Source organism: Ranitomeya variabilis, chromosome 5 (assembly GCF_051348905.1).
Source record: "Ranitomeya variabilis isolate aRanVar5 chromosome 5, aRanVar5.hap1, whole genome shotgun sequence".
NCBI classification, from domain to species: Eukaryota; Metazoa; Chordata; class Amphibia; order Anura; family Dendrobatidae; genus Ranitomeya; species Ranitomeya variabilis.
Genome location: NC_135236.1, coordinates 682,426,705 through 682,570,883, shown reverse-complemented (window position 1 = coordinate 682,570,883; position 144,179 = coordinate 682,426,705). Strand labels below are relative to the sequence as shown.

At 50.4% G+C, this 144,179-nt stretch overlaps 1 protein-coding gene across 3 annotated transcripts; it reads left to right on the top strand.

Moving 5' to 3' along the window:
* The first annotated feature begins 44,222 nt into the window (after positions 1-44,222).
* On the top strand, positions 44,223-132,501 carry TBXAS1 (thromboxane A synthase 1). Of its 3 annotated transcripts, XM_077267153.1 has the most exons (16): positions 44,236-44,349; positions 79,598-79,945; positions 114,195-114,307; positions 119,588-119,681; positions 119,760-119,812; positions 119,958-120,054; positions 120,209-120,325; positions 121,928-122,016; positions 122,121-122,272; positions 123,535-123,665; positions 123,744-124,043; positions 124,135-124,223; positions 129,132-129,269; positions 129,340-129,502; positions 129,692-130,298; positions 131,890-132,501. In XM_077267153.1, exons 3-15 carry the CDS (start codon positions 114,225-114,227, stop codon positions 129,764-129,766), a joined length of 1,581 nt encoding a protein of 526 aa, XP_077123268.1. In that variant the 5' UTR covers positions 44,236-44,349; positions 79,598-79,945; positions 114,195-114,224; the 3' UTR covers positions 129,767-130,298; positions 131,890-132,501. The 3 variants fall into 3 exon arrangements, with proteins under 3 accessions (XP_077123269.1, XP_077123268.1, XP_077123270.1); XM_077267154.1 differs by lacking the exon at positions 79,598-79,945 and having other exon boundaries at positions 44,223-44,349; XM_077267155.1 differs by lacking the exons at positions 44,236-44,349; positions 129,340-129,502; positions 129,692-130,298; positions 131,890-132,501 and having other exon boundaries at positions 129,132-129,273.
* Positions 132,502-144,179: the final 11,678 nt, after the last annotated feature.

The window sequence follows — 144,179 nt, the reverse complement described above, 5'->3', positions numbered from 1 at the left end:
GTCCTTGGTGACTGCGCCCTCTGGTGGTGACACGTGGGATAATGATGGATTTTCTCTAGTTCTGGCTGCACAGCGCCTCTGTCCTTGGTGACTGCGCCCTCTGGTGGTGACACGCGGGATAATGATGGATTTTCTGCAGTTCTGGCTGCACAGCGCCTCTGTCCTTGGTGACTGCGCCCTCTGGTGGTGACACGCGGGATAATGATGGATTTTCTGCAGTTCTGGCTGCACAGCGCCTCTGTCCTCGGTGACTGCGCCCTCTGGTGGTGACACGCGGGATAATGATGGATTTTCTGCAGTTCTGGCTGCACAGCGCCTCTGTCCTTGGTGTCTGCGCCCTCTGGTGGTGACACGCGGGATAATGATGGATTTTCTGCAGTTCTGGCTGCACAGCGCCTCTGTCCTTGGTGTCTGCGCCCTCTGGTGGTGACACGTGGGATAATGATGGATTTTCTGCAGTTCTGGCTGCACAGCGCCTCTGTCCTTGGTGTCTGCGCCCTCTGGTGGTGACACGCGGGATAATGATGGATTTTCTGCAGTTCTGGCTGCACAGCGCCTCTGTCCTCGGTGTCTGCGCCCTCTGGTGGTGACACGCGGGATAATGATGGATTTTCTGCAGTTCTGGCTGCACAGCGCCTCTGTCCTTGGTGTCTGCGCCCTCTGGTGGTGACACGGGGGATAATGATGGATTTTCTGCAGTTCTGGCTGCACAGCGCCTCTGTCCTTGGTGACTGCGCCCTCTGGTGGTGACACGCGGGATAATGATGGATTTTCTGCAGTTCTGGCTGCACAGCGCCTCTGTCCTTGGTGTCTGCGCCCTCTGGTGGTGACACGTGGGATAATGATGGATTTTCTGCAGTTCTGGCTGCACAGCGCCTCTGTCCTTGGTGTCTGCGCCCTCTGGTGGTGACACGCGGGATAATGATGGATTTTCTGCAATACTGGCTGCACAGCGCCTCTGTCCTCGGTGACTGCGCCCTCTGGTGGTGACACGCGGGATAATGATGGATTTTCTGCAGTTCTGGCTGCACAGCGCCTCTGTCCTTGGTGACTGCGCCCTCTGGTGGTGACACGCGGGATAGTGATGGATTTTCTGCAGTTCTGGCTGCACAGCGCCTCTGTCCTTGGTGACTGCGCCCTCTGGTGGTGACACACGGGATAATGATGGATTTTCTGCAGTTCTGGCTGCACAGCGCCTCTGTCCTTGGTGACTGCGCCCTCTGATGGTGACACGCGGGATAATGATGGATTTTCTGCAGTTCTGGCTGCACAGCGCCTCTGTCCTTGGTGACTGCGCCCTCTGGTGGTGACACGGGATAATGATGGATTTTCTGCAGTTCTGGCTGCACAGCGCCTCTGTCCTTGGTGACTGCGCCCTCTGGTGGTGACACGCGGGATAATGATGGATTTTCTGCAGTTCTGGCTGCACAGCGCCTCTCTGTCCTTGGTGACTGCGCCCTCTGGTGGTGACACGCGGGATAATGATGGATTTTCTGCAGTTCTGGCTGCACAGCGCCTCTGTCCTTGGTGACTGCGCCCTCTGGTGGTGACACGCGGGATAATGATGGATTTTCTCCAGTTCTGGCTGCACAGCGCCTCTGTCCTTGGTGACTGCGCCCTCTGGTGGTGACACGCGGGATAATGATGGATTTTCTGCAGTTCTGGCTGGACAGCGCCTCTGTCCTTGGTGACTGCGCCCTCTGGTGGTGACACGCGGGATAATGATGGATTTTCTGCAGTTCTGGCTGCACAGCGCCTCTGTCCTTGGTGACTGCGCCCTCTGGTGGTGACACGCGGGATAATGATGGATTTTCTCCAGTTCTGGCTGCACAGCGCCTCTGTCCTTGGTGACTGCGCCCTCTGGTGGTGACACGCGGGATAATGATGGATTTTCTGCAGTTCTGGCTGCACAGCGCCTCTGTCCTTGGTGACTGCGCCCTCTGGTGGTGACACGCGGGATAATGATGGATTTTCTGCAGTTCTGGCTGCACAGCGCCTCTGTCCTTGGTGTCTGCGCCCTCTGGTGGTGACACGCGGGATAATGATGGATTTTCTGCAGTTCTGGCTGCACAGCGCCTCTGTCCTTGGTGACTGCGCCCTCTGGTGGTGACACGCGGGATAATGATGGATTTTCTGCAGTTCTGGCTGCACAGCGCCTCTGTCCTTGGTGACTGCGCCCTCTGGTGGTGACACGCAGGATAATGATGGATTTTCTGCAGTTCTGGCTGCACAGCGCCTCTGTCCTTGGTGACTGTGCCCTCTGGTGGTGACACGTGGGATAATGATGGATTTTCTGCAGTTCTGGCTGCACAGCGCCTCTGTCCTTGGTGACTGCGCCCTCTGGTGGTGACACGCAGGATAATGATGGATTTTCTCCAGTTCTGGCTGCACAGCGCCTCTGTCCTTGGTGACTGCGCCCTCTGGTGGTGACGCGCGGGATAATGATGGATTTTCTGCAGTTCTGGCTGCACAGCGCCTCTGTCCTTGGTGACTGCGCCCTCTGGTGGTGACGCGCGGGATAATGATGGATTTTCTGCAGTTCTGGCTGCACAGCGCCTCTGTCCTTGGTGACTGCGCCCTCTGGTGGTGACACGCGGGATAATGATGGATTTTCTGCAGTTCTGGCTGCACAGCGCCTCTGTCCTTGGTGACTGCGCCCTCTGGTGGTGACACGCGGGATAATGATGGATTTTCTGCAGTTCTGGCTGCACAGCACCTCTGTCCTTGGTGACTGCGCCCTCTGGTGGTGACACGCGGGATAGTGATGGATTTTCTGCAGTTCTGGCTGCACAGCGCCTCTGTCCTCGGTGACTGCACCCTCTGGTGGTGACACGCGGGATAATGATGGATTTTCTGCAGTTCTGGCTGCACAGCGCCTCTGTCCTTGGTGTCTGCGCCCTCTGGTGGTGACACGCGGGATAATGATGGATTTTCTGCAGTTCTGGCTGCACAGCGCCTCTGTCCTTGGTGACTGCGCCCTCTGGTGGTGACGCGCGGGATAATGATGGATTTTCTGCAGTTCTGGCTGCACAGCGCCTCTGTCCTTGGTGACTGCGCCCTCTGGTGGTGACACGCGGGATAATGATGGATTTTCTGCAGTTCTGGCTGCACAGCGCCTCTGTCCTTGGTGACTGCGCCCTCTGGTGGTGACACGCGGGATAATGATGGATTTTCTGCAGTTCTGGCTGGACAGCACCTCTGTCCTTGGTGACTGCGCCCTCTGGTGGTGACACGCGGGATAATGATGGATTTTCTGCAGTTCTGGCTGCACAGCGCCTCTGTCCTTGGTGTCTGCGCCCTCTGGTGGTGACACGCGGGATAATGATGGATTTTCTGCAGTTCTGGCTGCACAGCGCCTCTGTCCTTGGTGACTGCGCCCTCTGGTGGTGACACGTGGGATAATGATGGATTTTCTGCAGTTCTGGCTGCACAGCGCCTCTGTCCTTGGTGACTGCGCCCTCTGGTGGTGACACGCGGGATAATGATGGATTTTCTGCAGTTCTGGCTGCACAGCGCCTCTGTCCTTGGTGACTGCGCCCTCTGGTGGTGACACGCAGGATAATGATGGATTTTCTGCAGTTCTGGCTGCACAGCGCCTCTGTCCTTGGTGACTGTGCCCTCTGGTGGTGACACGTGGGATAATGATGGATTTTCTGCAGTTCTGGCTGCACAGCGCCTCTGTCCTTGGTGACTGTGCCCTCTGGTGGTGACACGTGGGATAATGATGGATTTTCTGCAGTTCTGGCTGCACAGCGCCTCTGTCCTTGGTGACTGCGCCCTCTGGTGGTGACACGCGGGATAATGATGGATTTTCTGCAGTTCTGGCTGCACAGCGCCTCTGTCCTTGGTGACTGCGCCCTCTGGTGGTGACACGCGGGATAATGATGGATTTTCTGCGGTTCTGGCTGCACAGCGCCTCTGTCCTTGGTGACTGCGCCCTCTGGTGGTGACACGCGGGATAACGATGGATTTTCTCCAGTTCTGGCTGCACAGCGCCTCTGTCCTTGGTGACTGCGCCCTCTGGTGGTGACACGCGGGATAATGATGGATTTTCTGCAGTTCTGGCTGCACAGCGCCTCTGTCCTTGGTGTCTGCGCCCTCTGGTGGTGACACGCGGGATAATGATGGATTTTCTGCAGTTCTGGCTGCACAGCGCCTCTGTCCTTGGTGACTGCGCCCTCTGGTGGTGACACGCGGGATAATGATGGATTTTCTCCAGTTCTGGCTGCACAGCGCCTCTGTCCTTGGTGTCTGTGCCCTCTGGTGGTGACACGCGGGATAATGATGGATTTTCTGCAGTTCTGGCTGCACAGCGCCTCTGTCCTTGGTGACTGCGCCCTCTGGTGGTGACACGCGGGATAATGATGGATTTTCTGCAGTTCTGGCTGCACAGCGCCTCTGTCCTTGGTGTCTGCGCCCTCTGGTGGTGACACGCGGGATAATGATGGATTTTCTGCAGTTCTGGCTGCACAGCGCCTCTGTCCTTGGTGACTGCGCCCTCTGGTGGTGACGCGCGGGATAATGATGGATTTTCTGCAGTTCTGGCTGCACAGCGCCTCTGTCCTTGGTGACTGCGCCCTCTGGTGGTGACACGCGGGATAATGATGGATTTTCTGCAGTTCTGGCTGCACAGCGCCTCTGTCCTTGGTGACTGCGCCCTCTGGTGGTGACACGCGGGATAATGATGGATTTTCTGCAGTTCTGGCTGCACAGCACCTCTGTCCTTGGTGACTGCGCCCTCTGGTGGTGACACGCGGGATAATGATGGATTTTCTGCAGTTCTGGCTGCACAGCGCCTCTGTCCTTGGTGACTGCGCCCTCTGGTGGTGACACGCGGGATAATGATGGATTTTCTCCAGTTCTGGCTGCACAGCGCCTCTGTCCTCGGTGACTGCGCCCTCTGGTGGTGACACGTGGGATAATGATGGATTTTCTGCAATTCTGGCTGCACAGCGCCTCTGTCCTTGGTGACTGCGCCCTCTGGTGGTGACACGCGGGATAATGATGGATTTTCTGCAGTTCTGGCTGCACAGCGCCTCTGTCCTTGGTGACTGCGCCCTCTGGTGGTGACACGTGGGATAATGATGGATTTTCTGCAATTCTGGCTGCACAGCGCCTCTGTCCTTGGTGACTGCGCCCTCTGGTGGTGACACGCGGGATAATGATGGATTTTCTGCAGTTCTGGCTGCACAGCGCCTCTGTCCTTGGTGTCTGCGCCCTCTGGTGGTGACACGCGGGATAATGATGGATTTTCTGCAGTTCTGGCTGCACAGCGCCTCTGTCCTTGGTGACTGCGCCCTCTGGTGGTGACACGCGGTATAATGATGGATTTTCTGCAGTTCTGGCTGCACAGCGCCTCTGTCCTTGGTGACTGCGCCCTCTGGTGGTGACACGCGGGATAAAGATGGATTTTCTGCAGTTCTGGCTGCACAGCGCCTCTGTCCTTGGTGACTGCGCCCTCTGGTGGTGACACGCGGGATAATGATGGATTTTCTGCAGTTCTGGCTGCACAGCGCCTCTGTCCTTGGTGTCTGCGCCCTCTGGTGGTGACACGCGGGATAATGATGGATTTTCTCCAGTTCTGGCTGCACAGCGCCTCTGTCCTTGGTGTCTGCGCCCTCTGGTGGTGACACGCGGGATAATGATGGATTTTCTCCAGTTCTGGCTGCACAGCGCCTCTGTCCTTGGTGTCTGCGCCCTCTGGTGGTGACACGCGGGATAATGTTGGATTTTCTGCAGTTCTGGCTGCACAGCGCCTCTGTCCTTGGTGACTGCGCCCTCTGGTGGTGACACGCGGGATAATGATGGATTTTCTGCAGTTCTGGCTGCACAGCGCCTCTGTCCTTGGTGTCTGCGCCCTCTGGTGGTGACACGCGGTATAATGATGGATTTTCTGCAGTTCTGGCTGCACAGCGCCTCTGTCCTTGGTGACTGCGCCCTCTGGTGGTGACACGCGGGATAATGATGGATTTTCTGCAGTTCTGCCTGCACAGCGCCTCTGTCCTTGGTGACTGCGCCCTCTGGTGGTGACACGCGGGATAATGATGGATTTTCTGCAGTTCTGGCTGCACAGCGCCTCTGTCCTTGGTGTCTGCGCCCTCTGGTGGTGACACGTGGGATAATGATGGATTTTCTGCAGTTCTGGCTGCACAGCGCCTCTGTCCTTGGTGACTGCGCCCTCTGGTGGTGACACGCGGGATATTGATGGATTTTCTACAGTTCTGGCTGCACAGCGCCTCTGTCCTTGGTGACTGCGCCCTCTGGTGGTGACACGCAGGATAATGATGGATTTTCTGCAGTTCTGGCTGCACAGCGCCTCTCTCCTTGGTGACTGCGCCCTCTGGTGGTGACACGCGGTATAATGATGGATTTTCTGCAGTTCTGGCTGCACAGCGCCTCTGTCCTTGGTGTCTGCGCCCTCTGGTGGTGACACGCAGGATAATGATGGATTTTCTGCAGTTCTGGCTGCACAGCGCCTCTGTCCTTGGTGACTGCGCCCTCTGGTGGTGACACACGGGATAATGATGGATTTTCTGCGGTTCTGGCTGCACAGCGCCTCTGTCCTTGGTGACTGCGCCCTCTGGTGGTGACACGCGGGATAATGATGGATTTTCTGCAGTTCTGGCTGCACAGCGCCTCTGTCCTTGGTGACTGCGCCCTCTGGTGGTGACACGCAGGATAATGATGGATTTTCTGCAGTTCTGGCTGCACAGCGCCTCTGTCCTCGGTGAATGCGCCCTCTGGTGGTGACACGTGGGATAATGATGGATTTTCTGCAGTTCTGGCTGCACAGCGCCTCTGTCCTCGGTGACTGCGCCCTCTGGTGGTGACACGTGGGATAATGATGGATTTTCTGCAGTTCTGGCTGCACAGCGCCTCTGTCCTTGGTGACTGCGCCCTCTGGTGGTGACACGCGGGATAATGATGGATTTTCTGCAGTTCTGGCTGCACAGCGCCTCTGTCCTTGGTAACTGCGCCCTCTGGTGGTGACACGCGGGATAATGATGGATTTTCTGCAGTTCTGGCTGCACAGCGCCTCTGTCCTTGGTGACTGCGCCCTCTGGTGGTGACACGCGGGATAATGATGGATTTTCTGCAGTTCTGGCTGCACAGCGCCTCTGTCCTTGGTGACTGCGCCCTCTGGTGGTGACACGCGGTATAATGATGGATTTTCTCCAGTTCTGGCTGCACAGCGCCTCTGTCCTTGGTGACTGCGCCCTCTGGTGGTGACACGCGGGATAATGATGGATTTTCTGCAGTTCTGGCTGCACAGCGCCTCTGTCCTTGGTGACTGCGCCCTCTGGTGGTGACACGCGGGATAACGATGGATTTTCTCCAGTTCTGGCTGCACAGCGCCTCTGTCCTTGGTTACTGCGCCCTCTGGTGGTGACGCGCGGGATAATGATGGATTTTCTCCAGTTCTGGCTGCACAGCGCCTCTGTCCTTGGTGACTGCGCCCTCTGGTGGTGACACGTGGGATAATGATGGATTTTCTGCAGTTCTGGCTGCACAGCGCCTCTGTCCTTGGTGACTGCGCCCTCTGGTGGTGACACGCGGGATAATGATGGATTTTCTGCAGTTCTGGCTGCACAGCGCCTCTGTCCTCGGTGACTGCGCCCTCTGGTGGTGACACGCGGGATAATGATGGATTTTCTCCAGTTCTGGCTGCACAGCGCCTCTGTCCTCGGTGACTGCGCCCTCTGGTGGTGACACGCGGGATAATGATGGATTTTCTGCAGTTCTGGCTGCACAGCGCCTCTGTCCTCGGTGACTGCGCCCTCTGGTGGTGACACGCGGGATAATGATGGATTTTCTGCAGTTCTGGCTGCACAGCGCCTCTGTCCATAGTGACTGCGCCCTCTGGTGGTGACACGCGGGATAATGATGGATTTTCTGCAGTTCTGGCTGCACAGCACCTCTGTCCTTGGTGACTGCGCCCTCTGGTGGTGACACGCGGGATAATGATGGATTTTCTGCAGTTCTGGCTGCACAGCGCCTCTGTCCTTGGTGACTGCGCCCTCTGGTGGTGACACGCGGGATAATGATGGATTTTCTGCAGTTCTGGCTGCACAGCGCCTCTGTCCTTGGTGACTGCGCCCTCTGGTGGTGACACGCGGGATAATGATGGATTTTCTGCAGTTCTGGCTGCACAGCGCCTCTGTCCTCGGTGACTGCGCCCTCTGGTGGTGACACGCAGGATAATGATGGATTTTCTCCAGTTCTGGCTGCACAGCGCCTCTGTCCTCGGTGACTGCGCCCTCTGGTGGTGACACGTGGGATAATGATGGATTTTCTGCAGTTCTGGCTGCACAGCGCCTCTGTCCTTGGTGACTGCGCCCTCTGGTGGTGACACGCGGGATAATGATGGATTTTCTGCAGTTCTGGCTGCACAGCGCCTCTGTCCTTGGTGACTGCGCCCTCTGGTGGTGACACGCGGGATAATGATGGATTTTCTGCAGTTCTGGCTGTACAGCGCCTCTGTCCTTGGTGACTGCGCCCTCTGGTGGTGACACGCGGGATAATGATGGATTTTCTGCAGTTCTGGCTGCACAGCGCCTCTGTCCTTGGTGACTGCGCCCTCTGGTGGTGACACGCGGGATAATGATGGATTTTCTGCAGTTCTGGCTGCACAGCGCCTCTGTCCTTGGTGACTGCGCCCTCTGGTGGTGACACGCGGGATAATGATGGATTTTCTGCAGTACTGGCTGCACAGCGCCTCTGTCCTTGGTGACTGCGCCCTCTGGTGGTGACACGTGGGATAATGATGGATTTTCTGCAGTTCTGGCTGCACAGCGCCTCTGTCCTTGGTGACTGCGCCCTCTGGTGGTGACACGCGGGATAATGATGGATTTTCTGCAGTTCTGGCTGCACAGCGCCTCTGTCCTCGGTGACTGCGCCCTCTGGTGGTGACACGTGGGATAATGATGGATTTTCTGCAGTTCTGGCTGCACAGCGCCTCTGTCCTTGGTGTCTGCGCCCTCTGGTGGTGACGCGCGGGATAATGATGGATTTTCTGCAGTTCTGGCTGCACAGCGCCTCTGTCCTTGGTGACTGCGCCCTCTGGTGGTGACACGCGGGATAATGATGGATTTTCTGCAGTTCTGGCTGCACAGCGCCTCTGTCCTTGGTGTCTGCGCCCTCTGGTGGTGACACGTGGGATAATGATGGATTTTCTGCAGTTCTGGCTGCACAGCGCCTCTGTCCTCGGTGACTGCGCCCTCTGGTGGTGACACGCGGGATAATGATGGATTTTCTGCAGTTCTGGCTGCACAGCGCCTCTGTCCTTGGTGACTGCGCCCTCTGGTGGTGACACGCGGGATAGTGATGGATTTTCTGCAGTTCTGGCTGTACAGCGCCTCTGTCCTTGGTGACTGCGCCCTCTGGTGGTGACACGTGGGATAATGATGGATTTTCTCCAGTTCTGGCTGCACAGCGCCTCTGTCCTCGGTGACTGCGCCCTCTGGTGGTGACACGCGGGATAATGATGGATTTTCTCCAGTTCTGGCTGCACAGCGCCTCTGTCCTTGGTGACTGCGCCCTCTGGTGGTGGCACGCGGGATAATGATGGATTTTCTGCAGTTCTGGCTGCACAGCGCCTCTGTCCTCGGTGTCTGCACCCTCTGGTGGTGACACGCGGGATAATGATGGATTTTCTCCAGTTCTGGCTGCACAGCGCCTCTGTCCTTGGTGACTGCGCCCTCTGGTGGTGACACGCGGGATAATGATGGATTTTCTGCAGTTCTGGCTGCACAGCGCCTCTGTCCTTGGTGTCTGCGCCCTCTGGTGGTGACACGCGGGATAATGATGGATTTTCTGCAGTTCTGGCTGCACAGCGCCTCTGTCCTTGGTGACTGCGCCCTCTGGTGGTGACACGCGGGATAATGATGGATTTTCTCCAGTTCTGGCTGCACAGCGCCTCTGTCCTCGGTGTCTGCGCCCTCTGGTGGTGACACGCGGGATAATGATGGATTTTCTCCAGTTCTGGCTGCACAGCGCCTCTGTCCTTGGTGACTGCGCCCTCTGGTGGTGACACGCGGGATAGTGATGGATTTTCTGCAGTTCTGGCTGCACAGCGCCTCTGTCCTTGGTGACTGCGCCCTCTGGTGGTGACACGCGGGATAATGATGGATTTTCTGCAGTTCTGTCTGCACAGCGCCTCTGTCCTTGGTGACTGCGCCCTCTGGTGGTGACACGTGGGATAATGATGGATTTTCTGCAGTTCTGGCTGCACAGCGCATCTGTCCTCGGTGTCTGCACCCTCTGGTGGTGACACGCGGGATAATGATGGATTTTCTGCAGTTCTGGCTGCACAGCGCCTCTGTCCTTGGTGACTGCGCCCTCTGGTGGTGACACGCGGGATAATGATGGATTTTCTGCAGTTCTGGCTGCACAGCGCCTCTGTCCTTGGTGACTGCGCCCTCTGGTGGTGACACGCGGGATAATGATGGATTTTCTGCAGTTCTGGCTGCACAGCGCCTCTGTCCTTGGTGACTGCGCACTCTGGTGGTGACACGCGGGATAATGATGGATTTTCTGCAGTTCTGGCTGCACAGCGCCTCTGTCCTTGGTGACTGCGCACTCTGGTGGTGACACGCGGGATAATGATGGATTTTCTGCAGTTCTGGCTGCACAGCGCCTCTGTCCTTGGTGTCTGCGCCCTCTGGTGGTGACACGCGGGATAATGATGGATTTTCTGCAGTTCTGGCTGCACAGCGCCTCTGTCCTCGGTGTCTGCACCCTCTGGTGGTGACACGCGGGATAATGATGGATTTTCTGCAGTTCTGGCTGCACAGCGCCTCTGTCCTTGGTGACTGCGCACTCTGGTGGTGACACGCGGGATAATGATGGATTTTCTGCAGTTCTGGCTGCACAGCGCCTCTGTCCTCGGTGACTGCGCCCTCTGGTGGTGACACGCGGGATAATGATGGATTTTCTGCAGTTCTGGCTGCACAGCGCCTCTGTCCTTGGTGACTGCGCACTCTGGTGGTGACACGCAGGATAATGATGGATTTTCTGCAGTTCTGGCTGCACAGCGCCTCTGTCCTTGGTGTCTGCGCCCTCTGGTGGTGACACGCGGGATAATGATGGATTTTCTGCAGTTCTGGCTGCACAGCGCCTCTGTCCTCGGTGACTGTGCCCTCTGGTGGTGACACGCGGGATAATGATGGATTTTCTGCAGTTCTGGCTGCACAGCGCCTCTGTCCTTGGTGACTGCGCCCTCTGGTGGTGACACGCAGGATAATGATGGATTTTCTGCAGTTCTGGCTGCACAGCGCCTCTGTCCTTGGTGTCTGCGCCCTCTGGTGGTGACACATGGGATAATGATGGATTTTCTGCAGTTCTGGCTGCACAGCGCCTCTGTCCTTGGTGACTGCGCCCTCTGGTGGTGACGTGTGGGATAATGATGGATATTCTGCAGTTCTGGCTGCACAGCGCCTCTGTCCTTGGTGTCTGCGCCCTCTGGTGGTGACACGTGGGATAGTGATGGATTTTCTGCAGTTCTGGCTGCACAGCGCCTCTGTCTTTGGTGACTGCGCCCTCTGGTGGTGACACGCGGGATAATGATGGATTTTCTGCAGTTCTGGCTGCACAGCGCCTCTGTCCTTGGTGACTGCGCCCTCTGGTGGTGACACGCGGGATAATGATGGATTTTCTGCAGTTCTGGCTGCACAGCGCCTCTGTCCTTGGTGACTGCGCCCTCTGGTGGTGACACGCGGGATAATGATGGATTTTCTGCAGTTCTGGCTGCACAGAGCCTCTGTCCTTGGTGTCTGCGCCCTCTGGTGGTGACACGTGGGATAATGATGGATTTTCTGCAGTTCTGGCTGCACAGCGCCTCTGTCCTCGGTGACTGCGCCCTCTGGTGGTGACACGCGGGATAATGATGGATTTTCTCCAGTTCTGGCTGCACAGCGCCTCTGTCCTTGGTGACTGCGCCCTCTGGTGGTGGCACGCGGGATAATGATGGATTTTCTGCAGTTCTGGCTGCACAGCGCCTCTGTCCTCGGTGTCTGCACCCTCTGGTGGTGACACGCGGGATAATGATGGATTTTCTCCAGTTCTGGCTGCACAGCGCCTCTGTCCTTGGTGACTGCGCCCTCTGGTGGTGACACGCGGGATAATGATGGATTTTCTGCAGTTCTGGCTGCACAGCGCCTCTGTCCTTGGTGTCTGCGCCCTCTGGTGGTGACACGCGGGATAATGATGGATTTTCTGCAGTTCTGGCTGCACAGCGCCTCTGTCCTTGGTGACTGCGCCCTCTGGTGGTGACACGCGGGATAATGATGGATTTTCTCCAGTTCTGGCTGCACAGCGCCTCTGTCCTCGGTGTCTGCGCCCTCTGGTGGTGACACGCGGGATAATGATGGATTTTCTCCAGTTCTGGCTGCACAGCGCCTCTGTCCTTGGTGACTGCGCCCTCTGGTGGTGACACGCGGGATAGTGATGGATTTTCTGCAGTTCTGGCTGCACAGCGCCTCTGTCCTTGGTGACTGCGCCCTCTGGTGGTGACACGCGGGATAATGATGGATTTTCTGCAGTTCTGTCTGCACAGCGCCTCTGTCCTTGGTGACTGCGCCCTCTGGTGGTGACACGTGGGATAATGATGGATTTTCTGCAGTTCTGGCTGCACAGCGCCTCTGTCCTCGGTGTCTGCACCCTCTGGTGGTGACACGCGGGATAATGATGGATTTTCTGCAGTTCTGGCTGCACAGCGCCTCTGTCCTTGGTGACTGCGCCCTCTGGTGGTGACACGCGGGATAATGATGGATTTTCTGCAGTTCTGGCTGCACAGCGCCTCTGTCCTTGGTGACTGCGCCCTCTGGTGGTGACACGTGAGATAATGATGGATTTTCTGCAGTTCTGGCTGCACAGCGCCTCTGTCCTCGGTGACTGCGCCCTCTGGTGGTGACACGCAGGATAATGATGGATTTTCTGCAGTTCTGGCTGCACAGCGCCTCTGTCCTTGGTGACTGCGCCCTCTGGTGGTGACACGCGGGATAATGATGGATTTTCTGCAGTTCTGGCTGCACAGCGCCTCTGTCCTTGGTGTCTGCGCCCTCTGGTGGTGACACGCGGGATAATGATGGATTTTCTGCAGTTCTGGCTGCACAGCGCCTCTGCCCTTGGTGACTGTGCCCTCTGGTGGTGACACGCGGGATAATGATGGATTTTCTGCAGTTCTGGCTGCACAGCGCCTCTGTCCTTGGTGACTGCGCCCTCTGGTGGTGACACGCGGGATAATGATGGATTTTCTGCAGTTCTGGCTGCACAGCGCCTCTGTCCTTGGTGACTGCGCCCTCTGGTGGTGACACGTGGGATAATGATGGATTTTCTGCAGTTCTGGCTGCACAGAGCCTCTGTCCTTGGTGACTGCGCCCTCTGGTGGTGACACGCGGGATAATGATGGATTTTCTGCAGTTCTGGCTGCACAGCGCCTCTGTCCTCGGTGACTGCGCCCTCTGGTGGTGACACGGGGGATAATGATGGATTTTCTGCAGTTCTGGCTGCACAGCGCCTCTGTCCTCGGTGTCTGCACCCTCTGGTGGTGACACGCGGGATAATGATGGATTTTCTGCAGTTCTGGCTGCACAGCGCCTCTGTCCTTGGTGACTGCGCACTCTGGTGGTGACACGCGGGATAATGATGGATTTTCTGCAGTTCTGGCTGCACAGCGCCTCTGTCCTTGGTGACTGCGCACTCTGGTGGTGACACGCGGGATAATGATGGATTTTCTGCAGTTCTGGCTGCACAGCGCCTCTGTCCTTGGTGTCTGCGCCCTCTGGTGGTGACACGCGGGATAATGATGGATTTTCTGCAGTTCTGGCTGCACAGCGCCTCTGTCCTCGGTGACTGCGCCCTCTGGTGGTGACACGCGGGATAATGATGGATTTTCTGCAGTTCTGGCTGCACAGCGCCTCTGTCCTTGGTGTCTGCGCCCTCTGGTGGTGACACGTGGGATAATGATGGATTTTCTGCAGTTCTGGCTGCACAGCGCCTCTGTCCTTGGTGACTGCGCCCTCTGGTGGTGACACGCGGGATAATGATGGATTTTCTGCAGTTCTGGCTGCACAGAGCCTCTGTCCTTGGTGTCTGCGCCCTCTGGTGGTGACACGTGGGATAATGATGGATTTTCTGCAGTTCTGGCTGCACAGCGCCTCTGTCCTCGGTGACTGCGCCCTCTGGTGGTGACACGCGGGATAATGATGGATTTTCTGCAGTTCTGGCTGCACAGCGCCTTTGTCCTTGGTGACTGCGCCCTCTGGTGGTGACACGCGGGATAATGATGGATTTTCTGCAGTTCTGGCTGCACAGCGCCTCTGTCCTTGGTGACTGCGCCCTCTGGTGGTGACACGTGGGATAATGATGGATTTTCTGCAGTTCTGGCTGCACAGCGCCTCTGTCCTTGGTGACTGCGCCCTCTGGTGGTGACACGCGGGATAATGATGGATTTTCTGCAGTTCTGGCTGCACAGCGCCTCTGTCCTTGGTGACTGCGCCCTCTGGTGGTGACACGTGGGATAATGATGGATTTTCTGCAGTTCTGGCTGCACAGCGCCTCTGTCCTTGGTGACTGCGCCCTCTGGTGGTGACACATGGGATAATGATGGATTTTCTGCAGTTCTGGCTGCACAGCGCCTCTGTCCTCGGTGACTGCGCCCTCTGGTGGTGACACATGGGATAATGATGGATTTTCTGCAGTTCTGGCTGCACAGCGCCTCTGTCCTTGGTGACTGCGCCCTCTGGTGGTGACACGCGGGATAATGATGGATTTTCTCCAGTTCTGGCTGCACAGCGCCTCTGTCCTTGGTGACTGCGCCCTCTGGTGGTGACACGTGGGATAATGATGGATTTTCTGCAGTTCTGGCTGCACAGCGCCTCTGTCCTTGGTGTCTGCGCCCTCTGGTGGTGACACGCGGGATAATGATGGATTTTCTCCAGTTCTGGCTGCACAGCGCCTCTGTCCTTGGTGACTGCGCCCTCTGGTGGTGACACGCGGGATAATGATGGATTTTCTGCAGTTCTGGCTGCACAGCGCCTCTGTCCTTGGTGACTGCGCCTTCTGGTGGTGACACGCGGGATAATGATGGATTTTCTGCAGTTCTGGCTGCACAGCGCCTCTGTCCTTGGTGACTGCGCCCTCTGGTGGTGACACGCGGGATAATGATGGATTTTCTGCAGTTCTGGCTGCACAGCGCCTCTGTCCTCGGTGACTGCGCCCTCTGGTGGTGACACGCGGGATAATGATGGATTTTCTGCAGTTCTGGCTGCACAGCGCCTCTGTCCTTGGTGACTGCGCCCTCTGGTGGTGACACGCGGGATAATGATGGATTTTCTCCAGTTCTGGCTGCACAGCGCCTCTGTCCTTGGTGACTGCGCCCTCTGGTGGTGACACGTGGGATAATGATGGATTTTCTGCAGTTATGGCTGCACAGCGCCTCTGTCCTTGGTGTCTGCGCCCTCTGGTGGTGACACGCGGGATAATGATGGATTTTCTCCAGTTCTGGCTGCACAGCGCCTCTGTCCTTGGTGACTGCGCCCTCTGGTGGTGACACGCGGGATAATGATGGATTTTCTGCAGTTCTGGCTGCACAGCGCCTCTGTCCTTGGTGACTGCGCCTTCTGGTGGTGACACGCGGGATAATGATGGATTTTCTGCAGTTCTGGCTGCACAGCGCCTCTGTCCTTGGTGACTGCGCCCTCTGGTGGTGACACGCGGGATAATGATGGATTTTCTGCAGTTCTGGCTGCACAGCGCCTCTGTCCTTGGTGACTGCGCCTTCTGGTGGTGACACGCGGGATAATGATGGATTTTCTGCAGTTCTGGCTGCACAGCGCCTCTGTCCTTGGTGACTGCGCCTTCTGGTGGTGACACGCGGGATAATGATGGATTTTCTCCAGTTCTGGCTGCACAGCGCCTCTGTCCTTGGTGACTGCGCCCTCTGGTGGTGACACGTGGGATAATGATGGATTTTCTGCAGTTCTGGCTGCACAGCGCCTCTGTCCTCGGTGACTGCGCCCTCTGGTGGTGACACGCGGGATAATGATGGATTTTCTGCAGTTCTGGCTGCACAGCGCCTCTGTCCTTGGTGACTGCGCCCTCTGGTGGTGACACGCGGGATAATGATGGATTTTCTGCCGTTCTGGCTGCACAGCGCCTCTGTCCTTGGTGTCTGCGCCCTCTGGTGGTGACACGCGGGATAATGATGGATTTTCTGCAGTTCTGGCTGCACAGCGCCTCTGTCCTTGGTGACTGCGCCCTCTGGTGGTGACACACGGGATAATGATGGATTTTCTGCAGTTCTGGCTCCACAGCGCCTCTGTCCTTGGTGACTGCGCCCTCTGGTGGTGACACGCGGGATAATGATGGATTTTCTGCAGTTCTGGCTGCACAGCGCCTCTGTCCTTGGTGACTGCGCCCTCTGGTGGTGACACGTGGGATAATGATGGATTTTCTGCAGTTCTGGCTGCACAGCGCCTCTGTCCTCGGTGTCTGCGCCCTCTGGTGGTGACACGCGGGATAATGATGGATTTTCTGCAGTTCTGGCTGCACAGCGCCTCTGTCCTCGGTGTCTGCGCCCTCTGGTGGTGACACGCGGGATAAAGATGGATTTTCTGCAGTTCTGGCTGCACAGCGCCTCTGTCCTTGGTGACTGCGCCCTCTGGTGGTGACACACGGGATAATGATGGATTTTCTGCAGTTCTGGCTGCACAGCGCCTCTGTCCTCGGTGACTGCGCCCTCTGGTGGTGACACGTGTGATAATGATGGATTTTCTCCAGTTCTGGCTGCACAGCGCCTCTGTCCTTGGTGACTGCGCCCTCTGGTGGTGACACGCGGGATAATGATGGATTTTCTGCAGTTCTGGCTGCACAGCGCCTCTGTCCTTGGTGACTGCGCCCTCTGGTGGTGACACGCGGGATAATGATGGATTTTCTGCAGTTCTGGCTGCACAGCGCCTCTGTCCTTGGTGACTGCGCCCTCTGGTGGTGACACGTGGGATAATGATGGATTTTCTGCAGTTCTGGCTGCACAGCGCCTCTGTCCTTGGTGACTGCGCCCTCTGGTGGTGACGCGCGGGATAATGATGGATTTTCTGCAGTTCTGGCTGCACAGCGCCTCTGTCCTTGGTGACTGCGCCCTCTGGTGGTGACACGCGGGATAATGATGGATTTTCTGCAGTTCTGGCTGCACAGCGCCTCTGTCCTTGGTGAATGCGCCCTCTGGTGGTGACACGCGGGATAATGATGGATTTTCTGCAGTTCTGGCTGCACAGCGCCTCTGTCCTTGGTGACTGCGCCCTCTGGTGGTGACACACGGGATAATGATGGATTTTCTGCAGTTCTGGCTGCACAGCGCCTCTGTCCTTGGTGTCTGCGCCCTCTGGTGGTGACACGCGGGATAATGATGGATTTTCTGCAGTTCTGGCTGCACAGCGCCTCTGTCCTTGGTGACTGCGCCCTCTGGTGGTGACACGCGGGATAATGATGGATATTCTGCAGTTCTGGCTGCACAGCGCCTCTGTCCTTGGTGACTGCGCCCTCTGGTGGTGACACGTGGGATAATGATGGATTTTCTGCAGTTCTGGCTGCACAGCGCCTCTGTCCTTGGTGACTGCGCCCTCTGGTGGTGACACGCGGGATAATGATGGATTTTCTCCAGTTCTGGCTGCACAGCGCCTCTGTCCTTGGTGACTGCGCCCTCTGGTGGTGACACGCGGGATAATGATGGATTTTCTGCAGTTCTGGCTGCACAGCGCCTCTGTCCTTGGTGACTGCGCCCTCTGGTGGTGACACGTGGGATAATGATGGATTTTCTGCAGTTCTGGCTGCACAGCGCCTCTGTCCTTGGTGACTGCGCCCTCTGGTGGTGACACGCGGGATAATGATGGATTTTCTGCAGTTCTGGCTGCACAGCGCCTCTGTCCTTGGTGACTGCGCCCTCTGGTGGTGACACGCGGGATAATGATGGATTTTCTCCAGTTCTGGCTGCACAGCGCCTCTGTCCTTGGTGTCTGCGCCCTCTGGTGGTGACACGTGGGATAATGATGGATTTTCTGCAGTTCTGGCTGCACAGCGTCTCTGTCCTTGGTGACTGCGCCCTCTGGTGGTGACACGCGGGATAATGATGGATTTTCTGCAGTTCTGGCTGCACAGCACCTCTGTCCTTGGTGACTGCGCCCTCTGGTGGTGACACGTGGGATAATGATGGATTTTCTCCAGTTCTGGCTGCACAGCGCCTCTGTCCTTGGTGACTGCGCCCTCTGGTGGTGACACGCGGGATAAAGATGGATTTTCTGCAGTTCTGGCTGCACAGCGCCTCTGTCCTTGGCGACTGCGCCCTCTGGTGGTGACACGCGGGATAATGATGGATTTTCTGCAGTTCTGGCTGCACAGCGCCTCTGTCCTCGGTGACTGCGCCCTCTGGTGGTGACACGCGGGATAATGATGGATTTTCTCTAGTTCTGGCTGCACAGCGCCTCTGTCCTTGGTGACTGCGCCCTCTGGTGGTGACACGCGGGATAATGATGGATTTTCTGCAGTTCTGGCTGCACAGCGCCTCTGTCCTTGGTGACTGCGCCCTCTGGTGGTGACACGCGGGATAATGATGGATTTTCTGCAGTTCTGGCTGCACAGCGCCTCTGTCCTTGGTGACTGCGCCCTCTGGTGGTGACACGCGGGATAATGATGGATTTTCTGCAATACTGGCTGCACAGCGCCTCTGTCCTTGGTGACTGCGCCCTCTGGTGGTGACGCGCGGGATAATGATGGATTTTCTGCAGTTCTGGCTGCACAGCGCCTCTGTCCTTGGTGACTGCGCCCTCTGGTGGTGACACGCGGGATAAAGATGGATTTTCTGCAGTTCTGGCTGCACAGCGCCTCTGTCCTTGGTGACTGCGCCCTCTGGTGGTGACACGCGGGATAATGATGGATTTTCTGCAGTTCTGGCTGCACAGCACCTCTGTCCTTGGTGACTGCGCCCTCTGGTGGTGACACGCGGGATAACGATGGATTTTCTGCAGTTCTGGCTGCACAGCGCCTCTGTCCTTGGTGACTGCGCCCTCTGGTGGTGACACGCGGGATAATGATGGATTTTCTGCAGTTCTGGCTGCACAGCGCCTCTGTCCTCGGTGACTGCGCCCTCTGGTGGTGACACGCGGGATAATGATGGATTTTCTGCAGTTCTGGCTGCACAGCGCCTCTGTCCTCGGTGACTGCGTCCTCTGGTGGTGACACATGGGATAATGATGGATTTTCTCCAGTTTTGGCTGCACAGCGCCTCTGTCCTTGGTGACTGCGCCCTCTGGTGGTGACACGGGATAATGATGGATTTTCTGCAGTTCTGGCTGCACAGCGCCTCTGTCCTTGGTGACTGCGCCCTCTGGTGGTGACACGCGGGATAATGATGGATTTTCTGCAGTTCTGGCTGCACAGCGCCTCTGTCCTCGGTGACTGCGCCCTCTGGTGGTGACACGTGGGATAATGATGGATTTTCTGCAGTTCTGGCTGCACAGCGCCTCTGTCCTTGGTGACTGCGCCCTCTGGTGGTGACACGCAGGATAATGATGGATTTTCTGCAGTTCTGGCTGCACAGCGCCTCTGTCCTTGGTGTCTGCGCCCTCTGGTGGTGACACGCGGGATAATGATGGATTTTCTGCAGTTCTGGTTGCACAGCGCCTCTGTCCTTGGTGACTGCGCCCTCTGGTGGTGACACGCGGGATAATGATGGATTTTCTCCAGTTCTGGCTGCACAGCGCCTCTGTCCTCGGTGACTTCGCCCTCTGGTGGTGACACGCGGGATAATGATGGATTTTCTGCAGTTCTGGCTGCACAGCGCCTCTGTCCTTGGTGACTGCGCCCTCTGGTGGTGACACGCAGGATAATGATGGATTTTCTGCAGTTCTGGCTGCACAGCGCCTCTGTCCTTGGTGTCTGCGCCCTCTGGTGGTGACACGCGGGATAATGATGGATTTTCTGCAGTTCTGGCTGCACAGCGCCTCTGTCCTCGGTGACTGCGCCCTCTGGTGGTGACACGCGGGATAATGATGGATTTTCTCCAGTTCTGGCTGCACAGTGCCTCTGTCCTTGGTGACTGCGCCCTCTGGTGGTGACACGGGGGATAATGATGGATTTTCTGCAGTTCTGGCTGCACAGCGCCTCTGTCCTCGGTGACTGCGCCCTCTGGTGGTGACACGCGGGATAATGATGGATTTTCTGCAGTTCTGGCTGCACAGCGCCTCTGTACTTGGTGTCTGCGCCCTCTGGTGGTGACACGCGGGATAATGATGGATTTTCTGCAGTTCTGGCTGCACAGCGCCTCTGTCCTTGGTGACTGCGCCCTCTGGTGGTGACACGCGGGATAATGATGGATTTTCTGCAGTTCTGGCTGCACAGCGCCTCTGTCCTTGGTGACTGCGCCCTCTGGTGGTGACACGTGGGATAATGATGGATTTTCTGCAGTTCTGGCTGCACAGCGCCTCTGTCCTTGGTGTCTGCGCCCTCTGGTGGTGACACGCGGGATAATGATGGATTTTCTGCAATACTGGCTGCACAGCGCCTCTGTCCTCGGTGACTGCGCCCTCTGGTGGTGACACGTGGGATAATGATGGATTTTCTGCAGTTCTGGCTGCACAGCGCCTCTGTCCTTTGTGACTGCGCCCTCTGGTGGTGACACGCGGGATAATGATGGATTTTCTGCAATACTGGCTGCACAGCGCCTCTGTCCTCGGTGACTGCGCCCTCTGGTGGTGACACGCGGGATAATGATGGATTTTCTGCAGTTCTGGCTGCACAGCGCCTCTGTCCTTGGTGACTGCGCCCTCTGGTGGTGACACGCGGGATAATGATGGATTTTCTGCAGTTCTGGCTGCACAGCGCCTCTGTCCTCGGTGACTGCGCCCTCTGGTGGTGACACGCGGGATAATGATGGATTTTCTGCAGTTCTGGCTGCACAGCGCCTCTGTCCTTGGTGACTGCGCCCTCTGGTGGTGACACGCGGGATAATGATGGATTTTCTGCAGTTCTGGCTGCACAGCGCCTCTGTCCTTGGTGACTGCGCCCTCTGGTGGTGACACGCAGGATAATGATGGATTTTCTCCAGTTCTGGCTGCACAGCGCCTCTGTCCTTGGTGACTGCGCCCTCTGGTGGTGACACGCGGGATAATGATGGATTTTCTGCAGTTCTGGGTGCACAGCGCCTCTGTCCTTGGTGACTGCGCCCTCTGGTGGTGACACGCGGGATAATGATGGATTTTCTCCAGTTCTGGCTGCACAGCGCCTCTGTCCTTGGTGACTGCGCCCTCTGGTGGTGACACGCGGGATAATGATGGATTTTCTGCAGTTCTGGCTGCACAGCGCCTCTGTCCTTGGTGACTGCGCCCTCTGGTGGTGATGTGCAGGATAATGATGGATTTTCTGCAGTTCTGGCTGCACAGCGCCTCTGCCCTTGGTGACTGCGCCCTCTGGTGGTGACACGCGGGATAATGATGGATTTTCTGCAGTTCTGGCTGCACAGCGCCTCTGTCCTTGGTGACTGCGCCCTCTGGTGGTGACACGCGGGATAATGATGGATTTTCTGCAGTTCTGGCTGCACAGCGCCTCTGTCCTTGGTGACTGCGCCCTCTGGTGGTGATGTGCAGGATAATGATGGATTTTCTGCAGTTCTGGCTGCACAGCGCCTCTGTCCTTGGTGACTGCGCCCTCTGGTGGTGACACGCGGGATAATGATGGATTTTCTGCAGTTCTGGCTGCACAGCGCCTCTGTCCTTGGTGACTGCGCCCTCTGGTGGTGACACGCGGGATAATGATGGATTTTCTCCAGTTCTGGCTGCACTTCGCCTCTGTCCTTGGTGACTGCGCCCTCTGGTGGTGACACGCGGTATATTGATGGATTTTCTGCAGTTCTGGCTGCACAGCGCCTCTGTACATGGTGACTGCGCCCTCTGGTGGTGACACGCGGGATAATGATGGATTTTCTGCAGTTCTGGCTGCACAGCGCCTCTGTCCTTGGTGACTCCGCCCTCTGGTAGTGACACGCGGGATAATGATGGATTTTCTGGAGTTCTGGCTGCACAGCGCCTCTGTCCTTGGTGACTGCGCCCTCTGGTGGTGACACGCGGGATAATGATGGATTTTCTGCAGTTCTGGCTGCACAGCGCCTCTGTCCTTGGTGACTGCGCCCTCTGGTGGTGACACGCGGGATAATGATGGATTTTCTCCAGTTCTGGCTGCACAGCGCCTCTGTCCTTGGTGTCTGCGCCCTCTGGTGGTGACACGCGGGATAATGATGGATTTTCTCCAGTTCTGGCTGCACAGCGCCTCTGTCCTTGGTGACTGCGCCCTCTGGTGGTGACACGCGGGATAATGATGGATTTTCTCCAGTTCTGGCTGCACAGCGCCTCTGTCCTTGGTGACTGCGCCCTCTGGTGGTGACACGCGGGATAATGATGGATTTTCTGCAGTTCTGGCTGCACAGCGCCTCTGTCCTTGGTGACTGCGCCCTCTGGTGGTGACACGCGGGATAATGATGGATTTTCTCCAGTTCTGGCGGCACAGCGCCTCTGTCCTTGGTGACTGCGCCCTCTGGTGGTGACACGCGGGATAATGATGGATTTTCTCCAGTTCTGGCTGCACAGCGCCTCTGTACTTGGTGTCTGCGCCCTCTGGTGGTGACACGCGGGATAATGATGGATTTTCTGCAGTTCTGGCTGCACAGCGCCTCTGTCCTTGGTGACTGCGCCCTCTGGTGGTGACACGCGGGATAATGATGGATTTTCTGCAGTTCTGGCTGCACAGCGCCTCTGTCCTTGGTGACTGCGCCCTCTGGTGGTGACACGCGGGATAATGATGGATTTTCTGCAGTTCTGGCTGCACAGCGCCTCTGTCCTCGGTGACTGCGCCCTCTGGTGGTGACACGCGGGATAATGATGGATTTTCTGCAGTTCTGGCTGCACAGCGCCTCTGTCCTTGGTGACTGCGCCCTCTGGTGGTGACACGCGGGATAATGATGGATTTTCTGCAGTTCTGGCTGCACAGCGCCTCTGTCCTTGGTGACTGCGCCCTCTGGTGGTGACACGCGGGATAATGATGGATTTTCTGCAGTTCTGGCTGCACAGCGCCTCTGTCCTTGGTGACTGCGCCCTCTGGAGGTGACACGTGGGATAATGATGGATTTTCTGCAGTTCTGGCTGCACAGCGCCTCTGTCCTTGGTGACTGCGCCCTCTGGTGGTGACACGCGGGATAATGATGGATTTTCTGCAGTTCTGGCTGCACAGCGCCTCTGTCCTCGGTGACTGCGCCCTCTGGTGGTGACACGCGGGATAATGATGGATTTTCTGCAGTTCTGGCTGCACAGCGCCTCTGTCCTTGGTGACTGCGCCCTCTGGAGGTGACACGTGGGATAATGATGGATTTTCTCCAGTTCTGGCTGCACAGCGCCTCTGTCCTCGGTGACTGCGCCCTCTGGTGGTGACACGCGGGATAATGATGGATTTTCTCCAGTTCTGGCTGCACAGCGCCTCTGTCCTTGGTGACTGCGCCCTCTGGTGGTGACACGCGGGATAATGATGGATTTTCTGCAGTTCTGGCTGCACAGCGCCTCTGTCCTTGGTGACTGCGCCCTCTGGTGGTGACATGCAGGATAATGATGGATTTTCTGCAGTTCTGGCTGCACAGCGCCTCTGTCCTTGGTGACTGCGCCCTCTGGAGGTGACACGCGGGATAATGATGGATTTCCTGCAGTTCTGGCTGCACAGCGCCTCTGTCCTTGGTGACTGCGCCCTCTGGTGGTGACATGCGGGATAATGATGGATTTTCTGCAGTTCTGGCTGCACAGCGCCTCTGTCCTTGGTGACTGCGCCCTCTGGAGGTGACACGCGGGATAATGATGGATTTTCTGCAGTTCTGGCTGCACAGCGCCTCTGTCCTTGGTGACTGCGCCCTCTGGTGGTGATGTGCAGGATAATGATGGATTTTCTCCAGTTCTGGCTGCACAGCGCCTCTGTCCTTGGTGACTGCGCCCTCTGGTGGTGACATGCTGGATAATGATGGATTTTCTGCAGTTCTGGCTGCACAGCGCCTCTGTCCTTGGTGACTGCGCCCTCTGGTGGTGACACGTGGGATAATGATGGATTTTCTGCAGTTCTGGCTGCACAGCGCCTCTGTCCTTGGTGACTGCGCCCTCTGGTGGTGACACGCGGGATAATGATGGATTTTCTGCAGTTCTGGCTGCACAGCGCCTCTGTCCTTGGTGACTGCGCCCTCTGGTGGTGACACGTGGGATAATGATGGATTTTCTCCAGTTCTGGCTGCACAGCGCCTCTGTCCTCGGTGACTGCGCCCTCTGGTGGTGACACGCGGGATAGTGATGGATTTTCTGCAGTTCTGGCTGCACAGCGCCTCTGTCCTTGGTGTCTGCGCCCTCTGGTGGTGACACGCGGGATAATGATGGATTTTCTGCAGTTCTGGCTGCACAGCGCCTCTGTCCTTGGTGACTGCGCCCTCTGGTGGTGACACGCGGGATAATGATGGATTTTCTCCAGTTCTGGCTGCACAGCGCCTCTGTCCTTGGTGACTGCGCCCTCTGGTGGTGACATGCGGGATAATGATGGATTTTCTGCAGTTCTGGCTGCACAGCGCCTCTGTCCTTGGTGACTGCGCCCTCTGGTGGTGACACGCGGGATAATGATGGATTTTCTGCAGTTTTGGCTGCACAGCGCCTCTGTCCTCGGTGACTGCGCCCTCTGGTGGTGACACGCGGGATAATGATGGATTTTCTGCAGTTCTGGCTGCACAGCGCCTCTGTCCTTGGTGTCTGCGCCCTCTGGTGGTGACACGTGGGATAATGATGGATTTTCTGCAGTTCTGGCTGCACAGCGCCTCTGTCCTTGGTGACTGCGCCCTCTGGTGGTGACACGTGGGATAATGATGGATTTTCTGCAGTTCTGGCTGCACAGCGCCTCTGTCCTTGGTGACTGCGCCCTCTGGTGGTGACACGTGGGATAATGATGGATTTTCTCTAGTTCTGGCTGCACAGCGCCTCTGTCCTCGGTGACTGCGCCCTCTGGTGGTGACACGCGGGATAATGATGGATTTTCTGCAGTTCTGGCTGCACAGCGCCTCTGTCCTTGGTGTCTGCGCCCTCTGGTGGTGATGTGCAGGATAATGATGGATTTTCTGCAGTTCTGGCTGCACAGCGCCTCTGTCCTTGGTGACTGCGCCCTCTGGTGGTGACACGTGGGATAATGATGGATTTTCTGCAGTTCTGGCTGCACAGCGCCTCTGTCCTTGGTGACTGCGCCCTCTGGTGGTGACACGCGGGATAATGATGGATTTTCTGCAGTTCTGGCTGCACAGCGCCTCTGTCCTTGGTGACTGCGCCCTCTGGTGGTGACACGTGGGATAATGATGGAGTTTCTGCAGTTCTGGCTGCACAGCGCCTCTGTCCTTGGTGACTGCGCCCTCTGGTGGTGATGTGCAGGATAATAATGGATTTTCTGCAGTTCTGGCTGCACAGCGCCTCTGTCCTTGGTGACTGCGCCCTCTGGTGGTGACACGCGGGATAATGATGGATTTTCTGCAGTTCTGGCTGCACAGCGCCTCTGTCCTTGGTGACTGCGCCCTCTGGTGGTGACACGTGTGATAATGATGGATTTTCTCCAGTTCTGGCTGCACAGCGCCTCTGTCCTTGGTGACTGCGCCCTCTGGTGGTGACACGCGGGATAATGATGGATTTTCTGCAGTTCTGGCTGCACAGCGCCTCTGTCCTTGGTGACTGCGCCCTCTGGTGGTGACACGCGGGATAATGATGGATTTTCTGCAGTTCTGGCTGCACAGCGCCTCTGTCCTTGGTGACTGCGCCCTCTGGTGGTGACACGTGGGATAATGATGGATTTTCTGCAGTTCTGGCTGCACAGCGCCTCTGTCCTTGGTGTCTGCGCCCTCTGGTGGTGACACGTGGGATAATGATGGATTTTCTGCAGTTCTGGCTGCACAGCGCCTCTGTCCTCGGTGTCTGCACCCTCTGGTGGTGACACGCGGGATAATGATGGATTTTCTGCAGTTCTGGCTGCACAGCGCCTCTGTCCTTGGTGACTGCGCCCTCTGGTGGTGACACGCGGGATAATGATGGATTTTCTCCAGTTCTGGCTGCACAGCGCCTCTGTCCTTGGTGACTGCGCCCTCTGGTGGTGACACGCGGGATAATGATGGATTTTCTGCAGTTCTGGCTGCACAGCGCCTCTGTCCTTGGTGTCTGCGCCCTCTGGTGGTGACACGCGGGATAATGATGGATTTTCTGCAGTTCTGTCTGCACAGCGCCTCTGTCCTTGGTGACTGCGCCCTCTGGTGGTGACACGCAGGATAATGATGGATTTTCTGCAGTTCTGGCTGCACAGCGCCTCTGTCCTTGGTGACTGCGCCCTCTGGTGGTGACACGCGGGATAATGATGGATTTTCTGCAGTTCTGGCTGCACAGCGCCTCTGTCCTCGGTGACTGCGCCCTCTGGTGGTGACGCGCGGGATAATGATGGATTTTCTGCAGTTCTGGCTGCACAGCGCCTCTGTCCTCGGTGACTGCGCCATCTGGTGGTGACACGCGGGATAATGATGGATTTTCTGCAGTTCTGGCTGCACAGCGCCTCTGTCCTTGGTGACTGCGCCCTCTGGTGGTGACACGCGGGATAATGATGGATTTTCTGCAGTTCTGGCTGCACAGCGCCTCTGTCCTTGGTGACTGCGCCCTCTGGTGGTGACACGTGGGATAATGATGGATTTTCTGCAGTTCTGGCTGCACAGCGCCTCTGTCCTTGGTGACTGCGCCCTCTGGTGGTGACACGTGGGATAATGATGGATTTTCTGCAGTTCTGGCTGTACAGCGCCTCTGTCCTTGGTGACTGCGCCCTCTGGTGGTGACACGCGGGATAATGATGGATTTTCTGCAGTTCTGGCTGCACAGAGCCTCTGTCCTTGGTGACTGCGCCCTCTGGTGGTGACACGTGGGATAATGATGGATTTTCTGCAGTTCTGGCTGCACAGCGCCTCTGTCCTTGGTGACTGCGCCCTCTGGTGGTGACACGCGGGATAATGATGGATTTTCTGCAGTTCTGGCTGCACAGCGCCTCTGTCCTCGGTGACTGTGCCCTCTGGTGGTGACACGGGGGATAATGATGGATTTTCTGCAGTTCTGGCTGCACAGCGCCTCTGTCCTCGGTGTCTGCGCCCTCTGGTGGTGACACGCGGGATAATGATGGATTTTCTGCAGTTCTGGCTGCACAGCGCCTCTGTCCTTGGTGACTGCGCCCTCTGGTGGTGATGTGCAGGATAATGATGGATTTTCTGCAGTTCTGGCTGCACTGCGCCTCTGTCCTTGGTGACTGCGCCCTCTGGTGGTGACACGTGGGATAATGATGGATTTTCTCCAGTTCTGGCTGCACAGCGCCTCTGTCCTTGGTGACTCCGCCCTCTGGTGGTGACACGCGGGATAATGATGGATTTTCTGCAGTTCTGGCTGCACAGCGCCTCTGCCCTTGGTGACTGCGCCCTCTGGTGGTGACACGCGGGATAATGATGGATTTTCTGCAGTTCTGGCTGCGCAGCGCCTCTGTCCTTGGTGACTGCGCCCTCTGGTGGTGACACGCGGGATAATGATGGATTTTCTGCAGTTCTGGCTGCACAGCGCCTCTGTCCTTGGTAACTGCGCCCTCTGGTGGTGACACGCGGGATAGTGATGGATTTTCTGCAGTTCTGGCTGCACAGCGCCTCTGTCCTCGGTGACTGCGCCCTCTGGTGGTGACACATGGGATAATGATGGATTTTCTGCAGTTCTGGCTGCACAGCACCTCTGTACTTGGTGACTGCGCCCTCTGGTGGTGACATGCGGGATAATGATGGATTTTCTCCAGTTCTGGCTGCACAGCGCCTCTGTCCTCGGTGACTGCGCCCTCTGGTGGTGACACGCGGGATAATGATGGATTTTCTGCAGTTCTGGCTGCACAGCGCCTCTGTCCTTGGTGACTGCGCCCTCTGGTGGTGACACGTGGGATAATGATGGATTTTCTGCAGTTCTGGCTGCACAGCGCCTCTGTCCTTGGTGACTGCGCCCTCTGGTGGTGACACGTGGGATAATGATGGATTTTCTGCAGTTCTGGCTGCACAGAGCCTCTGTCCTTGGTGACTGCGCCCTCTGGTGGTGACGCGCGGGATAATGATGGATTTTCTCCAGTTCTGGCTGCACAGCGCCTCTGTCCTCGGTGACTGCGCCCTCTGGTGGTGACACGCGGGATAATGATGGATTTTCTGCAGTTCTGGCTGCACAGCGCCTCTGTCCTTGGTGACTGCGCCCTCTGGTGGTGACACGCGGGATAATGATGGATTTTCTGCAGTTCTGGCTGCACAGCGCCTCTGTCCTTGGTGACTGCGCCCTCTGGTGGTGACACGCGGGATGATGATGGATTTTCTGCAGTTCTGGCTGCACAGCGCCTCTGTCCTCGGTGACTGCACCCTCTGGTGGTGACACGCGGGATAATGATGGATTTTCTGCAGTTCTGGCTGCACAGCGCCTCTGTCCTTGGTGACTGCGCCCTCTGGTGGTGACACGGGGGATAATGATGGATTTTCTGCAGTTCTGGCTGCACAGCGCCTCTGTCCTCGGTGACTGCACCCTCTGGTGGTGACACGCGGGATAATGATGGATTTTCTGCAGTTCTGGCTGCACAGCGCCTCTGTCCATGGTGTCTGCGCCCTCTGGTGGTGACACGTGGGATAATGATGGATTTTCTGCAGTTCTGGCTGCACAGCGCCTCTGTCCTTGGTGACTGCGCCCTCTGGTGGTGACACGCGGGATAATGATGGATTTTCTGCAGTTCTGGCTGCACAGCGCCTCTGTCCTCGGTGACTGCGCCCTCTGGTGGTGACACGCGGGATAATGATGGATTTTCTGCAGTTCTGGCTGCACAGCGCCTCTGTCCTTGGTGACTGCGCCCTCTGGTGGTGACACGCGGGATAATGATGGATTTTCTGCAGTTCTGGCTGCACAGCGCCTCTTTCCATGGTGTCTGCGCCCTCTGGTGGTGACACGTGGGATAATGATGGATTTTCTGCAGTTCTGGCTGCACAGCGCCTCTGTCCTTGGTGACTGCGCCCTCTGGTGGTGACACGGGGGATAATGATGGATTTTCTGCAGTTCTGGCTGCACAGCGCCTCTGTCCTTGGTGACTGCGCCCTCTGGTGGTGACACGCGGGATAATGATGGATTTTCTGCAGTTCTGGCTGCACAGCGCCTCTGTCCTCGGTGTCTGCGCCCTCTGGTGGTGACACGTGGGATAATGATGGATTTTCTGCAGTTCTGGCTGCACAGCGCCTCTGTCCATGGTGTCTGCGCCCTCTGGTGGTGACACGTGGGATAATGATGGATTTTCTGCAGTTCTGGCTGCACAGCGCCTCTGTCCTTGGTGACTGCGCCCTCTGGTGGTGACACGCGGGATAATGATGGATTTTCTGCAGTTCTGGCTGCACAGCGCCTCTGTCCTTGGTGTCTGCGCCCTCTGGTGGTGACACGCGGGATAATGATGGATTTTCTGCAGTTGTGGCTGCACAGCGCCTCTGTCCTTGGTGACTGCGCCCTCTGGTGGTGACACGCGGGATAATGATGGATTTTCTGCAGTTCTGGCTGCACAGCGCCTCTGTCCTCGGTGACTGCGCCCTCTGGTGGTGACACGCGGGATAATGATGGATTTTCTCCAGTTCTGGCTGCACAGCGCCTCTGTCTTCGGTGACTGCGCCCTCTGGTGGTGACACGCGGGATAATGATGGATTTTCTGCAGTTCTGGCTGCACAGCGCCTCTGTCCTTGGTGACTGCGCCCTCTGGTGGTGATGTGCAGGATAATGATGGATTTTCTGCAGTTCTGGCTGCACAGCGCCTCTGTCCTTGGTGACTGCGCCCTCTGGTGGTGACACGCGGGATAATGATGGATTTTCTGCAGTTCTGGCTGCACAGCGCCTCTGTCCTTGGTGACTGCGCCCTCTGGTGGTGATGTGCAGGATAATGATGGATTTTCTGCAGTTCTGGCTGCACAGCGCCTCTGTCCTTGGTGACTGCGCCCTCTGGTGGTGACACGCGGGATAATGATGGATTTTCTGCAGTTCTGGCTGCACAGCGCCTCTGTCCTTGGTGACTGCGCCCTCTGGTGGTGACACGCGGGATAATGATGGATTTTCTCCAGTTCTGGCTGCACAGCGCCTCTGTCCTTGGTGACTGCGCCCTCTGGTGGTGACACGCGGTATAATGATGGATTTTCTGCAGTTCTGGCTGCACAGCGCCTCTGTCCTCGGTGTCTGCGCCCTCTGGTGGTGACACGCGGGATAATGATGGATTTTCTGCAGTTCTGGCTGCACAGCGCCTCTGTCCTTGGTGACTGCGCCCTCTGGTGGTGACACGCGGGATAATGATGGATTTTCTGCAGTTCTGGCTGCACAGCGCCTCTGTCCTTGGTGACTGCGCCCTCTGGTGGTGACACGCGGGATAATGATGGATTTTCTGCAGTTCTGGCTGCACAGCGCCTCTGTCCTTGGTGACTGCGCCCTCTGGTGGTGACACGCGGGATAATGATGGATTTTCTGCAGTTCTGGCTGCACAGCGCCTCTGTCCTTGGTGACTGCGCCCTCTGGTGGTGACACGCGGGATAATGATGGATTTTCTGCAGTTCTGGCTGCACAGCGCCTCTGTCCTTGGTGACTGCGCCCTCTGGTGGTGACACGCGGGATAATGATGGATTTTCTCCAGTTCTGGCTGCACAGCGCCTCTGTCCTTGGTGACTGCGCCCTCTGGTGGTGACACGTGGGATAATGATGGATTTTCTGCAGTTCTGGCTGCACAGCGCCTCTGTCCTTGGTGACTGCGCCCTCTGGTGGTGACACGCGGGATAATGATGGATTTTCTGCAGTTCTGGCTGCACAGCGCCTCTGTCCTTGGTGTCTGCGCCCTCTGGTGGTGACACGCGGGATAATGATGGATTTTCTGCAGTTCTGGCTGCACAGCGCCTCTGTCCTTGGTGACTGCGCCCTCTGGTGGTGACACGCGGGATAATGATGGATTTTCTGCAGTTCTGGCTGCACAGCGCCTCTGTCCTTGGTGACTGCGCCCTCTGGTGGTGACACGCGGGATAATGATGGTTTTTCTGCAGTTCTGGCTGCACAGCGCCTCTGTCCTTGGTGTCTGCGCCCTCTGGTGGTGACACGCGGGATAATGATGGATTTTCTGCAGTTCTGGCTGCACAGCGCCTCTGTCCTTGGTGACTGCGCCCTCTGGTGGTGACACGCGGGATAATGATGGATTTTCTCCAGTTCTGGCTGCACAGCGCCTCTGTCCTTGGTGACTGCGCCCTCTGGTGGTGACACGCGGGATAATGATGGATTTTCTGCAGTTCTGGCTGCACAGCGCCTCTGTCCTCGGTGACTGTGCCCTCTGGTGGTGACACGGGGGATAATGATGGATTTTCTGCAGTTCTGGCTGCACAGCGCCTCTGTCCTTGGTGACTCCGCCCTCTGGTGGTGACACGCGGGATAATGATGGATTTTCTGCAGTTCTGGCTGCACAGCGCCTCTGCCCTTGGTGACTGCGCCCTCTGGTGGTGACACGCGGGATAATGATGGATTTTCTGCAGTTCTGGCTGCACAGCGCCTCTGCCCTTGGTGACTGCGCCCTCTGGTGGTGACACGCGGGATAATGATGGATTTTCTGCAGTTCTGGCTGCGCAGCGCCTCTGTCCTTGGTGACTGTGCCCTCTGGTGGTGACACGCGGGATAATGATGGATTTTCTGCAGTTCTGGCTGCACAGCGCCTCTGTCCTTGGTGACTGCGCCCTCTGGTGGTGACACGCGGGATAGTGATGGATTTTCTGCAGTTCTGGCTGCACAGCGCCTCTGTCCTCGGTGACTGCGCCCTCTGGTGGTGACACATGGGATAATGATGGATTTTCTGCAGTTCTGGCTGCACCGCGCCTCTGTACTTGGTGACTGCGCCCTCTGGTGGTGACATGCGGGATAATGATGGATTTTCTCCAGTTCTGGCTGCACAGCGCCTCTGTCCTTGGTGACTGCACCCTCTGGTGGTGACACGTGGGATAATGATGGATTTTCTGCAGTTCTGGCTGCACAGCGCCTCTGTCCTTGGTGACTGCGCCCTCTGGTGGTGACACGCGGGATAATGATGGATTTTCTCCAGTTCTGGCTGCACAGCGCCTCTGTCCTCGGTGACTGCGCCCTCTGGTGGTGACACGCGGGATAATGATGGATTTTCTGCAGTTCTGGCTGCACAGCGCCTCTGTCCTTGGTGACTGCGCCCTCTGGTGGTGACACGTGGGATAATGATGGATTTTCTGCAGTTCTGGCTGCACAGCGCCTCTGTCCTTGGTGACTGCGCCCTCTGGTGGTGACACACGGGATAATGATGGATTTTCTGCAGTTCTGGCTGCACAGCGCCTCTGTCCTTGGTGACTGCGCCCTCTGGTGGTGACACGCGGGATGATGATGGATTTTCTACAGTTCTGGCTGCACAGCGCCTCTGTCCTCGGTGACTGCGCCCTCTGGTGGTGACACGCGGGATAATGATGGATTTTCTGCAGTTCTGGCTGCACAGCGCCTCTGTCCTTGGTGACTGCGCCCTCTGGTGGTGACACGTGGGATAATGATGGATTTTCTGCAGTTCTGGCTGCACAGCACCTCTGTCCTTGGTGACTGCGCCCTCTGGTGGTGACACGCGGGATAATGATGGATTTTCTGCAGTTCTGGCTGCACAGCGCCTCTGTCCTTGGTGACTGCGCCCTCTGGTGGTGACACGCGGGATAATGATGGATTTTCTGCAGTTCTGGCTGCACAGCGCCTCTGTCCTCGGTGACTGCGCCCTCTGGTGGTGACACGCGGTATAATGATGGATTTTCTGCAGTTCTGGCTGCACAGCGCCTCTGTCCTTGGTAACTGCGCCCTCTGGTGGTGACACGCGGGATAATGATGGATTTTCTGCAGTTCTGGCTGCACAGCGCCTCTGTCCTCGGTGACTGCACCCTCTGGTGGTGACACGCGGGATAATGATGGATTTTCTGCAGTTCTGGCTGCACAGCGCCTCTGTCCATGGTGTCTGCGCCCTCTGGTGGTGACACGCGGGATAATGATGGATTTTCTGCAGTTCTGGCTGCACAGCGCCTCTGTCCTTGGTGACTGCGCCCTCTGGTGGTGACACGTGGGATAATGATGGATTTTCTGCAGTTCTGGCTGCACAGCGCCTCTGTCCTTGGTGACTGCGCCCTCTGGTGGTGATGTGCAGGATAATGATGGATTTTCTGCAGTTCTGGCTGCACAGCGCCTCTGTCCATGGTGACTGCGCCCTCTGGTGGTGATGTGCAGGATAATGATGGATTTTCTGCAGTTCTGGCTGCACAGCGCCTCTGTCCTTGGTGACTGCGCCCTCTGGTGGTGACACGCGGGATAATGATGGATTTTCTCCAGTTCTGGCTGCACAGCGCCTCTGTCCTTGGTGACTGCGCCCTTTGGTGGTGACACGCGGTATAATGATGGATTTTCTGCAGTTCTGGCTGCACAGCGCCTCTGTCCTCGGTGTCTGCGCCCTCTGGTGGTGACACGCGGGATAATGATGGATTTTCTGCAGTTCTGGCTGCACAGCGCCTCTGTCCTTGGTGACTGCGCCCTCTGGTGGTGACACGCGGGATAATGATGGATTTTCTGCAGTTCTGGCTGCACAGCGCCTCTGTCCTTGGTGACTGCGCCCTCTGGTGGTGACACGCGGGATAATGATGGATTTTCTGCAGTTCTGGCTGCACAGCGCCTCTGTCCTTGGTGACTGCGCCCTCTGGTGGTGACACGCGGGATAATGATGGATTTTCTGCAGTTCTGGCTGCACAGCGCCTCTGTCCTTGGTGACTGCGCCCTCTGGTGGTGACACGCGGGATAATTATGGATTTTCTGCAGTTCTGGCTGCACAGCGCCTCTGTCCTTGGTGACTGCGCCCTCTGGTGGTGACACGCGGGATAATGATGGATTTTCTCCAGTTCTGGCTGCACAGCGCCTCTGTCCTTGGTGACTGCGCCCTCTGGTGGTGACACGTGGGATAATGATGGATTTTCTGCAGTTCTGGCTGCACAGCGCCTCTGTCCTTGGTGACTGCGCCCTCTGGTGGTGACACGCGGGATAATGATGGATTTTCTGCAGTTCTGGCTGCACAGCGCCTCTGTCCTTGGTGTCTGCGCCCTCTCGTGGTGACACGCGGGATAATGATGGATTTTCTGCAGTTCTGGCTGCACAGCGCCTCTGTCCTTGGTGACTGCGCCCTCTGGTGGTGACACGCGGGATAATGATGGTTTTTCTGCAGTTCTGGCTGCACAGCGCCTCTGTCCTTGGTGTCTGCGCCCTCTGGTGGTGACACGCGGGATAATGATGGATTTTCTGCAGTTCTGGCTGCACAGCGCCTCTGTCCTTGGTGACTGCGCCCTCTGGTGGTGACACGCGGGATAATGATGGATTTTCTCCAGTTCTGGCTGCACAGCGCCTCTGTCCTTGGTGACTGCGCCCTCTGGTGGTGACACGCGGGATAATGATGGATTTTCTGCAGTTCTGGCTGCACAGCGCCTCTGTCCTCGGTGACTGTGCCCTCTGGTGGTGACACGGGGGATAATGATGGATTTTCTGCAGTTCTGGCTGCACAGCGCCTCTGTCCTCGGTGTCTGCGCCCTCTGGTGGTGACACGCGGGATAATGATGGATTTTCTGCAGTTCTGGCTGCACAGCGCCTCTGTCCTTGGTGACTGCGCCCTCTGGTGGTGATGTGCAGGATAATGATGGATTTTCTGCAGTTCTGGCTGCACTGCGCCTCTGTCCTTGGTGACTGCGCCCTCTGGTGGTGACACGTGGGATAATGATGGATTTTCTCCAGTTCTGGCTGCACAGCGCCTCTGTCCTTGGTGACTCCGCCCTCTGGTGGTGACACGCGGGATAATGATGGATTTTCTGCAGTTCTGGCTGCACAGCGCCTCTGCCCTTGGTGACTGCGCCCTCTGGTGGTGACACGCGGGATAATGATGGATTTTCTGCAGTTCTGGCTGCGCAGCGCCTCTGTCCTTGGTGACTGCGCCCTCTGGTGGTGACACGCGGGATAATGATGGATTTTCTGCAGTTCTGGCTGCACAGCGCCTCTGTCCTTGGTGACTGCGCCCTCTGGTGGTGACACGCGGGATAGTGATGGATTTTCTGCAGTTCTGGCTGCACAGCGCCTCTGTCCTCGGTGACTGCGCCCTCTGGTGGTGACACATGGGATAATGATGGATTTTCTGCAGTTCTGGCTGCACAGCGCCTCTGTACTTGGTGACTGCGCCCTCTGGTGGTGACATGCGGGATAATGATGGATTTTCTCCAGTTCTGGCTGCACAGCGCCTCTGTCCTTGGTGACTGCGCCCTCTGGTGGTGACACGTGGGATAATGATGGATTTTCTGCAGTTCTGGCTGCACAGAGCCTCTGTCCTTGGTGACTGCGCCCTCTGGTGGTGACACGCGGGATAATGATGGATTTTCTGCAGTTCTGGCTGCACAGCGCCTCTGTCCTTGGTGACTGCGCCCTCTGGTGGTGACACGTGGGATAATGATGGATTTTCTGCAGTTCTGGCTGCACAGCGCCTCTGTCCTTGGTGACTGCGCCCTCTGGTGGTGACACACGGGATAATGATGGATTTTCTGCAGTTCTGGCTGCACAGCGCCTCTGTCCTTGGTGACTGCGCCCTCTGGTGGTGACACGCGGGATGATGATGGATTTTCTGCAGTTCTGGCTGCACAGCGCCTCTGTCCTCGGTGACTGCGCCCTCTGGTGGTGACACGCGGGATAATGATGGATTTTCTGCAGTTCTGGCTGCACAGCGCCTCTGTCCTTGGTGACTGCGCCCTCTGGTGGTGACACGGGGGATAATGATGGATTTTCTGCAGTTCTGGCTGCACAGCGCCTCTGTCCTCGGTGACTGCACCCTCTGGTGGTGACACGCGGGATAATGATGGATTTTCTGCAGTTCTGGCTGCACAGCGCCTCTGTCCATGGTGTCTGCGCCCTCTGGTGGTGACACGTGGGATAATGATGGATTTTCTGCAGTTCTGGCTGCACAGCGCCTCTGTCCTTGGTGACTGCGCCCTCTGGTGGTGACACGCGGTATAATGATGGATTTTCTGCAGTTCTGGTTGCACAGCACCTCTGTCCTTGGTGACTGCGCCCTCTGGTGGTGACACGTGGGATAATGATGGATTTTCTGCAGTACTGCCTGCACAGCGCCTCTGTCCTTGGTGACTGCGCCCTCTGGTGGTGACACGCGGTATAATGATGGATTTTCTGCAGTTCTGGTTGCACAGCACCTCTGTCCTTGGTGACTGCGCCCTCTGGTGGTGACACGTGGGATAATGATGGATTTTCTGCAGTTCTGGCTGCACAGCGCCTCTGTCCTTGGTGACTGCGCCCTCTGGTGGTGATGTGCAGGATAATAATGGATTTTCTGCAGTTCTGGCTGCACAGCGCCTCTGTCCTCGGTGACTGTGCCCTCTGGTGGTGACACGGGGGATAATGATGGATTTTCTGCAGTTCTGGCTGCACAGCGCCTCTGTCCTTGGTGACTGCGCCCTCTGGTGGTGATGTGCAGGATAATGATGGATTTTCTGCAGTTCTGGCTGCACAGCGCCTCTGTCCTTGGTGACTGCGCCCTCTGGTGGTGACACGCGGGATAATGATGGATTTTCTCCAGTTCTGGCTGCACAGCGCCTCTGTCCTTGGTGACTGCGCCCTCTGGTGGTGACACGCGGTATAATGATGGATTTTCTGCAGTTCTGGCTGCACAGCGCCTCTGTCCTCGGTGTCTGCGCCCTCTGGTGGTGACACGCGGGATAATGATGGATTTTCTGCAGTTCTGGCTGCACAGCGCCTCTGTCCTTGGTGACTGCGCCCTCTGGTGGTGACACGCGGGATAATGATGGATTTTCTGCAGTTCTGGCTGCACAGCGCCTCTGTCCTTGGTGACTGCGCCCTCTGGTGGTGACACGCGGGATAATGATGGATTTTCTGCAGTTCTGGCTGCACAGCGCCTCTGTCCTTGGTGACTGCGCCCTCTGGTGGTGACACGCGGGATAATGATGGATTTTCTGCAGTTCTGGCTGCACAGCGCCTCTGTCCTTGGTGACTGCGCCCTCTGGTGGTGACACGCGGGATAATGATGGATTTTCTCCAGTTCTGGCTGCACAGCGCCTCTGTCCTTGGTGTCTGCACCCTCTGGTGGTGACACGCGGGATAATGATGGATTTTCTGCAGTTCTGGCTGCACAGCGCCTCTGTCCTTGGTGACTGCGCCCTCTGGTGGTGACACGTGGGATAATGATGGATTTTCTGCAGTTCTGGCTGCACAGCGCCTCTGTCCTTGGTGACTGCGCCCTCTGGTGGTGACACGCGGGATAATGATGGATTTTCTGCAGTTCTGGCTGCACAGCGCCTCTGTCCTTGGTGTCTGCGCCCTCTGGTGGTGACACGCGGGATAATGATGGATTTTCTGCAGTTCTGGCTGCACAGCGCCTCTGTCCTTGGTGACTGCGCCCTCTGGTGGTGACACGCGGGATAATGATGGTTTTTCTGCAGTTCTGGCTGCACAGCGCCTCTGTCCTTGGTGTCTGCGCCCTCTGGTGGTGACACGCGGGATAATGATGGATTTTCTGCAGTTCTGGCTGCACAGCGCCTCTGTCCTTGGTGACTGCGCCCTCTGGTGGTGACACGCGGGATAATGATGGATTTTCTGCAGTTCTGGCTGCACAGCGCCTCTGTCCTTGGTGACTGCGCCCTCTGGTGGTGACACGCGGGATAATGATGGATTTTCTGCAGTTCTGGCTGCACAGCGCCTCTGTCCATAGTGACTGCGCCCTCTGGTGGTGACACGCGGGATAATGATGGATTTTCTGCAGTTCTGGCTGCACAGAGCCTCTGTCCTTGGTGTCTGCGCCCTCTGGTGGTGACACGCGGGATAATGATGGATTTTCTGCAGTTCTGGCTGCACAGCGCCTCTGTCCTCGGTGACTGCGCCCTCTGGTGGTGACACGCGGGATAATGATGGATTTTCTGCAGTTCTGGCTGCACAGCGCCTCTGTCCTTGGTGACTGCGCCCTCTGGTGGTGACACGCGGGATAATGATGGATTTTCTGCAGTTCTGGCTGCGCAGCGCCTCTGTCCTTGGTGACTGCGCCCTCTGGTGGTGACACGCGGGATAATGATGGATTTTCTGCAGTTCTGGCTGCACAGCGCCTCTGTCCTCAGTGTCTGCGCCCTCTGGTGGTGACACGCGGGATAATGATGGATTTTCTGCAGTTCTGGCTGCACAGCGCCTCTGTCCTCGGTGACTGCGCCCTCTGGTGGTGACACGCGGGATAATGATGGATTTTCTGCAGTTCTGGCTGCGCAGCGCCTCTGTCCTTGGTGACTGCGCCCTCTGGTGGTGACACGCGGGATAATGATGGATTTTCTGCAGTTCTGGCTGCACAGCGCCTCTGTCCTTGGTGACTGCGCCCTCTGGTGGTGACACGGGGGATAATGATGGATTTTCTGCAGTTCTGGCTGCACAGCGCCTCTGTCCTTGGTGACTGCGCCCTCTGGTGGTGACACGTGGGATAATGATGGATTTTCTGCAGTTCTGGCTGCACAGCGCCTCTGTCCTTGGTGACTGCGCCCTCTGGTGGTGACACGTGGGATAATGATGGATTTTCTGCAGTTCTGGCTGCACAGCGCCTCTGTCCTCGGTGACTGCGCCCTCTGGTGGTGACACGCGGGATAATGATGGATTTTCTCTAGTTCTGGCTGCACAGCGCCTCTGTCCTTGGTGACTGCGCCCTCTGGTGGTGACACGCGGGATAATGATGGATTTTCTGCAGTTCTGGCTGCACAGCGCCTCTGTCCTTGGTGTCTGCGCCCTCTGGTGGTGACACGCGGGATAATGATGGATTTTCTGCAGTTCTGGCTGCACAGCGCCTCTGTCCTTGGTGACTGCGCCCTCTGGTGGTGACACGCGGGATAATGATGGATTTTCTCCAGTTCTGGCTGCACAGCGCCTCTGTCCTTGGTGACTGTGCCCTCTGGTGGTGACACGCGGGATAATGATGGATTTTCTGCAGTTCTGGCTGCACAGCGCCTCTGTCCTTGGTGACTGCGCCCTCTGGTGGTGACACGCGGGATAATGATGGTTTTTCTGCAGTTCTGGCTGCACAGCGCCTCTGTCCTTGGTGTCTGCGCCCTCTGGTGGTGACACGCGGGATAATGATGGATTTTCTGCAGTTCTGGCTGCACAGCGCCTCTGTCCTTGGTGACTGCGCCCTCTGGTGGTGACACGCGGGATAATGATGGATTTTCTGCAGTTCTGGCTGCACAGCGCCTCTGTCCTTGGTGTCTGCGCCCTCTGGTGGTGACACGCGGGATAATTATGGATTTTCTGCAGTTCTGGCTGCACAGCGCCTCTGTCCTCGGTGTCTGCGCCCTCTGGTCGTGACACGGGGGATAATGATGGATTTTCTGCAGTTCTGGCTGCACAGCGCCTCTGTCCTCGGTGACTGCGCCCTCTGGTGGTGACATGCGGGATAATGATGGATTTTCTCCAGTTCTGGCTGCACAGCGCCTCTGTCCTCGGTGACTGCGCCCTCTGGTGGTGACACGCGGTATAATGATGGATTTTCTGCAGTTCTGGCTGCACAGCGCCTCTGTCCTTGGTGACTGCGCCCTCTGGTGGTGACATGCGGGATAATGATGGATTTTCTGCAGTTCTGGCTGCACAGCGCCTCTGTCCTTGGTGACTGCGCCCTCTGGTGGTGACGCGCGGGATAATGATGGATTTTCTGCAGTTCTGGCTGCACAGCGCCTCTGTCCTTGGTGACTGCGCCCTCTGGTGGTGACACGCGGGATAATGATGGATTTTCTGCAGTTCTGGCTGCACAGCGCCTCTGTCCTTGGTGACTGCGCCCTCTGGTGGTGACACGTGGGATAATGATGGATTTTCTGCAGTTCTGGCTGCACAGCGCCTCTGTCCTTGGTGACTGCGCCCTCTGGTGGTGACACGCGGGATAATGATGGATTTTCTGCAGTTCTGGCTGCACAGCGCCTCTGTCCTTGATGACTGCGCTCTCTGGTGGTGACACGCGGGATAATGATGGATTTTCTGCAGTTCTGGCTGCACAGCGCCTCTGTCCTTGGTGACTGCGCCCTCTGGTGGTGACACGCGGGATAATGATGGATTTTCTGCAGTTCTGGCTGCACAGCGCCTCTGTCCTCGGTGTCTGCGCCCTCTGGTGGTGACACGCGGGATAATGATGGATTTTCTGCAGTTCTGGCTGCACAGCGCCTCTGTCCTTGGTGACTGCGCCCTCTGGTGGTGACACGCGGTATAATGATGGATTTTCTGCAGTTCTGGCTGCACAGCGCCTCTGTCCTTGGTGACTGCGCCCTCTGGTGGTGACACGCGGGATAATGATGGATTTTCTGCAGTTCTGGCTGCACAGCGCCTCTGTCCTTGGTGACTGCGCCCTCTGGTGGTGACACGCGGGATAATGATGGATTTTCTGCAGTTCTGGCTGCACAGCGCCTCTGTCCTTGGTGTCTGCGCCCTCTGGTGGTGACACGCGGGATAATGATGGATTTTCTGCAGTTCTGGCTGCACAGCGCCTCTGTCCTTGGTGACTGCGCCCTCTGGTGGTGATACGCGGTATAATGATGGATTTTCTGCAGTTCTGGCTGCACAGCGCCTCTGTCCTTGGTGACTGCGCCCTCTGGTGGTGACACGCGGGATAATGATGGATTTTCTGCAGTTCTGGCTGCACAGCGCCTCTGTCCTTGGTGTCTGCGCCCTCTGGTGGTGACACGCGGGATAATGATGGATTTTCTGCAGTTCTGGCTGCACAGCGCCTCTGTCCTTGGTGACTGTGCCCTCTGGTGGTGACACGCGGGATAATGATGGATTTTCTGCAGTTCTGGCTGCACAGCGCCTCTGTCCTTGGTGTCTGCGCCCTCTGGTGGTGACACGCGGTATAATGATGGATTTTCTGCAGTTCTGGCTGCACAGCGCCTCTGTCCTCGGTGACTGCGCCCTCTGGTGGTGACACGCGGGATAATGATGGATTTTCTGCAGTTCTGGCTGCACAGCGCCTCTGTCCTTGGTGACTGCGCCCTCTGGTGGTGACACGCGGGATAATGATGGATTTTCTGCAGTTCTGGCTGCACAGCGCCTCTGTCCTTGGTGACTGCGCCCTCTGGTGGTGACACGCGGGATAATGATGGATTTTCTGCAGTTCTGGCTGCACAGCGCCTCTGTCCTTGGTGTCTGCGCCCTCTGGTGGTGACACGCGGGATAATGATGGATTTTCTGCAGTTCTGGCTGCACAGCGCCTCTGTCCTTGGTGACTGCGCCCTCTGGTGGTGATACGCGGTATAATGATGGATTTTCTGCAGTTCTGGCTGCACAGCGCCTCTGTCCTTGGTGACTGCGCCCTCTGGTGGTGACACGTGGGATAATGATGGATTTTCTGCAGTTCTGGCTGCACAGCGCCTCTGTCCTTGGTGACTGCGCCCTCTGGTGGTGACACGCGGGATAATGATGGATTTTCTGCAGTTCTGGCTGCACAGCGCCTCTGTCCTTGGTGTCTGCGCCCTCTGGTGGTGACACGCGGGATAATGATGGATTTTCTGCAGTTCTGGCTGCACAGCGCCTCTGTCCTTGGTGACTGTGCCCTCTGGTGGTGACACGCGGGATAATGATGGATTTTCTGCAGTTCTGGCTGCACAGCGCCTCTGTCCTTGGTGTCTGCGCCCTCTGGTGGTGACACGCGGTATAATGATGGATTTTCTGCAGTTCTGGCTGCACAGCGCCTCTGTCCTCGGTGTCTGCGCCCTCTGGTGGTGACACGCGGGATAATGATGGATTTTCTGCAGTTCTGGCTGCACAGTGCCTCTGTCCTCGGTGTCTGCGCCCTCTGGTGGTGACACGGGGGATAATGATGGATTTTCTGCAGTTCTGGCTGCACAGCGCCTCTGTCCTCGGTGTCTGCGCCCTCTGGTGGTGACACGCGGTATAATGATGGATTTTCTGCAGTTCTGGCTGCACAGCGCCTCTGTCCTTGGTGACTGCGCCCTCTGGTGGTGACACGCGGGATAATGATGGATTTTCTGCAGTTCTGGCTGCACAGCGCCTCTGTCCTTGGTGTCTGCGCCCTCTGGTGGTGACACGCGGGATAATGATGGATTTTCTGCAGTTCTGGCTGCACAGCGCCTCTGTCCTTGGTGACTGTGCCCTCTGGTGGTGACACGCGGGATAATGATGGATTTTCTGCAGTTCTGGCTGCACAGCGCCTCTGTCCTTGGTGTCTGCGCCCTCTGGTGGTGACACGGGGGATAATGATGGATTTTCTGCAGTTCTGGCTGCACAGCGCCTCTGTCCTCGGTGACTGCGCCCTCTGGTGGTGACACGCGGTATAATGATGGATTTTCTGCAGTTCTGGCTGCACAGCGCCTCTGTCCTTGGTGACTGCGCCCTCTGGTGGTGACACGCGGGATAATGATGGATTTTCTGCAGTTCTGGCTGCACAGCGCCTCTGTCCTCGGTGTCTGCGCCCTCTGGTGGTGACACGCGGGATAATGATGGATTTTCTGCAGTTCTGGCTGCACAGCGCCTCTGTCCTTGGTGTCTGCGCCCTCTGGTGGTGACACGCGGGATAATGATAGATTTTCTGCAGTTCTGGCTGCACAGCGCCTCTGTCCTTAGTGACTGCGCCCTCTGGTGGTGACACGTGGGATAATGATAGATTTTCTGCAGTTCTGGCTGCACAGCGCCTCTGTCCTTAGTGACTGCGCCCTCTGGTGGTGACACGCGGGATAATGATGGATTTTCTGCAGTTCTGGCTGCACAGCGCCTCTGTCCTCGGTGACTGCGCCCTCTGGTGGTGACACGCGGGATAATGATGGATTTTCTGCAGTTCTGGCTGCACAGCGCCTCTGTCCTTGGTGACTGCGCCCTCTGGTGGTGACACGCGGGATAATGATGGATTTTCTGCAGTTCTGGCTGCACAGCGCCTCTGTCCTTGGTGTCTGCGCCCTCTGGTGGTGACACGCGGGATAATGATGGATTTTCTGCAGTTCTGGCTGCACAGCGCCTCTGTCCTCGGTGTCTGCGCCCTCTGGTGGTGACACGCGGGATAATGATGGATTTTCTGCAGTTCTGGCTGCACAGCGCCTTTGTCCTCGGTGACTGCGCCCTCTGGTGGTGACACGCGGGATAATGATGGATTTTCTGCAGTTCTGGCTGCACAGCGCCTCTGTCCTTGGTGACTGCGCCCTCTGGTGGTGACACGCGGGATAATGATGGATTTTCTGCAGTTCTGGCTGCACAGCGCCTCTGTCCTTGGTGACTGCGCCCTCTGGTGGTGACACGGGGGATAATGATGGATTTTCTGCAGTTCTGGCTGCACAGCGCCTCTGTCCTTGGTGACTGCGCCCTCTGGTGGTGACACGCGGGATAATGATGGATTTTCTGCAGTTCTGGCTGCACAGCGCCTCTGTCCTTGGTGACTGCGCCCTCTGGTGGTGACACGCGGGATAATGATGGATTTTCTGCAGTTCTGGCTGCACAGCGCCTCTGTCCTTGGTGACTGCGCCCTCTGGTGGTGACGCGCGGGATGGCAGCTCGTACACGGTGGAGACTCCTGAGATCTCAGCGACTTGGAAAAACAGGGAAACGCCGAAATTGCAGCTCAGGGCCGAGTACTTGCAGCATTTTCCGTTCCCCTATGTAACGTCGTCCACACGTTGCGGTATTATTTTTTTTCTTGGGTTCTTAAAGCATCGACGTCTCTGTCCGATCTGCGTCGCGTCCATTATCTGCAGCGTTTTTCATCCATTTCCGACTGCCTGATAAACGCATAAAAAAAGGAAGAAAAACACAAGAGCGACGGTGAGATCTACAGGTCAGGACTCAGGAGTGAAACAAAGTAACGGAAACAATGTATCACTGACGTGTAAATATTGCGCCAGGAGGATGGAAAGTGTCAGCGACTCTGCGACATTTACAACCAGGAGGGAACAGAAACGTCCACAAATCGGGAGATAAACGTGAATAGACACTACGTCATAAACTACAACTCCCAGCAAGCTCCGCTCTCACTTCCGGCTCTCTGGGCGCCTGGGAGTTGTAGTGTTCTCTATGAGCCGCTCACACGGCCACGCCCATCCCAGAAGCCGCAGTTTGGTGTCTGGCGCCACCTGGTGGCCACAATGGTGTATTACAGAGACAGTGACAGCTCTAGTGACCGGTGAGTGCAGGGGCTCCGTCCTCGGGGGGCGGCGCGGGGGAGGGGGTCCCTGCTGTCTCTCCAAGACCTGGAATTGATAGAGTCTCTGCAGTGCATTTTTAAAACTCTTTTCTTTCCTGGTGCTCCAGTATAACGGGAACACTGGTTATCAGCGGGGGTCGCAGGGCTGAAAATAATTCCTTCACTTCATGCAACATTCATCGCCCTCCAGGGACACGATGGGTTAAGGGGAGCAATGAGAGAAAGGGTTAACGGCAGCTGGCAAGCAGTGGGTTAATGGGAGCTGGCAGGCAGTGGGTTAACGGCAGCTGGCAGGCAGTGGGTTAATGGCAGCTGGCAGGCAGGGGGTTAACGGGAGCTGGCAGGCGGTGGGTTAACGGCAGCTGGCAGGTGGTGGGTTAACGGCAGCTGGCAGGCAGGGGGTTAACGGCAGCTGGCAGGCAGGGGGTTAATGGGAGCTGGCAGGCGGTGGGTTAACGGCAGCTGGCAGGCGGTGGGTTAACGGCTGCTGGTCGCCTCCGAGCTCCTGTTAATCCGCTAGTAATTGACCCAGTTGGTTTATCGGAGCTGGGAGACGAGAGGTTAACAGCGGTCGTCCTCTCACGGCGCCTATTAATCCATTGGGTGAATTAGTCCTGGGAGGTCGGGGGTTAACAGTCCGGGAGGTGAAGGGTTCAGAGGGTGCATCAGGTCCCGGGGTTCTCTGGTGACGTTTTGCTCTTCTGGTGATTTCAAGGGTTAAAAATGGCACAAAATTTCCCGGACACTAAACTGGAGCGTCGCTGTCACCGCGGCAACATCCGCCCGTTCTCATCACCCCCAAAGAAATCGGCGCAGACCCCTTCACAAAAACTGGAAATGCGAGGAAAAAATGTCTGCGCGCGCCGTATCGTACAGTGCAGCCGCCGGGTGTGAACGGGACCCGACCGGTGCGACATCGGCTTCTCCGGGGCCGAGAGAAATAAAACCTCGTTTCTGCTGCGGTGGTGCCCAGCCCATTAGTCCTGGAGGTGCTGAAATCCTCTGTGCTGCGGTGACTCCACCACTGACATTGGGTGTAAGATCCGCGCACACCGCAGACCTGCAGTGACGTCTCTCCACTCGTTTCGCTGCAGTCTCCTTTATTTCCTCTTATTTCGCACCTTCTCGCCTTGTTGCGCTCAGTATCGGTCACGGCCACATTCCTCACATTCTCTGCCGCTCCTTACCCTGAACTATAAATGCAAAAAGGGCACAAACTACCCTCGAAATAGCGCCACCCAGAGGACACCGCTAATAAACGGCAAAACGCAGGAAACATGCGACTCCTCGACAATCCAATCAGGAATATTGAAAATGGAGAGAAACAGAAGCAAAGAATGAGAGGAAAAGTAAATATAGAGGGGAAGAAAGGTGAAGGAGAAAACCGTGAAACGGAAGGAGTCAGACATTAGTCATCTCTGAGACCGCCGGGAATGGAGGGCGACGTGCGGGCAGAGAGGAAGAGACAAGACAAAGACATGTTCTCCTGTACGGTAACCTGCACGTCCAGACAGGTCCACAAAAAAAGGAACTGACTGATCAACTCCGCAGCGAGAAGGAGCAGAAACACAACATAAACGATCTAATACTATAATACCGCCACATGTACAGGAATATAGCTACTATAATACTGCCCCTATGTACAAGAATATAACTACTATAATACTGCCCCTATGTACAAGAATATAACTACTATAATACTGCCCCTATGTACAAGAATATAACTATGCTACTACTGCTCCTATGTACAAGAATATAACTACTATAATACTGCCCCTATGTACAAGAATATAACTACTATAATACTGCCCCTATGTACAAGAATATAACTACTATAATACTGCCCCTATGTACAAGAATATAACTACTATAATACTGCTCCTATGTACAAGAATATAACTACTATAATACTGCCCCTATGTACAAGAATATAACTACTATAATACTGCCCCTATGTACAAGAATATAACTACTATAATACTGCCCCTATGTACAAGAATATAACTACTATAATACTGCCCCTATGTACAAGAATATAACTACTATAATACTGCTCCTATGTACAAGAATATAACTACTATAATACTGCTCCCTATGTACAAGAATATAACTACTATAATACTGCCCCTATGTACAAGAATATAACTACTATAATACTGCTCCTATGTACAAGAATATAACTACTATAATACTGCTCCTATGTACAAGAATATAACTACTATAATACTGCCCCCTATGTACAAGACTATAACTACTATAATACTGCCCCTATGTACAAGAATATAACTACTATAATACTGCTCCTATATACAAGAATATAACTACTATAATACTGCCCCTATGTACAAGAATATAACTACTATAATACTGCCCCTATGTACAAGAATATAACTACTATAATACTGCCCCTATGTACAAGAATATAACTACTATAATACTGCTCCTATGTACAAGAATATAACTACTATAATACTGCTCCTATGTACAAGAATATAACTACTATAATACTGCCCCTATGTACAGGAATATAACTACTATAATACTGCTCCTATGTACAAGAATATAACTACTATAATACTGCCCCTATGTACAAGAATATAACTACTATAATACTGCTCCTATGTACAAGAATATAACTACTATAATACTGCCCCTATGTACAGGAATATAACTACTATAATACTGCTCCTATGTACAAGAATATAACTACTATAATACTGCCCCCTATGTACAAGAATATAACTACTATAATACTGCCCCTATGTACAAGAATATAACTACTATAATACTACCCCTATGTACAAGAATATAACTACTATAATACTCCTCCTATGTACAAGAATATAACTACTATAATACTGCCCCTATGTACAAGAATATAACTACTATAATACTACCCCTATGTACAAGAATATAACTACTATAATACTGCCCCTATGTACAAGAATATAACTACTATAATACTGCCCCTATGTACAAGAATATAACTACTATAATACTGCCCCTATGTACAAGAATATAACTACTATAATACTGCCCCTATGTACAAGAATATAACTACTATAATACTGCCCCTATGTACAAGAATATAACTACTATAATATATAATACTGCCTCCTATGTACAAGAATATAACTACTATAATACTGCTCCTATGTACAAGAATATAACTACTATAATACTGCCCCTATGTACAAGAATATAACTACTATAATATATAATACTGCCTCCTATGTACAAGAATATAACTACTATAATACTGCTCCTATGTACAAGAATATAACTACTATAATACTGCCTCTATGTACAAGACTAGAACTGTTACAGTTCATAAAGGACAAAGATGTGGTTAAGGCTAATTAGGACATATGGTTTGGTGGTAATGTCATATGGGAGGACAGTGGCGGTTTAGCTAATTAGTGCTGAAGGTGAGCAGGTTGTAGATAAAGGGAACCTGTCACCACGAGAATACATACCAATCTGTTGGCATCATGTTATAGAGCAGAATGAGCTGGATAGACAGATATAACGTTTTGTGAGAAAAGATTGTTTTTTCTTAAATTAAGCTGATTTTCTGTCCAGTGGGCAGTTTTATCAGTGATTGACAGCTTTCTTTGTATAAGTGTGTATGCACAAATATCTGTCAGTCAATGTTAAGACCGCCGACTGGACCATAAATCCCAGAAAGAGCAGAAGTTTAAATCTCAGGTTATACTGAATCTTTTCACTCAAAACTATATATTAGTCTACTTAAGTCCTCCTGCTCTATAACAAGCTGCCAACAGATTGGTCTGCATTTTGATGTTGACAGGTTCTCTTTAATAAGGTAGGACAGTGTTATGATTATAATGACTATAATTATAGTTCACAAGGGAGGACGGTGTGGCGGTTATAATTCATAAGGGAGCGCAGTGTGGGGTTTATAGTTCACAAGGGTAGATGGCATGATGGTTATATTTAATAAGGGAGGATAGTGTGTCGTTTGTAGTTCACAAGGGTAGATGATGTGATGGTTATATTTAATAAGGGAGGACAGTGTGGTGCTCCTAGTTCACAAGGGTAGATGACATGTTGGTTTTATCTAATAAGGGAGGACAGTGTGGTGCTCGTAGGTCTCAAGGCTAGATGGCATGGTGGTTATATTTAATAAGGGAGGACAGTGTGGTGCTCCTAGTTCACAAGGGTAGATGACATGTTGGTTTTATCTAATAAGGGAGGACAGTGTGGTGCTCGTAGGTCTCAAGGCTAGATGGCATGGTGGTTATATTTAATAAGGGAGGACAGTGTGGTGCTCGTAGTTAACAAGGGTAGATGGCATGGTGGTTATATTTAATAAGGGAGGACAGTATGGTTGTTATAGCTCATTACGGAGGTCAAAGTGTTGCTTATAGTTTATAATAGAGGACTTTGTTGTAGCTATAGAAACAACATAACAGGGAGTCCTGTGTTGTGAACTCTGTTTTCGGGCTCCCTCTTGTGGTCACAGGTGGTATTGTGTGAGTTTTGTTTTTGGGCTCCCCCTGGTGGCTTTGTTTGTTATCCTGCGGATCTGTGGCTGATCAGCTGCCTCGTTATGCACTAGGGAGTTTCCTATTTAGCTCTGCTTCACCTCCACTTGTTGCCGGCTGTCGACGTATTCAGTGCTATTCTGGTCTCCCCTGATTATCTTCGTTTTCAGTCTCTTCTGGAGAAGCAAAGTTTCTGTTTGATTATTTTTTGCTCATCAGTCTGCAATATTATTTCAGTGTATGATGAGTTTAGTCCAGCTAGCTAATATGTGAGTTCTTGCTGCTGGTAAGCTCTGGGGTACGGAGTTGCTTTCCCCGCACCGTTAGTTGGTGCGGGGGCTCGAGCGATCTCTGCGTGGATATTTTGCTTAGGGTTTTCTATTGACCGCACAGCTCCCTTCCTATTTTCTGCTATCTAGTGTTAGCGGGCCTCATTTGCTAAATCTATTTAATCTCTGAGTTTGTGCTTTCCCCTTAACTCACCGTTAATATTTGTGGGGGGCTTTTCTATATCTTTGGGGTCATTTCTCTGAGGCAAGTAAGGACTTTACTTTCCCTCTAGGAATAGTCAGTTTCTCAGGCCGTGAAGAGACGTCTAGGATTTTCAGGTAACGTTCCACGGCTGCCTATACTTGTTTGCGGATAGGTTCAGGTTTGCGGTCAATCCAGATACCACTTCCCCAAAGCTGGTCGTCGGTTTAGTTACTTAGCTAGTCAAACTTGCGATCCTTGCCACTAGGATCATAACAGTACAGCCGGCCCATAAAGTGTTAATTGCATGGCAGAAGCAGGAGAAGAGAAGCCTTGAGGACTTTTTTTTTTGTTGTTGTTGTTGCCGTGTGTCTAGCTGCTGTGGCTAGCTTCTCTCCTCCTCTTAATCTTGGTGTGGCTCTGAGTTCAGCTGCTGACATGGATATCCAGAGTTTGGCCTCCAGTGTAGATCATCTTGCTGCAAGGGTACAAAGTATTCAGGATTTTGTTGTTCACAGTCCTATGTTAGAGCCTAGAATACCTATTCCAGAGTTGTTTTCTGGAGATAGATCTAGGTTCCTGAATTTTAAGAACAATTGTAAATTGTTTCTTTCTTTGAAACCTTGTTCCTCTGGTGATTCCGTTCAGCAAGTTAAGATTATTATTTCTTTCTTGCGCGGCGACCCTCAAGATTGGGCCTTCGCATTGGCGCCAGGGGATCCTGCATTGCTCAGTGTGGATGCGTTTTTTCTGGCCCTTGGATTGCTCTATGAGGAACCTAATCTTGAGAACCAGGCTGAAAAGGCGTTATTGGCCCTCTCGCAGGGGCAAGATGAAGCAGAGGTGTACTGCCAGAAATTTCGGAAATGGTCGGTGCTTACTCAATGGAATGAGTGTGCCCTGGCTGCAAATTTCAGAAAGGGTCTTTCTGAAGCCATTAAGAATGTCATGGTGGGGTTCCCTACGCCTGCAGGTCTGAATGAGTCAATGACTCTGGCCATTCAGATTGATCGGCGTTTGCGGTAGCGCAAACCTGCGCACCATTTGGCGGTGTCTTCTGAACAGACACCTGAGTCTATGCAATGTGATAGAATTCTGACCAGAAGTGAACGGCAAAATTATAGACGGCAAAATGGGTTGTGCTTTTATTGTGGTGACTCAGCTCATGTTATCTCAGCATGCTCTAAACGCACAAAAAAGATTGATAAATCTGTCACCATCGGTACTTTACAGCCTAAGTTCATTTTGTCTGTTACCCTGATTTGTTCCCTGTCATCTTACCCGGTTATGGCTTTTGTAGATTCAGGTGCTGCCCTGAGCCTGATGGATTTGTCATTTGCCCGGCACTGTGGTTTTGTTTTGGAGCCTTTAAAATTCCCTATTCCACTAAGGGGTATTGATGCTACACCATTGGCTATGAATAAACCTCAGTACTGGACGCAAGTGACCATGTGCATGACTCCTGTTCATCAGGAGGTGATCCGCTTTCTTGTTCTGCATAATTTGCATGATGTTGTCGTGTTGGGTCTGCCATGGTTGCAGACTCATAATCCAGTCCTGGATTGGAAAGCAATGTCTGTGTCAAGTTGGGGTTGCCAGGGAATTCATGGCGACGCTCCTGTGGTGTCAATTGCTTCATCCACTCCTTCTGAGGTCCCTGCGTTTTTGTCGGACTACCAGGATGTATTTGATGAGCCCAAACTCAGTTCTCTACCTCCTCATAGGGATTGTGATTGTGCTATAAACTTGATTCCTGGTAGTAAGTTTCCTAAGGGACGACTTTTCAATTTGTCAGTGCCGGAGCATGCTGCTATGCGGAGTTATATAAAGGAGTCTTTGGAGAAAGGACTTATTCGCCCCTCCTCCTCCCCTCTGGGTGCGGGATTCTTTTTTGTGGCTAAGAAGGATGGTTCCCTGAGACCTTGTATTGATTATCGCCTTCTAAATAAAATCACGGTCAAATTTCAGTATCCTTTGCCATTGTTATCTGATCTGTTTGCTCGCATTAGGGGGTCTAGTTGGTTCACCAAGATAGATCTTCGTGGTGCGTATAACCTTGTGCGTATAAAACAGGATGATGAATGGAAAACTGCATTTAATACGCCCGAAGGCCATTTCGAGTACTTGGTGATGCCTTTTGGACTTTCTAACGCTCCTTCTGTCTTTCAGTCCTTCATGCACGACATCTTCCGCGAGTATCTGGATAAATTTATGATTATGTATCTGGATGATATTCTGTTTTTTTCTGATGATTGGGAGTCCCATGTTAAGCAGGTCAGGATGGTGTTTCAGGTCCTGCGTGCCAATGCTTTATTTGTGAAGGGCTCAAAATGTATTTTTGGAGTCCAGAAGGTTTCTTTTTTGGGTTTCATTTTTTCCCCTTCTACTATTGAGATGGACCCAGTCAAGGTTCAGGCTATTCATGACTGGACTCAGCCTACATCTGTTAAGAGTCTTCAGAAGTTCTTGGGTTTTGCTCATTTTTACCGTCGTTTCATCGCTAATTTTTCTGGTGTTGTTAAGCCTTTAACGGATTTGACCAAGAAGGGTTCTGATGTTACTAATTGGTCTCCTGCGGCTGTGGAGGCCTTTCGGGAGCTGAAGCGCCGGTTTTCTTCGGCTCCGGTCTTATGTCAGCCAGATGTCTCTCTTCCTTTCCAGGTCGAGGTTGATGCTTCTGAGATTGGAGCGGGGGCTGTTTTGTCGCAGAGAAGCTCTGATGGCTCTGTGATGAAGCCATGTGCTTTCTTTTCAAGAAAGTTTTCGCCTGCCGAGCGAAATTATGATGTCGGTAATCGGGAGTTGTTGGCTATGAAGTGGGCATTTGAGGAGTGGCGACATTGGCTCGAGGGAGCTAAGCATCGTGTGGTGGTCTTGACTGATCACAAAAATCTGATTTATCTCGAGTCGGCCAAGCGGCTGAATCCTATACAGGCTCGTTGGTCGTTGTTTTTCTCTCGTTTTGATTTCGTGGTCTCGTACCTGCCTGGTTCGAAGAATGTGAAGGCTGATGCTCTTTCTAGGAGTTTTGTGCCTGACTCTCCTGGAGATTCTGAGCCGGCTGGTATCCTCAGAGAAGGGGTGATTCTGTCTGCCATCTCCCCAGATTTGCGACGAGTGCTGCAGGAGTTTCAGGCGGATAGACCTGACCGTTGTCCACCGGAGAGACTGTTTGTCCCAGGTAGATGGACCAACAGAGTTATTTCCGAGGTTCATTCTTCGGTGTTGGCAGGCCATCCTGGAATATTTGGTACCAGAGATTTGGTGGCCAGGTCCTTTTGGTGGCCTTCCTTGTCGCGGGATGTGCGTTCCTTTGTGCAGTCTTGTGGAATTTGTGCTCGGGCTAAGCCTTGCTGTTCTCATGCCAGTGGTTTGCTGTTACCTTTGCCTGTCCCAAAGAGGCCTTGGACGCACATTTCCATGGATTTTATTTCGGATCTCCCTGTCTCTCAGAGAATGTCTGTCATCTGGGTGGTGTGTGATCGTTTTTCTAAGATGGTCCATTTGGTGCCCTTGCCTAAGTTGCCTTCCTCCTCCGAGTTGGTTCCGCTGTTTTTTCAAAATGTGGTTCGTTTGCACGGGATCCCGAGAATATTGTTTCCGACAGAGGATCCCAGTTTGTGTCTAGATTTTGGCAGACCTTTTGTGCTAAGATGGGCATTGATTTGTCTTTTTTGTTGGCCTTCCATCCTCAGACGAATGGCCAGACCGAGCGAACTAATCAGACCTTGGAAACCTATTTAAGATGTTTTGTTTCTGCTGATCAGGACGACTGGGTGGCTTTTTTGCCATTGGCCGAATTTGCCCTTAATAATCGGGCTAGTTCTGCTACTTTGGTTTCGCCTTTTTTTTGTAATTCGGGGTTTCATCCTCGTTTTTCCTCGGGTCAGGTGGAGCCTTCTGACTGTCCTGGAGTGGATCTTGTGGTGGATAGGTTGCATCAGATTTGGGATCATGTGGTGGACAATTTGAAGCTGTCACAAGAGAAGGCTCAGTGCTTTGCCAACCGCCGTCGCTGTGTGGGTCCCCGACTTCGCGTTGGGGACTTGGTATGGTTGTCTTCTCGCTTTGTTCCTATGAAGGTCTCCTCTCCTAAGTTCAAGCCTCGGTTTATCGGTCCTTATAAGATTTTGGAAGTCCTTAACCCTGTGTCTTTTCGTTTGGACCTCCCTGCATCGTTTGCTATTCATAATGTGTTCCATCGGTCGTTGTTGCGGAGGTGTGTGGTGCCTGTGGTTCCTTCGGTTGAGCCTCCTGCCCCTGTGCTGGTTGAGGGAGAATTGGAATACGTGGTGGAGAAGATCTTGGATTCTCGTATTTCTAGACGGAGGCTTCAGTATTTGGTAAAGTGGAAGGGCTATGGTCAGGAGGATAATTCCTGGGTTGTCGCCTCTGATGTTCATGCGGCTGATTTGGTTCGTGCCTTCCATGTGGCTCACCCTGATCGCCCTGGGGGTTTTTGATGAGGGTTCGGTGACCCCTCCTCAAGGGGGGGGTACTGTTGTGAACTCTGTTTTCGGGCTCCCTCTTGTGGTCACAGGTGGTATTGTGTGAGTTTTGTTTTTGGGCTCCCCCTGGTGGCTTTGTTTGTTACCCTGCGGATCTGTGGCTGAATCAGCTGCCTCGTTATGCACTTGGGAGTTTCCTATTTAGCTCTGCTTCACCTCCACTTGTTGCCGGCTGTCGATGTATTCAGTGCTATTCTGGTCTCCCCTGATTATCTTCGTTTTCAGTCTCTTCTGGAGAAGCTAAGTTTCTGTTTGATTATTTTTTGCTCATCAGTCTGCAATATTATTTCAGTGTATGATGAGTTTAGTCCAGCTAGCTAATATGTGAGTTCTTGCTGCTGGTAAGCTCTGGGGTACGGAGTTGCTTCCCCCGCACCGTTAGTTGGTGCGGGGGCTCGAGCAATCTCTGCGTGGATATTTTGCTTAGGGTTTTCTATTGACCGCACAGCTCCCTTCCTATTTTCTGCTATCTAGTGTTAGCGGGCCTCATTTGCTAAATCTATTTCATCTCTGCATTTGTGCTTTCCCCTTAACTCACCGTTAATATTTGTGGGGGGCTTTTCTATATCTTTGGGGTCATTCCTCTGAGGCAAGTAAGGACTTTACTTTCCCTCTAGGAATAGGTAGTTTCTCAGGCCGTGAAGAGACGTCTAGGATTTTCAGGTAACGTTCCACGGCTGCCTATAGTTGTTTGCGGATAGGTTCAGGTTTGCGGTCAATCCAGATACCACTTCCCCAAAGCTGGTCGTCGGTTTAGATACTTAGCTAGTCAAACTTGCGATCTTTGCCACTAGGATCATAACAGTCCTGTGTAACATAGAAACCCCTGGGAGAGCAGTATAGTGCAATACCACTCCAAATAAAATCAAAAAGTTTATTTAGACAACAATCTTTCAAACCTGTTTTCCAAAAATCACAGTAAAAAGCAGATATAAAGCCGCGTGAACGGAATCTCAGCGTAACCTTAGAGATAGAAAATGTAAATGCACATTTTCCTAGTAAATCTTGAATGCAAGATGGTCCATGTAACGTACACGATCCAGAGACGATCAGACATATGTCTAGTAAGTATGGAGGAATAAAACGCAGCATTCAAAGACTGTAGAGACGACGCTCATTAATGTGTCATCAGGAGAAAGCATAGAACGAATCCCCTTAGCGCCACGAGAAGTATGAGAGTCCTATAGCTTCACCAGCGGTGATGACACAAGGTAAAGCAACCAGCCAGAGACGTGGGATAAATGCGCACAAACACCCTCTGGAATAGGTGTTAGGAGGCATGTTGCGTGTTTGCACGTGATTACAAACATGTAAAAAGTAATCAAAGCACAAGTGTCCACCTAACACATTGAAGAACGGCCCTAAATGTATCCTGAAGAGATGAGTGTTCTCTAACCAAGCCCAAGTGCTAATATTAATGATATAGTAACATGGATTCAACAGCAGCCACAGGTAAGTAAGGAGATAGACTGACATATTTAAAGTGCAAGTGCAAAAAACATGCTGACGAAACAGTAAAATATACTACATATAAAGTGTCACGACTCACACCGTGATTGTCACCAGTTGTCACGATCCCTTAGCCGCTGCCACCAATTGGTCACGAAATCCACAGGGATTCCTGACCACTGTCACCAATATGTCACGGATTGGGGTGACTTTAGACCAACAGACGGCTATCACATGTGCAGGGGGGCTTATCTTAGTTATCCCTCCACTGCCACAATGTGATGAAAAAACACATACAAGGCTAGGGACCTCTTAGTGTACAGCAGGGGCTTATTTTAGGTATCCCACTGCTCTTCAATATACCACGAACTGCAGGGATTTTTGTGTATCCCGCTTACAGTTCCACTTAAACCTTGCAGCTCTCTGGCGCCCCCCTTACTGTCAGGTCAGATTAGGTACTGCACCTAGGGTAATTAGTCGCCAGAAAGGCTGCCTGCTATGTACTGGCTATTGGGCACGCTGCAGCGACGCGATACTACTCCCGCTCAGGCAGGAACAATAATTATCAAGCCGCAGTCGCTACAGTGACACCCAAAGGCCTGCACAGTACACGGTATTACTGCCACCAGCTTCGATTAAACGGGTCCGAAGCTAACCCAAAACAGTAGCGTAAATTCCCTTCAGGAAGACTTAGGGTACGTTTTTAGAGCATGGAGAAAGAACTGGCATGAACTAATATACCCCACAAAATGTAGGCAGTGCTTTATCAAAATATTTTACAAAGATGTTACAAATGAGACAATTGCAAATATGTACAAGGTAATTATAAAAAAAACAGGGAATAACATGAGAAATAACACTTACAGTTGTTCAAAGCATTGCAGGCAACAGGCTAGGGGAACTTTCCATCTATCCCAGTGCATCAGGGCGTGCACTCTGGGCTCTTCAGGTAAAAAACTCAAATCTCCCCCTCTTGGACGCCGGCCAGCACTTAAAACCTACAGCCTGTGACCTCACAGAAAGGGCTGGCTTTTCCAATCCCTCCTACCTCTTCTTTTTTACTAACAGGGCATGAAATATATCTGATGCCCGTAACTTCGCTACAGAACATGTCATAATCTTACCATACCCAGCATTCATCTCGTATTATCACTGGCATTCTAGTGAGATCAAATATGCCCTGTCTGGGATACATATTTACAGAGAAATCCCTACTTCTTCACCAGATGGAGTTAGACGCCCGTGTTTAGAGTGATGGGTAGGTCCACCGAGTGGAAGTAAGAATATGTAGTTTCGTGCTCTTAACTTAGATGGTTTGCTTAATATCTTACAAAAACCAAACAAAGAACTTTCATGGATTCTAGAAGTTTCTCATCCAGTTTAAGCTGGTCACTTTCCACTACAGGAAATGCCGGTCGTAAATACCTTGGTGCGGGGGGATGCGGGCTTGTGAGCTGAAGTCAGGCATTTGCAGCTAGAAGCAATAAAACTTGTACACTCATTGACAAGACAGGCTGAACACAGAGTGAAGGGGGGGGTCACTGCCCACCCTATGTGTGCTGGCAGAGAAACTAACTTATATGATATTTCATACCATATCGTGACACCTCCCCCTTTTGGCGTGCGCTACGGCGGCAGAACCTCTCGGTATGCCTCCATGCGCACCTCCATGGGTTCACCCTGGTGGGAGAGTCCGTCTGCATTCCCATGCTCTTTGCCCGCTTTGTGTTTAATGGTGAAGTCAAATTGCTGAAGGGCAAGGCTCCAGCATAGCAACCTGCCATTGGTTCCACACATGGTGCTTAGCCAGCACAGAGGGTTGTGGTCGGTCACCACAGTGAAGGTGCGACCGTACAAGTAGGGCTGCAAGAGCTGCAGGGCCCAGACTATGGCCAGGCACTCTTCGATGGTGGAGTAGGCCACTTCCCTCGGCAAAAGTTTCCGGCTCAGGTACAACACGGGGTGCTCTTGGTCCTCCGAGTCAACCTGGCTGAGCACAGCACCAAGGCCAAACTCGCTGGCATCAGTCTGTACCAAGAACGGTCGACTGCTGTCGACTGCTTTCAACACAGGGGCGTTGCACAGTGCGGTTTTCAACGCCTGGAAGGCCCCCTCACAGCCATCTGTCCAGTTGACGATGTGGGGTAGCTTCTTCCTGGTGAGGTCCATCAAAGGTTTTGCCAGGCTACTATAGTGCTGCACAAAGCGCCTATAGACCCTGCAGTGCCCAGGAAGGACATCACCTGTTTCTTGGTCCCAGGAGTGGGCCAGTTCACGATCGCGCCCACTTTCTCAGGCTCTGGCTTCAGGGTGCCTCCGCCTACCCGGTGCCCCAGGTAGTGGACCTCACTCATGCCCATCTGGCACTTTCCCGGCTTGATAGTCAGTCCTGCTCGGTGGATTCACCTGAGCACCTCCTCGAGATGCTGCAGGTGTTCCCCCCAGGAGGGACTGAAGATGGCAATGTCATCCAAGTACGCCACTGCGTACTTCTCCAGTCCCTGAAGCAGGAGATTGACCATCCGCTGGAAAGTGGCAGGGGTATTCTTCATGCCGAAGGGCATGACCGTGGACTCGTACAGTCCAAAGGGTGTGATAAAGGCAGACTTCTCCTGTGCCTCGGGGCTCAGGGGAATCTGCCAGTATCCTCGACTCAGATCCATTATTGTCAGGTACTTTGCGCCAGCTAACTTCTCAAGCAGCTCCTCTATGTGCGGCATCGGGTGCGCGTCAGAGGCTGTAATGGCATTGAGCCCCCTGTAGTCCACGCAGAACCGGGTGGTCCGGTCCTTCTTTGGCACGAGAACTACAGGTGAGGCCCATGCGCTCTTTGACCGTCGAATCACCCCCAGCTGTAACATCTCATCGATCTCCTGGCGCATAATCTGCTGCACCTGGTCAGAGATTCGATAGGGTGTTCGCCGTAGTGGGGCGTGATTCCCGGTGTCCACCTCGTGGACGGCTAACTCCGTCCTCCCAGGTCGGTTGGAGAACACGACCCGGAAGGGTTCCAGTGTGGTTTGCAACTGCAACCGCTGTGGTTCATCTAGCGAGGCGCTTACCTCCACGTCCTCAATGGACCCATTGGCCTTGGCTTGGGCCAGCATGTCCAGGAGGGTGTCTTCCTCCCCGTCTTCGGGTAAGCTGCAGACCGGTAGGAAGAAAGGTTCACGTTCATGATGAGCCTTCATCATGTTGACGTGAAAGGCCTTTCGCCTACCCCGAGCGTGGTCAAGCGTGACCACGTAGGTGACCGGGTTGAGCTGTTGGTGGACGACGTACGGGCCCTCCCAGGCTGCCTGAAGCTTATCCATTGGTACGGGGACCAGCACCCACACCTTTTGACCCACGTAGTAGGTCCGCTCCCGGGCGTTCTGGTCGTACCAGTGCTTCTGATCAGCCTGAGCCTGCGTCATGTTGTCATGCACCAACTGCGTCAAGGTCTGCATCTTGTCCCGGAAGCGCATGACATACTCCACTATGGACACTTCAGAAGGGTTCGGCTCCTCTTCCCAGGATTCTCTTACCAACCCAAGGGGTCCCCGGACTCGCCTGCCGTACAGGAGCTCGAAGGGGGAGAACCCCGTCGAGGCTTGCGGAACCTCTCGGTAAGCGAATAGCAGGTGTGGGAGGTACCGCTCCCAGTCGCGCCCTTGTGTCTCAACCAGCATGCGTAGCATCTGTTTGAGGGTACCATTGAAGCGTTCACACAAGCCATTGGTCTGTGGGTGATACGCACTCGATACCAGGTGCTTCACCTGCATTTTCTTACAGAGAGCCTCCATTAGGCGAGACATAAACTGGGTCCCTTGATCAGTAATCATTTCCCTGGGAAATCCTACATGTGAAAAGATGGCCAACAGGGCATCCGCCACCTTATCTGCCCTAGTTGAAGACAGAGCTACTGCCTCTGGGTACCGGGTAGTGTAGTCTACCACAGTAAGAATATATCGCTTTCCAGAGCTGCTGGGGACGGCCAGCAGGCCCACAATGTCCACCGCGATCCTCTGGAAAGGCTCCTCTATCACTGGCAAAGGGATCAGGGGAGCCTTAAGAGCAGGACCCGCCTTCCCCACTCTTTGACAGGTGACACAGGAGCGGCAGTAGTTTGACACATCTGTCCCCATCTTAGGCCAATAGAAGTGTTGAGACAGCCGGGCCTTTGTTTTGCTGATCCCCAAGTGTCCAGCTAGCGGGATCTCATGGGCAATCCGCAACAACTCACCCCGGAATTGCTGCGGGACGACCAGCTGTCTTTCCCTCAACCACTCCTTTTGTGATTCTCCGGGTACTGTCTCCCGGTACAACCTTCCTCCTTCCCAGAACACCTTCTCCTTATCAGCCTCGGAGAAGCGCATCCCGGCGAGTTGTCTCAAACTCTCTAGGCTCGCATCCGTGTGCAGAGCGGCCTGAAACTCCTGGCTAGGGGAAGCCAGAAGCGATGTCAGGGTCCCTTCCCCACGGGAGCCCTCTGGGACCTGCTCTGGGTCCACCTCTGGTTCAGTCATACTGATGACTGAGGAGGGTCCGGGAGGCAGACAGTTATCTGCGTTCCGGGCACTCTGACTGCGGGTGACAGCAGCTACGTAGGCTGTCTCCCCGGGGGTTTCTACAGACCCATCAGCCGACGCTGCTATGGGCTCTACCTCCCCATCCACCCCCATTACCTCAGGAGCATTGCTACTTATGGGCCAGTTACCTTCCTCGGTGGCACTGGTCAATTGCATGGCATCACCTTCCTCACGGTTCCCATGAATCTCCCCATTTCCTGTAGCACCGACACTTGCCCCTGCTAGGGGTTCCTCAGCCGTCTCACTCCGCAGAGCGACGTGGCTGAGCACTCCTGTACCTACGGACACATCAACTTTCACAGAAACATCATTATCAGGTACAGTTGGCACAGGTACAACATTTTCACCATCAATCCTAGGGAAAAAAGGGTTATCAGATGCATCATTACAAGATAAAGCATGGTCAGGTAACACATGCGATTTCCCATCATCATCATCATCCTCATAATCAGGGTTAACGTTACCCTCATTAGTAGATTGGGGAGGGGTGTCAACGTCGTAGTATGCAGCCAACCTCCCCAAATCAGTCCCCAACAAAACATCAGTGGGCAAATTATCAGACAGCCCCACTTCCTTCACCCCGCTCCCAGCACCCCAATCAATGTAAACCCGGGCCATTGGCAAGGGACAGCTGATGCCCCCAATCCCCGTGACAGTTAGGGTTTTCCCCGGAATGATTACTTCAGGGGCCGCCAGTTCGGGTCGGATGAGGGTTCGTTCAGCCCCGGTGTCCTTGAGGCCTGTAGCAACATGACCTCCCACAGTGACGTGCTGTACGTTGTCACACACCCTCCCAACCACACCACGCACCAAAAGAACTGCTGCATTAGGCCCTGGGGCCTAGGCTGAGGGGTTCTTCTGCTTGACTGGACACTGGGGACTGATATGACCAGGCTGCCTGCAGTGGTAACACTGGCGAAGTTCGGTGGTAGGTCTGGTGTTGTTGGCCATGGGGACAGGACCTCTGGTGTGTTGGCTGGCAGGGGTACTGGCGTTGGTTGCAGGCTTACCCCCTCTCCAGCTGGTGGTGACTGGCTTCCGCACTTCCGATCTACGGTTGGCCTCATAGGCATCGGCAATCTGCGCTGCTTTCGTCACGTCTTTGGGTTCTCTGTCCATCACGAACTGTCGCACCTCAGCTGGGCAAAGATGGAAGAACTGGTCTTTGATCATCAGGTCTCGCAGCTGTGCAAAGGTGGTCACTGACAGTCCTTGGGTCCACTGGTCAAAGTGGGTCCCCAGTCCATGCACCACATCACTGTAACTGTCGTGTGGGCCACGTTGGAGGGTCCGGAATTTCTTACGGTACACCTCGGGTGTAAACTGGTGCTTGGCTATGAGGGCCTGCTTGATGGCCTCATAGTCACCATCTTGTTCTTGAGGGAGGGCAGCAAACGCCTCCAGAGCTTTGCCTCTCAGCCCTGGTGTCAGGTATCATGCCCATTCTTGTGTAGGCAGCTGGTACTGTCTGCAGGCTTTCTCAAATGCCCGCAGAAAAGTGTCCAAGTCCCCATCCTTTTCCATAACAGGAAAGTGGTCGGGCCGGGGCTTCGGTATCTGAGCGCTGCTGGGCTCACGGCTGGACTGGGACGACCCCTGCATTTGCAGTCGGGCTAACTGCAGTTGGTACTCCCGCTCCGCTTGTGCCTCTCGCTCGGCTCGCTGGGCCTCTCGCTCGGCTCTCTCAGCCTCCCGCTGGGCCTCTCGCTCGGCTCGCTGGGCCTGGGCCTCTCGCTCGGCTCGGGCCTCGGCCTCCTGTCGGTATTGCTGAATCAGCTGCCGACGTCCCTCATGGTCGTCAGTGGGGAATTCTTTCAAGGCCGCCTGCAGGTGGGGGTCCAATTCGCCCGGATTGCTAACAGAGCGAGCATTCAGTGGTTGGACCTCTGCTGCAGCACCATGTTCGCTGGTGCTGGCATCTGCGGCTTCTGGGCTCTGTGAGTGGTCTAGAGCGGCTTCCCATTGCATCAGGGCTGCGACCAGTTCACTTTTGTTTTTGCTTGCATAGTCAATGTGCTGTGACTTGCATAAGGCAACAAGGGTGTCTCTGGTCTGCTGTTCATAAAAGGCTTCTCCCAGCCCAACCATGGTTGCCAAATAAAAGATAGGATAGAAAAACGAAGAGAAAGGGAGGGGATAATTACCAGTACACAATTGTCTCACAACTAATAAACACTGAGTTCGTTCTCCAAACTTATTTGCGCAGAGTCCTCGCAAGAACTTTCTGCAAGTTTTTAGTGAGAGGAATGATTGCTCAAACCAAATCACTAATGCTCTAATATCCCACCGCCTTGCCAATTGTCACGACTCACACCATGACTGTCACCAGTTGTCACGATCCCTTAGCCGCTGCCACCAATTGGTCACGAAATCCACAGGGATTCCTGACCACTGTCACCAATATGTCACGGATTGGGGTGACTTTAGACCAACAGACGGCTATCACATGTGCAGGGGGGCTTATCTTAGTTATCCCTCCACTGCCACAATGTGATGAAAAAACACACACAAGGCTAGGGACCTCTTAGTGTACAGCAGGGGCTTATTTTAGGTATCCCACTGCTCTTCAATATACCACGAACTGCAGATTTTTGTGTATCCCGCTTACAGTTCCACTTAAACCTTGCAGCTCTCTGGCGCCCCCCTTACTGTCAGGTCAGATTAGGTACTGCACCTAGGGTAATTAGTCGCCAGAAAGGCTGCCTGCTTTGTACTGGCTATTGGGCACGCTGCAGCGACGCGATACTACTCCCGCTCAGGCAGGAACAATAATTATCAAGCCGCAGTCGCTACAGTGACACCCAAAGGCCTGCACAATACACGGTATTACTGCCACCAGCTTCGATTAAACGGGTCCGAAGCTAACCCAAAACAGTAGCGAATATTCCCTTCAGGAAGACTTAGGGTACGTTTTTAGAGCATGGAGAAAGAACTGGCATGAACTAATATACCCCACAAAATGTAGGCTGTTGTGAATTAGACTTTTTGGCTCCCTCTTGTGGTTACTTGTGATATGACTCTGGGATTGTCTTTCCTCAGTTTGGCACCCACCTGGGTCGTTAGTCCAGGGGTGTTGCTATATAAGCTTCCTGGATCCTTAGTCCAGTGCCTGGCATCGTTGTAATCAGATCCTTTCTGTTTGCTCCTGTCTGCTGGTCCTGGTTCGTGCTAAATTAAGCTAAGTCCTGCTTCTTTGTTTTTTGGTTATTTGCTTTGCTCTTATTTTTGTCCAGCTTGTACTAAATGTGATTCCTGACTTTGCTGGAAGCTCTAGGGGGCTGGTGTTCTCCCCCCGGGCCGTTAGACGGTTTGGGGGTTCTTGAATATCCAGCGTGGATATTTTGATAGGGTTTTTGCTGACCATATAAGTCATCTTACTATATTCTGCTATTAGCTAGTGGGCCTCTCTTTGCTAAATACCTAGCTCATTCTTACGTTTGTCTTTTCCTCTTACCTCACCGTTATTATTTGTTGGGGGCTTGTATCCAACTTTTGGGGTCTTTTCTCTGGAGGCAAGAATGGTCTTTCTTTTCCCTTCTAGGGTTAGTTAGTTCTCCGGCTGGCACGAGATGTCTAGAACCAACGTAGGCACGTTCCCCGGCTGCTGCTATTTGTGGTGCTAGGATTAGATATATGGTCAGCTCAGTTACCACTGCCCTATGAGCTGGTTTTTAGTGTTTGCAGACTTAGTAATTATTTCTGAGACCCTCTGCCATTGGGGTCATAACAGTATGCCAGGCCTACATTGAATGTTTAATGCATTGCAGAAGTGGGATGATAAGAAAGGAAATTCTGAGGTTTTTTTTTTTTTTTTTCCCTCTCTTCCTCCCCTTTACCTCTGAGTGGCTTGTGCTTGCTGCAGACATGAATGTCCAGACCTTGATTACAAGTGTAGACCAGCTTGCTGCTCGTGTGCAGGGCATACAAGATTTTGTTACCAGTAGTCCAATGTCTGAACCTAAAAATTTCGGAAATGGTCCGTGCTTACTCAGTGGAATGAGTGTGCTCTGGCCGCAAATTTCAGAAATGGCCTTTCTGAAGCCATTAAGAATGTGATGGTGGGTTTCTCCATTCCTACAAGTCTGAATGATTCCATGGCGCTGGCTATTCAGATTGATCGGCGTTTGTGGGAGCGCAAAACCGCTAATCCTCTGGTGGTGTTGTCTGAACAAACACCTGATTTAATGCAATGTGATAGAATTCAGACTAGAAATGAGCGGAAAAATCATAGACGTCAGAATGGGTTGTGTTTTTACTGTGGTGATTCTACACATGTTATATCAGCATGCTCTAAACGCCTAACAAGGGTTGTTAGTCCTGTCGCCATTGGTAATTTGCAACCTAAATTTATTTTGTCTGTGACTTTAATTTGCTCATTGTCTTCTTACCCTGTTATGGTGTTTGTGGATTCATGTGCTGCCCTGAGTCTTATGGATCTGTCATTTGCCAAGCGCTGTGGTTTTGTTCTTGAACCGTTGGTAAATCCTATTCCTCTTAGAGGTATTGATGCTACGCCATTGGCGGAAAATAAACCGCAGTTTTGGACGCAGGTAACCATGTGCATGACTCCTGAACATCGGGAGGTGATTCGTTTTCTTGTTCTGCATAAAATGCATGATTTGGTCGTTTTGGGTCTGTCATGGTTACAGACCCACAATCCAGTCTTGGATTGGAAGGCAATGTCTGTGTCAAGTTGGGGCTGTCAGGGAATTCATGCTGATTCCCCGCCGGTGTCTATTGCTTCCTCTACTCCTTAGGAAATTTACTACCTGGAATCAAATCTATGGCGCAGTCACAGTCCCTATGAGGAGGCAGAGCACTGGACCTGGACTCGCTGAATACATCCTGATAATCAGACAAATACTCAGGAACCTCCGAAGGAGTAGAGGAGTGGCGTCATTGGCTCGAGGGTGGTAAGCATCGTGTGGTGGTCTTGACTGATCACAAAAATTTGATGTATCTCGAGTCTGCGAAACGCCTGAATCCTAGACAGGCCCGCTGGTCATTGTTTTTCTCCCGTTTTGACTTTGTGGTCTCGTATTTACCAGGTTCAAAGAATGTGAAGGCTGATGCTCTTTCAAGGAGCTTTGTGCCTGACTCTCCTGGAGTCGCAGAACCAGTTGGTATTCTTAAAGAGGGAGTTATCTTGTCGGCCATTTCTCCTGATTTGCGACGTGTGTTGCAGAGATTTCAGGCTGGTAGACCTGACTCTTGTCCACCTGACAGACTGTTTGTTCCTGATAAGTGGACCAGCAGAGTCATTTCCGAGGTTCATTCCTCGGTGTTGGCAGGGCATCCGGGAATTTTTGGCACCAGAGATCTGGTGGCTAGGTCCTTTTGGTGGCCTTCCTTGTCACGGGATGTGCGGTCATTTGTGCAGTCCTGTGGGACTTGTGCTCGAGCTAAGCCTTGCTGTTCTCGTGCCAGCGGGTTGCTCTTGCCCTTGCCTGTCCCGAAGAGGCCTTGGACACACATTTCCATGGATTTCATTTCAGATCTCCCGGTGTCTCAGGGCATGTCTGTCATCTGGGTGGTATGTGATCGCTTTTCTAAAATGGTCCATTTGGTGCCTTTGCCTAAGCTGCCTTCCTCTTCCGATCTGGTTCCTGTGTTCTTTCAGAATGTGGTTCGTTTACATGGCATTCCTGAGAATATTGTGTCTGACAGAGGATCCCAGTTTGTTTCCAGGTTCTGGCGATCCTTTTGTGCTAGGATGGGCATTGATTTGTCGTTTTCGTCTGCCTTTCATCCTCAGACTAATGGACAAACGGAGCGAACTAATCAGACTCTGGAGGCTTATTTGAGGTGTTTTGTTTCGGCAGATCAGGATGATTGGGTGACCTTCTTGCCGTTGGCTGAGTTTGCCCTTAATAATCGGGCTAGTTCCGTTACTTTGGTTTCGCCATTTTTCTGCAACTCTGGTTTCCATCCTCGTTTTTCCTCGGGACATGTGGAGCCTTCTGACTGTCCTGGGGTAGATTCTGTGGTGGATAGGTTGCAGCAGATCTGGAATCATGTGGTGGACAACTTAAAGTTGTCACAGGAGAAGGCTCAGCGTTTTGCCAACCGCCGCCGCGGTGTGGGTCCCCGACTTCGTGTTGGGGATTTGGTATGGCTGTCTTCTCGATTTGTTCCTATGAAGGTCTCCTCTCCTAAATTTAAGCCTTGCTTCATCGGTCCTTACAAGATATTGGAAATCCTTAATCCTGTGTCCTTTCGCTTGGATTCTCGTCTCTCCAGACGGAGGCTTCAGTATCTGGTCAAGTGGAAGGGCTATGGTCAGGAGGATAATTCCTGGGTGGTTGCTTCTGATGTGCATGCGGCCGATTTAGTTTGTGCCTTTCACGCTGCTCATCCTGATCGCCCTGGTGGTCTTGGTGAGGGTTCGGTGACCCCTCCTTAAGGGGGGGGGGTACTGTTGTGAATTAGACTTTTTGGCTCCCTCTTGTGGTTACTTGTGATATGACTCTGGGATTGTCTTTCCTCAGTTTGGCACCCACCTGGGTCGTTAGTCCAGGGGTGTTGCTATATAAGCTTCCTGGATCCTTAGTCCAGTGCCTGGCATCGTTGTAATCAGATCCTTTCTGTTTGCTCCTGTCTGCTGGTCCTGGTTCGTGCTAAATTAAGCTAAGTCCTGCTTCTTTGTTTTTTGGTTATTTGCTTTGCTCTTATTTTTGTCCAGCTTGTACTAAATGTGATTCCTGACTTTGCTGGAAGCTCTAGGGGGCTGGTGTTCTCCCCCCGGGCCGTTAGACGGTTCGGGGGTTCTTGAATATCCAGCGTGGATATTTTGATAGGGTTTTTGCTGACCATATAAGTCATCTTACTATATTCTGCTATTAGCTAGTGGGCCTCTCTTTGCTAAATACCTAGCTCATTCTTACGTTTGTCTTTTCCTCTTACCTCACCGTTATTATTTGTTGGGGGCTTGTATCCAACTTTTGGGGTCTTTTCTCTGGAGGCAAGAATGGTCTTTCTTTTCCCTTCTAGGGTTAGTTAGTTCTCCGGCTGGCGCGAGACGTCTAGAACCAACGTAGGCACGTTCCCCGGCTGCTGCTATTTGTGGTGCTAGGATTAGATATATGGTCAGCTCAGTTACCACTGCCCTATGAGCTGGTTTTTAGTGTTTGCAGACTTAGTAATTATTTCTGAGACCCTCTGCCATTGGGGTCATAACAGTAGGCAGTGCTTTATCAAAATATTTTACAAAGATGTTACAAATGAGACAATTGCAAATATGTACAAGGTAATTATAAAAAAAACAGGGAATAACATGAGAAATAACACTTACAGTTGTTCAAAGCATTGCAGGCAACAGGCTAGGGGGACTTTCCATCTATCCCAGTACATCAGGGCGTGCACTCTGGGCTCTTCAGGTAAAAAACTCAAATCTCCCCCTCTTGGACGCCGGCCAGCACTTAAAACCTACAGCCTGTGACTTCACAGAAAGGGCTGGCTTTTCCAATCCCTCCTACCTCTTCCTTTTTACTAACAGGGCATGAAATATATCTGATGCCCGTAACTTCGCTACAGAACATGTCATAATCTTACCATACCCAGCATTCATCTCGTATTATCACTGGCATTCTAGTGAGATCAGATATGCCCTGTCTGGGATACATATTTACAGAGAAATCCCTACTTCTTCACCAGATGGAGTTAGACGCCCGTATTTAGAGTGATGGGTAGGTCCACCGAGTGGAAGTAAGAATATGTAGTTTCGTGCTCTTAACTTAGATGGTTTGCTTAATATCTTGCAAAAACCAAACAAAGAACTTTCATGGATTCTAGAAGTTTCTCATCCAGTTAAAGCTGGTCACTTTCCACTACAGGAAATGCCGGTTGTAAATACCTTGGTGCGGGGGGGATGCGGGCTTGTGAGCTGAAGTCAGGCAATTGCAGCTAGAAGCAATAAAACTTATACACTCATTGACAAGACAGGCTGAACACAGAGTGAAGGGGGGGTCACTGCCCACCCTATGTGTGCTGGCAGAGAAACTAACTTATATGATATTTCATACCATATCGTGACATAAAGCCATAATAAAAGCCTTACATTGTAAAAGTTCAGTCACCGCATGTACCAGGCCCTGGGTGGTGGTTATAACTAATTAGGGTTGATAGTTTGATGGTTATAGTTCATAAGAGAGGACACCGTGATGGTTATAGTTCATAAGAGTGGACAGTGTGGAGGTTTTAGCTTTTAGGTAAACAGTGTGGCAGCTGGTTGTTCATAAGGGAGGACTGTGTGTTAATTATAAATCATAGGGAGGTCTTTATGGCCATTATGGCTGATTGGGATGGAAATTTTGGTTGTTAGAATGACCAAAGTTGGAGAGTTTTGCAGTTTTAGTTTATATGTGTCATGGGGTCGTACTCCAGTATCACACAATCCACAGAGCGACAGGTGGGTGAACAGTCCAAGAACCTTTATTGTATGCAAACAGAAAGATCCATAAAACAATTCATCACACAGAGGATAATACAGCCCAGGAACACAGACACAGTCCAGGAACACAGACACAGTCCAGGAACACAGACACAGTCCAGGAACACAATACAGTCCAGGAACACAATACAGTCCAGGAATACGGATACAGTCCAGGAACACGGATACAGTCCAGGAACACGGATACAGTCCAGGAACACGGATACAGTCCAGGAACACAATACAGTCCAGGAACACAATACAGTCCAGGAATACGGATACAGTCCAGGAACACGGATACAGTCCAGGAACACGGATACAGTCCAGGAACACGGATACAGTCCAGGAACACGATACAGTCCAAGAACACGATACAGTCCAGGAACACGGATACAGTTCAGGAACACAATACAGTCCAGTAACGGATAAATGCCCTGGGAGATGAGACACAATCCTCCACTTAGGGATCCTTATGGCTCCAGATACTTCTCCTTATAGGCTCCTCCAGCAGTAGCTTTCAGGGTAATCAGGGTTTCTCCAAGTCTCTCTCGGGTGCTGGCCTTAGCATCAGCATCTCACAAAGGATCTATCTTACTGGTCTCATGTCCTCCTCAGGCCCCATCCTTATATCCAGGGGTCGGCAGACAGGGTGGATGGTTTTCAGGCCCCCAGACCTGGGAACGGTGCTCTTCATATGGGAGGCCAGTGTGGTGGATATAGTTCCAAATGGAGGATAGTGTGTTAGTTATAGTCCATAAGGAGGACTATGTGGTGGTTAGAGCTAATTAGGCTGGATAGTTTGGTGGTTGTACTTTAAAAGGGAGGACAGTGTGGTGGTTTAGCTGGTTAGGGTGGACAGTTTAGTGGTAATAGTTCTTAAGAGAGACCAGTGTGGTGATTATTGCTAATTAGAGTGGACAGTGGTGGTAATAGTTCATAACGGCGAACAGTGTGGTTGTTACAGCTCATAATGGTGGACAGACAGTGTAGCAGTTGAAATTCATAAGGGGGATGGTTTGACGCTTGTAGTTCACATTGATGGACATAACGGAGGCTAGCGTTCATAATAGGGATGGTGTGGTAGTAATTGTTCATAAGGGGGACAGCGTGGACGCAGTGTACCATGAGAGTGACAATGTGGTGGACATATATTGTGCAGGGAGTGAGGGGCAATTATTCAGGGGCACAGAATGAGCAGATATTTTTTATTTAGGGGGCACTATAATGACACTATTATTTTAAGGGCGCCATGTGAAGATGTGCTGCGGAATCTAGAGAAAAGGGAAGTCTGCAATTAAGAACTGCAAATGTCAAACGTCGACATGGGTTCTGGACCAGGTGGAGATTAAAGGGATGAGAATGAATGCAAGATGTCTCCCGTAAGGTACTTGGGTGTAGGTGATTATTTGTGACACTGCCCACGTCTCCTCAGTACTGTGGTTCCTGTACAGTTCCCAGTCTAATTGTGACGCTAGTCACTATGGACTTACAGGGAGGCAGCATAGTCAAGAGGTCCAGGGTCAGCACCATGGGGGCTCGTGATACACAAAGCGTAGACAGGTAACAGTCCAAGGTCAGAGAATCAGGAAGGTAGCAGATCAAGACAAAGGGGGTAAGTCAGACGAATAGTCACAAAGGTAAATCCAAGGTCAGCAGCGGATTTCAGGATACAACTCTGTCACGATATGGTATGAAATATCATATAAGTTTAGTTTCTCTTGTCAGCCCAGGATGTGGGCTAAGAAACCCCCCTTCTCTTTTACTTCAGAGTTGAGCTTGCCTTGCCAATGTACATGGGGGAAGAGCGTTTTATTGCCTAAAGGAATGTTTACGACCAGGTAGAAGCTTCCTCCAGCAAGAACTGGATTCTAAGTCTCTAGAACCATGCGGTCCTTTGTTCCATTTTTGTAAGATATTAGGCAAACGATTTAAAATACGAACACAAAAATATATCGTCATAATCACACTCGGAGGATCTACCCATCACTCTAAGCATCAGCGTCTAACTCCATCGGGTGAAGAAGTAGGGATTGCTCTGTAAATAATTATTATTATTATTATTATTATTCATTTTTATAGCGCCATTTATTCCATGGCGCTTTACATGTGAAATACGGGGCAAATATAGAAAAATACATTAGACATGAGCAAGAAAAACCAAGGCACACGGGTACATAAGGAGGGAGGACCCTGCCCGCGAGGGCTCACAATCTGCAGGGGATGGGTGATGATACACTAGGAGAGGGCAGAGCTGGTTAATAATAGGACATATTTGATCTCCTTAGAAAGCCCACGGTAATCTGAGATGAATGCTGGGTTTGTCAGGACTATGATATGTTCAGCAGCGGAATTACAAGTCTTAGAAAGATTTAGCTTATACTTAGTCAGAATGCAGAGAGAGAAGGGACTGGGATAGCCAGCCTTTTTGGTGATGTCACCAAGCTAAGCTATAACTGTTTTGGCCGGACTCCAGCAGTCAGTCTGTTGCTGGAAGAACATGTGGGTCTGACCTGAAGAGCTGTACCTCATGCATTGGGATTTTTGGGAGCCCCTCCCACTAGCATGGTGTTTGCCTGAACTGATATGAACTAAGAACATGTGAGTTATCTTTTCTTCCTTTAATCCTTTTATTTTCATAATTACCTTGTACATATTTGCAATTGTCTCATTTGTAACATCTTTGTATAATTTTGATAAAGCACTGCCTAACCTTTCTGGAGTATAATATTTAATGCTAGTTCTTCCTCCCTGCTCTAAAAACGTACCCTGTCTCTTGAAGGGAAATTACGCTACTGTTTTGGGTTAGCTCCGGACCCGTTTGATCGGAGCTGGTGGCAGCTTACCGTGTGCAGACTTTTGGGGTGTTGTTTCAGCGACTGCAGCTTGATAATTATTGTTCCTGCCTGCGTGGGAGTAGTTATCGCGTCGCTGCAGCGCGCCCAATAGCCAGTACATAGCAGGCAGCCTTTCTGGCGACTAATTACCCTAGGTGCAGTACCTAATCTGACCTGAGAGTATGGGGGGCGCCAGAGAGCTGCAAGTGTTAAGTGGAACTGTAAGCGGGGTACACAAATCCCTGCAGTTCATGGTATATTGGAGAGCAGTGGGATACCTAAAATAAGCCCCTGCTGTAACCTAAGAGGTCAATAGCATTGTGTGTGTTTTTTTTATCACATTGTGGCAGTGGAGGGATAACTAAGATAAGCCCCCTGCACATGTGATAGCCGTCCGCTGGTCTAAAGTCACCTCAATCCGTGACATATTGTGGGCAGCGGCTAAGGGATCTTGACAGTCACGGTGTGAATCGTGACAATTGATGGCAAGGCGGTGGGATATTAGAGCATTAGTGATTTGGTTTGAGCAATCATTCCTCTCACTAAAAACTTGCAGAAAGTTCTTGCGAGAACTCTGCGCAAATAAGTTTGGGAGAACGAACTCAGTGCTTATTAGTTGTGAGACAATTGTGTACTGGTAATTATCCCCTCCCTTTTTCTTCGTTTTTCTATCCTATCTTTTATTTGGCAACCATGGTTGGGCTGGGAGAAGCCTTTTATGAACAGCAGACCAGAGACACCCTTGTTGCCTTATGCAAGTCACAGCACATTGACTATGCAAGCAAAAACAAAAGTGAACTGGTCGCAGCCCTGATGCAATGGGAAGCCGCTCTAGACCACTCACAGAGCCCAGAAACCGCAGATGCCAGCACCAGCGAACATGGTGCTGCAGCAGAGGTCCAACCACTGAATGCTCGCCCTGTTAGCAATCCGGGCGAATTGGACCCCCACCTGCAGGCGGCCTTGAAAGAATTCCCCGCTGACGACCATGAGGGACGTCGACAGCTGATCCAGCAATACCAGGAACGAGCCGAGGCCCGAGCCGAGCGGGAGGCCCAAGCGGAGCGGGAGTACCGGCTGCAGATGGCCCAACTGCAAATGCAGAGGTCGTCCCAGTCCAGCCGTGAGCCCAGCAGCGCTCAGATACCGAAGCCCCGGCCCGACCACTTTCCTGTTATGGAAAAGGATGGGGACTTGGACACTTTTCTGCGGGCCTTTGAGAAAGCCTGCAGACAGTACCAGCTGCCTACACAAGAATGGGCACGATACCTGACACCAGGGCTGAGAGGAAAAGCTCTGGAGGCGTTTGCTGCCCTCCCTCAAGAACAAGATGGTGACTATGAGGCCATCAAGCAGGCTCTGATAGCCAAGTACCAGCTTACACCCGAGGTGTACCGTAAAAAGTTTCGGACCCTCCAACGTGGCCCACACGACAGTTACAGTGATGTGGTGCATGGACTGGGGACCCACTTTGACCAGTGGACCCAAGGACTGTCAGTGACCACATTTGCACAGCTGCGAGACCTGATGATCAAAGACCAGTTCTTCCATCTTTGCCCAACTGAGGTGCGACAGTTCGTGATGGACAGAGAACCCAAAGACGTGACGAAAGCAGCACAGATTGCCGATGCCTATGAGGCCAACCGTAGATCGGAAGTGCGGAAGCCAGTCACCACCAGCTGGAGAGGGGGTAAGCCTGCATCCAACGCCAGTACCCCTGCCAGCCAACCTACCAGAGGTCCTGTCCCCGTGGCCAACAGCACCAGACCTACCACCGAACTTCGCCAGTGTTACCACTGCAGGCAGACTGGACACCTCAGTCACCAATGTCCAGCCAAGCAGAAGAACCCCTCATCCAAGGCCCCAGGGCCTAATGCAGCAGTTCTTTTGGTGGGTGGTGTGGCTGGGAGGGGGTGTGATAACGTACAGCATGTCATTGTGGGAGGTCATGTTGCTACAGGCCTCAAGGACACCGGGGTGAACGAACCCTCATCCGACCCGAACTGGCGGCCCCTGAAGAAATCATTCCGGGGAAAACCCTAACTGGCACTGGGATTGGGGGCATCAGCTGTCCCTTACCGATGGCCCGGGTTTATATTGATTGGGGTGCCGGGATCAGGGTGAAGGAAGTGGGGCTGTCTGATAATTTGCCCACTGATGTTTTGTTGGGGACTGATTTGGGGAGGTTGTTTGCATACTACGTCCCTGACACCCCTCCCCAATCTGCTAATAAGGGTAACGTTAACCCTGATGATGATGATGATGATGATGATGGGAAATCGCATGTGTTACCTGACCATGCTTTATCTTGTAATGATGCATCTGTTAACCCTTTTTTCCCTAGGATTGATGGTGAAAATGTTGTACCTGTGCCAACTGAACCTAATAATGATGTTTCTGTGAAAGTTGATGTGTCCGTAGGTACAGGAGTGCTCAGCCACGTCGCTCTGCGGAGTGAGACGGCTGAGGAACCCCTAGCAGGGGCAAGTGTCGGTGCTACCGGAAATGGGGAGATACATGGGAACCGTGAGGAAGGTGATGCCATGCAATTGACCAGTGCCACCGAGGAAGGTAACTGGCCCATAAGTAGCAATGCTCCTGAGGTAATGGGGGTGGATGGGGAAGTAGAGCCCATAGCAGCGTCGGCTGATGGGTCTGTAGAAACCCCCGGGGAGACAGCCTACGTAGCTGCTGTCACCCGCAGTCAGAGTGCCCGGAACGCAGATAACTGTCTGCCTCCCGGACCCTCCTCAGTCATCAGTATGACTGAACCAGAGGTGGACCCAGAGCAGGTCCCAGAGGGCTCCCGTGGGGAAGGGACCCTGACGTCACTTCTGGCTTCCCCTAGCCAGGAGTTTCATGCCGCTCTGCACACAGATGCGAGCCTAGAGAGTTTGAGACAACTCGCCGGGACGTCATTCTCCGAGACTGATAAGGAGAAGGTGTTCTGGGAAAGAGGAAGGTTGTACCGGGAGACAGTACCCGGAGAATCACAAAAGGAGTGGTTGAGGGAAAGACAGCTGGTCGTCCCACAGCAATTCTGGGGTGAGTTGTTGCGGATTGCCCATGAGATCCCGCTAGCTGGACACTTGGGGATCAGCAAAACTAAGGCCCGGCTGTCTCAACACTTCTATTGGCCTAAGATGGGGACAGATGTGTCAAACTACTGCCGCTCCTGTGTCACCTGTCAAAGAGTGGGGAAGGCGGGGCCTGCTCTTAAGGCTCCCCTGATCCCTTTGCCAGTGATAGAGGAGCCTTTCCAGAGGATTGCGGTGGACATTGTGGGCCCGCTGGCCGTCCCCAGCAGCTCTGGAAAGCGATATATTCTTACTGTGGTAGACTACGCTACCCGGTACCCAGAGGCAGTAGCTCTGTCGTCAACTAGGGCAGATAAGGTGGCGGATGCCCTGTTGGCCATCTTTTCACGTGTAGGATTTCCCAGGGAAATGCTTACTGATCAAGGGACCCAATTTATGTCTCGCTTAATGGAGGCTCTCTGTAAGAGAATGCAGGTGAAGCACCTGGTATCGAGTGCGTATCACCCACAGACCAATGGCTTGTGTGAACGCTTCAATGGTACCCTCAAACAGATGCTACGCATGCTGGTTGAGACACAAGGGCGCGACTGGGAGCGGTACCTCCCACACCTGCTATTCGCTTACCGAGAGGTTCCGCAGGCCTCGACGGGGTTCTCCCCCTTCGAGCTCCTGTACGGCAGGCAAGTCCGGGGACCCCTTGGGTTGGTAAGAGAATCCTGGGAAGAGGAGCCAAACCCTTCTGAAGTGTCCATAGTGGAGTATGTCATGCGCTTCCGTGACAAGATGCAGACCTTGACGCAGTTGGTGCATGACAACATGACGCAGGCTCAGGCTGATCAGAAGCACTGGTACGACCAGAACGCCTGGGAGCGGACCTACCACGTGGGTCAAAAGGTTTGGGTGCTGGTTCCCGTACCAACGGATAAGCTTCAGGCAGCCTGGGAGGGCCCGTACGTCGTCCACCAACAGCTCAACCCGGTCACCTACGTGGTCACACTTGACCACACTCGGGGTAGGCGAAAGGCCTTTCACGTCAACATGATGAAGGCTCATCACGAACGTGAACCTTTCGTCCTACCGGTCTGCAGCGCACCCGAAGACGGGGAGGAATACGCCCTCCTGGACATGCTGGCCCAAGCCAAGGCCTGTGGGTCCATTGAGGACGTGGAGGTAAGCGCCTCGCTAGATGAACCACAGCGGTTGCAGTTGCAAACCACACTGGAACCCTTCCGGGTCGTGTTCTCCAACCGGCCTGGAAGGACTGAGTTAGCGGTCCACGAGGTGGACACCGGGAATCACGCCCCACTACGGCGAACACCCTATCGAATCTCTGACCAGGTGCAGCAGATTATGCGCCAGGAGATCGATGAGATGTTACAGCTGGGGGTGATTCGACGGTCAAAGAGCGCGTGGGCCTCACCTGTAGTTCTCGTGCCAAAGAAGGACCGGACCACCCGGTTCTGCGTGGACTACAGGGGGCTCAACGCCATTACAGCCTCTGACGCGCACCCAATGCCGCGCATCGAGGAGCTGCTTGAGAAGTTAGCTGGCGCAAAATACCTGACAATAATGGATCTGAGTCGCGGATACTGGCAGATTCCCCTGAGCCCCGAGGCGCAGGAGAAGTCCGCCTTTATCACACCCTTTGGACTGTACGAGTCCACAGTCATGCCCTTCGGCATGAAGAATGCCCCTGCCACTTTCCAGCGGATGGTCAATCTCCTGCTTCAGGGACTGGAGAAGTACGCTGTGGCGTACTTAGATGACATTGCCATCTTCAGTCCCTCCTGGGATGAACACCTGCAGCATCTCGAGGAGGTGCTCAGGCGAATTCACCAAGCAGGCCTGACTATCAAGCTGGGAAAGTGCCAGATGGGCATGAGGGAGGTCCACTACCTGGGGCACCGGGTAGGCGGAGGCACCCTGAAACCGGAGCCTGACAAAGTGGGCGTGATCGTGAACTGGCCCACTCCTGGGACCAAGAAACAGGTGATGTCCTTCCTGGGCACTGCAGGGTACTATAGGCGCTTTGTGCAGCACTACAGTAGCCTGGCAAAACCTTTGACGGACCTCACCAGGAAGAAGCTACCCCACATCGTCAACTGGACAGATGGCTGTGAGGGGGCCTTCCAGGCGTTGAAAACAGCACTGTGCAACGCCCCTGTGTTGAAAGCAGTCGACCGTTCTTGGTACAGACCGACGCCAGCGAGTTTGGCCTCGGTGCTGTGCTCAGCCAGGTTGACTCGGAGGACCAAGAGCACCCCGTGTTGTACCTGAGCCGGAAACTTTTGCCGAGGGAAGTGGCCTACTCCACCATTGAGAAGGAGTGCCTGGCCATAGTCTGGGCCCTGCAGCGCTTGCAGCCCTACTTGTACGGTCACACCTTCACTGTGGTGACTGACCACGACCCTCTGAGCTGGCTAAGCACCATGTGTGGAACCAATGGCAGGTTGCTATGCTGGAGCCTTGCCCTTCAGCAATTTGACTTCACCATTAAACACAAAGCGGGCAAAGAGCATGGGAATGCAGATGGACTCTCCCGCCAGGGTGAACCCACGGAGGTGCGCATGGAGGCATACCGAGAGGTTCTGCCGCCGTAGCGCACACTAAAAGGGGGAGGTGTCACGATATGGTATGAAATATCATATAAGTTTAGTTTCTCTTGTCAGCCCAGGATGTGGGCTAAGAAACCCCCCTTCTCTTTTACTTCAGAGTTGAGCTTGCCTTGCCAATGTACATGGGGGAAGAGCGTTTTATTGCCTAAAGGAATGTTTACGACCAGGTAGAAGCTTCCTCCAGCAAGAACTGGATTCTAAGTCTCTAGAACCATGCGGTCCTTTGTTCCATTTTTGTAAGATATTAGGCAAACGATTTAAAATACGAACACAAAAATATATCGTCATAATCACACTCGGAGGATCTACCCATCACTCTAAGCATCAGCGTCTAACTCCATCGGGTGAAGAAGTAGGGATTGCTCTGTAAATAATAGGACATATTTGATCTCCTTAGAAAGCCCACGGTAATCTGAGATGAATGCTGGGTTTGTCAGGACTATGATATGTTCAGCAGCGGAATTACAAGTCTTAGAAAGATTTAGCTTATACTTAGTCAAAATGCAGAGAGAGGAGGGACTGGGATAGCCAGCCTTTTTGGTGATGTCACCAAGCTAAGCTATAACTGTTTTGGCCGGACTCCAGCAGTCAGTCTGTTGCTGGAAGAACATGTGGGTCTGACCTGAAGAGCTGTACCTCATGCATTGGGATTTTTGGGAGCCCCTCCCACTAGCATGGTGTTTGCCTGAACTGATATGAACTAAGAACATGTGAGTTATCTTTTCTTCCTTTAATCCTTTTATTTTCATAATTACCTTGTACATATTTGCAATTGTCTCATTTGTAACATCTTTGTATAATTTTGATAAAGCACTGCCTAACCTTTCTGGAGTATAATTTTTATAATAATAATAATAATAATTTTTATTTATATAGCGCCAACATATTCCGCAGCGCTTTACAACTTATAGAGGGGACTTGTACAGACAATAGACATTACAGCATAACAGAAATCACAGTTCAAAATAGATACCAGGAGGAATGAGGGCCCTGCTCGCAAGCTTACAAACTATGAGGAAAAGGGGAGACACGAGAGGTGGATGGTATTTAATGCTAGTTCTTCCTCCCTGCTCTAAAAACGTACCCTGTCTCTTGAAGGGAAATTACGCTACTGTTTTGGGTTAGCTCCGGACCCGTTTGATCGGAGCTGGTGGCAGCTTACCGTGTGCAGACTTTTGGAGTGTTGTTTCAGCGACTGCAGCTTGATAATTATTGTTCCTGCCTGCGTGGGAGTAGTTATCGCGTCGCTGCAGCGCGCCCAATAGCCAGTACATAGCAGGCAGCCTTTCTGGCGACTAATTACCCTAGGTGCAGTACCTAATCTGACCTGAGAGTAAGGGGGGCGCCAGAGAGCTGCAAGTGTTAAGTGGAACTGTAAGCGGGGTACACAAATCCCTGCAGTTCATGGTATATTGGAGAGCAGTGGGATACCTAAAATAAGCCCCTGCTGTAACCTAAGAGGTCAATAGCATTGTGTGTGTTTTTTTTATCACATTGTGGCAGTGGAGGGATAACTAAGATAAGCCCCCTGCACATGTGATAGCCGTCTGCTGGTCTAAAGTCACCCCAATCCGTGACATATTGTGGGCAGCGGCTAAGGGATCTTGACAGTCACGGTGTGAATCGTGACAAACTCGAAGCACCGTAAGTGGTGGAATCGTGACACTGATAGTAACAACTCCCAGTATCTCCTTACCATTGTTATGTATATGCTAGGAGTTATAGGTTCATGCTATACAAATGTATGGAACTAATCTGACACTGCGATTGTTCAATGTACTAAGCTTAGTGATGTATTTTTGTACTGACGGTGGTTCTGGTGCTGTGTTCATGTACTGGATCTGGTAATGTATTCATGATGGTTCTGGTGTTAAATTCATGTACTGATGGTAGTTCTGGTGCTGTATAATGGGTCTACTGGTGCTGTATTCATGTACTGATATTGATTCTGGTGCTCTATTCATGTACTGATTATGGTTCTTGCATAGTATACATAAACTGTTGGGGATCCTGCTGCTCTATTAACATACCCATGGTGGTTCTGGTGCTGTATACATGTACTGATTGTGGTTCTGGTGATCTATACATGTACTGATGGTGGTTCTGGTGCTGTATACATGTACTGATTGTGGTTCTGGTGATCTGTACATGTACTGATGGTGGTTCTGGTGCTGTATAAATGTACTAATGGTGGTTCTGGTGTTGTATTCATGTATTTCTCTGTCACGCACTTCTATGGCAACTCTGATATTTTTCATTAGGGTACAACTTCCCTGTCAATTGAGACACAAGAATTTCTGGAATTTCTCTGTTAGTACAGTGTAGTGAGTGCAGATCTGGATATGACTAAAGTATAAAATATGATGTGACCGCAAAAAAAGTGACTCTCTGGAGGTCCCTGGAGGATAAAAGAAAATGTAACAGCAGAATACTGACTACAGCTCTGGAGGTGACTAGAGGATAAGACACGATCTAGTAGCAGAATAGTGAGTGCAGCTCTGCAGGTGACTAGAGGATAATACATGATGCAACAGCACAATAGTGACTGGAGGTGACTGGAAGATAAGCCATCATGTAACAGCAGAATAGTGAGTGCAGCTCTGGAGGTGACTGGAGGATAAGACACGATGTAACAGCAGAATAGTGAGTGCAGCTCTGGAGGTGACTGGAGGATAAGACATTATGTAAGAGCAGAATAGTGAGTGCAGCTCTGGAGGTGACATAAGTACAAAACATAATTTCAATAACTGTAAAAACAAATATCTGAATATTTTCTATTTTTGCTATTTTCCTTCTTCTTGTCAGTCTCTTGGCTCTCCGGTCCGCTGAGGTCATTCTTACTGACAGATACAATCAGTGCAGTGCGGCTCCTGGACCTGACATGTAGTGACCGGTCCCTCCGCCATACAGCCCCCGGCACATCCCACCATGAGGGGGAAACATTAATGAGACAGAAGAGCCGCCATTACTGCCCGAAAATAATCCCCGCTGCGAATCTGCAGAATCAAATCTCCCAGGTGTCTGCAGGATCCGACCGCCCCCGACAGCGCCGCCCCGGAATCTGCTCGACAGGAGCGCGGTATACAACGAGCCCTCAGGTGTCACACCTGGGAAAATAACCCCTGCACTGCCACCGAATGCTGCCCCCGAAAAGTAAGTGAACCATAGTCTGTATATATATACACTGCACAGCACCACTCCTCCTGTCCTCTATATATACACTGCACAGTACCACTCCTCCTGTATATATACACTGCACAGTACCACTCCTCCTGTATATATACACTGCACAGTACACTCCTCCTGTATATATACACTGCACAGTACCACTCCTCCTGTATATATACACTGCACAGTACCACTCCTCCTGTATATATACACTGCACAGTACCACTCCTCCTGTCCTGTATATATACACTGCACAGTACCACTTCTCCTGTATATATACACTGCACAGTACCACTCCTCCTGTATATATACACTGCACAGCACCAGTCCTCCTGTATATATACACTGCACAGTACCACTCCTCCTGTATATATACACTGCACAGTACCACTCCTCCTGTATATATACACTGCACAGTACCACTCCTCCTGTCCTGTATATATACACTGCACAGTACCTCTCCTCCTGTATATATACACTGCACAGTACCACTCCTCCTGTATATATATACTGCACAGTACCACTCCTCCTGTATATATATACTGCACAGTACCACTCCTCCTGTATATATACACTGCACAGTACCACTCCTCCTGTATATATACACTGCACAGTACCACTCCTCCTGTATATATACACTGCACAGTACCACTCCTCCTGTATATATACACTGCACAGTACCACTCCTCCTGTATATATACACTGCACAGTACCACTCCTCCTGTATATATACACTGCACAGTACCACTCCTCCTGTCCTGTATATATACACTGCACAGTACCTCTCCTCCTGTATATATACACTGCACAGTACCACTCCTCCTGTATATATATACTGCACAGTACCACTCCTCCTGTATATATATACTGCACAGTACCACTCCTCCTGTATATATACACTGCACAGTACCACTCCTCCTGTATATATACACTGCACAGTACCACTCCTCCTGTATATATACGCTGCACAGCACCACTCCTCCTGTATATGTACACTGCACAGTACCACTCCTCCTGTATATATACACTGCACAGTACCACTCATCCTGTATATATACACTGCACATTACCACTCCTCCTGTCCTGTATATATACACTGCACAGTACCACTCCTCCTGTATATATACACTGCACAGTACCACTCCTCCTGTATATATACACTGCCCAGTACCACTCCTCCTGTATATATACACTGCACAGTACCACTCCTCCTGTATATATACATTGCACAGTACCACTCCTGTATATATACACTGCACAGTACCACTCCTCCTGTATATATACACTGCACAGTACCACTCCTCCTGTATATATATACTGCACAGTACCACTCCTCCTGTATATATATACTGCACAGTACCACTCCTCCTGTATATATACACTGCACAGTACCACTCCTCCTGTATATATACACTGCACAGTACCACTCCTCCTGTATATATACGCTGCACAGCACCACTCCTCCTGTATATGTACACTGCACAGTACCACTCCTCCTGTATATATACACTGCACAGTACCACTCCTCCTGTATATATACAATGCACAGTACCACTCCTCCTGTATATATACACTGCACAGCACCACTCCTCCTGTATATATACACTGCACAGCACCACTCCTCCTGTATATATACACTGCACAGCACCACTCCTCCTGTATATATACACTGCACAGTACCACTCCTCCTGTCCTGTATATATACACTGCACAGTACAACTCCTCCTGTATATATACACTGCACAGTACCACTCCTCCTGTATATATACACTGCACAGTACCACTCCTCCTGTATATATATATACTGCACAGTACCACTCCTCCTGTATATATATATATACACTGCACAGTACCACTCCTCCTGTATATATACACTGCACAGTACCACTCCTCCTGTATATATACACTGCACAGCACCACTCCTCCTGTATATATACACTGCACAGTACCACTCCTCCTGTATATATACACTGCACAGTACCACTCCTCCTGTATATATACACTGCACAGTACCACTCCTCCTGTATATATATATATACTGCACAGTACCACTCCTCCTGTATATATACACTGCACAGTACCACTCCCCCTGTATATACACACTGCACAGTACCACTCCCCCTGTATATATACACTGCACAGTACCGCTCCTCCTGTATATATACACTGCACAGTACCACTCCTCCTGTATATATACACTGCACAGTACCACTCCTCCTGTATATATACACTGCACAGCACCACTCCTCCTGTATATATACACTGCACAGTACCACTCCTCCTGTATATATACACTGCACAGTACCGCTCCTCCTGTATATATACACTGCACAGTACCGCTCCTCCTGTATATATACACTGCACAGTACCACTCCTCCTGTATATATACACTGCACAGTACCACTCCTCCTGTATATATACACTGCACAGTACCACTCCTCCTGTATATATACACTGCACAGCACCACTCCTCCTGTATATATACACTGCACAGTACCACTCCTCCTGTATATATACACTGCACAGTACCACTCCTCCTGTATATATACACTGCACAGTACCACTCCTCCTGTATGTATACACCGCACAGTACCACTCCTCCTAAATATATACACTGCACAGTACCACTCCTCCTGTCCTGTATATATACACTGCACAGTACCACTCCTCCTGTCCTGTGTATATACACTGCATAGTACCACTCCTCCTGTCCTGTATATATACACTGCACAGTATCACTCCTCCTGTATATATACACTGCACAGTACCACTCCTCCTGTCCTGTATATATACACTGCACAGTACCACTCCTCCTGTATATATACACTGCACAGTACCACTTCTCCTGTCCTGTATATATACACTGCACAGTACCACTCCTCCTGTCCTGTATATATACACTGCACAGTACCACTCCTCCTGTCCTGTATATATACACTGCATAGTACCACTCCTCCTGTATATATACACTGCACAGTACCAGGCCTCCTGTCCTGTATATATACACTGCACAGTACCACTCCTCCTGTGTATATACACTGCATAGTACCACTCCTCCTATTCTGTATATATACACTGCACAGTACCACTCCTCCTGTCCTGTATATATACACTGCACAGTACCACTCCTCCTGCCCTGTATACTGGGTGCACAGTATGACTTCTCCTGCCCTGTATACTGGGTACACTGTTGTGAATTCCGTTCTTGGGCTCCATCCTGTGGTTGCGAATGGTATTTTTGGGAGTTCTGCTCTTGGGCTCCCTCTGGTGGTTTCAAGTGGAACTTAGCAGCTGCGTTCACTAATCGGTTTCCTGGCCTTGTTATTTAACTGGGCTTTTGGCTTTAGTGGATGCCAGCTGTCAATGTATTTCCTGTGGATTCAGTCCTTTCCTGGAAGTTCTCTGTTGGCCAGTCCATTTTCAGCTTAAGATAAGTCTGCTACTTTTTGGGTGTTTCCCTGCTTATGACCTTCTGTTCAGTTCAATTTATGTCTCTTTGGTCCAGCTTGTCATTATGAAATATTTCGGCTAGTTGGAAGCTCTGGGGTCGCAGATTTGCCCCTCCACACCGTGAGTCGGTGTGGTGGTTATTTTTGTAAACTCTGCGTGGACTTTTAGTTTTTATACTGACCGCACAGTAGCCTTTTCTATCTCTGTCTATTTAGGTAGTATTGGCCTCCTTTGCTAAAAAATCTAGTTTCATTTCTGAGTTTGTCATTTTCCCTCTCCACTCACCGTCAATATTTGTGGGGGGCTATCTTCCTTTGGGGGTTTGTCTGAGGCGAGATAGCTTTCCGTTTCCATCTTCAGGGGTAGCTAGTTCTTAGGCTGTGCAGAGGCGTCTAGGCAGAGATAGGAACGCTCCACGGCTATTTCTAGTGTTGGTGTTAGGAGTAGGGATTGCGGTCAGTAAAGTTACCACCTCCTCAGAGCTAGTCCTATTTTTGTTTTACCCACCAGGTCATTTCAGTGCTGCTCCTTAGCGAGTTCATGATTGGTTTTGCCCACCAGGTCATCTCAGTACCGCTCCGTACCCACCAGGTCATAACAGTAATTTTTCTACTGTGGTTAAACCTCTGACCGATTTGACCAAGAAAGGTGCTGATGTGGTGAATTGGTCCTCTGCGGCTGTGGAGGCCTTTCAGGAGCTTAAGCGTCGTTTTACTTTTGCCCCTGTGTTGCGTCAGCCAGATGTTTCTCTCCCTTTTCAGGTTGAGGTTGACGCTTCTGAGATTGGGGCAGGGGCCGTTTTGTCTCAGAGAAATTCTGATGGCTCTTTGATGAAACCATGTGCTTTCTTCTCCAGAAAGTTTTCGCCTGCTGAGCGTAATTATGATGTCGGCAATCGGGAGTTGTTGGCTATGAAGTGGGCATTCGAGGAGTGGCGACATTGGCTTGAGGGAGCCAAGCATCGTGTTGTGGTCTTGACCGACCATAAGGATCTGATTTACCTTGAGTCGGCCAAGCGCTTGAATCCTAGACAGGCTCGGTGGTCTTTGTTTTTCTCCCGTTTTGATTTTGTGGTCTCGTATCTTCCGGGATCTAAGAATGTGAAAGCTGATGCCTTGTCTAGGAGTTTTTTGCCTGATTCTCCTGGAGTCCGTGAGCCGGCTGGTATTCTCAAGGAGGGGGTGATTCTTTCTGCTATCTCCCCTGATTTGCGGCGGGTGCTTCAGGAGTTTCAGGCTGATAGACCCGACGGCTGTCCTGTGGGGAAATTGTTTGTTCCTGATAGATGGACTAATAAGGTGATTTCTGAGATCCATTGTTCGGTGTTGGCTGGTTATCCTGGGATCTTTGGAACCAGAGATTTGGTTGCCAGGTCCTTTTGGTGGCCTTCTTTGTCACGGGATGTGCATTCCTTCGTGCAGTCCTGTGGGATTTGTGCTCGGGCTAAGCCCTGCTGTTCTCGTGCTAGTGGGTTGCTTTTGCCCTTGCCTATCCCTGAGAGGCCCTGGACGCATATTTCCATGGATTTTATTTCCGATCTTCCTGTGTCTCAGAAGATGTCTGTCATCTGGGTGGTTTGTGACCGGTTTTCTAAAATGGTCCATTTGGTACCTTTGCCTAAGTTGCTTTCCTCCTCTGATTTGGTTCCTTTGTTTTTCCAGCATGTGGTTCGTTTGCATGGTATTCCGGAGAATATTGTGTCTGACAGAGGTACCCAGTTTGTTTCTAGGTTTTGGCGGTCCTTTTGTGGTAGAATGGGCATTAATTTGTCTTTTTCTTCGGCGTTTCACCCTCAGACAAATGGACAGACGGAGCGAACCAATCAGACCTTGGAAACCTACTTGAGATGCTTTGTGTCTGCTGATCAGGATGATTGGGTTACCTTCTTGCCGTTGGCCGAGTTTGCCCTTAATAATCGGGCTAGTTCGGCTACTTTGGTTTCGCCTTTTTTTTGCAATTTCGGTTTTCATCCTCGTTTTTCTTCAGGGCAGGTTGAGCCTTCGGACTGTCCTGGGGTGGATTCTGTGGTGGACAGGTTGCAGCGGATTTGGACTCATGTGGTGCACAATTTAACATTGTCTCAGGAAAAGGCTCAACGTTTTGCTAACCGCCGTCGGTGCGTTGGTGTTATGGTTCTCAATGGCAAGAGAACATAGCCCAGCAAACATAAGTACTAGCTCTTGGAAGGATGGAAACTAAACTGACCATGAACTAAACCTGCCGCACAACTAACAGTAGCCGGGTAGCGTAGCCTGCGTTTTATCCCTAGACGCCCAGCGCCGGCCGGAGGACTAACTAATCCTGGCAGAGGAAAATATAGTCCTGGCTCACCTCTAGAGAAGTTTCCCCGATAGGCAGACAGAGGCCCCCACATATATTGGCGGTGATTTTAGATGAAATGACAAACGTAGTATGAAAATAGGTTTAGCAAAATTGAGGTCCGCTTACTAGATAGCAGGAAGACAGAAAGGGCACTTTCATGGTCAGCTGAAAACCCTATCAAAATACCATCCTGAAATTACTTTAAGACTCTAGTGTTAACTCATAACATCAGAGTGGCAATTTCAGATCACAAGAGCTTTCCAGACACAGAAACGAAACTACAGCAGTGAACTGGAACAAAATGCAAAAACAAACGAGGACTAAAGTCCAACTTAGCTGGGAGTTGTCTAGCAGCAGGAACATGCACAGAAAGGCTTCTGATTACAATGTTGACCGGCATGGAAGTGACAGAGGAGCAAGGTTAAATAGCGACTCCCACATCCTGATGGAAACAGGTGAACAGAGGGGATGATGCACACCAGTTCAATTCCACCAGTGGCCACCGGGGGAGCCCAAAATCCAATTTCACAACAGTACCCCCCCCTCAAGGAGGGGGCACCGAACCCTCACCAGAACCACCAGGGCAATCAGGATGAGCCCTATGAAAGGCACGGACCAGATCGGAGGCATGAACATCAGAGGCAGTCACCCAAGAATTATCCTCCTGACCGTATCCCTTCCATTTGACCAGATACTGGAGTTTCCGTCTGGAAACACGGGAGTCCAAGATTTTTTCCACAACGTACTCCAACTCGCCCTCAACCAACACCGGAGCAGGAGGCTCAACGGAAGGCACAACCGGTACCTCATACCTGCGCAACAATGACCGATGAAAAACATTATGAATAGAAAAAGATGCAGGGAGGTCCAAACGGAAGGACACAGGGTTAAGAATCTCCAATATCTTGTACGGGCCGATGAACCGAGGCTTAAATTTAGGAGAAGAAACCCTCATAGGGACAAAACGAAAAGACAACCACACCAAGTCCCCAACACAAAGCCGAGGACCAACCCGACGCCGGCGGTTGGCAAAAAGCTGAGTCTTCTCCTGGGACAACTTCAAATTGTCCACTACCTGCCCCCAAATCTGATGCAACCTCTCCACCACAGCATCCACTCCAGGACAATCCGAAGATTCCACCTGACCAGAAGAAAATCGAGGATGAAATCCCGAATTACAGAAAAAAGGAGACACCAAGGTGGCAGAGCTGGCCCGATTATTGAGGGCAAACTCCGCTAAAGGCAAAAAAGCAACCCAATCATCCTGATCTGCAGACACAAAACACCTCAAATATGTCTCCAAGGTCTGATTCGTCCGCTCGGTCTGGCCATTAGTCTGAGGATGGAAAGCAGACGAGAAAGACAAATCTATGCCCATCCTAGCACAGAATGCTCGCCAAAATCTAGACACGAATTGGGTTCCTCTGTCAGAAACGATATTCTCCGGAATACCATGCAAACGGACCACATTTTGAAAAAACAGAGGAACCAACTCGGAAGAAGAAGGCAACTTAGGCAGGGGAACCAAATGGACCATCTTAGAGAAACGGTCACACACCACCCAGATGACAGACATCTTCTGAGAAACAGGAAGATCCGAAATAAAATCCATCGAGATGTGCGTCCAGGGCCTCTTCGGGATAGGCAAGGGCAACAACAATCCACTAGCCCGAGAACAACAAGGCTTGGCCCGAGCACAAACGTCACAAGACTGCACAAAGCCTCGCACATCTCGAGACAGGGAAGGCCACCAGAAGGACCTTGCCACCAAATCCCTGGTACCAAAGATTCCAGGATGACCTGTCAATGCAGAAGAATGAACCTCAGAAATGACTTTACTGGTCCAATCATCAGGAACAAACAGTCTACCAGGTGGGCAACGATCAGGTCTATCCGCCTGAAACTCCTGCAAGGCCCGCCGCAGGTCTGGAGAAACGGCAGACAATATCACTCCATCCTTAAGGATACCTGTAGGTTCAGAGTTACCAGGGGAGTCAGGCTCAAAACTCCTAGAAAGGGCATCCGCCTTAACATTCTTAGAACCCGGCAGGTAGGACACCACAAAATTAAACCGAGAGAAAAACAACGACCAGCGCGCCTGTCTAGGATTCAGGCGTCTGGCGGACTCAAGATAAATTAGATTTTTGTGGTCAGTCAATACCACCACCTGATGTCTAGCCCCCTCAAGCCAATGACGCCACTCCTCAAAAGCCCACTTCATGGCCAAAAGCTCCCGATTCCCAACATCATAATTCCGCTCGGCGGGCGAAAATTTACGCGAGAAAAAGGCACAAGGTCTCATCACGGAACAATCGGAACTTCTCTGCGACAAAACTGCCCCAGCTCCGATTTCAGAAGCGTCGATCTCAACCTGAAAAGGAAGAGCAACATCAGGCTGACGCAACACAGGGGCGGAAGAAAAGCGGCGCTTAAGCTCCCGAAAGGCCTCCACAGCAGCAGGGGACCAATCAGCAACATCAGCACCCTTCTTAGTCAAATCAGTCAATGGCTTAACAACATCAGAAAAACCAGCAATAAATCGACGATAAAAGTTAGCAAAGCCCAAAAATTTCTGAAGACTCTTAAGAGAAGAGGGTTGCGTCCAATCACAAATAGCCTGAACCTTGACAGGATCCATCTCGATGGAAGAGGGGGAAAAAATATATCCCAAAAAGGAAATCTTTTGAACCCCAAAAACGCACTTAGAACCCTTCACACGCAAGGAATTAGACCGCAAAACCTGAAAAACCCTCCTGACCTGCTGGACATGAGAGTCCCAGTCATCCGAAAAAATCAAAATATCATCCAGATACACAATCATAAATTTATCCAAATAATCACGGAAAATGTCATGCATAAAGGACTGAAAGACTGAAGGGGCATTTGAAAGACCAAAAGGCATCACCAAATACTCAAAGTGGCCCTCGGGCGTATTAAATGCGGTCTTCCACTCATCCCCCTGCTTAATTCGCACCAAATTATACGCCCCACGGAGATCTATCTTAGAGAACCACTTGGCCCCCTTTATGCGAGCAAACAAATCAGTCAGCAGTGGCAACGGATATTGATATTTAACCGTGATTTTATTCAAAAGCCGATAATCAATACACGGTCTCAAAGAGCCATCTTTCTTAGCCACAAAGAAAAAACCGGCTCCTAAGGGAGATGACGAAGGACGAATATGTCCCTTTTCCAAGGACTCCTTTATATATTCTCGCATAGCAGCATGTTCAGGCACAGACAGATTAAATAAACGACCCTTAGGGTATTTACTACCCGGAATCAAATCTATGGCACAATCGCACTCCCGGTGCGGAGGTAATGAACCAAGCTTAGGTTCTTCAAAAACGTCACGATATTCAGTCAAGAATTCAGGAATCTCAGAGGGAATAGATGATGAAATGGAAACCACAGGTACGTCCCCATGCGTCCCCTTACATCCCCAGCTTAACACAGACATAGCTTTCCAGTCAAGGACTGGGTTATGAGATTGCAGCCATGGCAATCCAAGCACCAACACATCATGTAGGTTATACAGCACAAGAAAGCGAATAATCTCCTGATGATCCGGATTAATCCGCATAGTTACTTGTGTCCAGTATTGTGGTTTATTACTAGCCAATGGGGTGGAGTCAATCCCCTTCAGGGGTATAGGAGTTTCAAGAGGCTCTAAATCAAACCCACAGCGTTTGGCAAAGGACCAATCCATAAGACTCAAAGCGGCGCCAGAGTCGACATAGGCATCCGCGGTAATAGATGATAAAGAACAAATCAGGGTCACAGATAGAATAAACTTAGACTGTAAAGTGCCAATTGAAACAGACTTATCAAGCTTCTTAGTACGCTTAGAGCATGCTGATATAACATGAGTTGAATCACCGCAATAGAAGCACAACCCATTTTTTCGTCTTAAATTCTGCCGTTCACTTCTGGACAGAATTCTATCACATTGCATATTCTCTGACGTCTTCTCAGTAGACACCGCCAAATGGTGCACAGGTTTGCGCTCCCGCAGACGCCTATCGATCTGGATAGCCATTGTCATGGACTCATTCAGACCCGCAGGCACAGGGAACCCCACCATAACATCCTTAATGGCATCAGAGAGACCCTCTCTGAAATTCGCCGCCAGGGCGCACTCATTCCACTGAGTAAGCACAGCCCATTTACGGAATTTCTGGCAGTATATTTCAGCTTCGTCTTGCCCCTGAGATAGGGACATCAAGGCCTTTTCCGCCTGATGCTCTAACTGAGGTTCCTCATAAAGCAACCCCAAGGCCAGAAAAAACGCATCCACATTGAGCAACGCAGGATCCCCTGGAGCCAATGCAAAAGCCCAATCCTGAGGGTCGCCCCGGAGCAAGGAAATCACAATCCTGACCTGCTGAGCAGGATCTCCAGCAGAGCGAGATTTCAGGGACAAAAACAACTTGCAATTATTTTTGAAATTTTGAAAGCAAGATCTATTCCCCGAGAAAAATTCAGGCAAAGGAATTCTAGGTTCAGATATAGGAACATGAACAACAAAATCTTGTAAATTTTGAACTTTCGTGGTGAGATTATTCAAACCTGCAGCTAAACTCTGAATATCCATTTTAAACAGGTGAACACAGAGCCATTCCAGGATTAGAATGAGAGAGAGAGAGAGAAAGGCTGCAATATAGGCAGACTTGCAAGAGATTCCATTACAAGCACACTCAGAACTGAAGGGAAGGGGAAAAAAAAAAAAAAAAATCTTCAGCAGACTTCTCTTTTCTCTCCTTTCTCTGTCAATTAATTTAACCCTTTTTTTGGCCGGTCAAACTGTTATGGTTCTCAATGGCAAGAGAACATAGCCCAGCAAACATAAGTACTAGCTCTTGGAAGGATGGAAACTAAACTGACCATGAACTAAACCTGCCGCACAACTAACAGTAGCCGGGTAGCGTAGCCTGCGTTTTATCCCTAGATGCCCAGCGCCGGCCGGAGGACTAACTAATCCTGGCAGAGGAAAATATAGTCCTGGCTCACCTCTAGAGAAGTTTCCCCGATAGGCAGACAGAGGCCCCCACATATATTGGCGGTGATTTTAGATGAAATGACAAACGTAGTATGAAAATAGGTTTAGCAAAATTGAGGTCCGCTTACTAGATAGCAGGAAGACAGAAAGGGCACTTTCATGGTCAGCTGAAAACCCTATCAAAATACCATCCTGAAATTACTTTAAGACTCTAGTATTAACTCATAACATCAGAGTGGCAATTTCAGATCACAAGAGCTTTCCAGACACAGAAACGAAACTACAGCAGTGAACTGGAACAAAATGCAAAAACAAACGAGGACTAAAGTCCAACTTAGCTGGGAGTTGTCTAGCAGCAGGAACATGCACAGAAAGGCTTCTGATTACAATGTTGACCGGCATGGAAGTGACAGAGGAGCAAGGTTAAATAGCGACTCCCACATCCTGATGGAAACAGGTGAACAGAGGGGATGATGCACACCAGTTCAATTCCACCAGTGGCCACCGGGGGAGCCCAAAATCCAATTTCACAACAGTTGGTCCCCGGCTTCGGGTTGGGGATTTGGTCTGGTTGTCTTCTCGTCATGTTCCTATGAAGGTCTCTTCCCCTAAGTTCAAACCTCGTTTTATTCGTCCTTATAGGATTTCGGAAATTATCAATCCGGTGTCTTTTCGTTTGGCCCTTCCAGCTTCGTTTTCCATTCATAATGTGTTCCATAGATCTTTGTTGCGGAGATATGTGGTGCCCATGGTTCCCTCCGTTGACCCTCCTGCTCCGGTGTTGGTTGAGGGGGAGCTGGAATATGTGGTGGAGAAGATTTTGGATTCTCGTCGTTCAAGGCGGAAACTTCTGTATCTGGTCAAGTGGAAGGGTTATGGCCAGGAGGATAACTCTTGGGTTTTTGCCTCCGATGTCCATGCTGCCGATTTGGTACGTGCTTTTCATTTGGCTCGTCCCGATCGGCCTGGGGGCTCTGGTGAGGGTTCGGTGACCCCTCCTCAAGGGGGGGGGTACTGTTGTGAATTCCGTTCTTGGGCTCCATCCTGTGGTTGCGAATGGTATTTTTGGGAGTTCTGCTCTTGGGCTCCCTCTGGTGGTTTCAAGTGGAACTTAGCAGCTGCGTTCACTAATTGGTTTCCTGGCCTTGTTATTTAACTGGGCTTTTGGCTTTAGTGGATGCCAGCTGTCAATGTATTTCCTGTGGATTCAGTCCTTTCCTGGAAGTTCTCTGTTGACCAGTCCATTTTCAGCTTAAGATAAGTCTGCTACTTTTTGGGTGTTTCCCTGCTTATGACCTTCTGTTCAGTTCAATTTATGTCTCTTTGGTCCAGCTTGTCATTATGAAATATTTCGGCTAGTTGGAAGCTCTGGGGTCGCAGATTTGCCCCTCCACACCGTGAGTCGGTGTGGTGGTTATTTTTGTAAACTCTGCGTGGACTTTTAGTTTTTATACTGACCGCACAGTAGCCTTTTCTATCTCTGTCTATTTAGGTAGTATTGGCCTCCTTTGCTAAAAAATCTAGTTTCATTTCTGAGTTTGTCATTTTCCCTCTCCACTCACCGTCAATATTTGTGGGGGGCTATCTTCCTTTGGGGGTTTCTCTGAGGCGAGATAGCTTTCCGTTTCCATCTTCAGGGGTAGCTAGTTCTTAGGCTGTGCAGAGGCGTCTAGGCAGAGATAGGAACGCTCCACGGCTATTTCTAGTGTTGGTGTTAGGAGTAGGGATTGCGGTCAGTAAAGTTACCACCTCCTCAGAGCTAGTCCTATTTTTGTTTTACCCACCAGGTCATTTCAGTGCTGCTCCTTAGCGAGTTCATGATTGGTTTTGCCCACCAGGTCATCTCAGTACCGCTCCGTACCCACCAGGTCATAACAGTAATTTTTCTACTGTGGTTAAACCTCTGACCGATTTGACCAAGAAAGGTGCTGATGTGGTGAATTGGTCCTCTGCGGCTGTGGAGGCCTTTCAGGAGCTTAAGCGTCGTTTTACTACTGCCCCTGTGTTGCGTCAGCCAGATGTTTCTCTCCCTTTTCAGGTTGAGGTTGACGCTTCTGAGATTGGGGCAGGGGCCGTTTTGTCTCAGAGAAATTCTGATGGCTCTTTGATGAAACCATGTGCTTTCTTCTCCAGAAAGTTTTCGCCTGCTGAGCGTAATTATGATGTCGGCAATCGGGAGTTGTTGGCTATGAAGTGGGCATTCGAGGAGTGGCGACATTGGCTTGAGGGAGCCAAGCATCGTGTTGTGGTCTTGACCGACCATAAGGATCTGATTTACCTTGAGTCGGCCAAGCGCTTGAATCCTAGACAGGCTCGGTGGTCTTTGTTTTTCTCCCGTTTTGATTTTGTGGTCTCGTATCTTCCGGGATCTAAGAATGTGAAAGCTGATGCCTTGTCTAGGAGTTTTTTGCCTGATTCTCCTGGAGTCCGTGAGCCGGCTGGTATTCTCAAGGAGGGGGTGATTCTTTCTGCTATCTCCCCTGATTTGCGGCGGGTGCTTCAGGAGTTTCAGGCTGATAGACCCGACGGCTGTCCTGTGGGGAAATTGTTTGTTCCTGATAGATGGACTAATAAGGTGATTTCTGAGATCCATTGTTCGGTGTTGGCTGGTTATCCTGGGATCTTTGGAACCAGAGATTTGGTTGCCAGGTCCTTTTGGTGGCCTTCTTTGTCACGGGATGTGCATTCCTTCGTGCAGTCCTGTGGTATTTGTGCTCGGGCTAAGCCCTGCTGTTCTCGTGCTAGTGGGTTGCTTTTGCCCTTGCCTATCCCTGAGAGGCCCTGGACGCATATTTCCATGGATTTTATTTCCGATCTTCCTGTGTCTCAGAAGATGTCTGTTATCTGGGTGGTTTGTGACCGGTTTTCTAAAATGGTCCATTTGGTACCTTTGCCTAAGTTGCTTTCCTCCTCTGATTTGGTTCCTTTGTTTTTCCAGCATGTGGTTCGTTTGCATGGTATTCCGGAGAATATTGTGTCTGACAGAGGTACCCAGTTTGTTTCTAGGTTTTGGCGGTCCTTTTGTGATAGAATGGGCATTAATTTGTCTTTTTCTTCGGCGTTTCACCCTCAGACAAATGGACAGACGGAGCGAACCAATCAGACCTTGGAAACCTACTTGAGATGCTTTGTGTCTGCTGATCAGGATGATTGGGTTACCTTCTTGCCGTTGGCCGAGTTTGCCCTTAATAATCGGGCTAGTTCGGCTACTTTGGTTTCGCCTTTTTTTTGCAATTTCGGTTTTCATCCTCGTTTTTCTTCAGGGCAGGTTGAGCCTTCGAACTGTCCTGGGGTGGATTCTGTGGTGGACAGGTTGCAGCGGATTTGGACTCATGTGGTGCACAATTTAACATTGTCTCAGGAAAAGGCTCAACGTTTTGCTAACCGCCGTCGGTGCGTTGGTCCCCGGCTTCGGGTTGGGGATTTGGTCTGGTTGTCTTCTCGTCATGTTCCTATGAAGGTCTCTTCCCCTAAGTTCAAACCTCGTTTTATTCGTCCTTATAGGATTTCGGAAATTATCAATCCGGTGTCTTTTCGTTTGGCCCTTCCAGCTTCGTTTTCCATTCATAATGTGTTCCATAGATCTTTGTTGCGGAGATATGTGGTGCCCATGGTTCCCTCCGTTGACCCTCCTGCTCCGGTGTTGGTTGAGGGGGAGCTGGAATATGTGGTGGAGAAGATTTTGGATTCTCGTCGTTCAAGGCGGAAACTTCTGTATCTGGTCAAGTGGAAGGGTTATGGCCAGGAGGATAACTCTTGGGTTTTTGCCTCCGATGTCCATGCTGCCGATTTGGTACGTGCTTTTCATTTGGCTCGTCCCGATCGGCCTGGGGGCTCTGGTGAGGGTTCGGTGACCCCTCCTCAAGGGGGGGGTACTGTTGTGAATTCCGTTCTTGGGCTCCATCCTGTGGTTGCGAATGGTATTTTTGGGAGTTCTGCTCTTGGGCTCCCTCTGGTGGTTTCAAGTGGAACTTAGCAGCTGCGTTCACTAATCGGTTTCCTGGCCTTGTTATTTAACTGGGCTTTTGGCTTTAGTGGATGCCAGCTGTCAATGTATTTCCTGTGGATTCAGTCCTTTCCTGGAAGTTCTCTGTTGGCCAGTCCATTTTCAGCTTAAGATAAGTCTGCTACTTTTTGGGTGTTTCCCTGCTTATGACCTTCTGTTCAGTTCAATTTATGTCTCTTTGGTCCAGCTTGTCATTATGAAATATTCCGGCTAGTTGGAAGCTCTGGGGTCGCAGATTTGCCCCTCCACACCGTGAGTCGGTGTGGTGGTTATTTTTGTAAACTCTGCGTGGACTTTTAGTTTTTATACTGACCGCACAGTAGCCTTTTCTATCTCTGTCTATTTAGGTAGTATTGGCCTCCTTTGCTAAAAAATCTAGTTTCATTTCTGAGTTTGTCATTTTCCCTCTCCACTCACCGTCAATATTTGTGGGGGGCTATCTTCCTTTGGGGGTTTGTCTGAGGCGAGATAGCTTTCCGTTTCCATCTTCAGGGGTAGCTAGTTCTTAGGCTGTGCAGAGGCGTCTAGGCAGAGATAGGAACGCTCCACGGCTATTTCTAGTGTTGGTGTTAGGAGTAGGGATTGCGGTCAGTAAAGTTACCACCTCCTCAGAGCTAGTCCTATTTTTGTTTTACCCACCAGGTCATTTCAGTGCTGCTCCTTAGCGAGTTCATGATTGGTTTTGCCCACCAGGTCATCTCAGTACCGCTCCGTACCCACCAGGTCATAACAGTAATTTTTCTACTGTGGTTAAACCTCTGACCGATTTGACCAAGAAAGGTGCTGATGTGGTGAATTGGTCCTCTGCGGCTGTGGAGGCCTTTCAGGAGCTTAAGCGTCGTTTTACTACTGCCCCTGTGTTGCGTCAGCCAGATGTTTCTCTCCCTTTTCAGGTTGAGGTTGACGCTTCTGAGATTGGGGCAGGGGCCGTTTTGTCTCAGAGAAATTCTGATGGCTCTTTGATGAAACCATGTGCTTTCTTCTCCAGAAAGTTTTCGCCTGCTGAGCGTAATTATGATGTCGGCAATCGGGAGTTGTTGGCTATGAAGTGGGCATTCGAGGAGTGGCGACATTGGCTTGAGGGAGCCAAGCATCGTGTTGTGGTCTTGACCGACCATAAGGATCTGATTTACCTTGAGTCGGCCAAGCGCTTGAATCCTAGACAGGCTCGGTGGTCTTTGTTTTTCTCCCGTTTTGATTTTGTGGTCTCGTATCTTCCGGGATCTAAGAATGTGAAAGCTGATGCCTTGTCTAGGAGTTTTTTGCCTGATTCTCCTGGAGTCCGTGAGCCGGCTGGTATTCTCAAGGAGGGGGTGATTCTTTCTGCTATCTCCCCTGATTTGCGGCGGGTGCTTCAGGAGTTTCAGGCTGATAGACCCGACGGCTGTCCTGTGGGGAAATTGTTTGTTCCTGATAGATGGACTAATAAGGTGATTTCTGAGATCCATTGTTCGGTGTTGGCTGGTTATCCTGGGATCTTTGGAACCAGAGATTTGGTTGCCAGGTCCTTTTGGTGGCCTTCTTTGTCACGGGATGTGCATTCCTTCGTGCAGTCCTGTGGTATTTGTGCTCGGGCTAAGCCCTGCTGTTCTCGTGCTAGTGGGTTGCTTTTGCCCTTGCCTATCCCTGAGAGGCCCTGGACGCATATTTCCATGGATTTTATTTCCGATCTTCCTGTGTCTCAGAAGATGTCTGTTATCTGGGTGGTTTGTGACCGGTTTTCTAAAATGGTCCATTTGGTACCTTTGCCTAAGTTGCTTTCCTCCTCTGATTTGGTTCCTTTGTTTTTCCAGCATGTGGTTCGTTTGCATGGTATTCCGGAGAATATTGTGTCTGACAGAGGTACCCAGTTTGTTTCTAGGTTTTGGCGGTCCTTTTGTGATAGAATGGGCATTAATTTGTCTTTTTCTTCGGCGTTTCACCCTCAGACAAATGGACAGACGGAGCGAACCAATCAGACCTTGGAAACCTACTTGAGATGCTTTGTGTCTGCTGATCAGGATGATTGGGTTACCTTCTTGCCGTTGGCCGAGTTTGCCCTTAATAATCGGGCTAGTTCGGCTACTTTGGTTTCGCCTTTTTTTTGCAATTTCGGTTTTCATCCTCGTTTTTCTTCAGGGCAGGTTGAGCCTTCGAACTGTCCTGGGGTGGATTCTGTGGTGGACAGGTTGCAGCGGATTTGGACTCATGTGGTGCACAATTTAACATTGTCTCAGGAAAAGGCTCAACGTTTTGCTAACCGCCGTCGGTGCGTTGGTCCCCGGCTTCGGGTTGGGGATTTGGTCTGGTTGTCTTCTCGTCATGTTCCTATGAAGGTCTCTTCCCCTAAGTTCAAACCTCGTTTTATTCGTCCTTATAGGATTTCGGAAATTATCAATCCGGTGTCTTTTCGTTTGGCCCTTCCAGCTTCGTTTTCCATTCATAATGTGTTCCATAGATCTTTGTTGCGGAGATATGTGGTGCCCATGGTTCCCTCCGTTGACCCTCCTGCTCCGGTGTTGGTTGAGGGGGAGCTGGAATATGTGGTGGAGAAGATTTTGGATTCTCGTCGTTCAAGGCGGAAACTTCTGTATCTGGTCAAGTGGAAGGGTTATGGCCAGGAGGACAACTCTTGGGTTTTTGCCTCCGATGTCCATGCTGCCGATTTGGTACGTGCTTTTCATTTGGCTCGTCCCGATCGGCCTGGGGGCTCTGGTGAGGGTTCGGTGACCCCTCCTCAAGGGGGGGGTACTGTTGTGAATTCCGTTCTTGGGCTCCATCCTGTGGTTGCGAATGGTATTTTTGGGAGTTCTGCTCTTGGGCTCCCTCTGGTGGTTTCAAGTGGAACTTAGCAGCTGCGTTCACTAATCGGTTTCCTGGCCTTGTTATTTAACTGGGCTTTTGGCTTTAATGGATGCCAGCTGTCAATGTATTTCCTGTGGATTCAGTCCTTTCCTGGAAGTTCTCTGTTGGCCAGTCCATTTTCAGCTTAAGATAAGTCTGCTACTTTTTGGGTGTTTCCCTGCTTATGACCTTCTGTTCAGTTCAATTTATGTCTCTTTGGTCCAGCTTGTCATTATGAAATATTCCGGCTAGTTGGAAGCTCTGGGGTCGCAGATTTGCCCCTCCACACCGTGAGTCGGTGTGGTGGTTATTTTTGTAAACTCTGCGTGGACTTTTAGTTTTTATACTGACCGCACAGTAGCCTTTTCTATCTCTGTCTATTTAGGTAGTATTGGCCTCCTTTGCTAAAAAATCTAGTTTCATTTCTGAGTTTGTCATTTTCCCTCTCCACTCACCGTCAATATTTGTGGGGGGCTATCTTCCTTTGGGGGTTTGTCTGAGGCGAGATAGCTTTCCGTTTCCATCTTCAGGGGTAGCTAGTTCTTAGGCTGTGCAGAGGCGTCTAGGCAGAGATAGGAACGCTCCACGGCTATTTCTAGTGTTGGTGTTAGGAGTAGGGATTGCGGTCAGTAAAGTTACCACCTCCTCAGAGCTAGTCCTATTTTTGTTTTACCCACCAGGTCATTTCAGTGCTGCTCCTTAGCGAGTTCATGATTGGTTTTGCCCACCAGGTCATCTCAGTACCGCTCCGTACCCACCAGGTCATAACAGTAATTTTTCTACTGTGGTTAAACCTCTGACCGATTTGACCAAGAAAGGTGCTGATGTGGTGAATTGGTCCTCTGCGGCTGTGGAGGCCTTTCAGGAGCTTAAGCGTCGTTTTACTTCTGCCCCTGTGTTGCGTCAGCCAGATGTTTCTCTCCCTTTTCAGGTTGAGGTTGACGCTTCTGAGATTGGGGCAGGGGCCGTTTTGTCTCAGAGAAATTCTGATGGCTCTTTGATGAAACCATGTGCTTTCTTCTCCAGAAAGTTTTCGCCTGCTGAGCGTAATTATGATGTCGGCAATCGGGAGTTGTTGGCTATGAAGTGGGCATTCGAGGAGTGGCGACATTGGCTTGAGGGAGCCAAGCATCGTGTTGTGGTCTTGACCGACCATAAGGATCTGATTTACCTTGAGTCGGCCAAGCGCTTGAATCCTAGACAGGCTCGGTGGTCTTTGTTTTTCTCCCGTTTTGATTTTGTGGTCTCGTATCTTCCGGGATCTAAGAATGTGAAAGCTGATGCCTTGTCTAAGAGTTTTTTGCCTGATTCTCCTGGAGTCCGTGAGCTGGCTGGTATTCTCAAGGAGGGGGTGATTCTTTCTGCTATCTCCCCTGATTTGCGGCGGGTGCTTCAGGAGTTTCAGGCTGATAGACCCGACGGCTGTCCTGTGGGGAAATTGTTTGTTCCTGATAGATGGACTAATAAGGTGATTTCTGAGATCCATTGTTCGGTGTTGGCTGGTTATCCTGGGATCTTTGGAACCAGAGATTTGGTTGCCAGGTCCTTTTGGTGGCCTTCTTTGTCACGGGATGTGCATTCCTTCGTGCAGTCCTGTGGGATTTGTGCTCGGGCTAAGCCCTGCTGTTCTCGTGCTAGTGGGTTGCTTTTGCCCTTGCCTATCCCTGAGAGGCCCTGGACGCATATTTCCATGGATTTTATTTCCGATCTTCCTGTGTCTCAGAAGATGTCTGTCATCTGGGTGGTTTGTGACCGGTTTTCTAAAATGGTCCATTTGGTACCTTTGCCTAAGTTGCTTTCCTCCTCTGATTTGGTTCCTTTGTTTTTCCAGCATGTGGTTCGTTTGCATGGTATTCCGGAGAATATTGTGTCTGACAGAGGTACCCAGTTTGTTTCTAGGTTTTGGCGGTCCTTTTGTGGTAGAATGGGCATTAATTTGTCTTTTTCTTCGGCGTTTCACCCTCAGACAAATGGACAGACGGAGCGAACCAATCAGACCTTGGAAACCTACTTGAGATGCTTTGTGTCTGCTGATCAGGATGATTGGGTTACCTTCTTGCCGTTGGCCGAGTTTGCCCTTAATAATCGGGCTAGTTCGGCTACTTTGGTTTCGCCTTTTTTTTGCAATTTTGGTTTTCATCCTCGTTTTTCTTCAGGGCAGGTTGAGCCTTCGGACTGTCCTGGGGTGGATTCTGTGGTGGACAGGTTGCAGCGGATTTGGACTCATGTGGTGCACAATTTAACATTGTCTCAGGAAAAGGCTCAACGTTTTGCTAACCGCCGTCGGTGCGTTGGTCCCCGGCTTCGGGTTGGGGATTTGGTCTGGTTGTCTTCTCGTCATGTTCCTATGAAGGTCTCTTCCCCTAAGTTCAAACCTCGTTTTATTCGTCCTTATAGGATTTCGGAAATTATCAATCCGGTGTCTTTTCGTTTGGCCCTTCCAGCTTCGTTTTCCATTCATAATGTGTTCCATAGATCTTTGTTGCGGAGATATGTGGTGCCCATGGTTCCCTCCGTTGACCCTCCTGCTCCGGTGTTGGTTGAGGGGGAGCTGGAATATGTGGTGGAGAAGATTTTGGATTCTCGTCGTTCAAGGCGGAAACTTCTGTATCTGGTCAAGTGGAAGGGTTATGGCCAGGAGGATAACTCTTGGGTTTTTGCCTCCGATGTCCATGCTGCCGATTTGGTACGTGCTTTTCATTTGGCTCGTCCCGATCGGCCTGGGGGCTCTGGTGAGGGTTCGGTGACCCCTCCTCAAGGGGGGGGTACTGTTGTGAATTCCGTTCTTGGGCTCCATCCTGTGGTTGCGAATGGTATTTTTGGGAGTTCTGCTCTTGGGCTCCCTCTGGTGGTTTCAAGTGGAACTTAGCAGCTGCGTTCACTAATTGGTTTCCTGGCCTTGTTATTTAACTGGGCTTTTGGCTTTAGTGGATGCCAGCTGTCAATGTATTTCCTGTGGATTCAGTCCTTTCCTGGAAGTTCTCTGTTGACCAGTCCATTTTCAGCTTAAGATAAGTCTGCTACTTTTTGGGTGTTTCCCTGCTTATGACCTTCTGTTCAGTTCAATTTATGTCTCTTTGGTCCAGCTTGTCATTATGAAATATTTTGGCTAGTTGGAAGCTCTGGGGTCGCAGATTTGCCCCTCCACACCGTGAGTCGGTGTGGTGGTTATTTTTGTAAACTCTGCGTGGACTTTTAGTTTTTATACTGACCGCACAGTAGCCTTTTCTATCTCTGTCTATTTAGGTAGTATTGGCCTCCTTTGCTAAAAAATCTAGTTTCATTTCTGAGTTTGTCATTTTCCCTCTCCACTCACCGTCAATATTTGTGGGGGGCTATCTTCCTTTGGGGGTTTCTCTGAGGCGAGATAGCTTTCCGTTTCCATCTTCAGGGGTAGCTAGTTCTTAGGCTGTGCAGAGGCGTCTAGGCAGAGATAGGAACGCTCCACGGCTATTTCTAGTGTTGGTGTTAGGAGTAGGGATTGCGGTCAGTAAAGTTACCACCTCCTCAGAGCTAGTCCTATTTTTGTTTTACCCACCAGGTCATTTCAGTGCTGCTAATTAGCGAGTTCATGATTGGTTTTGCCCACCAGGTAATCTCAGTACCGCTCTGTACCCACCAGGTCATAACAGTACACAGTATGACTTCTCCTGCCCTGTATACTGGGTGCACAGTATTACTTCTCCTGCCCTGTATACTGGGTGCACAGTATTACTTCTCCTGCCCTGTATATTGGGTGCACAGTATTACTTCTCCTGCCCTGTATACTGGGTGCACAGTATTACTTCTCCTGCCCTGTATACTGGGTGCACAGTATTTCTTCTCCTGCCCTGTATACTGGGTGCACAGTATGACTTCTCCTGCCCTGTATACTAGGTGCGCAGTATTACTTCTCCTGCCCTGTATACTGGGTGCGCAGTATTACTTCTCCTGCCCTGTATACTGGGTGCACAGTATTACTTCTCCTGCCCTGTATATTGGGTGCACAGTATTACTTCTCCTGCCCTGTATACTGGGTGCACAGTATTACTTCTCCTGCCCTGTATACTGGGTGCACAGTACTACTTCTCCTGCCCTGTATATTGGGTGCACAGTATTACTTCTCCTGCCCTGTATACTGGGTGCACAGTATTACTTCTCCTGCCCTGTATACTGGGTGCACAGTATTACTTCTCCTGCCCTGTATATTGGGTGCACAGTATTACTTCACCTGCCCTGTATACTAGGTGCACAGTACTACTTCTCCTGCCCTGTATACTAGGTGCACAGTATTACTTCTCCTGCCCTGTATACTGGGTGCACAGTATTACTTCTCCTGCCCTGTATACTGGGTGCACAGTATTTCTTCTCCTGCCCTGTATACTGGGTGCACAGTATTACTTCTCCTGTCCTGTATACTGGGTGCACAGTATTACTTCTCCTGCCCTGTATACTGGGTGCACAGTATTACTTCTCCTGTCCTGTATACTGGGTGCACAGTACTACTTCTCCTGCCCTGTATACTGGGTGCACAGTATTACTTCTCCTGTCCTGTATACTGGGTGCACAGTACTACTTCTCCTGCCCTGTATACTGGGTGCACAGTATTACTTCTCCTGCCCTGTATACTGGATGCACAGTATTACTTCTCCTGCCCTGTATACTGGGTACACAGTATTACTTCTCCTGCCCTGTATACTGGGTGCACAGTATGACTTGTCCTGCCCTGTATACTGGGTGCACAGTACTACTTCTCCTGTCCTGTTTACTGGGTGCACAGTATTACTTCTCCTGCCCTGTATACGGGGTGTACAGTACTACTTCTCCTGCCCTGTATACTGGGTGCACAGTATGACTTCTCCTGCCCTGTATACTGGGTGCACAGTATTACTTCTCCTGTCCTGTATACTGGCTGCACAGTATTACTTCTCCTGTCATGTATACTGGCTGCACAGTATTACATCTCCTGCTCTGTATACTGGGTGCACAGTATGACTTATCCTGCCCTGTATACTGGGTGCACAGTATTTCTTCTCCTGCCCTGTATACTGGGTGCACAGTATTACTTCTCCTGTCCTGTATACAGGGTGCACAGTACTACTTCTCATGTCCTGTATACTGGGTGCACAGTATTACTTCTCCTGCCCTGTATACTGGGTGCACAGTATGACTTCTCCTGTCCTGTTTACTGGGTGCGCAGTATTACTTCTCCTGCCCTGTATACTGGGTGCACAGTATTACTTCTCCTGCCCTGTATACTGGGTGCACAGTATGATTTCTCCTGCCCTGTATACTGGGTGCACAGTATTACTTCTCCTGCCCTGTATACTGGGTGCACAGTATTACTTCTCCTGCCCTGTATACTGGATGCACAGTATTACTTCTTCTGCCCTGTATACTGGGTGCACAGTATTTCTTCTTCTGCCCTGTATACTGGGTGCACAGTATTACTTCTCCTGTCCTGTATACTGGCTGCACAGTATTACTTCTCCTGTCCTGTATACTGGCTGCACAGTATTACATCTCCTGCTCTGTATACTGGGTGCACAGTTTGACTTATCCTGCCCTGTATACTGGGTGCACAGTATTACTTCTCCTGCCCTGTATACTGGGTGCACAGTATTTCTTCTCCTGCCCTGTATACTGGGTGCACAGTATTACTTCTCCTGTCCTGTATACAGGGTGCACAGTACTACTTCTCCTGCCCTGTATACTGGGTGCACAGTATTATTTCTCCTGCCCTGTATACTGGGTGCACAGTATGACTTCTCCTGTCCTGTTTACTGGGTGCACAGTATTACTTCTCCTGCCCTGTATACTGGGTGCACAGTATTTCTTCTCCTGCCCTGTATACTGGGTGCACAGTATTACTTCTCCTGCCCTGTATACTGGGTGCACAGTATGACTTCTCCTGTCCTGTATACTGGGTGCACAGTATTACTTCTCCTGCCCTGTATACTGGGTGCACAGTATTTCTTCTCCTGCCCTGTATACTGGATGCACAGTATTACTTCTCCTGTCCTGTATACTGGGTGCACAGTATGACTTCTCCTGCCCTGTATACTGGGTGCACAGTATTACTTCTCCTGCCCTGTATACTGAGTGCACAGTACGACTTCTCCTGCCCTGTATACTGGATGCACAGTATTACTGCTCCTGCCCTGTATACTGGGTGCACAGTATTACTTCTCCTGCCCTGTATACTGGGTGCACAGTATGACTTCTCCTGCCCTGTATACTGGGTGCACAGTATTACTTCTCCTGCCCTGTATACTGGGTGCACAGTATTACTTCTTCTGCCCTGTATACTGGGTGCACAGTATTACTTCTCCTGCCCTGTATATTGGGTGCACAGTATTACTTCTCCTGCCCTGTATACTGGGTGCACAGTATTTCTTCTCCTGCCCTGTATACTGGGTGCACAGTATTACTTCTTCTGCCCTGTATACTGGGTGCACAGTATTTCTTCTCCTGCCCTGTATACTGGGTGCACAGTATTACTTCTCCTGCCCTGTATACTGGGTGCACAGTATTACTTCTCCTGCCCTGTATACTGGGTGCACAGTATGACTTCTCCTGTCCTGTATACTGGGTGCACAGTATGACTTCTCCTGCCCTGTATACTGGGTGCACAGTATTTCTTCTCCTGCCCTGTATACTGGGTGCACAGTATTACTTCTTCTGCCCTGTATACTGGGTGCACAGTATTTCTTCTCCTGCCCTGTATACTGGGTGCACAGTATTACTTCTCCTGCCCTGTATACTGGGTGCACAGTATTACTTCTCCTGCCCTGTATACTGGGTGCACAGTATTTCTTCTCCTGCCCTGTATACTGGGTGCACAGTATGACTTCTCCTGCCCTGTATACTGGGTGCACAGTATTACTTCTCCTGTCCTGTATACTGGGTGCACAGTATTACTTCTCCTGCCCTGTATACTGGGTGCACAGTATTACTTCTCCTGCCCTGTATACTGGGTGCACAGTATTACTTCTCCTGCCCTGTATACTGGGTGCACAGTATTACTTCTCCTGCCCTGTATACTGGGTGCACAGTATTACTTCTCCTGCCTTGTATACTGGGTGCACAGTATGACTTCTCCTGCCCTGTATACTGGGTGCACAGTATTACTTCTCCTGCCCTGTATACTGGGTGCACAGTATTACTTCTCCTGCCCTGTATACTGGGTGCACAGTATTACTTCTCCTGCCCTGTATACTGGGTGCACAGTATTACTTCTCCTGTCCTGTATACTGGGTGCACAGTATTACTTCTCCTGCCCTGTATACTGGGTGCACAGTATTACTTCTCCTGCCCTGTATACTGGGTGCACAGTATTACTTCTCCTGCCTTGTATACTGGGTGCACAGTATGACTTCTCCTGCCCTGTATACTGGGTGCACAGTATTACTTCTCCTGCCCTGTATACTGGGTGCACAGTATTACTTCTCCTGCCTTGTATACTGGGTGCACAGTATTACTTCTCCTGTCCTGTATACTGGGTGCACAGTATTACTTCTCCTGCCCTGTATACTGGGTGCACAGTATTACTTCTCCTGCCCTGTATACTGGGTGCACAGTATGACTTCTCCTGCCCTGTATACTGGGTGCACAGTATTACTTCTCCTGTCCTGTATACTGGCTGCACAGTATTACTTCTCCTGCCCTGTATACTGGGTGCACAGTATGACTTCTCCTGCCCTGTATACCTGGTGCACAGTATGACTTCTCCTGCCCTGTATACTGGGTGCACAGTATGACTTCTCCTGCCCTGTATACTGGGTGCACAGTATTACTTCTCCTGCCCTGTATACTGGGTGCACAGTATGACTTCTCCTGCCCTGTATACTGGGTGCACAGTGTTTCTTCTCCTGCCCTGTATACTGGGTGCACAGTATTACTTCTCCTGCCCTGTATACTGGGTGCACAGTATTACTTCTCCTGCCCTGTATACTGGGTGCACAGTATTACTTCTCCTGCCCTGTATACTGGGTGCACAGTATTACTTCTCCTGCCCTGTATACTGGGTGCACAGTATTACTCCTCCTGCCCTGTATACTGGGTGCACAGTATTTCTTCTCCTGCCCTGTATACTGGGTGCACAGTATTACTTCTCCTGCCCTGTATACTGGGTGCACAGTATTACTTCTTCTGCCCTGTATACTGGGTGCACAGTATTACTTCTCCTGCCCTGTATACTGGGTGCACAGTATTACTTCTCCTGCCCTGTATACTGGGTGCACAGTGTTTCTTCTCCTGTCCTGTATACTGGGTGCACAGTATTACTTCTCCTGCCCTGTATACTGGGTGCACAGTATTACTTCTTCTGCCCTGTATACTGGGTGCACAGTATTACTTCTCCTGCCCTGTATACTGGGTGCACAGTATTACTTCTCCTGCCCTGTATACTGGGTGCACAGTATGACTTCTCCTGCCCTGTATACTGGGTGCACAGTATTACTTCTCCTGCCCTGTATACTGGGTGCACAGTATGACTTCTCCTGCCCTGTATACTGGGTGCACAGTACGACTTCTCCTGCCCTGTATACTGGGTGCACAGTATGACTTCTCCTGCCCTGTATACTGGGTGCACAGTATTACTTCTCCTGCCCTGTATACTGGGTGCACAGTATTACTTCTCCTGCCCTGTATACTGGGTGCACAGTATTACTACTCCTGCCCTGTATACTGGGTGCACAGTATTACTTCTCCTGCCCTGTATACTGGGTGCACAGTATTACTTCTCCTGCCCTGTATACTGGGTGCACAGTATTACTTCTCCTGCCCTGTATACTGGGTGCACAGTATTTATACTCCTGCCCTGTATACTGGGTGCACAGTATTACTTCTCCTGCCCTGTATACTGGGTGCACAGTACGACTTCTGCTGCCCTGTATACTGGGTGCACAGTATTACTTCTCCTGCCCTGTATACTGGGTGCACAGTATTACTTCTCCTGCCCTGTATACTGGGTGCACAGTATTACTTCTCCTGCTCTGTATACTGGGTGCACAGTATGACTTCTCCTGCCCTGTATACTGGGTGCACAGTATTACTTCTCCTGCCCTGTATACTGGGTGCACAGTATTACTTCTCCTGCCCTGTATACTGGGTGCACAGTATTACTTCTCCTGCCCTGTATACTGGGTGCACAGTACTACTTCTCCTGTCCTGTATACTGGGTGCACAGTATTACTTCTCCTGCCCTGTATACTGGGTGCACAGTATTTCTTCTCCTGCCCTGTATACTGGGTGCACAGTATTTCTTCTCCTGCCCTGTATACTGGGTGCACAGTACGACTTCTCCTGCCCTGTTTACTGGGTGCACAGTATTACTTCTCCTGCCCTGTATACTGGGTGCACAGTACGATTTCTCCTGCCCTGTATACTGGGTGCACAGTATTTCTTCTCCTGCCCTGTATACTGGGTGCACAGTATTACTTCTCCTGTCCTGTATACTGGGTGCACAGTATTACTTCTGCCCTGTATACTGGGTGCACAGTACGACTTCTCCTGCCCTGTATACTGTGTGCACAGTATTACTTCTGCCCTGTATACTGGGTGCACAGTATTACTTCTCCTGCCCTGTATACTGGGTGCACAGTATTACTTCTCCTGCCCTGTATACTAGGTGCACAGTATTACTTCTCCTGCCCTGTATACTAGGTGCACAGTATTTCTTCTCCTGCCCTGTATACTGGGTGCACAGTATTACTTCTCCTGCTCTGTATACTGGGTGCACAGTACAACTTCTCCTGCCCTGTATACTGGTGCACAGTATTACTTCTCCTGCCCTGTATACTGGGTGCACAGTATTACTTCTCCTGCCCTGTATACTGGGTGCACAGTACTACTTCTCCTGCCCTGTATACTGGGTGCACAGTATGACTTCTCCTGCACTGTATACTGGGTGCACAGTATTACTTCTCCTGCCCTGTATACTGGGTGCACAGTATGACTTCTGCCCTGTATACTGGGTGCACAGTACGACTTCTCCTGCCCTGTATACTGGGTGCACAGTATGACTTCTCCTGCCCTTTATACCTGGTGCACAGTATGACTTCTCCTGCTCTGTATACTGGGTGCACAGTATGACTTCTCCTGCCCTGTATACTGGGTGCAAAGTACCACTCCTCCTGCCCTGTATACTGGGTGCACAGTATGACTTCTCCTGCCCTGTATACTGGGTGCACAGTATTACTTCTCCTGCCCTGTATACTGGGTGCACAGTATGACTTCTCCTGTCCTGTATACTGGGTGCACAGTATTACTTCTCCTGCCCTGTATACTGGGTGCACAGTATGACTTCTCCTGCCCTGTATACTGGGTGCACAGTATTTCTTCTTCTGCCCTGTATACTGGGTGCACAGTATTTCTTCTTCTGCCCTGTATACTGGGTGCACAGTATGACTTCTCCTGCCCTGTATACTGGGTGCACAGTACGACTTCTCCTGCCCTGTATACTGGGTGCACAGTATGACTTCTCCTGCCCTTTATACCTGGTGCACAGTATGACTTCTCCTGCTCTGTATACTGGGTGCACAGTATGACTTCTCCTGCCCTGTATACTGGGTGCACAGTATGACTTCTCCTGCCCTGTATACTGGGTGCACAGTATTACTTCTCCTGTCCTGTATACTGGGTGCACAGTATTTCTTCTCCTGCCCTGTATACTGGGTGCACAGTATTACTTCTCCTGCCCTGTATACTGGGTGCGCAGTATTACTTCTCCTGTATACTGGGTGCACAGTATGACTTCTCCTGCCCTGTATACTGGGTGCACAGTATTTCTTCTCCTGCCCTGTATACTTGGTGCACAGTATTACTTCTCCTGCCCTGTATACTGGGTGCACGGTATGACTTCTCCTGCCCTGTATACTGGGTGCACAGTATGACTTCTCCTGCCCTTTATACCTGGTGCACAGTATGACTTCTCCTGCCCTGTATACTGGGTGCACAGTATGACTTCTCCTGCTCTGTATACTGGGTGCACAGTATGACTTCTCCTGCCCTGTATACTGGGTGCACAGTATGACTTCTCCTGCCCTGTATACTGGGTGCACAGTATTACTTCTCCTGTCCTGTATACTGGGTGCACAGTATTTCTTCTCCTGCCCTGTATACTGGGTGCACAGTATTACTTCTCCTGCCCTGTATACTGGGTGCACAGTATTACTTCTCCTGTATACTGGGTGCACAGTATGACTTCTCCTGCCCTGTATACTGGGTGCACAGTATTTCTTCTGCCCTGTATACTGGGTGCACAGTATTACTTCTCCTGCCCTGTATACTGGGTGCACAGTATGACTTCTCCTGCCCTGTATACTGGGTGCACAGTATGACTTCTCCTGCCCTTTATACCTGGTGCACAGTATTACTTCTCTTGCCCTGTATACTGGGTGCACAGTATGACTTCTCCTGCCCTGTATACTGGGTGCACAGTATGACTTCTCCTGCCCTTTATACCTGGTGCACAGTATGACTTCTCCTGCCCTGTATACTGGGTGCACAGTATGACTTCTCCTGCCCTGTATACTGGGTGCACAGTATTACTTCTCCTGCCCTGTATACTGGGTGCACAGTATGACTTCTCCTGCCCTTTATACCTGGTGCACAGTATTACTTCTCCTGCCCTGTATACTGGGTGCACAGTATGACTTCTCCTGCCCTGTATACTGGGTGCACAGTATGACTTCTCCTGCCCTGTATACTGGGTGCACAGTATTACTTCTCCTGCCCTGTATACTGGGTGCACAGTATGACTTCTCCTGCCCTGTATACTGGGTGCACAGTATTACTTCTCCTGCCCTGTATACTGGGTGCACAGTATGACTTCTCCTGCCCTGTATACTGGGTGCACAGTATGACTTCTCCTGCCCTTTATACCTGGTGCACAGTATGACTTCTCCTGCCCTGTATACTGGGTGCACAGTATGACTTCTCCTGTCCTGTATAATGGGTGCACAGTATTACTTCTCCTGCCCTGTATACTGGGTGCACAGTATTACTTCTCCTGTCCTGTATACTGGGTGCACAGTATTACTTCTCCTGCCCTGTATACTGGGTGCACAGTATGACTTCTCCTGCCCTGTATACTGGGTGCACAGTACGACTTATCCTGCCCTGTATACTGGGTGCACAGTACGACTTCTCCTGCCCTGTATACTGGGTGCACAGTATTACTTCTCCTGCCCTGTATACTGGGTGCACAGTACTACTTCTCCTGCCCTGTATACTGGGTGCACAGTATTACTTCTCCTGCCCTGTATACTGGGTGCACAGTATGACTTCTGCCCTGTATACTGGGTGCACAGTATTACTTCTCCTGCCCTGTATACTGGGTGCACAGTATTACTTCTCCTGCCCTGTATACTGGGTGCACAGTACGACTTCTCCTGCCCTGTATACTGGGTGCACAGTATTACTTCTCCTGCCCTGTATACTGGGTGCACAGTATTACTTCTCCTGCCCTGTATACTAGGTGCACAGTATTCCTTCTCCTGCCCTGTGTACTGGGTGCACAGTATTTCTTCTCCTGCCCTGTATACTGGGTGCACAGTATTACTTCTCCTGCCCTGTATACTGGGTGCACAGTATTACTTCTCCTGCCCTGTATACTGGGTGCACAGTATGACTTCTCCTGCCCTGTGTTATGGGTGCACAGTATGACTTCTCCTGCCCTGTATATTGGGTGCACAGTATTACTTCTCCTGCCCTGTATACTGGGTGCACAGTATTACTCCTCCTGCCCTGTATACTGGGTGCACAGTATTACTTCTCCTGCCCTGTATACTGGGTGCACAGTATTACTTCTCCTGCCCTGTATACTGGGTGCACAGTATGACTTCTCCTGCCCTGTATACTGGGTGCACAGTATGACTTCTCCTGCCCTGTATACTGGGTGCACAGTATTTCTTCTCCTGCCCTGTATACTGGGTGCACAGTATTTCTTCTCCTGCCCTGTATACTGGGTGCACAGTATTACTTCTCCTGCCCTGTATACTGGGTGCACAGTATGACTTCTCCTGCCCTGTATACTGGGTGCACAGTATTACTTCTCCTGCCCTGTATACTGGGTGCACAGTATTTCTTCTCCTGCCCTGTATACTGGGTGCACAGTATTACTTCTCCTGCCCTGTATACTGGGAGCACAGTATTTCTTCTCCTGCCCTGTATACTGGGTGCACAGTATGACTTCTCCTGCCCTGTATACTGGGAGCACAGTATTACTTCTCCTGCCCTGTATACTGGGTGCACAGTATGACTTCTCCTGCCCTGTATACTGGGTGCACAGTATTTCTTCTCCTGCCCTGTATACTGGGTGCACAGTATTTCTTCTCCTGCCCTGTATACTGGGTGCACAGTATTACTTCTCCTGTCCTGTATACTGGGAGCACAGTATTACTTCTCCTGCCCTGTATACTGGGTGCACAGTATGACTTCTCCTGCCCTGTATACTGGGTGCACAGTATTTCTTCTCCTGCCCTGTATACTGGGTGCACAGTATTTCTTCTCCTGCCCTGTATACTGGGAGCACAGTACGACTTCTCCTGCCCTGTGTTATGGGTGCACAGTATTACTTCTCCTGCCCTGTATACTGGGTGCACAGTATTACTTCTCCTTCCCTGTATACTGGGTGCACAGTATGACTTCTCCTGCCCTGTATACTGGGTGCACAGTATGACTTCTCCTGCCCTTTATACCTGGTGCACAGTATGACTTCTCCTGCCCTGTATACTGGGTGCACAGTATGACTTCTCCTGCCCTGTATACTGGGTGCACAGTATTACTTCTCCTGCCCTGTATACTGGGTGCACAGTATGACTTCTCCTGCCCTGTATACTGGGTGCACAGTACGACTTCTCCTGCCCTGTATACTGGGTGCACAGTATTACTTCTCCTGCCCTGTATACTGGGTGCACAGTATTTCTTCTCCTGCCCTGTATACTGGGTGCACAGTATGACTTCTCCTGCCCTGTATACTGGGTGCACAGTACGACTTCTCCTGCCCTGTATACTGGGTGCACAGTATGACTTCTCCTGCCCTGTATACTGGGTGTACAATATTACTTCTCCTGCCCTGTATACTGGGTGCACAGTGTTACTTCTCCTGCCCTGTATACTGGGTGCACAGTATTACATCTCCTGCCCTGTATACTGGGTCCACAGTATTACTTCTCCTGCCCTGTATACTGGGTGCACAGTATTACTTCTCCTGCCCTGTATACTGGGTGCACAGTATTACTTCTCCTGCCCTGTATACTGGGTGCACAGTATGACTTCTCCTGCCCTGTATACTGGGTGCACAGTATTACTTCTCCTGCCCTGTATACTGGGTGCACAGTATGACTTCTCCTGCCCTGTATACTGGGTGCACAGTATTACTTCTCCTGCCCTGTGTTATGGGTGCACAGTATGACTTCTCCTGCCCTGTATAATGGGTGCACAGTATTTCTTCTCCTGCCCTGTATACTGGGTGCACAGTATGACTTCTCCTGCCCTGTATACTGGGTGCACAGTACGACTTCTCCTGCCCTGTATACTGGGTGCACAGTATTTCTTCTCCTGCCCTGTATACTGGGTGCACAGTATTACTTCTCCTGCCCTGTATACTGGGTGCACAGTATTACTTCTCCTGCCCTGTATACTGGGTGCACAGTATGACTTCTCCTGCCCTGTATACTGGGTGCACAGTATTACTTCTCCTGCCCTGTATACTGGGTGCACAGTATGACTTCTCCTGCCCTGTATATTGGGTGCACAGTACGACTTCTCCTGCCCTGTGTTATGGGTGCACAGTATTTCTTCTCCTGCCCTGTATACTGGGTGCACAGTATTACTTCTCCTGCCCTGTATATTGGGTGCACAGTATGACTTCTCCTGCCCTGTATACTGGGTGCACAGTATTTCTTCTCCTGCCCTGTATATTGGGTGCACAGTATTACTTCTCCTGCCCTGTATACTGGGTGCACAGTATGACTTCTCCTGCCCTGTATACTGGGTGCACAGTATTACTTCTCCTGCCCTGTATACTGGGTGCACAGTATTACTTCTCCTGCCCTGTATACTGGGTGCACAGTATTTCTTCTCCTGCCCTGTATACTGGGTGCACAGTATTACTTCTCCTGCCCTGTATACTGGGTGCACAGTATTACTTCTCCTGCCCTGTATACTGGGTGCACAGTATTTCTTCTCCTGCCCTGTATACTGGGTGCACAGTATGACTTCTCCTGCCCTGTATATTGGGTGCACAGTATTACTCCTCCTGCCCTGTATATTGGGTGCACAGTATTTCTTCTCCTGCCCTGTATACTGGGTGCACAGTATTACTTCTCCTGCCCTGTATACTGGGTGCACAGTATTTCTTCTCCTGCCCTGTATACTGGCTGCACAGTATTACTTCTCCTGCCCTGTATACTGGGGCACAGTATGACTTCTCCTGCCCTGTATACTGGGTGCACAGTATTTCTTCTCCTGCCCTGTATACTGGGTGCACAGTATTACTTCTCCTGTCCTGTATACTGGGTGCACAGTATTACTTCTCCTGCCCTGTATACTGGGTGCACATTATGACTTCTCCTGCCCTGTATACTGGGTGCACAGTATTACTTCTCCTGCCCTGTATACTGGGTGCACATTATGACTTCTCCTGCCCTGTATACTGGGTGCACAGTATTACTTCTCCTGCCCTGTATACTGGGTGCACAGTATTACTTCTCCTGCCCTGTATACTGGGTGCACAGTATTTCTTCTCCTGTCCTGTATACTGGGTGCACAGTATTTCTTCTCCTGCCCTGTATACTGGGTGCACAGTATTACTTCTCCTGCCCTGTATACTGGGTGCACAGTATTACTTCTCCTGCCCTGTATACTGGGTGCACAGTATTACTTCTCCTGCCCTGTATACTGGGTGCACAGTATTACTTCTCCTGCCCTGTATACTGGGTGCACATTATGACTTCTCCTGCCCTGTATACTGGGTGCACAGTATTACTTCTCCTGCCCTGTATACTGGGTGCACAGTATTACTTCTCCTGCCCTGTATACTGGGTGCACAGTATTTCTTCTCCTGTCCTGTATACTGGGTGCACAGTATGACTTCTCCTGTCCTGTATACTGGGTGCACAGTATTACTTCTCCTGTCCTGTATACTGGGTGCACAGTATTACTTCTCCTGCCCTGTATACTGGGTGCACAGTATTTCTTCTCCTGCCCTGTATACTGGGTGCACAGTATTACTTCTCCTGCCCTGTATATTGGGTGCACAGTATTACTTCTCCTGCCCTGTATATTGGGTGCACAGTATTTCTTCTCCTGCCCTGTATATTGGGTGCACAGTTCTGTTGTAGCAGTGATGTATTCTCCATCTTCTCTGCAGATGGATGATGAGCGGAGTTGTCCATTGCACCCTTTGAGCGTCTGCTAATCGTCCGCAGGCGGTTGTGGTTTCCTATGTGTAGCCAGTGGAGGAAGTAGTACTGTGCGGGGAGGTCGGCTGCTCATGATAACTTCTTCATTTTCCGTGTTTATTTAGTCTTCCTGCACAACAAGGATCGTGATAAATAAATATTTATGGGATTTTCTGCCTCGTCCTGTGGGGTCGCCGGCGCTCCCTGACGCACTGTCCCGTATCTCTGACGCCTCCTTCTCCACAGGGACTGACTGGTCTGTGACAAGAAGGAACAATGGAGGAGTCCTGGGTGCACGGACTGGACGACTCTAAAGTCACCATCGCCCTCACTGCCGGATTGCTGGGATTGCTGTACTGGTGAGTGACTCCCCGCACACCGTCTGTAGAAAGGGTTTCTGTACTTTCGATAGCCGCATACACAGAACTACAGTATATGTACAGTGCCTTGCAAAAGTATTCGGCCCCCTGGAACTTTTCACCCTTTTCCCACATATCAGGCTTCAAACATAAAGATACCAAATGTCAATTTTTGGTGAAGAATCAACAACAAGTGGAACACAATTGTGAAGTTGAACGAAATTTATTGGTTATTTTAAATTTCTGAGGAAATTCAAAAACTGAAAAGTGGGGGGTGCAATATTATTCGGCCCCTGTAACTTAATACTTTGTTGCGCCCCTTTTGCTGCGATTACAAGTCGCTTGGGGTTTGTCTCTATCAGTTTTGTACATTGAGAGACTGAAATTCTTGCCCATTCTTCCTTGGCAAACAGCTCGAGCTCAGTGAGGTTTGACGGAGATCGTTTGTGAACAGCAGTTTTCAGCTCTTTCCACAGATTCTCGATTGGATTGAGGTCTGGACTCTGACTTGGCCATTCTAACACCTGGATACGTTTATTTGTGAACCATTCCATTGTAGATTTTGCTTTATCTTTGGGATCATTGTCTTGTTGAAGACAAATCTCCGTCCCAGTCTCAGGTCTTTTGCAGACTCCAACAGGTTTTCTTCAAGAATGGTCCTGTATTTGGCTCCATCCATTTTCCCATCAACATTAACCATCTTCCCTGTCCCTGCTGAAGAAAAGCAGGCCCAAACCATGATGCTGCCACCACCATGTTTGACAGTGGGGATGGTGTTTTCAGGGTGATGAGCTTTGTTGCCTTTACACCAAACATATCGTTTGGCATTGTTGCCAAAAAGTTCGATTTTGGTTTCATCTGACCAGAGCACCTTCTTCCACATGTTTGGTGTCTCCCAGGTGGCTTGTTGTTTATGGATATCTTAGAGAAATGGCTTTCTTCTTGCCACTCTTCCATAAAGGCCAGATTTGTGCAGTGTACGACTGATTGTTGTCCTATGGACAGACTGTTCCACCTCAACTGTAGATCTCTGCAGTTCATCCAGAGTGATCATGGGCCTCTTGGCTGCATCTCTGATCAGTCTTCTCCTTGTTTGAGATGAAAGTTTAGAGGGACGGCCGGGTCTTGGTAGATTTGCAGTAGTATGATACTCCTTCCATTTCAATATGATCGCTCGCACTACATAATACCGCCACTCAGTGTCGAAACGATGTACTACTTCTCCTGCCCTGTATACTGGGTGCACAGTATGACTTCTCCTGCCCTGTATACTGGGTGCACAGTATTACTTCTCCTGCCCTGTATACTGGGTGCACAGTATTACTTCTCCTGCCTTGTATACTGGGTGCACAGTATTACTTCATCTGCCCTGTATACTTTGGGTATGGTACCACTTCTGGGTCCTATGTAATACTGCCACATAGGAAGCAAATAACTCTACCATAAAAAACCTATGTAGTACCGCCACATGGTATACTAATAATACCGCCATACAGCACTTATGTAATACCGCCACATAGGAAACAAATACCGCCATACAGCACCTATGTAATACCACCACATAGGATACAAATACTACCATACAGCACCTATGTAATTCCGCCACATAGTATACTAATAATACCGCCATACAGCACCTATGTAATACCGCCACATAGTATACTAATAATACCGCCATACAGCACCTATGTAATACCGCCACATGGTATACTAATAATACTGCCATACAGCACCTATGTAATACCGCCACATAGGATACAAATACTACCATACAGCACCTATGTAATACCGCCACATAGGATACAAATACTACCATACAGCACCTATGTAATACCGCCACATAGGATACAAATACTACCATACAGCACCTATCTAGAGGTCTCAGAATCTGAGAGATCCCAGCGGTCAGATCTAGATTCCCCCTCAATTGTTACTGCTGGGAGAAGGAATCAGATAAATGATTAATGGATCTAGATAAGGTGGAAAAAACTCTCAGTGACAAAACGGAGCTGGAGTTCTCTAGGAAAGAGTCTGAGTTAAAAGAAGCCTCAGTCATTCCATAAAGAGAGGAAACATGAGCCGTTCATTCAGGATTTGGGGGGACCGAAATCTCTTACAGGAGGGGGAGATAGACCGTAATCAGGTTCTCAATATCTCCGCTCCTGTCTCCTTACAAGAGTTTTATCTTTTCTACCACAAATTAGATTTGATGCTTTCTCCTGAATATGAAACATTATTTTTTTATTCACATAAAATTAGGTCAAAAACTTTTACAAGGCATCTGATTGACAAAAATGCCAGGAATTGGGGGTTTCAGCAGAGGACCCACATTGGCTGCATTGATGGAAGAAGGAGAGAGAGAAGCCTCCACCAGGGAAATGTCAGTGCTCAGATATTTGTTAGTTTGCTGGAAAATAATGACATAGATCACAGTCAATTATTCACCTGAATAATTAACCTGAATTGTGGGAACTTGGGCTTTTGCCTGACCTCTATTGATGTGGAGACCTTGTATAGCAGCACCCTGATGATTTTGGGTTACGTTCACGTCAGGAGAAATACCAACTTGACTATTGAATTACTTGAAGACATCGTTAAATATGACTTAGGAAGTGATATCCTCATCTCAGGGGCACCGCTATGGGGTCCTCATGTGCCCCAATTATGCCAGTCTGCTCCTGCACTACTGTGAGGACCTCTTATTCTTCTGTGAGGATGACCATGATTTACTTTTATCTTATAGTTAGGAACAAGCAATAGATTAATGACTTTATTAAATACCTGAATGTGAATCCGATGGGTCCAAGATTCACTTGTGAGCTAGTAGGTGACAGATTATCCCTCCCTGACATATATTATCCAAAGAGGAACAAATGGTCAATTATTAACTGATATAACAGTAACTAAATACATATTGAAGTGGGAACGTTATCAGCCCCCCCAAGAAAACTTAAAGAGATCACAGAAAGCCAATTTAATAGTATAAGGTGTAATTGTTCTATTGTATCTGCTTGTGAAAAACAAGAAAAGGATTTGGCAAAAATATTCCTTAGAAGAGGATATCCGTACCCCATATTCATGGGGGCTTATAAACATGCCCTATATTTATGGTGTCAGAGTCTATAAATACCCAAGCAAAGAATGAAGGATATGGATCATTGGGACCTATGGTGACCGTATTGACCAAGTGATGGGCATCTTACAGGAATACTGTGAGTTCTGCGGGCCGACCTAGATATATAAGATATCGCACCTTTAGAAAGGGACAAGGTACTAGGGATAGGCTGGTTCACAGCATATATGGTTCTACTAAAAACCAGGGTCTGTGGCTGGATCATAAACCATCAGTACCTATGTAATACCTCCACATAGTATACTAATAATACCACCATCCAGCACCTATGTAATACCACCACATAGGTGCTGTATGGGGTATTATTAGTATACTATGTGGTGGTATTACATAGGTGCTGTATGGGGTATTATTAGTATACTATGTGGCGGTATTACATAGGTGCTATATGGGGTATTATTAGTATACTATGTGGCGGTATTACATAGGTGCTGTATGGGGTATTATTAGTATACTATGTAATACCGCCACATAGTATACTAATAATATCCCATACAGAACCTATGTAATACCACCACATAGTATACTAATAATACCCCATACAGCACCTATATAACACCGCCACATAGTATACTAATAATACCGCCATGTGATATTATTGTGGCAGACCTGGGTTCAGGCTCATTATGGTGGGCAGATGGTCAGGGGTCTCACACTTATTTTGCTGCGGTATGATTCTAATACATTGTCACGGATCACAGGGGGATAACTTTATCATCCCAATCTGCTGACCCCAATATGTCATGAACCGGGGTTGTTTGGTTGCCCCAGTTCTTTTCTGAAGGGGATTTATCTATATCCCACTTCCCAGTTTCGGTTTGGAACTTTCAGCTCTCTGGTGCCCCCCTTAACCTCAGATCAGACAGGGTACTGCACCTACGATAATTAGTCGCCAGAAAGGCTGCCTTACTTTTTACTGGCTAATGGGCACACTGCAGCGAGGGCAATATAACTAATCCCACTCAGGCGGGAACATTAATTATCAATGCTATCCGTCGCTACCAGGTTTCCCAAAGGTGCAGGACAAATCCGCTGCCACCAGCTCCGATTTCTTAATAATGGGTCCGGAGCCAACCCAAATTAGTAGCCTAATTCACTTCAGAGGACATGACAGTACGTTATAGAGCAAGGAGAAACGAAGCTAGTAATTTTATATACTGTATTTTACTCCAAAAGGTAGGCAGTGTTTACAAACGTGTAAAAAGATATTATAAAAGGAGACAATTATATATATACCAAACGATTACAAATAAAAAGGGATTAACAGAAGAAAATAGACTTACGGTTCTTTCATATCATGGCTGACCATGCGGCTCGGGGAAGGGCGACACATCAAGATGCATTACAGATGTGTCTCGCAGCTAGACCCTGGACAAAAGACTAGTGAAGACTCATGTCTCACTCACTTATCCCTGTACCCAAAACCAAGGCACTACCCTGTGGTGACCTCACTCAGAGGCTGAATAGTCCCCTTTCTTAAAGTTATGAGAAGCCATTTTTCCTCACATCTTGGCGTATGAACCTCGTAGAAGAAATACAAAGTTATCACTATGTTCAGCAAGACCTGGAGGTTAATTTAAGTATAAACATGTCTTGGCTATGAGCCCCAGTTAAGCAGTAATGCATTTCTCAATTTCTGCTAAGAGCTGAGCTCCCAAAACCCACCAGTTAGGAGCTCTGTCCCTGCGGTTTCCGGAAATATGAACAGCCTATTTCTGTGAATATCCTATTTTGATATATTTGGTCTTAAAGGACCACTGTAGCTAAACAAAGGGATTGTCATGCGCTGCTACTCTTTTCTTTTGGTTTTGCAGCTGCAAACAAAGAGATTCCTGAGGGAGGGGGAAAAGAGTGGCTTAGAATTTCACTGTGCTGACAGGCAGAGAGAAGGGGGGGCAGAGCGCCCACAGCGTGTGTCTGCCACCATGGTATCGTCTAAAAAATTACTCAGAACATGGCATTTTTACATTATCGTGACATACATGCAGTCAGGCGCGATCTGTCACCCCTTCGTCTAAGCAGGGGACACAGGGCTCGGCCCGAGCAGAGCAGGGAATTGTGGGAGCAGATATTACACATAACCATGTGCTGCGCCTGATGGGGGTGGTAGTCCGCGGACACATGTGTGATGGCCACTTCTCCTGCAGGTATTCCATATCCGCCTTCTCGCAGCTGCAGAAGATGGGGATCAGACATCCCAGGCCAGCGCCGTTCATCGGGAATGTGCTGCTGTTCCAGAAGGTAGGATGATGGGAGTTGTGGTCACATGGTGCTCCTTTCATCCTTCGCCGTGATTGGTTATTTTACTTTAATTTTCAGGGATTCTGGGAAGGAGCCAATCAGATCCTGAAGACGTACGGGCCGATCTCGGGGTAACTGATTCTACTCTAGTCACACCCAAAGCTGCACGTAAACGTCTGTCTGTCCATCACCTCCTGCTGGGAGGCATTGTGGGAGATGTAGTGTTTCCAGCTGGCGGTACATCTCCCATGATGCCCGGCGTTACATCATACACAGGTATTACATGGGCCGCCGTCCGATGGTTCTTCTGTCCGATCCGGAGGCCGTGAAGCAGGTTCTTCAGAAAGACTTCTCAAACTTTACCAACAGGCTGGTAAGTTCTCCGCCTGCTGTCAGTGAACGAAAACGAGTCAGGACCTTGTCCTGCTTTCAATGCTGAGGGTTTGCTACAGTTGCTCCCTGTCTAATTGCACGGCAGGCAGCTGTGCTGGTGAGGCGCCGCTTATCTTTCGCTCTTATCCCTGCAGAAAATGAACCTGGTGACCAAGCCGATGAGCGACAGCCTCCTGTGCCTCCGCGACCAGCAATGGGAGCGTGTGCGTAGCGTCCTGACCCCGTCCTTCAGCGCGGCACGTATGAAGGAGGTGAGTCCAATGCTGAGGGCCCATGGCGCAGCCGGGAGGGCTGGGGGAGGCCATGGTTAAGCTGAGATCTACGGTTAGTGTTAGAAATTCAGATAGGGCTATGGTTATAGTTTTGGTTATGGTTAGGCTTAGTGATAGGGTTAGAGTTATGGGTACGGTTATTCATAGTGGTAGGGTTAGAGTTATGGGTAGGGTTCGGCTTACTAATACGGTTAGGCTTAGTGGTACGGTTAGTGTTATGAGTAGGGTTAGGCTTAGTAATAGGGTTAGAGTTATGGGTAGGGTTAGGCTTAGTAATAGGGTTAGAGTTATGGGTATGGTTAGGCTTAGTGGTAGGGTTAATGTTATGGGTAGGGTTAGGCTTAGTGGTAGCGTGTGTGTTATGGGTAGGGTTAGGCTTAGTGGTAGGTTTAGAGTTATGGGTATGGTTAGGCTTAGTGGTAGGTTTAGAGTTATGGGTAGGTTAGGATTAGTGATAGGGTTAGAGTTATGGGTACGGTTATTCGTAGTGGTAGGGTTAGGCTTAGTAATAGGGTTAGGCTTAGTGCTACCACTAGAGTTATGGGTAGGGTTAGGCTTAGTGTTATGAGTAGGGTTAGGCTTAGTGGTAGGGTTAGAGTTATGAGAGGGTTAGGCTTAGTGGTAGGGTTTGTGTTATGGGTAGGGTTAGGCTTAATTGTAGGGTTAGTGTTATGGGTAGCGTTAGGCTTAGTGGTAGGTTTAGAGTTATAGGTATGGTTAGGCTTAGTGGTAGGGTTAGATTTATGGGTATGGCTAGGGTTATGGTTAGGGTTAAGCTTAGTGATAGGGTTAGAGTTAAGGGTATGGTTAGGCTTAGTAGTATGGTTAGAGTTATGGGTATGGTTAGGCTTAGTAGTAGGGTTATAGTTATGGGTATGGTTAGGCTTAGAGGTAGGGTTAGAGTTATGGTATGGTTAAGCTTAGTAGTAGGGTTAGAGTTATGGGTATGGTTAGGCTTAGTGGTAGGTTTAGAGTTATGGCTAGGGTTAGGCTTAGTGGTTGGGTTAGTTATGGGTATGGTTAGGCTTAGTGGTAGAGTTAGAGCTAGTGTTATGTTTTGGGTAAGGGTTAGCTAGGGCTAGGGTTAAAGTTATGGCTAGGTTTAGGATTTGGTTTAGGCAAACTGTTAGATCCTAGCGCTAAGCCTAACCACAAAGCCCTGAGTTAGGTTTATGTCTAGGGTTAGTGCTAAGGTTAGGTTTATGATTTGGGTTAGGCTTGCAGCTATGATTAAAGCTAGCGTTAGGACCAGAGTTAGACTTAGTGCTGGGGTTAGTGTTAGGAGTTGGGTTAAGCTTAGTATTAGGGCTCGTGGATGAATTTAATTTAGGCTTAAGGATAGGGTAATAGCTAGGATCTGTGTTAGGTTTATGGCCAGGCTTACAGTTATAGTTAGTGCTGAGGTTAGGACTAGTTTTAGGACTAGGGTAGGATTTTAGTTAGGCTTGTGGCTATGGTTCGGCTTAGTGCTAAGGTTGGAGCTAGTGTTAGAACTAGAGTCACAGGTGTGCACGGCCCCAGCTGACAACCCGCCACAGTGTCATGTCTTAGGTTGTCAGGCCCCTCTCCGCTGTCTTCCAGATGTGCCCCCTCATACACCAGGGATGCGACGTGCTGCTCAGTAACCTGCAGACATTTGCAGACTCGGGAGAATCCTGTAATGTCCAAAGGTAACAAACAACCACCCCACAACAACCCCTGGCTGATAACAGAGAGCAGCAGCGAATACTTCTCTGGCTTTGGTAACCATTCGCCCGGTTTCTCGCCTCCACAGAAGTTACGCGTGTTACACCATGGACATCGTCGCCAGCGTGGCGTTTGGCACCAACGTGGACTCCCAGAAAGATCCGGATCACCCCATGGTGCAGAACAGCAAGAAGTTTCTGGAACTGTTCACCCCACTGAAGCCCCTCGTTCTGCTGACGTGTAAGGGGGAGGGGCGGCCGGGGGTGATGGGCGTGGCAGGACCTCCGTATGCCTGCCTGGCATCCAATCAGAGGAGAGATGCAGTACGGGATAATTAATAAGCAGGAAGCTCATTAATATGCATGATGACTCATTATTATTCAATTAGGCTCTTTAATATGAAGCATGGTTCATTAACATATGTAGGGGTTTACTAATATAAAGGAGAGCATTTTAATATGAAGGCGGGCTCATTGATATGCTAGTAATCTTTAAAATGTGGGCGGGACCATTATTATTCTGATCTCATTCATAAGAGACGTCATTAATATTCAGATGATCTCATAATATGTCAAACTGCTCATTAACATTCATATGGCCTTATTAACATGTCAAACTGCTCATTAATATGCAAGTGGGAATATTAAAATGTTAATGAGCTCATCAATATTCATATAGTCTTATTAACATGGCAAACAGGCCATTAATATGCAAATGAGCGTATTTAAATATTAACAGCTCATTAATATTCAGTAGAATTCTTTAGGATGTGGGAGGGATAATTAAAATTCCAGCCTTATTAATATCCAGGTGGGCTCACAATAACATGTTCAGGTGGGATCATTAACATGGTGGAGGGATAATTAATATTCTGTAGGGCTAATTAATATTCAGTATGGATAACTAATATTGAGATGGATTCATTAATATTCAGCAGAACCCATTCATATTCCGCAGCAGGGCTCATTAATATCAAGTAGATCTTATTAATATTCAGCGGTTGTCATTAATATTCAGTAGAGCTCATTAATATTCAGTGGAGCTTGATAATAGTCTGTAGAGCTCATTAATATTCAGTAGAGTCCATTAATATTCAGGAAGTGTATTAATATTCAGAAGAGCTAATTAATATTCTGTAGAGCTCATTAATATTCAGTGGAGCGTAGTAATATTCTGTAGCGCTAATTAATGTTCAGGAGGGCTCATTAATATTCAGTAGAGCTCATTAATATTCAGGAGGGCTCATTAATATTCAGGAGGGTGCACTGATTTTTAGTAGAACTAATTAATATTCATTGGAGCTAATTAATATTCATTAGAGCTCATTAATATTCGGTAGAGCTCATTAATATTCAGGAGAGCTCATTAATATTCAGGAGGGTGGCTTTCGAGCACACGCTCAGCAGGATTTAGCGGCAGATCTGTCCCTCAGGACTCCAGGAGAGCGCGGTGACCTTCTGGGGGTCGGTCGTCTTCTTACTTTTCTCTCCTTTTCCCACCAGTGGCGTTTCCGTCCATCATGGTCCCCATCGCTCGCCGCCTTCCCAATAGGAACCGAGACAAGATAAACGACTTCTTCCGCAAGGTCATGAAGGACATGATGGCTCAGCGCGACCAGCAGCCGGCCGGCGAGGTACATGGCGCCTCGCGCCTCCGCTGCTCACAGCATCATCCTCCCTGGATTCTGGGTTAATCGTGTGTTTTGCCGCAGCGACGCCAGGATTTCCTGCAGCTCCTGCTGGACGCCAGGACGATGGCCGCCAACGTCTCCGTGGAGCATTTCGATATTGTGAACCAGGCAGATCTGGCGGCCCCCGTAAAGGAAGAGCCTAGAAAGAAGACCACCAAGACCCTGAGTGAGGACGAGATCCTGGGCCAAGCCTTCATCTTCCTCATCGCCGGCTACGAGACCACCAGCAGCCTCCTGTCATTCACCACCTACCTGCTGGCCACTCACCCCGAGAGCCAGGAGCGGCTACTGAGGGAAGTGGACGAGTTCTCAGAGAACCATGTGAGTGACTCTGGGGAGGCGGACGAGGGGCCGGACCCCAATCCCTGCAGAGGGGGCGGGATGTAATGGTGGCAAATGTCTCTCATCGTAGGACGGCGCTGACTACAACACGGTGCACGATCTGCCCTACATGGACCTGGTGATCTCCGAGTCGCTGCGGATGTATCCCCCCGCATTCCGGTGCGTGCCCGTCTGTAGCTTCATGCGCATTACTCCACTCACAACCGGAGCTGCGCTCGTCCTACTTCCATCATTATTATAGTCGACACAAGGTTTCGATTTCACAATTTGCAGCTTCAGTGTTTTTTGCTTTTAGTCAGATGTGTCTATGGTTACCGAATCAAAAATTGTGAGTGATCCCCTTCATGTATGAGAAGCCCCCACACATTGTGAGCGATCCCCTCCATTTATCTTGGATTCATAGAAGGTAGATTTAGAAGGGACCCCCGGGATCATTGTGTCCAACCCCCTGCTCAATGCAGGAGTCCCTAAACCATCTCAGACAGATGTCTGTCCAGCCTCTGTGTGAAGACTTCCATTGAAGGAGAACTCACCACCTCTGGTGGCTGCCTGTTCTCATTGGTCACCCTCACTGTCAGCCTTCTAATATCTAATCTGTATCTTCTCCCGTTCACTTTCTTCCCATAGCTTCTCGTGTTTCCATGTGTTAATGAAAATAAAGATGATCCTTCTACAATGTGACAGCCCTTCAGATATTTGTAGACAGCTATTACGTCTCCTCTTAGTCTTCTTTTTTGCAAGCTAAACATTCCCAGATCCTGTAATCCTTCCTCGTAGGACATTGCAGTCTACTCACCATTCTGGTCGCTCTTCTCTGACCTTGCTCCAGTTTTTCAATGTCTTTTTTATAATGTGGTGCCCAAAACTGCACACAGTATTCCAGGTGAGGCCTGACCAAGGAGGAGAAGAGGGGAGAATGACTTCACATAATCTTGACTCTATGCTTCTCCTAATACATCATACAGCTGTATTTGCCTTTTTGCTGCTGCAACACAATGTTGACTCTTGTTCAGTCTGTGATCTATTAGTATACCCAAGTCTTTTTCACACGTCCTGTTGCTTAGTTCTATTCCTCCCATTCTGTAGATGTAATTTTTGTTTTTCTTGCCCAGATGTAGAATCTTGCATTTGTCCCTGTTAAATACCATTGTTAGTCACTGTCCATTCTTCAAGCTTCTCTAGATCCTTTTGAATCCTTTCTCTGTCTTCTCTAGTGTTAGCTATCCCTCCTAGCTTTGCATCGTTTGTAAATTTGATCAGTTTACCTTCAGTTCCCTTATATAGATGATTAATAAAAATGTTGAGCTACAATGGGGCCAGGACAGAGCCTTGTGATCCACACTTTTAACACTGGGGCCAGGACAGAGCCTTGTGGTCCCCACTTGTAACACTGGGGCCAGGACAGAGCCTTTTGGTACCCCACTTGTAACACTGGGGCCGGGACAGAGCCTTGTGGTCCCCACTTGTAACACTTGGGCCAGGACAGAGCCTTTTGGTACCCCACTTGTAACACTGGGGCCAGGACAGAGCCTTTTGGTACCCCACTTGTAACGCTGGGGCTTGAACAGAACCTTGTGGTACCCCACTTGTAACACTGGGGCCGGGACAGAGCCTTGTGGTCCCCACTTGTAACACTGGGGCCAGGACAGAGCCTTGTGGTCCCCACTTGTAACACTGGGGCCAGGACAGAGCCTTTTGGTACCCCACTTGTAACACTGGGGCCAGGACAGAGCCTTGTGGTACCCCAGTTGTAACACTGGGGCCGGGACAGAGCCTTTGGGAACCCTACTTGTAACACTGGGACCAGGACAGAGCCTTGTGGTACCCCACTTGTAACACTGGGGCCAGGACAGTCTTGTGATCCACACTTGTAACACTGGAACAAGGACAGAAGAGCCTTGTGGTCCCCACTTATAACACTGGGGCCAGGACAGAGCCTTTTGGTACCCTACTTGTAGCACTGCGACCAGGACAGAGCCTTGTCGTCCCCTCTTGTAACACTGGGGCAAAGACAGAGCCTCTGGGAACCCCACTTGTAACACTGGTGTTGGGACAGCGCCTTGTGGTAGCCCACTTGTAACACTGGGACCAGGACAGAGCCTTGTGGTCCCCACTTGTAACACTGGGGCCAGGGCAGATCCTTGTGGTACCCCACTTGTAACACTGGGACCAGGACAGAGCCTTGTGGTCCCCACTTGTAACACTGGAGCCAAGGCAGATCCTTGTGGTACCCCACTTGTAACACTGAGGCCAGGACAGATCCTTGTGGTACCCCACTTGTAACACTGGGACCAGGACAGAGACTTGTGTTCCCCACTTGTAACACTGGGACCAGGACAGAGCCTTGTGGTCCCCACTTGTAACACTGGGGCCAGGACAGTCTTGTGGTCGACACTTGTAACACTGGGACCAGGACAGAGCCTTGTGGTCCCCACTTGTAACACTGGAGCCAAGGCAGATCCTTGTGGTACCCCACTTGTAACACTGAGGCCAGGACAGATCCTTGTGGTACCCCACTTGTAACACTGGGACCAGGACAGAGACTTGTGTTCCCCACTTGTAACACTGGGGCCAGAACAGAGCCTTGTGGTCCCCACTTGTAACACTGGGGCCAGGACAGAGCCTTGTGGTCCCCACTTGTAACACTGGGGCCAGGGCAGATCCTTGTGGTACCCCACTTGTAACACTGGGACCAGGACAGAGCCTTGTGGTCCCCACTTGTAACACTGGGGCCAGGGCAGATCCTTGTGGTACCCCACTTGTAACACTGGGACCAAGACAGAGCCTTGTGGTCCCCACTTGTAACACTGGGGCCAGGACAGAGCCTTGTGGTCCCCACTTGTAACACTGGGGCCAGGACAGAGCCTTGTGGTCCCCACTTGTAACACTGGGGCCAGGACAGAGCCTTTTGGTACCCCACTTGTAACACTGGGACCAGGACAGAGCCTTGTGGTCCCCACTTGTAACACTGGGGCCAGGACAGAGCCTTGTGGTCCCCACTTGTAACACTGGGGCCAGGACAGAGCCTTGTGGTCCCCACTTGTAACACTGGGGCCAGGACAGAGCCTCGTGGTACCCCACTGGAAACACTCTTCCAATTGGATATGCAACCATTTATTATCACTCTTTGAGTACGATCACTGACCCAGTTATAAATCCACCTAATCGTAGCCTTGTCAATCCCATGCTTGATCTTTTTTTTAATGAAGATAGTATGAGATACTTTATCAAATGCTTTGTTGAAGTCGAAATCTACTATATCTACAGCATTTCCCTGATTCACCCAGTCAATGATTCCATCATAGAAAGAATTTAGATTAGTCAGGCATGACTTGTTTGGTACAAACCCATGATGGCTCTGGTTAATTACTGTATTCTTATCCAAGTACTTACATACGTGCTGTTTAATAATTTGTTCACAGTTCTTTCCTGGTATAGAAGTAAGGCTCACTGGCCTGTAATTTCCTGGTATATAAGTAAGGCTCACTTGCTTGCAGTTTCCTGGCTCTGTCTTCTTTCCTTTTCTGAAGATAGGGACAACATTTGCCCTTCTCCAATTTTCTGGGACGTCTGTTCTCCATGATTGTTCAAAGATTCTGGTTAGTGGTTCTGCAATTTCCTCTGTTAACTCTGTCAGTATCCTAGGACGTAATTCATCTGGACCAGGAGATGTAAATTCATGTAAATTAGCTCAGTGTTCCCTCACCAACTCTTTGTTTATGGATAGTGTGGATTCTTTTATTCCTTCGAAAAAGGCACCATGAAGATCAGATGATGTTAGCCACCCACACATTGTAAGTGAATCCCCTCCATGGATGAGAAGCTCTAGCACATTGAGAGTGAGCCCCCTCCATGGATGAGAAGCCCCCACACATGGTCTCAGGAAGCTTTACTGTCGGCAGACACAGTACTGATGGCAGCGTCGCCTTCACTTCTCCAATCATTCTTCTAAACATCTAGAACAGTCTGAGGGGCTTCATCCTAGAAAATTACTCCCCCCCCGCCTGCAGTACAATCCCTGTACTTCATGCAGAATGTTCATCTGACCTTAATGTTCTTCTTGGAGTGAAGTGGCTTCTTTGCTGCCCTTCTTGGCACCAGAGCAACCACCAAAAGCCTTCCCCTTCCTGTGTGAGCAGATGCACTGACTCCTGCCATTCCTGAGCAAGCTCTGCACTGATGAACCAATTCCGTAGCTAAATACTCTTTAGGAGACGGTCCTGATACTCACTGGACTTTCTTGTGTGCCCTGTAGCATCCTCACAGCAACTGGATCTCTCTCCTTTTTAGGTTCTTGATGACCCAGTAAATGGTCGATTTAGGGGCTGTCTTTCAAGCAGTAATGTCCTTGCCTGTAAAGCTTATGGATGCAAAGCAATGGTAATTGTACATGTTTCCTTGCAGGTAATCATTGATAACAGAAAAAAGACAATGATTTCAGGCACCATCCACATCATAAAGTCCCCAGTCGGCTCCTATAATTCAGTCACATCACAGCATGATACCAGCTGCCTTGTCCTCGATAACACTTTCTCCTAAGATAAAGAGTAGGTCACTTTGTGGCAGAGCAGAAATTCAGTGCAAACAGGGTTTATGCGATAAAGTTTATTGTTGTGGTATGGAAAGACTTTGTAATATATTATATCTTTATAACAGTCTGGACTCAATTATTAAAACTGAAGCAGCAAAAATTTGTGAAAACCAAAATCTACATCAGTCTCAAAAGTTTTGGCCATGACTTTACTAGTCCAGAGCTGCATTCACAAATTATTTGCTACCTCATGTTAATTAATCTTCTTTAATACTTCCAGAGCAGCATTCACAACTGTTGCTGCATCACATCTTGCACTCCAGAGCTGTGCTCATAATTTCGGCATTGCATCCAGAACGATCTTTACTTGCAATCTGATGGGACTGTGATGCAGTGGACTATGGGGAATGTAGTACGTGCTCTGTAGAGATGCAGAATAGGCAACGGGACACAAAGGCAGGAAATTTTGCAGCAGAACAGTGATTGCTGCTCTGGGTGTGATACATACATAGTATATGGTGCCCGTTTGCCCCTAGGTTTGCCCGGGAAGCGGCGGCTGACTGCACAGTGATGGGGTGTAAGATCCCGGCCGGGACGGTGCTGGAGATTCCTATTGGCTGCATGCAGAATGACCCCCGGTACTGGGAACAGCCCGAGCGCTTCAGACCCGAGAGGTAACGATATGACGACATGTGCACAGTATGGCGGATCGGCACGGTGCCAATAATCAGGATCTTCCCGCAGATTCACGGCTGAGGAGAAGCAGAAGCGTCACCCCTTCCTCTACCTGCCGTTTGGAGCCGGACCCCGCAGCTGCATCGGGATGCGACTCGCCATCTTGGAAGCCAAAATCACCTTGTACCGGATCCTGCGGAAGTTTCGCTTTGAGACTTGTCCTCGTACTCAGGTGAAGAAGAAGCTGCAGATCCTTTATATTCCTCGTACAGACCAGAGGTCTTCAGTCTGTAGTTCTGTGAGCATGCTGGGAATTGCAGTGCTCCACGGATTGGAAACCATTGATTCTATATGAGCAAAAATGATGTGGGGGACACAGAGAATGTGACACAGAACTTAACCCTTTCCATCTTTCTTCCAGATTCCGCTACAGGTCACCGCAGTGTCCACCCTGAGGCCGAAGGATGGAGTGTATGTCAGAGTTGTAGCCCGCTAGCGCCCCCTGTAGATTCCAACAGTGCACTGATCACCAGCCATATCACGTACTAGTGAAGTACGTCAGGAACATTGTATATGTCCACAATAAATGGTGACCCCCCCTAGTACCAATATCCTTTGCGTGTTGAACCCCAAAATAACCCCAAATTAACCTAACAAGGTGCTAGGGTCCTCCATACATTATCAGTGCCCAAATCCCTCCATATAAGCTCACAGTTACATGGTAGAGAAAGTGTGAACTTGCAGCCACCACCAGGGGGAGCTCCCTGTATACAGAGATACATGATAAGAACCTGTCTGCAGTCACCACTAGGGGGAGCTCCCTGTATACAGAGATACATGATAAGATCCTGTCTGCAGCCACAACTAGGGGGAGCTCCCTGTATACAGAGATACATGATAAGATCCTGTCTGCAGTCACCACTAGGGGGAGCTCCCTGTATACAGAGATACATGATAAGATCCTGTCTGCAGCCACAACTAGGGGGAGCTCCCTGTATACAGAGATACATGATAAGATCCTGTCTGCAGTCACCACTAGGGGGAGCTCCCTGTATACAGAGATACATGATAAGATCCTGTCTGCAGCCACCACTAGGGGGGAGCTCCCTGTATACAGAGATACATGATAAGATCCTGTCTGCAGCCACCACTAGGGGGGAGCTCCCTGTATACAGAGATACATGATAAGATCCAGTCTACAGCCACCACTAGGGGGAGCTCCCTGTATACAGAGATACATGATAAGATCCTGTCTGCAGCCACCACTAGGGGGAGCTCCCTGTATACAGAGATACATGATAAGGTCCTGTCTACAGCCACCACTAGGGGGAGCTCCCTGTATACAGATACATGATAAGATCCTGTCTGCAGTCACCACTAGGGGGAGCTCCCTGTATACAGATACATGATAAGATCCTGTCTGCAGCCACCACTACGGGGAGCTCCCTGTATACAAGGATACTTGATAAGATCCTGTCTGCAGCCACCACTAGGGGGAGCTCCCTGTATACAGAGATACATGATAAGATCCTGTCTGCAGCCACCACTAGGGGGAGCTCCCTGTAAACAGAGATACATGATAAGATCCTGTCTGCAGCCACCACTAGGGGGAGCTCCCTGTATACAGAGATACATGATAAGATCCTGTCTGCAGCCACCACTAGGGGGAGCTCCCTGTATACAGAGATACATGATAAGATCCTGTCTGCAGCCACCACTAGGGGGAGCTCCCTGTATACAGAGATACATGATAAGATCCTGTCTGCAGCCACAACTAGGGGGAGCTCCCTGTATACAGAGATACATGATAAGATTCAGTCTGCAGACACCACTAGGGGGAGCTCCCTGTATACAGAGATACATGATAAGATCCTGTCTGCAGCCACCACTAGGGGGAGCTCCCTGTATACAGAGATACATGATAAGAACCTGTCTGCAGTCACCACTAGGGGGAGCTCCCTGTATAGAGATACATGATAAGATCCTGTCTGCAGTCACCACTAGGGGGAGCTCCCTGTATAGAGATACATGATAAGATCCTGTCTGCAGTCACCACTAGGGGCAGCTCCCTGTATACAGAGATACATGATAACACCCTGTCTGCAGCCACCACTAGGAGGAGCTCCCTGTATACAGAGATACATGATAAGATCCTGTCTGCAGCCACCACTAGGGGGAGCTCCCTGTATACAGAGATACATGATAAGATCCTGTCTGCAGTCACCACTAGAGGGAGCTCCCTGTATACAGAGATACATGATAAGATCCTGTCTGCAGCCACCACTAGGGGGAGCTTCCTGTATACAGAGATACATGATAAGATCCTGTCTGCAGCCACCACTAGGGGGAGCTCCCTGTATACAGAGATACATGATAAGATCCTACCTGCAGTCACCACTAGGGGGAGCTCCCTGTATACAGAGATACATGATAAGATTCTGTCTGCAGTCACCACTAGGGGGAGCTCCCTGTATACAGAGATACGTGATAAGATCCTGTCTGCAGCCACCACTAGGGGGAGCTCCCTGTATGCAGAGATACGTGATAAGATCCTGTCTGCAGCCACCACTAGGGGGAGCTCCCTGTATACAGAGATACGTGATAAGATCCTGTCTGCAGCCACCACTAGGGGGAGCTTCCTGTGTACAGATATTTAATAAATCTTTTTTTGTTTCTTGCTGTGAGATCTGCCCCCTGGTGTCAGGTCAGCATTACTGCAGCTTGTTTGGTTGGGGATTTTAGTTGCTTCTACAATTTTCTAGTTTGCTTAGTGATTTTTAGCCTATAAAATATCCTAGACCTCTGCTTGCTGTCAGTGAAAAAGTGTAGAGATTACAGTCAGAAACGGCAGTTTGACAACTGCAGTTTTGTTGTTTCATATCTGCTGGAGGCATGAAGGATCCACACTCCAGACTATGACATTCTTCCTGCACTGACACATTGTAGCAAACCACCAGGCTCACAGATTCTTGTCCATAGTCACACATGGAGACAAGCCCTCGGCTGGGAGATAATTTCTGGGTCAACAAGACTTCACTCACAGCAAGCAGAGATCTTGACAACCTAGAAGAGTGCGGCAGACACTGAACCAATGTTATGCGGAGGCTCCCTTTGTTTGCAAGACACCGGCCCTTTATATACCAGAATGGTGGCAGTTCTGCTCCTCGGGGGAGGGGCTTCAGTCTTCTGCTATTTTCCATTGGTTTCATATAAATCTATTTTTGAAATAAATTTGCTGTTTGTTTTCTATTACGTTAAATCTCATCAGACTTCCGATAATCCGGAATCCCGGATCTGAGGAGGAAAATCCGGTGAGGACCCTCTGCAGATACAGCGGCGCCGCTCTGCTGGAGATTCTACAGGATTTTGCCCCTTCTTCCAGAAGATGATTTGTGGGGTCAGACCCTGATGTTGGGGTCCAGGCTCATAATTTCCAGTGTAGGATGGAGTTGGGCTCTGTGCGGCCGCTCACGTTCTGTCCTCCTATGTCTGTATGGATCTTGTGCAGTGGGCACAGTCATGGGGGGGCAGATAAGGGGCTTCAGCTGTAGGTAGAGAAGTGTGATCCGTCACTGCACAGAACACGTGTCCTCCAGAGTGCAGAGGTGGCGGCTTTAGACCACTCCATCTGACGCTCAGCATTGTGCTTGGTGATGTACGGCTGTCCAGACAAGAAATTATCCTTCAGTCACCTCCAGAGCTGCACTCACTATTCTGCTGTTACATCGTGTCTTATCCTCCAGAGCTGCACTCACTATTCTGCTGTTACATCGTGTCTTATCCTCCAGAGCTGCACTCACTGTTCTGCTGTTACATCGTGTCTTATCCTCCAGAGCTGCACTCATTATTCTGCTGTTACATCGTGTCTTATCCTCTAGAGCTGCACTCACTATTCTGCTGTTACATCGTGTCTTATCCTCCAGAGCTGCACTCACTATTCTGCTGTTACATCGTGTCTTATCCTCCAGAGCTGCACTCACTATTCTGCTGTTACATCGTGTCTTATCCTCCAGAGCTGCACTCACTATTCTGCTGTTACATCGTGTCTTATCCTCCAGAGCTGCACTCACTATTCTGCTGTTACATCGTGTCTTATCCTCCAGAGCTGCACTCACTGTTCTGCTGTTACATCGTGTCTTATCCTCCAGAGCTGCACTCATTATTCTGCTGTTACATCGTGTCTTATCCTCTAGAGCTGCACTCACTATTCTGCTGTTACATCGTGTCTTATCCTCCAGAGCTGCACTCACTATTCTGCTGTTACATCGTGTCTTATCCTCCAGAGCTGCACTCACTATTCTGCTGTTACATCGTGTCTTATCCTCCAGAGCTGCACTCACTATTCTGCTGTTACATCGTGTCTTATCCTCCAGAGCTGCACTCACTATTCTACTGTTACATCGTGTCTTATCCTCCAGAGCTGCACTCACTATTCTGCTGTTACATCGTGTCTTATCCTCCAGAGCTGCACTCCTTATTCTGCTGATACATCGTGTCTTATCCTCCAGAGCTGCGCTCACAGTTCTGCTGGTGGAATACTCCCTTCAGTGACACTGCCATCATTGGTGCCCAGATTCCTGTGTCACAGCAGACCCATGATGACATGGCGGCAGCTACCACCCACCCGGTCAGGGTCGGACGGCTGATTCTGGGCCGGGTTGGTAGTCGGCTGCATCGTCACACATGATGTTCATTGTTTAATATTCCCGTCGTCAGGACCCGGGTGGAGTCAGCTGCCTCCGGATAACAGATCACCAGGACGGGAACCGCAGGGACATCACTCCGCCACCGCTCCAGCGCTGGGCAGATCTATCACTCTATTCATTTTTTGCCAGGACTGAAATAGGCGGTAGGGGCAGAATAGGGGGAACCATTTCTACGAGGAGACACCGGGGTTGGGGGCATGTTGACTGTGGAGGCTGAGGAGGCACTATTACTATATGGAGGCGCAGATCGGGCATTACTATATGGAGGCACACAGGGGCATTATTACTGGGGGCACAGAGGGATGCATTGTTACTAAACTGAGATACATAGGGGGCATTATTTCTATGAGGGGCACAGATGACCACTATTACTATATGGAGGCACAGGGGGAGCATTATTACAATGAGGGGGCACTATTACTATATGGAGGCACAGGGGGAGCATTATTACAATGAGGGGGCACTAATACTATATGGAGGCACAGGGGGAGCATTATTACAATGAGGAGGCACGAATACTATATGGAGGCACAGGGGGAGCATTATTACAATGAGGGGGCACTAATACTATATGGAGGCACAGGGGGAGCATTATTACAATGAGGGGGCACTAATACTACATAGATGAACAGGGGGAGCATTATTACAATGAGGGGGCACTATTACTATATGGAGGCACAGGGGGAGCATTATTACAATGAGGGAGCACTATTACTATATGGAGGAACAGGGGGAGCATTATTACAATGAGGGGGCACTATTACTATATGGAGGCACAGGGGGAGCATTATTACAATGAGGGGGCACTATTACTATATGGAGGCACAGGGGGAGCATTATTACAATGAGGGGGCACTATTACTATATGGAGGCACAGGGGGAGCATTATTACAATGAGGGGGCACTATTACTATATGGAGGCACAGGGGGAGCATTATTACAATGAGGGGGCACTATTACTATATGGAGGCACAGGGGGAGCATTATTACAATGAGGGGGCACTATTACTATATGGAGGCACAGGGGGAGCATTATTACAATGAGGGGGCACTATTACTATATGGAGGCACAGGGGGAGCATTATTACAATGAGGGGGGCACTATTACTATATGGAGGCATAGGGGGAGCATTATTACAATGAGGGGGGCACTATTACTATATGGAGGCACAGGGGGAGCATTATTACAATGAGGGGGCACTATTACTATATGGAGGCACAGGGGGAGCATTATTACAATGAGGGGGCACTATTACTATATGGAGGCACAGGGGGAGCATTATTACAATGAGGGGGGCACTATTACTATACGGAGGCACAGGGGGAGCATTATTACAATGAGGGGGGCACTATTACTATACGGAGGCACAGGGGGAGCATTATTACAATGAGGGGGGCACTAATACTATATGGAGGCACAGGGGGAGCATTATTACAATGAGGGGGGCACTAATACTATATGGAGGCACAGGGGGAGCATTATTACAATGAGGGGGCACTATTACTATATGGAGGCACAGGGGGAGCATTATTACAATAAGGGGCACTATTACTATATGGAGGCACAGGGGGAGCATTATTACAATGAGGGGGCACTATTACTATATGGAGGAACAGGGGGAGCATTATTACAATGAGGGGGCACTATTACTATATGGAGGCATAGGGGGAGCATTATTACAATGAGGGGGCACTATTACTATATGGAGGCACAGGGGGAGCATTATTACAATGAGGGGGCACTATTACTATATGGAGGCACAGGGGGAGCATTATTACAATGAGGGGGCACTATTACTATATGGAGGCACAGGGGGAGCATTATTACAATGAGGGGGGCACTATTACTATATGGAGGCACAGGGGGAGCATTATTACAATGAGGGGGGCACTAATACTATATGGAGGCACAGGGGGAGCATTATTACAATGAGGGGGCACTATTACTATATGGAGGAACAGGGGGAGCATTATTACAATGAGGAGGCACTATTACTATATGGAGGAACAGGGGGAGCATTATTACAATGAGGGGGCACTATTACTATATGGAGGAACAGGGGGAGCATTATTACAATGAGGGGGCACTATTACTATATGGAGGCACAGGGGGAGCATTATTACAATGAGGGGGCACTATTACTATATGGAGTCATAGGGGGAGCATTATTACAATGAGGGGGGCACTATTACTACATGGAGGCACAGGGGGAGCATTATTACAATGAGGGGGGCACTAATACTATATGGAGGCACAGGGGGAGCATTATTACAATGAGGGGGGCACTAATACTATATGGAGGCACAGGGGGAGCATTATTACAATGAGGGGGCACTATTACTATATGGAGGCACAGGGGGAGCATTATTACAATGAGGGGGCACTATTACTATATGGAGGCACAGGGGGAGCATTATTACAATGAGGGGGCACTATTACTATATGGAGGCACAGGGGGAGCATTATTACAATGAGGGGCACTATTACTATATGGAGGCATAGGGGGAGCATTATTACAATGAGGGGGCACTATTACTATATGGAGGAACAGGGGGAGCATTATTACAATGAGGGGGCACTATTACTATATGGAGGCACAGGGGGAGCATTATTACAATGAGGGGGGCACTATTACTATACGGAGGCACAGGGGGAGCATTATTACAATGAGGGGGGCACTATTACTATATGGAGGCACAGGGGGAGCATTATTACAATGAGGGGGGCACTAATACTATATGGAGGCACAGGGGGAGCATTATTACAATGAGGGGGGCACTAATACTATATGGAGGCACAGGGGGAGCATTATTACAATGAGGGGGCACTATTACTATATGGAGGCACAGGGGGAGCATTATTACAATGAGGGGGGCACTATTACTATATGGAGGCACAGGGGGAGCATTATTACAATGAGGGGGGCACTAATACTATATATAGAGGAACAGGGAGAGCATTATTACAATGAGGGGGCACTAATACTATATATAGAGGAACAGGGAGAGCATTATTACAATGAGGGGGCACTATTACTATATGGAGGAACAGGGGGAGCATTATTACAATGAGGGGGCACTATTACTATATGGAGGAACAGGGGGAGCATTATTACAATGAGGGGGAACTATTACTATATGGAGGCACAGGGGGAGCATTATTACAATGAGGGGGCACTATTACTATATGGAGTCATAGGGGGAGCATTATTACAATGAGGGGGGCACTATTACTACATGGAGGCACAGGGGGAGCATTATTACAATGAGGGGGCACTATTACTATATGGAGGCATAGGGGGAGCATTATTACAATGAGGGGGGCACTAATACTATATGGAGGCACAGGGGGAGCATTATTACAATGAGGGGGGCACTATTACTATATGGAGGCACAGGGGGAGCATTATTACAATGAGGGGCACTATTACTATATGGAGGCATAGGGGGAGCATTATTACAATGAGGGGGCACTATTACTATATGGAGGAACAGGGGGAGCATTATTACAATGAGGGGGCACTATTACTATATGGAGGCACAGGGGGAGCATTATTACAATGAGGGGGCACTAATACTATATAGAGGAAAAGGGGGAGCATTATTACAATGAGGGGGGCACTAATACTATATGGAGGCACAGGGGGAGCATTATTACAATGAGGGGGCACTATTACTATATGGAGGCACAGGGGGAGCATTATTACAATGAGGGGGCACTATTACTATATGGAGGAACAGGGGGAGCATTATTACAATGAGGGGGGCACTAATACTACTGTATATAGAGGAACAGGGGGAGCATTATTACAATGAGGGGGCACTATTACTTTATGGAGGCATAGGGGGAGCATTATTACAATGAGGGGGCACTATTACTATATGGAGGCATAGGGGGAGCATTATTACAATGAGGGGGCACTATTACTATATGGAGGAACAGGGGGAGCATTATTACAATGAGGGGGCACTATTACTATATGGAGGCACAGGGGGAGCATTATTACAATGAGGGGGCACTATTACTATATGGAGGAACAGGGAGAGCATTATTACAATGAGGGGGCACTTACTATATGGAGGCACAGGGCGAGCATTATTACAATGAGGGGGCACTATTACTATATGGAGGCACAGGGGGAGCATTATTACAATGAGGGGGCACTATTACTATATGGAGGCACAGGGGGAGCATTATTACAATGAGGGGGCACTATTACTATATGGAGGAACAGGGGGAGCATTATTACAATGAGGGGGCACTATTACTACATGAAGGAACAGGGGGAGCATAATTACAATGAGGGGGCACTATTACTATATGGAGGAACAGGGGGAGCATTATTACAATGAGGGGGCACTATTACTATATGGAGGCACAGGGGGAGCATTATTACAATGAGGGGGGCACTAATACTATATAGAGGAACAGGGGGAGCTTTATTACAATGAGGGGGGCACTAATACTATATGGAGGAACAGGGGGAGCATTATTACAATGAGGGGGCACTATTACTATATGGAGGAACAGGGGGAGCATTATTACAATGAGGGGGCACTATTACTATATGGAGGCACAGGGGGAGCATTATTACAATGAGGGGGGCACTAATACTATATAGAGGAACAGGGGGAGCTTTATTACAATGAGGGGGCACTATTACTATATGGAGGCACAGGGGGAGCATTATTACAATGAGGGGGCACTATTACTATATGGAGGCACAGGGGGAGCATTATTACAATGAGGGGGCACTATTACTAAATGGAGGCACAGGGGGAGCATTATTACAATGAGGGGGGCACTATTACTATATGGAGGCATAGGGGGAGCATTATTACAATGAGGGGGCACTATTACTATATGGAGGCACAGGGGGAGCATTATTACAATGAGGGGGCACTATTACTATATGGAGGCACAGGGGGAGCATTATTACAATGAGAGGGCACTATTACTATATGGAGGCACAGGGGGAGCATTATTACAATGAGGGGGCACTATTACTATATGGAGGCACAGGGGGAGCATTATTACAATGAGGGGGGCACTAATACTATATAGAGGAACAGGGGGAGCATTATTACAATGAGGGGGCACTATTACTATATGGAGGCACAGGGGGAGCATTATTACAATGAGGGGGCACTATTACTATATGGAGGCATAGGGGGAGCATTATTACAATGAGGGGGCACTATTACTATATGGAGGAACAGGGGGAGCATTATTACAATGAGGGGGGCACTAATACTATATAGAGGAACAGGGGGAGCATTATTACAATGAGGGGGCACTTACTATATGGAGGCACAGGGGGAGCATTATTACAATGAGGGGGCACTAAAACTATATGGAGGCATAGGGGGAGCATTATTACAATGAGGAGGCACTATTACTATATGGAGGAACAGGGGGAGCATTATTACAATGAGGAGGCACGAATACTATATAGAGGAACAGGGGGAGCTTTATTACAATGAGGGGGCACTATTACTATATGGAGGCACAGGGGGAGCATTATTACAATGAGGGGGCACTATTACTATATGGAGGAACAGGGGGAGCATTATTACAATGAGGAGGCACGAATACTATATAGAGGAACAGGGGGAGCTTTATTACAATGAGGGGGCACTATTACTATATGGAGGCACAGGGGGAGCATTATTACAATGAGGGGGCACTATTACTATATGGAGGAACAGGGGGAGCATTATTACAATGAGGGGGCACTAATACTATATGGAGGAACAGGGGGAGCATTATTACAATGAGGAGGCACGAATACTATATAGAGGAACAGGGGGAGCTTTATTACAATGAGGGGGCACTATTACTATATGGAGGCATAGGGGGAGCATTATTACGATGAGGGGGCACTATTACTATATGGAGGCACAGGGGGAGCATTATTACAATGAGGGGGCACTATTACTATATGGAGGCACAGGGGGAGCATTATTACAATGAGGGGGCACTATTACTACATGGAGGAACAGGGGGAGCATTATTACAATGAGGGGGCACTATTACTATATGGAGGCACAGGGGGAGCATTATTACAATGAGGGGGCACTATTACTACATGGAGGAACAGGGGGAGCATTATTACAATGAGGGGGCACTATTACTATATGGAGGCACAGGGGGAGCATTATTACAATGAGGGGGCACTATTACTATATGGAGGAACAGGGAGAGCATTATTACAATGAGGGGGGCACTAATACTACTGTATATAGAGGAACAGGGGGAGCATTATTACAATGAGGGGGCACTATTACTTTATGGAGGCATAGGGGGAGCATTATTACAATGAGGGGGCACTATTACTATATGGAGGCATAGGGGGAGCATTATTACAATGAGGGGGCACTATTACTATATGGAGGAACAGGGGGAGCATTATTACAATGAGGGGGGCACTATTACTATATGGAGGAACAGGGAGAGCATTATTACAATGAGGGGGCACTTACTATATGGAGGCACAGGGGGAGCATTATTACAATGAGGGGGGCACTATTACTATATGGAGGCACAGGGGGAGCATTATTACAATGAGGGGGCACTATTACTATATGGAGGAACAGGGGGAGCATTATTACAATGAGGGGGCACTATTACTATATGGAGGCACAGGGGGAGCATTATTACAATGAGGGGCACTATTACTATATGAAGGAACAGGGGGAGCATTATTACAATGAGGGGGCACTATTACTATATGGAGGCATAGGGGGAGCATTATTACAATGAGGGGGGCACTAATACTATATAGAGGAACAGGGGGAGCATTATTACAATGAGGAGGCACTATTACTATATGGAGGAACAGGGGGAGCATTATTACAATGAGGGGGCACTATTACTATATGGAGGCACAGGGGGAGCATTATTACAATGAGGGGGGCACTAATACTATATAGAGGAACAGGGGGAGCTTTATTACAATGAGGGGGGCACTAATACTATATGGAGGAACAGGGGGAGCATTATTACAATGAGGGGGCACTATTACTATATGGAGGCATAGGGGGAGCATTATTACAATGAGGGGGCACTATTACTATATGGAGGCACAGGGGGAGCATTATTACAATGAGGGGGCACTATTACTATATGGAGGCACAGGGGGAGCATTATTACAATGAGGGGGGCACTAATACTATATAGAGGAACAGGGGGAGCATTATTACAATGAGGGGGCACTATTACTATATGGAGGCACAGGGGGAGCATTATTACAATGAGGGGGCACTATTACTATATGGAGGCATAGGGGGAGCATTATTACAATGAGGGGGCACTATTACTATATGGAGGAACAGGGGGAGCATTATTACAATGAGGGGGGCACTAATACTATATAGAGGAACAGGGGGAGCATTATTACAATGAGGGGGCACTTACTATATGGAGGCACAGGGGAAGCATTATTACAATGAGGGGCACTATTACTATATGGAGGCATAGGGGGAGCATTATTACAATGAGGGGGCACTATTACTATATGGAGGCATAGGGGGAGCATTATTACAATGAGGGGGCACTATTACTATATGGAGGAACAGGGGGAGCATTATTACAATGAGGGGGCACTATTACTATATGGAGGCACAGGGGAAGCATTATTACAATGAGGGGGCACTATTACTATATGGAGGCATAGGGGGAGCATTATTACAATGAGGGGGCACTATTACTATATGGAGGCACAGGGGGAGCATTATTACAATGAGGGGGCACTATTACTATATGGAGGAACAGGGGGAGCATTATTACAATGAGGAGGCACTATTACTATATGGAGGCACAGGGGGAGCATTATTACAATGAGGGGGCACTATTACTATATGGAGGCATAGGGGGAGCATTATTACAATGAGGGGGCACTATTACTACATGGAGGAACAGGGGGAGCATTATTACAATGAGGAGGCACTATTACTATATGGAGGCACAGGGGGAGCATTATTACAATGAGGGGGCACTATTACTATATGGAGGAACAGGGGGAGCATTATTACAATGAGGAGGCACGAATACTATATAGAGGAACAGGGGGAGCTTTATTACAATGAGGGGGCACTATTACTATATGGAGGCACAGGGGGAGCATTATTACAATGAGGGGGCACTATTACTACATGGAGGAACAGGGGGAGCATTATTACAATGAGGGGGCACTAATACTATATGGAGGAACAGGGGGAGCATTATTACAATGAGGAGGCACGAATACTATATAGAGGAACAGGGGGAGCTTTATTACAATGAGGGGGCACTATTACTATATGGAGGAACAGGGGGAGCATTATTACAATGAGGGGGGCACTATTACTATACGGAGGCACAGGGGGAGCATTATTACAATGAGGGGGGCACTATTACTATATGGAGGCACAGGGGGAGCATTATTACAATGAGGGGGCACTATTACTATATGGAGGCACAGGGGGAGCATTATTACAATGAGGGGGGCACTAATACTATATGGAGGCACAGGGGGAGCATTATTACAATGAGGGGGGCACTAATACTATATGGAGGCACAGGGGGAGCATTATTACAATGAGGGGGCACTATTACTATATGGAGGCACAGGGGGAGCATTATTACAATAAGGGGCACTATTACTATATGGAGGCATAGGGGGAGCATTATTACAATGAGGGGGCACTATTACTATATGGAGGAACAGGGGGAGCATTATTACAATGAGGGGGCACTATTACTATATGGAGGCATAGGGGGAGCATTATTACAATGAGGGGGCACTATTACTATATGGAGGAACAGGGGGAGCATTATTACAATGAGGGGGCACTATTACTATATGGAGTCATAGGAGGAGCATTATTACAATGAGGGGGGCACTATTACTACATGGAGGCACAGGGGGAGCATTATTACAATGAGGGGGGCACTAATACTATATGGAGGCACAGGGGGAGCATTATTACAATGAGGGGGCACTAATACTATATGGAGGCACAGGGGGAGCATTATTACAATGAGGGGGCACTATTACTATATGGAGGCACAGGGGGAGCATTATTACAATGAGGGGGGCACTATTACTATATGGAGGCACAGGGGGAGCATTATTACAATGAGGGGGCACTATTACTATATGGAGGCACAGGGGGAGCATTATTACAATGAGGGGGCACTATTACTATATGGAGGCACAGGGGGAGCATTATTACAATGAGGGGGGCACTATTACTATATGGAGGCACAGGGGGAGCATTATTACAATGAGGGGGCACTATTACTATATGGAGGCACAGGGGGAGCATTATTACAATGAGGGGCACTATTACTATATGGAGGCATAGGGGGAGCATTATTACAATGAGGGGGAACTATTACTATATGGAGGAACAGGGGGAGCATTATTACAATGAGGGGGCACTATTACTATATGGAGGCACAGGGGGAGCATTATTACAATGAGGGGGGCACTATTACTATACGGAGGCACAGGGGGAGCATTATTACAATGAGGGGGGCACTATTACTATATGGAGGCACAGGGGGAGCATTATTACAATGAAGGGGGCACTAATACTATATGGAGGCACAGGGGGAGCATTATTACAATGAGGGGGGCACTAATACTATATGGAGGCACAGGGGGAGCATTATTACAATGAGGGGGCACTATTACTATATGGAGGCACAGGGGGAGCATTATTACAATGAGGGGGGCACTATTACTATATGGAGGCACAGGGGGAGCATTATTACAATGAGGGGGCACTATTACTATATTGAGGCACAGGGGGAGCATTATTACAATGAGGGGGCACTATTACTATATGGAGGCATAGGGGGAGTATTATTACAATGAGGGGGGCACTAATACTATATGGAGGAACAGGGGGAGCATTATTACAATAAGGGGCACTATTACTATATGGAGACATAGGGGGAGCATTATTACAATGAGGGGGCACTAATACTATATGGAGGCACAGGGGGAGCATTATTACAATGAGGGGGCACTATTACTATATGGAGGAACAGGGGGAGCATTATTACAATGAGGGGGCACTATTACTATATGGAGGAACAGGGGGAGCATTATTACAATGAGGGGGCACTATTACTATATGGAGGCATAGGGGGAGCATTATTACAATGAGGGGGGCACTAATACTATATGGAGTCATAGGGGGAGCATTATTACA

Coding starts and splice junctions, on each gene's coding strand:
- TBXAS1 (XM_077267154.1), top strand. CDS start 114,225: ATGGAGGAGTCCTGGGTGCACGGACTGGACGACTCTAAAGTCACCATC. Junction 119,682..119,759: donor ATGTGCTGCTGTTCCAGAAG/GTAGGATGATGG, acceptor TTTAATTTTCAG/GGATTCTGGGAAGGAGCCAA. Junction 124,224..129,131: donor ATGTATCCCCCCGCATTCCG/GTGCGTGCCCGT, acceptor GTTTGCCCCTAG/GTTTGCCCGGGAAGCGGCGG.